We start from the raw sequence: 142,677 nt of genomic DNA on the forward strand, positions 1-142,677 counted from the left end.
CTGCCACCAGTATCTCTCCCGACCTGCCCCTCCAGCTCTCTGCCTCGACCCCCTTCGTCAGGGTGTACGAGTTGAAATGGCTGTCGTAGCAGAGCGGCCCGAAGCACGCAGACCCGCACACCAATGGACAATCTTGGCTTATGTCGCTGCCACGCTTCACTTGGCACGCGGATAGCGTGTCTCCGTCGACCCGTAGCGAGTCGCACAGGCCTCTCCGGTCGCATCTGGGTTCCCTGTAGCTGGAGCGCGAGTCGTTCACCATGCCCCTGTCCAGCCAGCACGTCCGATTTCCCGAGGACGAGTCCACAAAGGCCATGTACCAGCGGGACAGCAGCACGGGTTCCCACTTTTTTCTCTCGACGTCCAGCGCCAGCCCACCGTGGGTCGAACGAGAGAGGATTGGACGAGCGGCTGTGGGAACGTCCGTGTGAAACTCTGAGGGCGATCCGGGCGCGCAGCCCGTCATGTCGGCCCTCATCAGGCCCTGCGCGCAAACCGCCAGTCTCTCTCGAGCCCCGACCAACGCAAAGGTGACGGCGTTCAGCTGCGCCGAGAGCAGCAGGGCTCCGCTCCTCCACGCGTTCATCCTCGCAGCGAAGGCGCTACCGCTCGGCTGAGAATCGTCGTCGTTCTCGTAGTCTCCCTCGCGCTTTTTCTGAAATTTTTCCTCTGTGGCCTTGGCTGCCGCCCTGGCCTCTTCTATCAAAGACCTGTGGTAGCCCATCACGTCCACCGTCGCCGACGGCTGACTTCCCGAGTCGAGGTCCGAGCCCAGGTGCGCGTCGGCCAGAGCCTCGAGGTCCTTGAAGGCAGCCTGCAGCTCACTCGCTGTCCGATAGTGGCTGCGGACGGATGTGGACAAGGCGACGTCCGCGTCCCGCCAGCTACCAGAGCCGCAGAGGACGTCGCAGCCCAGCCGCTCGCCGTCGTCGGGCAGGCCTCGGCAGGAGACTTTGGCGCACTCCGGATAGTCCGAGGGAACGAAGAAAGTCAGATTTGAATTGAGGTAGAACTGGTACGATAGGAACGTCTGACTGTCTCCCGGTCGCAGTATCTTCCACCTCCCGGGTCTGAGTATGACCCTGGGATCTCGAGGCGCAGAGGGTCCGCTTTCCTCCGAGCGAGTCGCCTTGGGACCCAGAGTCACGCGAAACAGAGTCAGGGCGACCGTAGAGAGAAGGCACGCAGCCCTTGTCTGTCGTTTCATTTCAGTTTCCTGTACCTGGGAGTCCGAGACCGAGAGCAGACTGCGCAAAGGGCCCCCATCGCGGCGGCATTGATTAATACGGAGACAGCCACCGCAGTCAAGCACAACGCGGAGGAGCGCTCCATTGCCAGGGCTCGGCGCTCGGACACAACGCTTTCCAGTGCGTCGTTCTTTCGAGCCCGCCTCTCGACCAGCGAAGCTTCGGAGCCCAGGCTCGCCAGACTTTGGTTGGCTTGTCGAAGGCAGTCCAGGAGCTGGGAGAGAGGGGAGCTCGCCTCGCCGCAGTGGCGCAGCGCGAGCGACTCGTAGGCCAGCAGGGCGAGAGCTCGGGCTTCCTGGGCGTAGTCCCTCGACGCGGAGCGGACCCGCTCTCCGGGCCTCGTGAAAAACCCGGGGAAGCTCTGCGGGCCGTCCCCGGGCCCCTCTGAGCCGAAGGAGAAGGGCCGCAAATTGCAAGGAACTGCGGCACGCACGGCTCCGTTGTCCGCTCGTAACAGGATCCTGAGCAGGATGTCGTCTCCGTAGTCGACCGCGATCCGCGCCGCCACGGGGTACCCCGTCGCTCCCTCTGGCCAGTCTCCTTCCGCAGAGTCGGCCAGTTCCAGGCACGAACCGCTTTGCTCGCCAAAGCACTCGAGTAGCAGACTCAGCTGGTCGCGTGCCCTCCAGGGCCAGGAGACGGCTGGTCGTGTCCTTTCCGAAGCCCCATCGCCCGACAGCCACTCTTCCTCTCGCCTCGTGAGAACCGGTGGAGGTAACCACCGCGTAGAGTCCATCAGTTTTCGGAGACGGGCCTTGGTCACTGGCTTTGTTGCCGAGGGCACGGACAGTTCCAATTTCACTCTCGTTCGAGCCTCGCGTACTCGTCGGGAGCAGCATTCAAGCTCGCCGTGGTCGCCCTGCGGTCTTCGATGGCAAAGCGGGCTCTCCATGCTCCGCGCTCTCGAGACCTGCGTCCGGAGTCTGGCGTGCCCCTGCCGTTTGGCCTCGTGAACGTAGATCCTGTCCGCCTCGACGAACGCCACGAGTTTCCCTCCCGAGGTCAGTTTCACAACCTGCGCCCCGACAGGCACGGACTCTGCGATCTCTGCCTGCTCTCGCAGCAGCTGGGCGCCGCCACCCTTCAGAGGATCACCGATGTTCATGCGAGAGGATAGGCCCAGTCTCAAGCCGGGAACACCCGGGATCGTCACGAAGCCTTTGGCCAGCGGAGCGTTCTCTGCAGCTCGCTGAAAAAATATCCCGCTCTGTAGCTTGTATAGGCCGTCGACCTCGACGTGGGACGAGCCCCCGTCGTCGAACGAGGAGCTCCTCGTGTACCTGTAGTGCAGGGTGCCGGAGCGTCGGGTGGCGGAGTCGATCGCTGTGCTGAGCTCTGCAAACAGCGAACTTCCCTCCGGACGCCCGAACGTGTGGTCCAGGTATCCCAGGGAGTACCGGCTCACCCCCCACCTCGCCATGTCCGAGACGATGTCCCGCAGCTCACCCGCCGAATACATACGATCGGTTGAGCTCTTTTTTCCCATGTGTCTGTTGCGCATCCTCATTGCTGAGCATTTTTCGTCCGGCTCGTAGCGGGCCGTCGGCAGCGTCACGGCGATCCCCGCTCGGTTGTTTGACCTGCGGCTGAGCTCCAGGAAAACGGACGGCCCCGTCAGGCCAAGCGGCGCTTCGCCAGCGATCGACTCGACCGAGTTGTGCTTCTCCGGGGGCCAGCGCCCGGGTTCAGTCCACTTGCAGGGGCCCTCCAGTTTTTCCATCCAGGAATCCAGGTCCAGCAAGGCGCCATGCTGAGCCGCCACCTCCCCGGCTTCCCGCAAGGCCGCTTCGGCCTCCTCGGCCCGACTCGTTTCGAGCCACAGGGCCGGCTTCCCGGGGGTCCGGGATCCTTTCTCTGCGACCTCCGCGGGCCTCAGACCCGTGGGGCACAACGCGTACACGGTGCCTCGCTCTTGACACATGGTGCAGTTCCGCCCGTGGGGCGCCGTGCGCCCACACTCGAGCAGAGGCCGTCTCCCGTGCCTTCGGTGCAGCATCCTCCCGTCCTCCCCGTACAGCGTCCCGATCTCAGAGCACTCGGAGTAAGTTTTGGTGCAAGCGTAGCGCGTCGCGTTATCGTTCTTCGCCGACATGAGGCGCGCGATGGTCTTCCCGGACATTGAGGGCATGACGTCCACGCGTGACCCGTACATGTCGCGCACGACTCCGAAGTAGGCCGTCAAACACGGCGCTTGTGGCCTGGCAGAGGCGCTCGGTCTTGCGCGTTGTCGTCCCCCACAGCGTCCTACCCTGTGCTGCGCCGATGGCGAACTGCCGGCCGGACACCTCGAGCGTCCAGTCGTTGCCTCCGAGTCCGTGGTAAGCGTGCCTGAGGCCGATCAGGGCGCACTCGGGCGAGCAGGGGCCCGCGGGGGAGCTGTACCGCAGGAGGTCCTTCGTGCAGTTGCAGCCGGGGCTCTGCTGCTGCTGCGGGTTCGCGACGGTACGCCACTCCAAGAGGGCCACCGCTAAGAGCAGCCGCACTTGCCAACTGGGAAACATGGCCCCCTGTTGTTTTTATTTTTTTTTTTAGTTTTCAATGGTTCGCTTTACATGGCCCCCTGTTGTTTTTATTTTATTTTTTTTTAGTTTTCAATGGTTCGCTTTCCGTCGCCGAGGTCGGAGTTCCTCTCGACTAACGGGGGATAAGTTAATTCACCTAACGAGCTCGCAGGCTCGCGGAGCCATGGCGCTGGACCAGGGATTTCCGTCGTCGCGACGCTGTGTGTCGAAACCCAAGACGCTCCTGAGTTTGTTCGACGGGACCGGCAGCATATGCAGGCCTTTCGTTGCCGCCGGGTGGACGGTGCGTAGGCTCGACATGGACGGGAGACACGGGGCCGATATAGTGACGGACGTAAGGCAGTGGGACCCGAGCAGGGACTGGCAGGGGCCCGCGCCCGACGTTGTTTTCGCTGGGCCTCCGTGCGAAAACTACAGCTTGGCCCGGACCAGAGCCTGCACGCCCAGGGACCTGAGACTCGCTGACTCGCTGGTGACCAAGACGCTGGAAATCATAGAACACTTTCATGGACAAAACCCTCGCATGCTGTACTTTGTCGAGAACCCGGATTCCAGCATGCTATGGAAGCGCTGGGTTTCTCACCGGCTGTACGAGGACCCCGGCAAGCACTTTCTCAGCTCCTTTGTCGAGTACATGGACGCGAAAAGGGGCGCCAAGAGCTACAAGTACCTGACTTGGGCCAAGCGCAAAAGCTTCACCTCGGGCTGCAGAGACAGTCGCGTCGTCAGGCTGGACTACTGCATGTACGGCACCAATTACCGAAAGAGGACGAGGCTGATGACCAACAGCCCCTTCGAGGCCTCGCTGTGCAAAAAGAACTGCTCGGGTTTCAGAGAGCGCAAGCACGTGGAAGCGGCTCAGCGGGGACCCTACGACAGGGGCGCTAAGCGCGAGGGGCACTCCCTGGACGAGCTTCACGCCTATCCCGCCCGACTGGCGGACGCGATATTCACACACGTCAGCCGGGCCGAGTGGCGCGTACGACAGGGACTGAGCCCGTCGATTGCCGAGCCCGTCTTGAGACCGGTGAAGCGCCAGAAGAATGTGTGATGTGAATGAGTGGATGAGATATGCTGACATGGTGTATCTTGGGGGCCCATACTGACCGTGCGATCGTGGGTCATTTCAAAAGCTCCAACTAAAAACCAACAGGCTCTGCGTCTCCTGTCTTGATATGTCTGGGCGATTGTACACATACACTCTTTTGCTTGCTGCTTCAGTTTCTGCTGAGCGTTCCAAATAAAGCTCTGACTAGAAAACAGCACCCTCTGTGATTCTTGTCTAACTTCGTCTGTTTTTATTTTTTTTTTAAATTTTTTGCTCACAGGGTCAATGCATTTGCATCCAAAGTGCAAACCTAGGCGAAATAAAATGTTGACACTCGCAAAACAAGCAAAAAAGAAAAAGCAACACATATAAGACTCAAATGGGGTTTGGTGAAAACTTTATTATTTCACACATATGTATTGATCCATTTGTAAGACACTGATTTTCAAAGCAGAGAAACAGAACAGAAAAGGAAAAAAAAAAAAACGGAAAAAAAAAAAACAGCGGATGTCAAACAACCCCAGTTTCCCCCAATAAGTCCCTTAAGAGCATCAGTTACAAGCAGGTCTGACCCGTCTTCCTTCCTCAAGCCACAAAACATTTGGCTTTGGTGTGTGAGTCAAAGACCAGGGCGCAAAGCTTGGTCCTGGAATGTACCCTTCCGTGAATGGGGCACGGGTAAGTCTCAGACTTTTCGTCGGCTTGCACGTACACCAGCCCCGATCCGGTCGTCCTCAGCGTCACCGGCACGCCCCACTGATCGGACAGTCTCCGAGCCTCGCTTTCTGCCACCGCTCGATCCGGGGCCCCTGGTCGCTCCATTTCGGGACCAGGCCAGATTCTCTCCGCCCCGACTGCGCACTCAAAGCGTGCGCCGAGCGACGTCACGTCGGGAGCGATGGGGTTAGAGGAGAGGCCCACGGAGAGAGCGCAGGGGTCCTCGAAGCGAGGATCCTCTAAGTCTTCTCGAGCGTTGAAGGTGTCCACGTACTCGAAAGCGAAGCCGTCCTTGCTGCAGTTTGGAAGTCTCACGCACTTTCTGCAAGAATACGGAGCTTTGTCGATCGCCGAGCGCCTGCGCGAGCCGGCGTTCGGGTCCTCGGTCCTCAGCCATCCCGACCCGGACACCCTCCGCTCACCGACCGCTCTTCTGAGATCGCACAGCCCGCACTGAGACTGGTCGTCCGGGTATGAGAGCACAGAGTAGCGCAGGGACCTTCTCTCCATCTCTCTCAGCAGCCGCCCGTAAACTTCGATCCCATCGAAGCTGCACAGTTCGACGGGCAGGTACCACAGGATCCTCATGCTGAGCTTAGCCTTGGCCGTGGACACCCTCTGGTACGCTGCGAACTTGCCCAGCGATCGGCACAGTTCCCCCGAAAGCTCGCGGTTTCCCTCGACCTCCGCGCGCTTCACTCCGGCCAGCCCGAGCACAGATTCAGCGGCGACGAGGACGAGGCTCGAGACTACGTTCTGACACAGGCGAGCCTTGGTGGCTTGGTCGGTCCTGTTCGAAAACTTCTCGCTGCATCCCCGGCAGCACTTGAGGTCCAGGTCCAAGTTCAGCCTGCTGACGGGTCTGCCCGGCAGGAAGACCTCGTTGTAACAAGGGGGCGGTCGGTCGCAAGGCGACGAGGAGGATGATCTTGCGATCAGGGTGCTTAGGTGGCCTCTGGAGGTTACGGTGTACCTGCGCGAAACCTTCCCCGTGTCGCGATCAACCGGGTCCTCCATGAGGAGCACAGGGTTTATCGATCCCCAGTGACAGCGCGCGGGCAAGGGACCCAGGGGTCCCGAGGCTCGTTTCAGGCAGTAGTCGACCAGGTCGTTGAAGCGTAGCTCCGCGCCCGTGAACACAGTGAACGCGTAAGGAAAGCCCTTCGGGCCGTCCGTCAGCGTTCCTGACAGATTGTTGAAGGCGGCATAGATCTCCCCGACCCCGTGAGCGATTCCCGGATCGACTGCGGCCACGTCTTCGTCCTCGCTGCTCGCGAGGTCCTCGCCATCATTGCCGCCGACCTCCTCTTCGCGGGAGCTCCCGTTTCCTCCGCTAATAGGGGTCTCCCCCTCAGCCTCTGCGCTCCCGGGCTCTTCGACGTCGAGTTTGTCACCTTCTGTCTCGTCGACAGAGCCGTCCCGAGCCTCGCCCTCTCGGTGGTCCTCCGCAGGGTCCTCGTCTTCTTCGTAGTACCTCCATCGAGAAAACGAAAAGCGGTCCGAACCCACCAGTGGTACACCGTGCAGAGTGACGTGCTCCTCCGCACTACGGTCGAGCAGCCCCCCTGGCGCCACCATGTCCTCCACCTCGGGCGGCCCGGACCGGACCTCGGACGTGTAGTGCAGGCTCAAAGCTCGACGGAACAGGGGGTAATGGTGCGTCACGTCGTACTGCCTGCGGAGCATCTCCTTCACGGAGCGCGCAAACAAGACCTGAAGCCGGGCTCCGAGCCTTGAGTCCTCGCCCTTCTCGTCCTCGGGCTTCTGCGCGTAGCAATTCAGGAAGAGAGAACAGTCCACTCCTTTGGACAGGCACAGTCTCGTGAGCTCGTCCTGGCGCGCCGCGCACTGAAGGACGCCGCGTGCGTCTGTGTGAAAGCGCACATCTCGATCGAGGGCGCAGGCTCTGCCAGAGCACCCGAGCAGGACGAGGTCTACGAGTGCTTGCACGACAATGCTCGCGCAGCTCTCAAAGTTTCGATCCAATATCCTCGCCGAGCATTTGTCTCCGGGGCGCAGGTTCACAGCTTCGGACGACGCGTTCCACACGTTCCACTCATTCTCCTCAGATCCTCTTGTCAGGTAGCAGACGGGTTTGTACACGCGGTCAGGCGAGGGCCTCTGAGTTCCTCCCAGAGGACCAGAGCGCTGCTGCTGCTGCTGCTCTGCCGTGTTCACCCTTCTTTTCGCACGCTTCATCGTGTGACTGACGTTCTGCAAGAGGGTGCGATGTTGCTGATATTCTTTTCCTACTTTTTTTTTTCCTTCTCTTTCGGTAACAATCCACAAAGTGAAATTCGTCTCAGATTCTCGGGCCCGACGGGGACGAGGCGCAGGGCGAGGCTCGCTCGCGCCTAGAGAACTCGCCTCCGAAGCTCGGTGACCCGTCACAGAACCGAATTTAGGAGGGTGTCTTGTAGAGCGACCGCCAGCAGTCTTATTTTGTGATAACAGCGAGGCCCGTGCTCCCCTGGGCAGCGGCCGCACATGTAGCACCACAGTTTCTCGGACAACATTACGTATAACCCGTGGGTGAGATGAACTTTCAGAGAAATGTCCGTCCCGGCCGGCACCCACACAGCCTGAGGGTGAGCGATTAGGCCTCTAGTGAACCTGGCTTGGCCCAACTCAATGGCGATGCGCTCAGGTGTGTAGTTTGAAGTCAGGACGGGGCAAGCGCCTCCCGAGACGAAAGCGTGCTGGTTCAGATAGGTCTCGCCTGGCGCCGCAACGACCACGTCCATGCCGCAGGAGAAACATCGACTGTGCCCCGTGGGCTCGGCGGGAGCACGGCCTTGGGCGGCCTGCGAAATACCCGTTTCATCGTTCTCTCTGGGCATTCCCAGCCGTACCATTTCTTGCGCAAAATACGAATTGTCGTCCGGGTGGACGTCTCGGCCTCCATTTGTGCTGTTCAACCACTCGAGCCTGCGCGACATGGAGACGTCAAAGTACGGGTCTAGGCCGATCGGCACGTACACGCCGTCCCTGCGGACGATGTTGCTGTAGACCGTAGGTTCGTCTCCCTGTCGTCGCTCCATCCCCTGGACTAGTTTGACACCTGATGCGAGCCTGGCTGCAAAATGTTTGTGAAACAGAATCCTCGAGCCTTATAAAGAGTCACTTACCTGGCACAGATGTCTGAAGTTGGTGTTACGAAATAAAATGAAAGGAGAGAGAGAGAAAGAAAAAAGCAAAGACAGCAAGAAGAAGGAGCGAGGTGACGGAGAATGAGATAGATAGGGACGGACGAGGAGGACTAGTAAAAGAGTGCCCACTCACGTCGTTGCTGCTGGACAGAAAGTGAGCGAAGGACGAGCCCTTGTACCCGGGATCGAATCTGTACACCCGGTTTTCGGGGCTTCCGTGAACGCTCACGGTCCTCTCGGTCTGAAGGAAGGATGGGAGTCTCTGGAGTTCCTCCATGGCGGCTTCCACCCCTAGCCTCAGTGTGGTGCACATGTGTTTGTTCTGAGCCTGCACCATGACGTTGATGTCCAAGTGCAAGAGCACCGCCGCCAGTATCAGCCTCATCGCCAGGCTCTTGCCGCACTGCCTCTGGGCGAGGCACAGGGTGTACGGGTTGGCGTATCGAGCAAACTCCTTTTCCACTTCGTGCAGGTGGCTGCGCGCCGGGTCCTGGTAATCGTAGCTCTCGGAACCCAGAGGCGCGAGGTTCAGCGTGCTCAGCAGGGCGTGCTTGTGCCTGAAGAGCTCGTCTCCGAACTGTGCCTCGGTGACGCCCAGCACGACTCCTCTCAAGAGCTCCATCTGAAAGGGCTCCATGCGCATGCCGTTCGTTTGGAAATATTCAAACACCCGTTCTACCATGCGCCGAAATCGATACATGAGGCGATCGGAGGCGTCCCCTTCTAGATTTCCAGAGGCCCGTATCTCGCGCACCCTCGCCTTCGCGCCTTCCAAACCCAGCTCGCGAATCAAGACGGCTTGCGCCACTCGGTCTGTCATCAGCCGGTTGTATTCCGAGACCCTCTCCCGTTCCGAGCGCCTGCTCTCCTCCTCGACCTGATCCTTGTAGAGCCTGAGCCGTACGCAGTCCACAGCCACAGCCAAAGGCACCGGCGGCCTGGAGCCAGGCACGGGATCGCGCACGATTTCTCTTCGCAACCAAAGGATGTCATCAGGGTCTGGTGACAGAGCTCTCCACGGGGCTCTCGACAGGCCAGGGCGCGCTAGGCGCAATGGCCCAGGTCCACGCGTGAGCTCGCTGCTCGAGGAGAGGGCAGCGGGTGAGGCGCTGTGTCCGGCGGAGCTCATCGCGCACAGTGCCTGGGCTCGCCGAACCCGCGACGCAGAAAGACGTCCCTGCAAGGCCGCCGTGAGCGAGTTTGTGCTGCCGCTCAAAATCCACTTCAGGTACTGCTGGCTCTTCTCCGGGATTCCCGTCAGCGATGCGGCGCGACCGAGAGACGCGTGCCTGCCGGGAGTTTTAACAGATCTCGAAAGAGTTCGCTTCAACCGCGTAATGATGTCGGGAGACGGCGATCCCGAATTCTGCTGCGAGGGAAGGCTCTCGGACGTCTTCGGGATGAAATCTTTCTGGCTCACCACCGACGGAAGGTTGGTCGTCGTCGACTCGCCTTTCGAAGACGCCAAGTTGTCTCTGCTGAGGCACCGAAATCTCACGGACGCCCTGGCTCTCTGGGAAGTGCAGCCCGAGCTGTGCTCCCGGCTCACCGAGGACTCGAGCGCTGCGCACTCAGCCTTGATCGGGCTTTGCGGGGACGCGTGCCGCCTGAGCCGAGGCCGCTTCTACAACCTGTATGCCAGGTACCCTTTGCCCGTGGAGAAGCAAAGCGGCGGCCTCGCTTCCGCACCTCCCCAGAATCGTAAGGCCCCCGTCGAGGAATGCGACGTCTCCGCTCGAGAGATACGTTCTGGTCAGGAGTTGCTCTCGATCCTCGCACCTCTCTACGCCACGTATTTCGCCTTGGTGGAGGGGGACCCGGCTCTGGATGAGCTCTGGCGCAGAGTGGATCTCCTCGGGGCGAGGTGGCTGGTTCGAGAAGAGTTTTCGGAGCTGAGCCTCTCCGTCAGGCTGCGCGACAGTCGGTTCGCGAGATTGGCGTTCGCCTGCGCTTTCTTTCTCTCCGACTGTTGAGCATGGCAGGTCTTTTGGGCGCAGAAACCGCCGCTCATTAACCCTGGACGCTGACCCGCGAAGGCCGCCGTGATCAGCTCTCGCTCCACCGAAGACATGGACCCTCCCAAGTTCGAAGACAAGGAAGAAACGATTAGGTCCATGCTCAGCACCCGCTTTGGCAGCTACCGCGTGGTCTTCAAGCAAGCTGCGTGCGACGTGTGGGTGCGAGGCAGAGATTGCACGGTCCAGTACCAGGTGCGCAAGCGCCCGGACGGGGCCGGGTGGTACGCCTACTCGAAATCCGAGTCCAGAATATTGGGGGAGTCGGCGGAAGACGTGATAAAGCTGTGCGTGAAGGACACGATTTCCGAACAGGACGAACGGGAGGACGAGGTGGTGGGGAAGGAGGACAACGAGGATGAGAACGAGGCGTCGCGGCACGACTACGAAGTGATACGCAAGCTCTTGGAGCGCGAGAAAGACAGCCGGCCCCAGGGAGAGACGATCCCGGACGTCGGGGACTATCGAAGGGCCGGGGGGTGGTTGAACTCGGGGCGGAGATGCGAGGATGGCGACCGATCGACCGAGGACGACGAGAGTGGCGATGAGCGAGACCGCTTGCGGGAAAGCTTTGGCAACCTCAGGCTCGGGGCAACGGATCGTGTGAAAGTCCAGCACCGCCATGCCGCTCGCCCCGTCAGCCCGAGTCTGGCTAACTGGGACCTCGACCCATCCGAAAGACGCTGGCCTGGCTTCCCCCCTCCAGTCCGTCGAGACCTGAAACCCGTGGAGCGCCTCTTCGCCAGGGGAATCCGTTCGATCTATTGTGGTGACGAGGAAGTCACGGATTCGAAAGGTCCATCGGAGTACGACAGCGAAGAGGATGGATACGCGTGGGGCTGCCGAGATAACAAGTCCTGAGCGTCGCAGCAAGCACCCGTACAAGCGCAAGGCAACGGGGCTGAATTTAGAAATTTAGAGTGTGTGTAATAATTTTTTTTTAATTTTATTTCATTTTCTACCCATTTTCATCGGAACCACTTTACACCTCAGAGCTCCGGTCTATGTTCCGTGGAGATGAACGAGGTCGGACGAGCCTTTCCCGTCTACTTGAGCCCATAAGCAGCATAAGAGCGAAGAGACGAAGCCTCGGTCTTGTCTACTTGTCTGTTTCTGGAGCGTACACTCACACGAAAGCAGTCTGATACAACAAGCCCATCCGCCACTGCAGCAATGTCAACCACTCCAGAACAAGACTTGTACTCCTCGGATGTGACGCGCACCAGGGCATCGTCCTTCACGGTCACAACGGACACTGAATCGTTCACCACGGCCCGCAGTCCCGAAGGAGACGGTGTTGTTCCCGTATTCTCGCCCAGAGAGATGGCCCGCTCGGAGCAGGACGGCGATTCGGGCCTTGAGGAGACCGAGGCCAAACCGGACAGCGTCCTTTACCTCCAGCTCTCGTCGAACCCTGGGATCGCAGAGCCGCGGATCGATTTCGAGCCCCCGTCCGATTCATCGGGAAGCGAGATCTACAGCTCCTCCGATGACGATGAGGAAGACAGCAGCATAGAAAATTATGATCGCTACGACCCAGCACTCCGGTGGCACCACCCAGACGTTGTAGACCACATGCGAGGACTGGGCCTGGCCATCGACGAAGAAGGATACTGGTTCGATCCGGGTTCCTTCCCCCTCTTCTCTGAGCCTAAAGGCGTCGTGTTTGAAGACGACGATTGAAGTTCTGCTTGCTGTGTGTGTGTCTGTTCACATTTTCGCTACCATCTTTATCTTATGAGACTCAATAAAGGTTCTGCTATCTGATAACCAGTGTGCTTGGGTTTGTCGAGAGCTCCCGACGCTCGTGCAGTGAAAGGTTTAGGGGGAGCATGGGTTCGAAACCCTAACGCCGGGAGTTTGAAATGGGGGACATAAAATGAAATAAAGAAACGTGACCACCGGCAACAGCAAGCGTTTGAGCCTTTTCCCTTTTCATTTTATTGAGGTGAAACAAAACAAAACACAGCTGCATTTCACGTACAATGAACCTCTCCGCATATTCTCACGGAGCTCTCTCCCCCGTGAATCTCGTCTCTTGTGTGGCAAAGGAGCAGAAACGCGGAGAGCACGTCGTCCCTGGTGTATTCGCCCCCCTTGGACTTTTTGCCTCCGGTGACCACGGTCCCCCCGCCGCCCTTGGCTGACTCCTTGATCGAGACGGCAGCCATTTCCTCCCTCAGTTTGCCCAAGAGCCGCTTCCCGTGCTCTGCGTGCAACCTGTCGGCCAACCTGCTGTCGGGTAGGGAGATGGTGTCTCGGATCTCCAGAGCTCGAGCGGTCGCGTCCGTGGCCAAATTGATACCGCTCCTCGACCTCCTGTACATGTGCACGGTCATGGAGGAGCCGGTTCTCGTGCTGGAGCCGGCGCCCCGAGAGACGCCCAGGGTGGCTTCCACGGCTCTGCCCTTCCCCACAGCCTCGGCCAGCACGGCCCAGCCGAGGGACATGACGCACTCACAGTAGCCCAGATCGTCCCTCTCTATGGCGGACACGGTGCTGAGCACCATGGCCAGTTTGGTCTTGGCACTGACGTGTTTCCCCAGCATGTACCTGGAGTTGACCTGGGACCACTTGCTGTAAAAGAGCACCCTGAAGCCAGCGCGTGCCAGAGCGTGTTCGAGCAGCTCCTTCAGGTCGGCCAGCGCATTCACGTAGGTGTTTTGCTCAAACACCACAACCACCGGCACCTCTTTCCAGTGCGCTGAGGGCAAAAGGACTTTGAGCAGCCTGACGTGAGCGCTCAATAGGGCCGCGTACACCCTGGTGACTTGATCTAGGTCACGTATCTCCAGCTCGTCCAGTGACATGATCTGCAAAGAGACGGGGGAGAAAGCGGGTTTAGGTACTTTGTGGCGAGAAACGAATTGCACATAGGAAACCGCTGGGCGCTCAACACGATCACATTCAGCTTCTTAATCATCATCATCATCATCATCATCATTATCATCATCATCATCACTTGTTGCAATATCACCCTTCGAGTAAGACTAAGGTTACGCTTTGTCAACATGTCTTTCTGCCCCGCGTGCCGCAGGGCTCGAAGACAACTCTTGAGCCTGATGAGCATGCCGTGGGAGCTGCTACTCTCCCGGTACGAGTTCATGGTAGCCCTCGCTTCGTTCCGCCGCAACATGGACCTGTTCGTCGAGATGGACATCGGGCAACTGAGGACGGCGTACAGTCAGGTGGTGTCGTTCTCGCCCGCGAGGATACTGGTGACAGACTCGCTCGTCTCTCATTACGTGCTGAGTTCGAGGAACGAGCACTCGGGACGAGAAGCTCTGGCTTCGGCCCCGCGCGTCCCCGTGGAGCTTTCGGAGGCAGTGACCCTTGCCCTCGGAAACAGCGTGCCGAGACGTTTTGTGCACGATTGCATGAGCCAGCATGAGTGGCGTGGGCACGAGGAGATGGTTCTCTCTGCCTTCGCCTCTGCAGAGTCTGTGCGCGGCGGGCCCCTAAAGTACCTGGCCCTGGTAAAGGCCAGCTCCCGGAACGTGGCCTCTCTGCACACGGTGGTGGCGCTCGCAATTACGGGCTGGCTGATGGAGCTGTCGGGGCATAGCGTGGGGAGTTGCGAGTGCGGGGTCTGGGAACAGGCCCTGGAGCTCATCTCGTGCTCCGTGCCAGACGCGGAGACCTCCCTCAGCGTGCAGGACGAGAACCGCGTGAGCGCGTACATCTGCACCCTGATGGACGTGAAGCCCGGGCCCCAGGAGCGAGCTCTTCCCGGGCCGGCTCCCGATTACGGGTACGTTTTTAGAGATCTTCTGGTGTCCGGTTTAGGGGGGACAGAGGAGGAAGGCGCCGATCGTGGGCGGGAGACCTACCACTAGCTTGCCTCCAGCGATCTCCACGGCGCAACACACTCCGGCGCAGGACCTGGAACCTCCCCCGAAGGTTGGGTCCAGACACAAGTAAGCCTTGGTCACGATCGATCGGGCCACGTCTTCCAGGGCCCAACAGTTGTTGGACAGGAACCTGTTGATGACGGAAGCCTCGAACGGGACTGTGGTGTCGGTCTTGATGTCCTCGGACGAAGTGCTGCTGCTGCCTGTGACCTCGCTCTCGAAACCCTTGGGTGAGACCATGTTCATGAGCTCCTTGAGCTGCCCGTCCACCGAAATGTGTTGCGGGCAGTAGACGCCGAGGCAGCAGCAGGTGAGCCCCGGATCCCTTTCGTGGTATGCGCATTTGAAACTCTGAGACACCACGTGGTAAGCGGGGCCTCCCCGGTCGTCGCGGATGTCCGCGACCTTGTTCAGCCAAGGCGTGTTGTTGACGTGGCTGGTGATGTGAACCTGTTTCCGTCCTCTGAACGCGATGTTGGGCAGGACGGCCAGAAGCACCTTGGAATTCACGAAGCCTACTTCGTCCACCAGGATGAGGTCGGCGCTCTGTCCCCTGCTCGCCTGTGAAGAGAGGCAATAAAAATTGATAAGGAACAAAGAAAAGGGAAAGGAGAAGAACACAGAGAAAGGAAATACGAAGGGAGAGGAGGAGAATCGAGAGACGCTAAGGGAAATACGAAGCGAGAGGAGGAGAATCGAGAGACGCTAAGGGAAGCGCCGATGGACCGCTGGCCTTCAGAATTAATAGACGATCCGCAGTGGGTGAGCCACTGCGTGGAGGAGGAATGCGCTTTTGACGACCGATACATCCCGGGCTGTTACGTATGCTCAGCGCACCTCAGCAAGCACTCGTGCTCGGGATTCGACTGCGCCCTCGTGCGGGCTATGGCCGCCCGAGTTTCTTACGCCTCGGCGTCGGGGGAATTTTCCTGCCCCGTGGTGGGGCTAGCCGCATTTCGCAGGGAGGACCCTGACTTCAGGGGGCCCTGGTACTCTGGGACGGAGGCGACGGTGGGCTACGGAGCATTGGAAGTTGACCCGCGGACGGGCGGACCTCGCGGAGGTCCGTGGGTCGAAGACCAGTGCGGCGTATCGGCGCGGGTGCTGAAATCCTGCCTGCCGGCCATGATTGCACTTTTCTCCACCATCCTCACGCGGGAATTTGCAGACGAGTACCGGACCGTTGAGCGCGGAGAGGGTCAAGTCCCGTCGCAGCGCTGCCGATGGACCTCTCGAGTGTTCAGGCTCGCGGGCTGTATCGAGTTCCGGACCGTCGGCGAGCGGGTCCGAGCGGACCTAGGAGATCTGGGAACCGTGAGGGACGCCGCTCTCAAAAGCGCAGCCGCCGTGTCCACCCTTTTCTGCTCACCCGAAGCTAGGATCAAGCGCTTCGTGAAGAAAATGGTGAACAAGCAAAGCGACAAGCACTCGAGGAGAGACGGCTTTTACACTCTGGTGATCATGGCCTCTCTTTGCTTCTTCCCTTACTTAAAACTCGCCGTGCTGAGCGAAATGTTCGACAACAGGACCCTGGTGCTCATGTTTTTCGACAAGACCCTCGCCAGGCACAACCAGTGGTCCATGCTCTCTACCAACGTCCACCTGCACGTGAAACGGCCTCAGTTTCAGAGAGCGCTCGCCGACGCCGACCCGGGTAGACTCCTGCCACTGGTCGTGAGGGCCGCCTTGGACGACTACGTTTCTCTATCGGGTCAGAGCAGCGAGCTGAAATGCCTCCCGGCCACAGTAAGGGCCGCGAGCCAGTCCGAGCCTCGCTCGGAGAAAATGGAAACGCGCTCCGATGCCGCTCCCGAGGCAAAAGGGGGATGCCCTCTCCGGCGGGCTTTTACGAGGTCCACAGAGGCAGGGTCGAGGAGAAGAGAATCCGCGTGAGCGACGAGTCGCCCTCGTCGCAGCGATCCAGACAAATCCGCGTGGGATGACGACATGCTACCTTTCGTCCGATGTCTTCGCATCTCACGCTGAACATTGTACCTCGTGGCTGTTGTTTCTCTGCTGTGTTGTACCTACGCTACCTTCAATAAAATCTCCAACGAAAATGTGTCTGATGTGTTGGTTTGCATGCCTTGCCATCTTTTCTACCCCTTCATCCCCCCTTAAGAAAAGAACGGAAAAAAAACAAAACAGCGCTTGTTCAAATTCAGGTTTGGTGTATCGGCTTTATTTTCCCAACCATGTCACCCCAATGATACAAAGAAACGATGAAACGAAAGACAACGAAACAAAAAACAAAACAAAACAACAAACATAGAACCAGCAACTCGCACACGTTCCACAGCAGCACAAAGACACAGGAGGGCCTTAGACATCCCCATATCTCTTCTCTTTCAGTTTCCTCCCTTTCTTTCGCTTGGAGCACAGAGGTCTCTTCCATTCCACCCCTTTGCGCCTCGCGCGTTTCGCCTCTCTCGTCTCCACGTGGCCGGACGCGTCCTGCTCCCGTAGGGCCGCGCTCTCCAGAGGCAGCTCTAAGAATCGCAGAGCACGATCCGATTTGAGCTTCTGCAGCGCCTCCCTCTTCCACTGGAGGTTGACCAGGGCGGTCAACGGCGCGTGTCCGAATCGCACCAAAGCGTCGTACGAGCTTTCTGGGTTGGCCCTCGCCAGCCTATCGGCGAAAAATCTCACAAACGCGATCTCGCATCGCAAGCAGTTCCGCGATGCGCTCGAAGGGCACGTGGGCTGAGGCCACGGGTTGGGCCGAGTCCGATCCTCTTTGTCCTCTCGCAGACAGCCTGAATCCAACGTGGTCGTCATCAAACACGTAGATCCCGTCCCGAGACAGTTCCTCGGGCGAGTCTCCCATGAGCACGTATCCATGAGGAAGCTTGCGCAGTGTGCAGTACGATGTGATGTGAGCGAACAGCCAGACCAGAGAAGCGATCTTTCTGTTATAGGGCGTGGGTCTTGTCGTGTGTTTTAGCTGTCTGTCCACTCCCTCGCTCAAAGTCGCTCCGATCAGCGGAACCTTCGCTACCCGAGACACGCTCCTCACCAGGCTCCACGAGGTCTCCACCGACAGCCCCGACGCCACCAGGTGCTTGAACAGAACGATCCTCTCGGCCGTCCCGTTGTACCTGTCCGTGTATCTGCGGACAGGGTCCAGCGAGGCCATGCACACGTATGAGAGCAGTTTGTCATTGGTACCCGTTGAGGCAACGGAGGCCAAAGACAGCTTGAGCTGCTCCACCTCGAGGCCCGCTCGCGTGCGATAGTCCTCCCTCGCCGGGTCGGGGCAACGCGTCGCCAGGAGCCTGGCCCTTTCTCGGCTCCTGTTCAGCGAACCGTAAAAGCGGTGCAGCCAGCGCACGGGATGGGTGCTCAGGTACCTCGGGGCTTCCAGCTCCTCCAGCGTGCGCACGTACGATCGGAGCTGATGAACCACTTCTTTCCCTAGGGCTATCTGTTTGTCCATCTCGTCCCGCCGCTTGATCGACTCCAGCTGCTCGAGGAACCTCACGGACCTCGGGCCACCACCCGTACCTTCCGCGGGCCGCTCCGTCCCGGGAAACGCGCCTCCGCTCGGCCTGGCCCCGGCCACCTCCCCGAAGCCTTCGCTGTTGCCCAAGTCCAGCGCGGCCGACGCGGCAGAGTCCGGGTCGACGGGGGGCTCCGCGCCCTCGTGCCTCAGCGTGAAGTGGCAGCAGGAAAACATTCTCCTGGTTTCTTCCCAAGTGTCCAGGGTAATGTCGGTTTCGAAATAGCACTCAGGGCACTCCTTGGTGTCTGCGACCAGCCTCGGAATCATTGGGTAGCGCAGCACCAACGCGAAAAAGTCCCTGAGAGAGTCCAGCGCGAGCAACGACTCTTCGGTCGAGATTGTGCCGAACTCCCTGCTCAGCCTCGCGTACACCTCCAGGGCTTCGGAGAACGTGAGGGGTTGGCCCGGCCGCCTGGCGATGGCTTCTCCTTCTTCTATGCCTCGCACCGCGAGCCACAGGGTGAACTCGTTCACTCGCTCTCCGCCCGGGTCCGCTGGGGTCGAGGCGGCCGTGCGGGGCTCGGAGAAAGTCCTCGCGAATTCTAGCAGCGTTGCGTCCGCGTGGCCCAGCAGGCGCGCCGCACAGGCTCTGTCGTACAGCTCGGCCACGGACCTCCGAGCTGTCACGGCTCTCGCTTCATCTCTGGAGCCATCAGGGCTTCCAGGGCGCCCGGAACCAGCGCGTTCGCGACGAGACGGTGACCTTGCCACTCGGCCAGACAAACCATGAGTCCTATCCATCGCGGGTCCCCCGAACACGACGGGTGCTTCACGTCTGACCTGAGCCCCGCCTGAGGCCAGAGGGTTGTTAGTTGAGCGAACGTGGCCGCTCCGCTCTCTGAGAGGAACCGCCTGGGTTCGCCGTAGACGGGTCGCGCCCCGTAGCTCGACGAGGACGGCGATGCGGCCAACTCGCGGTCCAATCTCTCGGGCAGTTCTTCGAACTCGTAGGCCCCTGCCTTCGTCACGATCACGCAACGGGAGAGCTCTCGGGCGCGCTTCAGCATCTCCCCTCTGCCTCCGCGCACCACCAGCGTGACACCGAACCGTCCCGGGGGCGCGTCCGTCGATAGCACGTTGCCCAGCGCCAGAGCGCAAAGGACCAGGTCCAAGATCTTATCCCCCGCCGGGTCTGCCGATCCGTGCTCAAACACTGGCCTGAGGCCGCAGCCGAACGTCAAAACGGTGTGAACGTGATACGTCAGGGGTGAAAACGAACAGGGTCTGTAATAGCGTATGAGCTTGCCTCTTTCCGTCAGATCGAAATGCCTTTTCCAGGCCGGGTTGGGAGCGGGTGCTAAAAAAACGTGGCCCTCCACGGCAGGGACGTCTGGAACCAATTCGATTTCCAGTCGAGAGTTCAACGTGAGGATACTCGAAAGGCCTCTCTCTCGAAAGTCGCACTTTACTCTCAGGGGCGCGGGCGTTGGTACCGCAGGGTCTCCTTCTTCTCCTTCATCCACAGCTACCCCTTCTAGATCTTGGTCTTCTTCTTCTTCTTCTTCATCCTCCTCCTCTTCTACCCGTTCGTCTTCATCGTTTTCAGCTCTCTCGGTCTGCACCTGTGCATTTCCCGCCTCTGCATTGAGCGTCAGGGAGGCAGCTCGGCGCCTCATCTCGACGAGCGACGCCTTTGTGTCCACCGAATGCCAAAACCTGTCTCGCTTGAGCACGAGTCGACCGTCTGGGCTCCTCTGCCATCTCGGAGGGCTCGAACGTAGACGGGGAAGCCATTCGCAAGGTCCTCGAGCTGGCGCTTCAAGTGGCGCTTCGGTTCCCGACTCCCACCTGAACTTCAGCTCGGCCACCTTTGAGCAAAACGATCCTGGCTGTCTCTTTGACCACGGCGAGGGGTCCTTCCAGGTCTCGGGGCCTCGTATCCCCCCAGGCACTCCGTTCATTTCGCAGAAGGCCATGAGCGAATCTTTGTTGCGCATTCGCAGAGTCTCCTGCTGCTCCTCCGATGGTTCGGCGTCCTCGGGTGCGCTGACGAGCACGTGCAGGCCGGGATCGCCCCGTATCGCTGCGGCCCTTAGGGTCCTGGGCTCGGAATGCAGCACCAAGTTGCCAGAGTGTCTCACCGGTATGACCCCTTTGGACCTTTCGACCAGAAGCGCGATAGCATCGTCCTCCCGCGGGCCGTCCGGACGTGACACCAGGTACCCCGTCCTTCTGCTCCTCAGCACGTCCAAGTCCCTCGGCAGCGCGTGGGTCCAGCGACAGGCGAAAGTCTGCGAGTCTGCCTCCGGGGTGTACACAGTTACGGCGCGACTCCTGAAGGGGCCCGTGGCTCCCGCGAACCAAGCCACCGCGCGCTGCAGGTAACCGTACAGACCGCGTCTCGAGCATCTGATCTCCAGCTCTGCGTGAGTGTTCCCCGAGAGCATGGCTCTCGCGAGCGAGTCGGCGAACTCTCCGGCCGAGCTCACCTCGGCCCGAAAGCTCCAGCTCTCGAGCTCCTCTTCGCCGTCGGCCTCCGGCTCGCGGCCGTCGTCCTCGGGAACCGGCTTCGCGTACCACCTTCCGGGCTCCGCTATTTCGATCAGGCTGGAGATGGGCATGCGAGATTCGCGCTGAAACCGACTGGTGCCTCTATTCGTGACGACGCAGAGGCCTCTGGTCCACCTTCTTTCCGAGGGGCACGTCAAAACGCGCGATCGCAGCACGTCGAACCCTCTCCACTCTATTGGGTTCAGGGCCCTGGCGTGCCCGTCTGCCATCTCCACACGCCCGAGGCCCTCGCCGGGGCGGCCGTGGTGCGTGAACTCCTCCGGCGGAGCCCCGCAGAGCCATCTGACGATCTCGACCCCTGCGCCCTCCGGGCCCGCGGACCTGGAGCTCCGGGACACCGGGTAGTCTCGCTCCCAGTCGCTCGGGCGCGAGGTCTCGGCCGGGACTTTGGCAAAAGTCCACAGAGCGTCCTTCAGTCTTTCCCAGGAGCTCTCGCCCGTGGCGTAGCCCTCCAACGGATCCCTGCGCCCCCGACGCATGAACATCTTGTCGATGGCGGACGCTTTGTCCAGGCACTTGATGCGTGCCCTGGCCTCGAGCGGCTCGGGAGCAGGCCACGCGGGGTCTTCGTTCGTCAGCGCGTCGGTCCGGAACAGCGAACAGTTCTCCGCGACCACGGCCACGGACTCCAGCCTCTGAACCAATGGGCCTTTGCCCCTCAGGTAGAACAGGGGAGACTCAGAAGCGAACGCCACCGTGTGCCCGTCTATCACGGACATGCCGGGGCGTCTGGCGGACGCCGTCGACTCGGGTCTCGAGGCCCCTTCGCTCGCCAGCCTAAGAAAGCTCCAGTCCCCCAGGCTCGTTGAAACTCTGCCCGGGAAGGTCTCGACCCTCTCGAACACCAGCGCGGGTCCCAGCGTCTCAGAGTACGCCCTCAGGAGGAGGTCTTCCTCATCCCCCCGAGGCAGCAGCTCGCTCCCGGGGCAGAGCTCGGAAGCGCTCAGGGGTCTGGGCTCGCAGCACCTGGCCAGGAGCGGAGCCAGCCTGTGGTCCTGGGAGCAGAGGAAGGCTCCGATTGTGTTGACCCTGAGGCTGCGCGAGTGGCGGACCTCTGCGTCCGTTCCCCTGGTCCAGGCAGACGCACCCCTGTGCCTGCTCAGCGTGAACAGCTTGCAGGCCGGGTGGCAGGTCAGTCTGCAGCTCTCGGCCAGGTGGCCCAGGAGAGCGTGCGCCGGGGGCAGAAGGCCCCGTCCGTGCAGGACGAACTCGTAGTCGAGCATCACGTCACCCCGGCTCATCTCTGGCACGCAAGGGTGCACGGCTCTGTAGAAGCGAGTCAGGCAGGCGCTCACGTCAAAGTCCTTCTCTGCCCCCCTCGTCGCCAGGACTCTCGCGCAGTGGCCCAGCATCACAGCCTCATCCAGGCAGGCTTCGTACGCAGAGCCGCACTCTCCGGGGCACCTGTCGGCCCTGTCCAGCGCGAAGCGCTTAGGGCGCGCGTTCGCCGCCAGGTTCAGGTTGTATTCACGCAGGGGATGGGAGAGGGCGTCCTCCGAGACGCTCCCGCTCGACTCCTTCTCGGTCCTCGCCACCTCGACCGTGGGGAAGAACTCTCCGTCCCCGATGGCGCTGTGGCACTGTCGGTCCGCCGCCGGCGACCTGAGCCACGAACGCGTGTGTGGGGGCTCTCCTCCACACGGGCCTCGAGCGAAAGGCTCGTCTACGGCCAGCTCCAGCTCGCAACGCCCGGCCGTCCGGCGGGAAGATCTGAAAATGCGCGACAGCCTGCGCTCCTCGTAACCCCTGGCCTGATCGCTGCGCACGGCCCGTTCCAGGCTGGACGCGGCGTCTGCTGTGAGCGGGAAGCGCTCCAGTTCGTGGCCGGAGCGGCTCCAGATACGTTCCCTCCCTGTCTCCGGGGCGTAATTCAGCTGAAAGTAGCAGTCGGGCGGCGGGATAGTCGAGGAGGCGGCGATCTCGCGCAAGTCCTCGGTGAGCCTCGTGCAACGGGCGCCACCTGATGCGCGGGAGCCCGGGCGCACGCCCTGCGTGTCGGGAATCTTCAGGAGGGCCCTGTGACGGCCGCGTCTCGAGTGAAACACCCCGCAGACCCTCAGTATGTTCAAGTCGGCGGGCCCCAGCGTGCGTATGCCTATCGTGACCCACTTGAAACGAGAGCTCGGCCCGAGCCCCCTCCCGAAAAGGACGATGTGGCCCGTGGTCCTCTCGCAGATCGACGGAGAATCCACGCGGGCCGGCGGACCTGCCTCTTTGATGCCCCTGGCGTCCGAGAGCGGCGCCCTGCTCGGGGTGCCCCGCAGCAGAGCCAGGTCCCCCTCCAAATCCTCGTGCATCGGGCGCTCGGGCGACTCGGACGGCCCAAGACTCGCTAGGCGAGGACAGGTGCCAGGTACGTGCTCTGACACGATCTGCCTGAGCTTCGACAGAATGGAGCAGTCGCTCGCCTCGAAGCGAATGCTGCTTTCCCTGGAACCTCGTTCGAAGCCCGCGTTTTCCATGCGCAGGTAAGAAAGGACCAGTGCCCGCGCCTCTGTCCACTCCAAGGGCCCCGAGAACCATAGGCTCGTCGGTACGTCTGGGCCCGCCAGCCTCGCGAAGACTTCCAGCGCGTACAGCACTGCCGCGCAGCTCGCGCCGTCGAGCTGAGGAGGAGCGATCACGTCCATGCCCCCGGGGATCAGACACACGGCCCGATCGAAGAGGTACGCCTCTGACCTGAAGCCCTGCGGCATGACACCGCTGTACCGAGGGGTCCTGTAGACACGCAACGTGGGCGTCCTGCTTGCAGACGGTGATCTAGAGTTCCCTCGGACGACCTTCGGCGAGGATATCAGCAGGCGGGGCGCCCCTGGCGCGCCTGTCTCGATCTCCAGCACAGAGTGCCCGCTGGGAAACCATTCGGTGAGCCGTCCGCTCGGGCCTTCCGCAGCTGTCCTCGTCCTCAATCTGCTCTCGCTTTTGCTTTCGGCCTCCCGGGTTTCCCGTGCTGTCGTCTTCCCGCCTCTGCTCACACCTGCAGTGTCCTGGCGGCCCGTGCCCCTTCTGGCGTTCGGACTCGACTTGGGCACGATCACCAGAGCATCCCTGAGAAGGTGCCTCAGCACGGCGACGTGGTCGTTCTCGGCGAGCACCGAGAACGCCAGTGGCGTGGAGATCACCTCCCTCAGAGCCGCAAGGCCGGAGAATGCGCCGTGGCGACTTTCCGCCGTTCCGTCCAGTTCCCGTAGAAATCCCTGCCTCCCGCTGGCGCCGGGGCCTAGCGCGGGCCCCGGGAACCAAGGATCTTTAGGCTCCAGTTCCCTCAGGTCGAACGCGCGGTCGCCTTCTCCGGGTAGCACGCACCGCAGGGCGAACCGCGTCCCCAGCCCGCAGTCGCCCAAGGCAAGGGCGCAGAGCGTGCGGACAACCTCCTCGCGGCAGTCGGGCGAGAAGACGAGGCAAACGCGAGCCTTCCAAGAAGACACCACCTGGTAGAGCGACAGGCCATCTGAAGCGTAGATGATACCCGGGACGACCTCGGCTCCGCTCACGTCCCTCTCCTCGACCTCGTAGCCCACGCTCGTTTCTGGCCACCAGTGGGAAGAGCCGCCCGATTCGATCTCTGAGCGCTTCGAGATCACCAAAGCGGGCTCGGCCCCACCGCCTGCGAGCGCCCTGAAGGCCACGTCCGAGAACACAGACAGGGTCTCCCTGAACACGGCGAATGCGCTGTCTGCGGGCCGCAGCCTCCTGGGAGGACGGGGCTCCGCGAATCGCTGGATGCTCAGCAGTCTTCCATCCTCGTCGGCGGTGATCAGCGCACCGTCACCCAGCCGCGTCGCATAAAGCGTCGACGAGGAGCTCAGGGGGCTCTGGCGCAGGCGCCGCCGACGTTCCTGCTCGTATGCGTGGCGGCACCTCAAACGGTAGCCTTCGAGCCACTGCGGATGAAGGCGGGCTCGCAGGTTTCGACCCCGTGTCCCGAACAGGTAGGCCAGCTCGTCGTCCGAGAGTTCCGCTTTGCCGGCGCAGAGGCACGCGTAGATGTAGCAGATGTACTTATCACACATGCGGACGATTGGCCCCGAACGGCCCCCTCCCAAACGTTTCGGAGGCAAACGGGCTTCGAGGGAGCTGCTCCCGAAGGCTTCTACCCCATGGACATGACCGCGACTTTCTGCTCCGCGTGGAGCCGGGCCGCCGGACATGCCAGCGGATCGCAGCAGGCAACGCTGGTCCAGGCTGTGGAGTCTGCGTTTCGGAGGTATGAGGAAAGGGCTCGGAGGGAGAGCGTGGAACGCAGGGAGCGTGAGACGAGCGGAGGGGAGCGCGGCGAGCGCAGAGCCGGAAGGTTCCCACAAGACGACGTAGAAATGTACACAGAAGGCGAGTCGCTCGATCTGGACTCTCCATCCGAGAGGTCCTTAGTGAACCTGAGGCGCAGCGAAAGCGAAGAGAGCATGTCTGTGCACTCTCAAGGCAGCGAAGGCGAACCTGAGGGCGAACCCGCGGACAAACGCGAGTACAGCATTTCCTGGGTACCCGTGAGACGGGAAAGACGCCGGCGCGAAGACTCTCTGAGCGACGGAGGCCTCGGTCCGGGAGATCCACCACAAGGGCCTGCCCGGTGCCTCAAGTGCGAAGCCTACGACGCCCACTGCAAGTCCGCTGCCGAGAGCTACAGACGGACCTTGGGCTGCTACACGAAAACGGTGTCCGAGCTCATGTTGGGCTTTAGAACCGTGCTGGAGAGGTATCCCGAGCTGAGGGTCGACACGGGCGACGAACGCCTGCACTTCATGGTTCAAGCTGCTCTGGGCCGTAACAACCTGGTCCGAGAAATGGTCCGCCTTTCCGCGAGGAGGACTCACGATCGCACGCGTGGGGAGTCCGGGCAGGGAGAGTCCTGTCGAGAGTCTGCGTCGGCGGCGGCGACCGTGTGCGAAGCGCTGAACTCCTGCTACACGGACGGCGAGGCGCTGCGGATGATCCTGGAGCGCTACACCGACCTGTACGTGAGATACATGGAGGTGTGGAGGGGGATGTGCGCAAAGATTTCCAGGGATGTTACGCCGCTGGAATTTGTGGAAATCGTGCGGGACAGACCCGGGGTGAGCCACGGCGAGCCGTGGAGCGAGGCAAGAGCGTACGTGGGTCGCTTGCTTGTCAAGGCGTCTTTGCTGGTGCCCAGGCGCGTCGGGGACGATTGCGCCCGGACGCTCAGGATGCTGGACGTCGAACTTTCCCGAGCCAGACCTCGAAGCTCAGAAGGTCGGGACAGGGTCCTCGTAGGGCACGTGGAAGACGTGCGCGATCTTCTCGACGAGGCAGGCTCCGGCATGTGGAGCTGGGATTTTCACTTGAACGACGCCTACTTTGACATCAGGAGCGACCTGGCGGTTCTCGAGAGCCTAATCGGAATCGGCGACATCTCCGTCAAGAGCCTGCTTTACGAGAGATCCCTACTGATCTCTCAGTTGAGAAAGGTCGTGAGGAACGAAGGCTCTCTGGAGCTCAGCCTGAGCAAGGCACGCGGTGAGCTCACGGAGGCCCAAGCATCGAGGCGCCGGCTTGAGGCCGCCGGCTCCTTCTTCGCGTTCTGAAGGTGTGCCTATGGGGGTGGGACGGGACACGGTAAGATACTTAACGCGGCCGGCAGCGGGCCCAACTCGACCACCCCCCTTACCATGGACGTCGACTGCGATTACTTGACGGTCGGCGGTGTCGACGCTGAACCTGACGGCCGGAATGACCCCTGTCCGCATTGCTCCTCCGCGCGCTCCCTGCGCAGGGCCCTGGTGTACAAGCCAGTGCACCAGGAATCTGATGGGGTCTCGGCATCCATTTCGGTCAGGCCGGTCACCTTCGAGGAGGCTTCGTCCGGCCGAATGGTCCCCTACGTGCTGTCGCACGAGACAAGGTACGGTCGCGGCATCAACCCGGAGGACGGGGACGAGACCGCGCATTACTACACGGTGCGGAACTGCCTCGCCTCGATCCGTGGCAGCGTCCACCTGAGAGACGCGGCGGAATACGGAACCTGGCTGTCAGAGGTGGACCAGTGTGCGGCGGCACTCGGCCGGTTGCGAAGCGCATCTCACGTCTGCTCTCACCTGCCCGACCTGAAACGATTTGTGCTCGAGCAGAAAAATGACGATGGCCTGCTGCACCTTGCCAGCAAGTGGCTCAGGCGGGGCGAACACGCAACCGTCGGGATCGAGATGTTCGGGCCCTTTTTCGTCGATGTGGCTTTCGCGCCGGTTCTTCACAAGATCTTGAGATCTGACTGGCTCGTTATGCGCAAACGGAACTGTGGCACCTGCAACGAACTGAAACCGGGCTGGGCTCAGGAGTTCTACGACGCTCGCGAGGTCCCGCGCTCGCCAGACAGTGAGATGAGGTTCGTGGGCCACCCGACTTGTCCTTGTTGCAAGCCGGGGGAGGCGAAGGACCTTGGCGTCGTGGCTCGGGCCATTGTGAGGGAGATGAGGCTCTGCGGATACACCCCTTGGTCCGCTGTGCAGGCGGTGCGGCGCTGCGAAAGCTCCATGCTGGAGCTGTCGTGCTCCGAGTGCCGTCGGGTGATTTTTACCCATTGCGCATTTCTCATGGAGTGCGCTGCGGTCGAGGCTTCTCGGGAACGCGACTGGCTGGTCCGCAACGAGGCCGTGATTCAACTGTGCTGGGTCGTTCATTCCCTCCTTCCGCTCGAGAAGCAAGCCGCGTTTCCTGCGACGGACCTTTCGGGCGCCTGCTGCGTATCGGAAAACTTTGCAGAATCAGAAGATGGGGGTGGAGGAGAAGGAGAAATCCCCAGACGAGGAGAAGAAGGAGGGAACGGGGAAGGAGAAGAGGATTTGCCGGCCTGCGAGACGCGCCAGCACGGAGGGGCTGCTGCGATGTACGCTTGGGCTTTTTCGGTGGCCGCGCACTGCGTCGCGTTTCAAACCTACGAGCGAAACGGCTCGCTGGATTTGGAAAAGATCGTGGTGCTGTACGCAAACGATCATCTCCCCATGCTCCTCGACGATCAGGACGCCCGGGGAGAAGGCATCCTGACGACGAGCGTGTCGCCGGACCCCAGACTGTTTGAGACGGCAGCGCTGAACACTGGCTTTGTCTCTCCTGGGCTCGACCCGAGGGATCGCCTCGAGGAGCGGGACATGCGGGTCCCCCCCGCCGGAGAAGTGCTGTACGAGCTCCCTGCGCCGAGGACATTCCGTCGCTCGGGTTCCGGGACCCCGGTCGCCCTGGCGGAGATCCCCAGTCACACCGAGGCCCGGGCTCAGGATCCCGAAGCGATAGCGGCCGCCATAGCGCTTCACTTTCCCAAAGTGTCGCCGTGCGCTCTCGACCGTCTGAGCCTAAAAGTGCCTCGACCCAGCTCTCTCAGGGCTGACGCCAGCTTGTTCTGGCCTGTGTTTGTCAACCCCACAAGGTCCTGCCACAAGCTGTTCAAGGCCCTGGCTCTGCCCGCGTCTCCGAGTCCCGCTTACGCGCTAGAAACGTTGGCGCGAGGATGGCGACGGGTGAAGGACCTCGTGCGACCAGACTCGCCTCTGCCCACCGCCTCCGGAGGGTGGGTCGCTGTGGAGCGCGAGCATTACGAACGTTATTTCGAGGACCCCCTGGACCTCTTGACGCGCGCAGGGTTGACGAGTGAGAGCGAAAAGGAGGCGATGCAAGAGGCTTTGGCGAGAGGCGTTTTGCCGTGCTTCGCGGCCGAAGGGGAAAGCTTACCCGACGCGCTTGTGAATTCCACCCTGGCGCTATCGTTCGCGGCCAGCGGGTTGAGACTCTCTGCGCCTCGTCACCTTGGAGGAGTAGAGCGGGGTCGGCGAGGAGTAGAGGCGGACGGCCGGTCCGCGGTGAGAGTCACCGTGGCGGGTCTGTTGTACTTTGCGGCGTGGTACGTGCTGGTGTACGGTAACGCTCTGCACTCTCGTCCCAGCGCTCTCGAGGTTCTGGCTCGCAACCCGGGAGGAACGGACGCAGACAGGCACTTGCGTGCGGCCATGGAACTGAAGATCGACCGACGCGCCACGACAGGAGACTGGGGAGAGGACGACGTCGGCCCAGACCCGTCTTGCCGCTACTCTGTCCGCGGGTACAACGACCGCAGCATCGTGAGAGCCATGCTGATCGTGTTTGAGGGATTGCTCGATGCTCGAACCGTGCTGCGCGCGGCACAGCTGTACGTGCCAGAGCTCACGGCTCAGCTGCCTTTCTTCATGGCCCTAAACGTCGTTCCCTGTACGGTGAAGAGTGCGATCGAGGCACGCGACTCGTGGTTCGCTGCCCGCCTAGGCAACGCGGAGTCGTCTCCGGACGACCCGCCTTACGCCTACCTGGGCGACATTGCCCACGGGATTCGCAGCAGTATGAGAGGCGCCTTAGATCGCGGCGACGAGCGGCCCGTCGCGGCTCCTCCAGCGAGCCTCGACGCTCGAGCCTCAGACCCCTGGCACGGCTGCCTCCTGTCTCTGAGCGAGAGCGACGACGACTGGGGTTCTATCCTCAGTTGCGCGACGCGCGACCTGGAGAGCATGTCTGTTCAGAGCGACCCAGATTGCTGGGAAAACGAGGTGGAACCAGGGAACCAGTACGTCGATTCGACCGCTCGCCATCCAGGCACTGCAGACGGGACGGAACGAGTAGCGACCTGCTCTGAGAGCGCCCCTCGAGACCCCCCGGTCGCCTCCGGAGATCAAGACGTTCCGAGCGCGGCACTCGCGCAGCGTGACTGCCCTCGGTCGACGCTGGAAACGCTGCTGGTGGTGGACTCTCCAGATAGTCTCGGCTTTGCGCACCAAAAGGTTTTTCCCAGCGAAACCGCGGACGCGAACGAATGGCCGGGCTTTGTTGGGGTGAGCTCGGTTCCGAGTCTGAGAAAGCCTTGCCTGACGAACGTGTGGAATACGACTTTCGCCAAGACGCGCAGGGACGCCGTGCCGAGCTCAGAACCTGCCGTATGCAGCTCGGCGTCGCGCCCGTGCAAAACCCTGGCGGAAGCGCTCTGGCTGATGTTCGTCGGCGCGTACGGACGCCGAGAGTCGGACTCGGCTGCCCTGACGGTGGAAGCCCTCGCGGTTGTTGTACACTTGGCCTCGAAAATCATCGATAGAAATTCTACCTCAGGCCTAGGGCCCTGCAAAGACATAAAGGCCCTGTGCGGCGACTTGTACGCAGCGCCTGAACAGTTTCTGCCCGTCGTCTCCATAGCGGCAGGTTTGTTCGGGCGCAACGTCACGGTCTGCTCGCAGGGGACCTTCTTTCACATTTGCAACAGCCATCACGGGAACTCGTGGGTGCAGGGCTTTCTGGAATGCGACGGATCATCGTGGCAGATGAGGGGCCTGCCGCCGCACACGACTCCAATCGAACTTCTGTTCGAGAGTGGACCGAATCACAGAGCGGGCTCGCTCCGCGCCTACGCGAGGCTACACGACCTCGATGTGATCGAGGTTCCTTCGGACGGTTACTGCGGATTCCACAGCGTAGCCCAGCTCCTGTTCAATGACACGGCCAGAGGGGAAACCCGCGCGTCCCTGGTGACGAGGACGGCCGAGTTTGTGTTTCTCAACGCGGAAAGGGCAGACGTCAGAGAGACGTACCTGACAGTCAACGGACCCAAAAACGTCTCTGAGCTGAAGCGACTCTTGTCTGAGGAGAAGAGGTGGCTCAGTGTACAGGAGGTAAAATACATGCTAGAAGCTCACGGCAAACGCTTGGGACTCCTCACGGAGACGTCGTACCCGATCTACGATAGGGCTTGCGCTCACATCGTGTGGACCCGAAACCATTACGAGCCCTTGAAACCCAAAGTGTTACGATGCTGAGCTATGCTGTTTTCTGTCAGATGTTTTTTTTTATTTTTCCTTGTTGTTTCGATGAGGTGATGGAAATAAAAATCAAAGACATACCAAATTCTGTGGTGCACGACTGAATTCTTTATTTTGTGAAAAAGGAATACACTGGAAATACTGTACATGAACACAAGTACATGAACACAACCGCAATGCAGTCAGAGGGTGAGTTTCTTTGCTTCATGCGAGATAAAGTAAACTGCAAAAATGGTACATGGCGACTGCTCTCGGTAGAAGCGACACGGGTCACTACACAGTCAGAAGGAACATTCGGTACACTGCCCCGTTGCCGAGTGAGAGACGGTGCGTGCGCTACAAATTGAAGCAAATTGAAGTGGATGAAACCTAATAGTACATGCTGCTTTGAGTGTCCTCTTCCCGCTGAGGGAGCCCTAGAGAGCTTTCCCCCGCCCCGTCACCGTGCGTGTGCTCAGACCCTCTCGAGGTCCACCCGTCTCCAGCCACTCCTTCCCCGTCGAGTTCTTCGTTCTGATTGGCAAAGGCGGCGGCGAGCGCTCTGGTGACCAGGTCGTACCTCTCCAACGGGTTGAGCTGAGCGAGGGTCACGGGCCCGGCGACAGCGGGCTCGACCACAATCACCCGATTCCACTTGATGACTTGATTTTGTATCCGTACGACAAACGGGCCGTAGGGTTGCACCTCGAAGCCTTGTTCCGTGGGCAGAGAAAGCATTTCGTATCGTCCGTCTCTACCCAGCACGTCCTCCAGCGGGCTTCGCGGTCCCGTGGCTCTTTCGGAAAAGCCGCACAGCCCGTACACTTGGTGGATGAGCTCCTCGTCCTCGGGCAAAGTCCACTCTCTGAAGTAGTTTCTCATATCCCCGGCCTGGAGCCACGACACGCAGCTGCGCTCCTTACTGCGGCCGCCCTTTGAGCACATCGGAGAGCCGTAGGCTGAGTGCGGGCACGCTCCGAAAACGGCGATGTACGCCCGCTTCAGCTTGTCAGCTGCCGCGTCGGGCACGTATTGTCGCAGGTTTAGCTGGGAGAGGGTTTCCCACACGGCGGCCAGACCTTCCAAAGCACCCCATGCGGGCCCGTTCCCGTCCCAGACGTACAGCGTGTCGACAAGGCACGCCAGCAGGTCGACCCTAAATCCCGTCTTGACCCTCCAAATGCGAGCCGGCTGTATGCGCTTCATGGTGAAGCCGAGAACCCTCAGGGAAAGGATCTGAACTCTGAGGAGGCACTGTAGCACGTGGTAGGCCAGCAGTACCTTGTCGTCGTAGAACCACGACACGAGCGACCCCTTGGAGCACCCGAGGTTCACAGACCCGGGGCTCTCGCCCACAAACACCCCGAGCGCCATTTCCTCCGTGTCTTTGGTCACGCAGTGTAGGGCGAAGGTGCGTGCAGCAAAGGAGTGGACTTGCAGGCGCGTGTGCATGTCCAGCAGATTCACCAGAGACTCGTAGGCCATGTGAATCCTGTGTATGATCAAGCCCTGGACGTCCTGGACGGTGCACACGGCACCCAGGTAGTTGGTCTTTTTCCCGAGCACTCGAAGGAGATGTGGCGTGTCCTCCTTGCACAAGCTCGGCAAACTGTCCACGAGAATCTCCGTGAGCCTGAAACCCCGGTCCGGCGGAGCGGAGAGGTCCACGGTGAAGTACCACTGCTCCGAGAGCTCGCAGTTGAGCACGGTGCGCTCCACCGCCGGCACGTAGGCAAACCCTGTGGGCCATGAGAGCTTCGTGCACCGGGCGTGCCCCCGTCTCGTCATATCCCCGTCCCTGTGCGAGTACTCTCTGCCCATCCTCCACAGAAACCTTTGGCAAGTGATTGATCCGCGTACCAGGTCCAACACAGCTGGCCCCCGCTGCATTTGCTTGTCCTTTGCGCCCTGGCCCCACGCGTCCCATCGCTCCGGCTTGTTGAGTCCGTGGCACGGCCTGCTGACGCAGTCCTCCTCTGAGTGACGTTTCACGGTGAGGTTGCTGATCAAATCGGTTATGTCCCTCGAAACCAGGTAAGTGACGGGGTGAAAGCGGGCGCAGTCGGACAGTTGCCTCTCCCGCCGCGAGAGCCCTCTGGACCTCCATCTCATGCAATTAGCCTTATGCACCCGCTCGCGTTTGGCCGAGCTGAGACTGTCCTCCTCGCCGCGACTGTCCTCCATTCGGATGGGGCCGTGAAGCAACTGCCTATCTGCGCTTCCCGAGGGGTTGAGTCCTCCCGAAGCGACGAGCGCCTCTTCTCCGTCGCACCGGGTCGTCTCCAGCAAGGGGTCCTCCGATTTTAGGCTAAGAAGGGTTAGAGTCGTGTCCGCACTCGTGCTCTGCTCGGGGTAAAAGGACTCTTGTAAGACTCTGTACACCATGTCGGTGCTCTGGAAATTGTCGATGTCAGTTCTGGCGAAGAAGAGATTCGTAGTGTTGTCTGTCACAATGCAGTCCAGGGAGCCTGCCGTGTGGAGGGAGCCTGCCGTGTGGAGGGAGCCGGTCGAGCGAAGGGAGCTCGCCTCGTCCTCGCCGCAAAGTCCGAAGTCCTGCAGCTCGGCGAGGGCGTCCCGCTTTTCGACCTTGGCACTGGGCGAACTGTGGCAGCCTCTGTCACAGTCTGTCAATCTCTCCCATTCCGCAGAGAGGAGGCCCTCGTTCACGGGGTTCACGTCCGCGTCTAGGTAGGTCACGGTCCGCGGCTTGCTCGAAGGTTCGCTCGACGACCCGCGAGAGAGAGCCAGTTCCCTTGTCAGATCGCTGCTCATCTTCAGAATGTGCTCCAGGCCGCAGCATTCTTCCAGCGTCTGCTGGCTCGCGGACTGGGATGCCTCTGGAAAAAGCGGCTGACAGGGATCCATCGTCATGCTTTTTGTGACGTGCGGATTGCTCAGCGTGTTACTCTTGCGCTTCCTCCTGCCGGTCTTGGTTCGGGCTGGACTGGTGGCACGGGCGCGTCCCGAAGCCTGGCAAGATAGAATTTCCGCGAGGGTCTTACAGCGCTCCGGTGTCCTCCTCGCTGGCCCCAGCGAGGACAACTCGTCCTCCTTCAGGACCTCTATCATGCAGGCGAGCCCGGGCGCCGCTGCGGCCCCGTCGCACCGCGTCAACCAGTCGAACCGCTCTCTCAAAGAGCTGCGATCCCTGGACCCAGGCCCCAGCCACGCGGTTCGCGGCCAGCGGCCCGTCTCTTCGGACCGCGGCGGTCTCCCGAGGCAATCCAGCACCGTGGACCAGAGGTGAGCGTCCGCCATGCCCGTCCTGCAAAACTCAGAGATGGCGGCCTCCGTTGTCGAGCCATCGTCCGGGAGCGCTCCGGCGCGCAGCACGCTCAGCGCCAAGTTGGAGCACGCGGCACGAAAACTGTCTTCGTCGTCGGTCAGCGCAGAGGCCCTGTAAAGCCCGGGCATGGAAACTAAGGGGAGCAGCGACATTGTCTCCCCTGTGTGTCGGTGGATGACGAAGGCGCATGAGAGCTTGGAGGTGCGGCTGTGAGAGTCGTCATCCTTTGCGTTCTGGTACAGAACTCTGCAAGGATGGCGATCGGTGGAGCGGAGGTCTCTCAGGGAGTCCAACACGCAGACCAGCGCTCTGCGGACCACGACGTCGCGGACCTGCTTTCCTCGGGTCTCCCTCAGCCAGCTGTGGAGCGGCAGCCACCCGGCCCCCGACGTTGTCACCACGTGCATGACAGTCGACGGCGCTCCTCCCGCTTGCTCCAGCGCGATGCAATCGAGCTGAGGGTAGTGCTGCCCGACCCCCGGTGAAAAGACCTGTCCTTCGTCTTTCAGCCTGACCCTCCGCCTCGCTCTGCATTGGTTCTCGTAAGCCCTCGCGGCTTCGTGCAAGGTTTGCTCCAGGTGTTTGTTGGAAACCAACACACTCAGGACGACGGAGACGTCCCCGTGGAGCGAGGTGCGCACCTCGCGCACCCTCACCAGCGGCTTACTCTGTGTCCTTTGGCTCGTCATTTCGGGTCCGGGCGCGGCCCTCAGCTCGTGAAACAGGCAATGGTTCCTCACGAAGCCGTAGAGGGGTTCGGGCATCCTCAGCTCGAAGCGGTCGGTCGACGGGGTCCACGACCAGCTCTCCAGCTCCGAGCCCAGGTTGAAGTAGTAGGGAATCGAAACGCCTAGCCTGGTGCTCTGCTTGTCCTGATATCTCCACCAGAGCTTGAGGATGCTGGCATGAAGGTGAAGCTCCTCTTCTGGGTCGTGAGGCGAGCGCCGGGATGCGTCGGGACCTAGCGCTAGAAGTAGGTGCCTGGCGACGTCCCTCAACTCGCCGGGGGATCTGTAAAACGTGTAGCGCCTCCTTTTGGCCAGGCTGACGAAGAGCATTACGAAGTACGGAGTGTGGAGGGTGGCCAAGTGTTCCAACCGCCGCAGGTTCAGCCCCACTTCTTGCGGTGCGCGGTTATCGCAGCGATCTTCCACCTCCAGCACGTGGCGACACAACGATGGTTCGAAACGTATTTTCACCCCTCTGCACAGCTGACAATATTTGCACTGGCCTGAGACGAAAAACGAACTTAGTCCGATCGAGCCCCTTAGGTCTTGCGGGTGGTAGAAGTAATCTCTGCGCTCTGCTGCGAGGCGGTCCCGCTCCCCCGGTGGAATCTCCCACGTAGCCCGATTGCAGAGGTAACAGATGGCCTCTTCGACGCAGTCGAAGCAGTCTCGGTCGACGTGGAGTTCCAGAGCACCTGCGTGCAGTGCTGCGGCTGCCACCAGCCACTTGGAGACGCCGTCCTTTGGATCCATGGGCTCAGCTGCGCAACTGACAAAAAAAACATAACACAGAGGAATGGTTGGGCAGGGGTGAGAGACAGAGGAAAGGACTCAGATGATGATGATGATGATGATAATGATTATGATTTGTCACAGACGCGGTTAGTTTTTTTTTTTCACTGCGTTTTTATAACTTTGCCTCGTCCTTTTCACTGGATCGCTTCGCGCTTCGAAGAAAATTCTGAAAAGTCTGTTAATATCCCTCACGTGACGCCCGCCATGTAAGCATCACGAGCGCCCCCCTGTCATCTTGACTCGGCGTCACAGTTTGTAAATGTTCAGCGAGGTGTCGCCGTCCAACACTGTGTGCGTTACCATCAGTCTGTACTCTCTGTCTCTCGCGTGGTAGTACAGGGTGTGTTGCACGGCTATGGCGAGGCAGCAAGCCCCGTCCGTCTTCCCGAGAGCCCAGGTCCTGAACTGGTCCCGAAAGCCTTGCGGCTCACACACACGGCGAGACCTGGAGCCGCTGCTGAAAGGCGTGGGCTTCAGGGTGCCCAGGGATGCCGGCAGCTCGTACCAGAAAGCGGGAGATCCTGCCCGCGGGGAGCCCATCCTGCTCGAGGCCTCTGGGAGCTCACCGATGGCCGCCGCGGCGAGCCCGACATCTCCCTCGAAGTACGTGTGCGCGAAGCAGGAGGCTTCACCCTCGGGTGGCTCGGGCAGAGTCCCCGAAAAACCATCCACGTCTACGATGATGTAGCGCACGCCGAGACTCTCGTTTTTGTAGTCTACGCTGCGGACGGCCGCGGGCAGCACGGTGACGTACCCGAAGAGCCAGGCCAGCACATCGGACTCGATCTTCACAGGGTCGGGCACGTGGTTGGACCAGACCACCGCCTGCATTCCCCTGATCTTCGGAACCGCCTTCATGCAAGCGCTCATCACGTCGAAGGAGTTCCAGCGGAGGTCTATCACGCAGGCTTGCTCCGTTCTCATGCCGATCAGGTGGTGCTTGCAGGCGACGGCTTTCTCGCATGACTCCGGAGACACCAGGTCGAGCGCCAGGGCTTCTCCGAAAAGCCTGTTTCCGTATTCGGGCGTGGGTGCCGTGATGGCGCGCCCTATCACGTACAGGGCGCTGAAGTTGTCGCGGCCCGGGAAGAGCTCCAGGGTTATCTCCTTGGGCAGCGCACTCTCGAAGCAATGCGGCTCTTCCTCCACCGAAACCGGTCCCCGTCTCTGGACACGAAAATTAAACTGGTCCACCACACAGAGGGGTCTCTCTGCGGTGCATCCGAAGTGGGATGGGCGTGATTTGTACACGTACAGTCCCGGAGGCAGGGTCCTGGAACGGTCTACCTGGTAGACCAACACAGAGTCGCAGCATTTGGGGTATCTCGCGCTCCGGTTGCACATCAGCCACCTGTACGCCGCTGCCACCGGCTCCATTTCGTACGCCCACAGGACTTGGGACTGGGCTCTGGCGATTTCGCGGGAGGAGCCCTGCCCGCCCGGTTTGGTGGCGCACCGTCGGCGGCGTTCGGGGTTCGGAACATCTGCGCCGTCCCCCCCTCTGTAGCGCTGTTCCGCGGACGCGCTAATCCGTTGCACGCAAGTGCAGGGCCCTTCTTTCGTGCCATGTCGCAGCAACGCGTCCACTGCATGCCTAAAGTTGAACCTGTGGTGGGAGCAGTTGGTCGTGCCCTCTCCGAGAGACCTCAGGCTCACGCCTTCAGTTCCGGGGGCGTACAGCACGCCGCCGATCACTGGCACGGGGTCTAGCGCCAAGGCCCTGTACAGGGAGCAGCACAGCTCCCGCTTCGCTTCCATCGTGGACTGAGCTTCCTCGGACGGCGGAGGGGGCCACGGGTGTTATGTCGACGATGTCGCGAGGAGAGGGGGAAGCTCCTCGAGAGGGCCCTCACGACGCCTTTGCAGGGAGGGTACCCGTCGAACTGTTGATGGAGTGTAAAAGAAAGCGTCAGAAGGCCTCAGTGGAGGCCGCTCTCAAGTCTACGAATCTATACAGGAGAGTTTCCACGATCAGCTACGTCGGCGGAGCGTCCAAGGTCGGCAGAGCGAGGGTCGACAAGCGGTCGGGGTGCGCAAAGTGCCTGTCGTGTCTGGTGACCTTGGTCAAAGGCAGCAAGCAAAGGAGCAGAGCCGGCGTCAAGCTCCGATGTCCTTGCGAAGCCAGGGTGTGCGAGACCTGTTTCGTGAATGACCCACACTGGTACCTGACGGAGCCTCACTTCAGCAGCTGCCCGTCCCTCCGCGGGTTCATCTGTTCCACGTGCGCCTGTTTTGCAGGACTCGTCGAGAAACCATGTTGCCTCTGGATGTGCCCGGGCTGTTCGGACGGGGTCCGAGAGAAGGGCGTCTCCTGCTCGCTGTGCTCAAAACCCGTGCCTCGCGGGAAGCCATCCGCGCGTCGCTCCCTCTGGTGCGAAGCGGCGGATCCGGGTCGACGGGCTGCGGAGCCTCCCTCGGACGCCCCATGTTTGGACGAGGGCAAAGTCTCAGACGGCAGGGAGCTGATCAAGGCTCGCGTCTTGGAGCGTGCGGCAGAGAGAAGACACCTGTCGTCTGCCGACCTCGCCGTCCTCTTCCCGGAGTGCGAGCCTCGGCCGGGCAGATGCTCGTGCGAGGCAAACGGCGACCCCAATCCCATGTGCCCACGCTGCACCCCCGTGCTGGCCGTGTTGGAGCTGCTGGCCAGGAACCCGAAACCGCTCATGGCATCTTTCGCGGAGCGCGCGGTGCCGGGACGAGCCCTGGCCCGTAACACGTACGACAGGGCCCTGCTCACGGAGATGCTGAATGACAGAGGGCTCCCTAGGTGCGCTAATCGCAACTCCTGCAAAGGAATGCTGGTCAACGTGCGGACGGGCCCCTTGACGACTCTGATGTCCCCAGAGGCTTACAAGCAATATGTTCTGGAACGAGATAAGGTGCAGCGCTCGGGCGACGGCGAGCCGAACATCGTGCCGCAGCCTTCCTGCTGCGTCCTGTGCCTGCTGTTTAATCAGTCCGCCGCGGTCGCGCAGATGTGCGGTTCGCAGGGCCTCCGGCTCGAAACCCCCCGCACGGACCCCGTGTACTACTTCAACGTGAAGTTCGCACCAGACGTGGGCCTGCCTGAGGTATCGGTGAGAGACTACCAAGGGTTCCTTGTCAACTTTCAAGGTTCCGTGGGAAGCTACAAGCCCGCGTTCTACTACAACTGGAGACACATGCTGGAAATGTTACACAGAGACGCCTCTGGAGCAGTGACCCTCATTCACCCCGGACAAAGGCAGCTTTAGACTCTTCGAGGTACGATAAGCTGTGCTCGAAAAGGGCGACTGTTTTGTAAAAGAAAAAAAAAAAAAGAGAAAAGCCAACCGTTGATCAATTAGGATTTAAAGTATGAACTCACTTACGTGGTCCTGAGCTCTAAGCTGTGCGATCCAGGTTCAGCAACACGAAGCCTTGTGAGATTCTGCAAAGTGGAAAAAGAGGGGAGTATGCAAAGGAAAGATTGCCCTCCTCTGTGTTGCTCTTTGCAGCGTGACAACTGGCTTTGCACGGGCCCTTGGTAGAAATCTGCCACGCTGCACTGAGTCTTAATCTCTGTGGTTGGACCTCACTGTCCTCTTTGCCCCTCCCTCTTTCCCTGCAGCGGGTGTGGGGGGGCTTACAATCAGCCTCCTCCTCCTTCAGAATGAAGGCCCCACCTTCTAACGTTTCCTCTTTTTCTTCCAGTGTCCTCCTTCTCCCTCTCTGTCTGACTCTGCCTCGCTGAAGTCTGACGGGAGTGTGGCGGACCGGAAACGGAAACTAGACCAGAAGATTTGGATCACAGGCCCTTTAAAACTTGTTCCGTGCAAACCAAGAGAGGTCATAGTAACCTTACGCGAGTTTAACAAAGATTGGAGGGAAGTTGCTCCGTGAAGAGCGCGACAGTGAAGGTTCGAGAGAGAGAAAAAGAAAAATCAATCCTTCTGCCATGGAAAAGTACTGGAAGACCAGCTTTTGCCTGGGCAAGGGGGGCTTCGGCAAAGTGTTTCTGGGAAAGAGGCGAAGCGACGGGATTTCCGTGGCCCTGAAGATTATCCCGCTCTCGCGTACGAGATGCTGCGAGGTTGATGGGACCAGTAAGCCATTCGAAGCTGTCGCCTTGGAAATGGTCTCCAAAGACCCTCCGTTTCCTGGGATCATCCGCATGCTGGACTTTTACAAGACCCCGTATAATTGGGTGATAGTCACGGAGAAGCCAGAGAACACGCAAGATCTGTACGAATACATCACGATCAGTAAGCGTCTGCGCGAGGACACGGCCAGAGAATTTTTAGGTCAGGTCATCCAGGCCTTGCTCCACTGTCACAGCCGCGGTGTTGTGCACATGGACGTAAAAGACGAAAACCTGCTGGTGGACCTGACGACGCTCGAGCTGAAACTCATCGACTTTGGCTCCGCCGAATTTCTTGAACCCGACAAAGTGTACGACATGTTCCACGGGACTGCGGCATATGGGCCCCCCGAACGGCTCACACAAGGATGCTACAAAGCTCTTCCATCTGAGGTTTGGTCGTTGGGGATTCTTTTGTACGACATGGTGCACGGGGACATACCATTTGGAAACGACAGGGAGCTCCTACTGGGCGAGCTTAGATTCGAAAAAGACCTCTCTGAGGACTGCGTGGCCCTGATAAAATGGTGTTTGAGCAGGACGCCCGAAGAGAGACCGATGCTGAAAGACATACTGGCCCACCCTTGGATGCTGAAGCGAGGCTCGGAGGCGCACGAAGGCGACGCCACGGCTGGAGCCCCGAAGCCCACGCGAGGGGATCTCCAGCAATCGGAGCCCGGCTCTGCTCTGGCGGCCCGAGCCCACGATGTCGACACGCCGACCCGTCGAGGGTCCGTCTCGTCCGTGGGAAACGAAAAGCAGCTTCGTCCGGCGATGGCGACGCTCTGCTCCGAGGGCTTCGAATCAATCTGGAGGAGATTGCCGTCCTTCGACCGACTTCCCAGTCGTCAGGGGAGTATCGCCGCAGAGACAGGACTTACCGAGGCTCGTTGCCACTCAGAGGTCTCGCAGAGCGGAGCGCATCGTCCGGGTCAGGGAGAGCTCCCAAAAACGGAGTAGGATGTAGGATGTTGAACAAAATGGCTAACTGCTCATGTTGTATAGATGCCAGTTCCATGATAACTCAATAGAGCTTGTTCCCTGATGCCTACTGTACAGTTTTTTTTTGCCTTGTTCGAATAAAAGTCAAACTGGAACCTCAACGTTGCATATTCGCTTTCTTTTTTGCTCATGGGTTTTGTCCCAACATGACTATTTGAAGAGATATTTTTCTAATTATTGGATACATCACACAATCTCGGTTTTTAAAGATTGAAAAATTAAAAAAAAAAATACATTGGTGTGTACATTTTTAATCGTATAATGGTCAGTATATACACGTTAGATAAAGTGATTACCACACACAAAGGTTACATGATTTTGGTCAGCATATACACAGGTTAAATGAAGTGATTACCATATACAAGGAATGGCAGCCAGAGCTGTCTGCTGTGACGTTACTTTGATGACCCAGACCTCCCGCTCGCCGTAGCACCAACAGAGTGGGGTGGAAATGAAACGGTCCAAAGAACCTTCATGCAGCTCTACTCAAAAAGAAAAACAAAAACAAAACAAGAGTGTGTTGGAAAAGTCAGCAGAAGTCGATGGTATTTACTTACCAAATACCAAAAGAAACAAAATTAGTTGTAGCGTTAGATACAAGGGGGCTTACAAAGAGGCTCCGGCCCAAGTTTAGGGACACTGACCTGAGTTCTGAGACTCAGACCATCAGAGGAAGCTTTGGACCCTAATCTCTCACAAAAAGAGTCTCAGTGAAAATCTGCTAAAAATGTATACTAAAAAAAAAAAAATAGTTCCACACGCTCTCTTGTAGGTCCGTTCGACCCCAACACTAACTAAAACTAAACAGTAGCTCCGCGCACTGTCTCGCGGGGTCCGTGAGACCCAACGCCGACTGGAACCAAACAGTGGGTCCGCGCGCTGTCTCGCGGGGTCCGTTAGACCCCGAACAGAATTGGAACGAAACACAGGCTCCGCGCGCTGTCTCGCGGGGTCCGTGAAACCCCGTACAGAATTGGAACGAAACACAGGCTCCGCGCGCTGTTTGCACGGTCCGTTAAACCCCGAACAGAAGTGGAACGAAACACAGGCTCCGCGTGCTGTCTCGCGGGGTCCGTGAGACCCCGTACAGAATTGGAGCGAAACACAGGCACCTCGCGCTGTCTCGCATGGTCCCAGCGACCCCGTCTCGATTTGGAACCAAACAGTGGCACCTCGCGCTGTCTCGCGTGGTCCGTGAGACCCCGTACAGAATTGGAACCAAACAGTGGCACCTCGCGCTGTCTCGCGGGGTCCGTGAGACCCCGTAGAGAGTTGGAACGAAACACAGGCTCCGCGCGCTGTCTCGCGGGGTCCGTGAGACCCCGTACAGAGTTGGAACGAAACACAGGCTCCGAGCGCTGTCTCCCGGGGTCCGTGAGACCCCGTACAGAATTGGAAGGAAACACAGGCTCCGCGCGCTGTCTTGCACGGTCCGTGAGACCCCGAACAGAATTGGAACCAAACTGTGGCTCCGAGCGCTGTCTCGCGGGGTCCGTGAGACCCCGTACAGAGTTGGAACGAAACACAGGCTCCGCGCGCTGTCTCGCGGGGTCCGTGAGACCCCGTACAGAGTTGGAACGAAACACAGGCTCCGCGCGCTGTCTGGCGGGGTCCGTGAGACCCCGTACAGAGTTGGAACGAAACACAGGCTCCGCGCGCTGTCTCGCGGGGTCCGTGAGACCCCGTACAGAGTTGGAACGAAACACAGGCTCTGACCGCTGTCTCCCGGGGTCCGTGAGACCCCGTACAGAATTGGAACGAAACACAGGCTCCGCGCGCTGTTTGCACGGTCCGTTAGACCCCGAACAGAAGTGGAACGAAACACAGGCTCCGCGCGCTGTCTCGCGGGGTCCGTGAGACACCGTACAGAATTGGAGCGAAACACAGGCACCTCGCGCTGTCTTGCACGGTCCCAGCGACCCCGTCTCGATTTGGAACCAAACAGTTGCACCTCGCGCTGTCTCGCGTGGTCCGTGAGACCCCGTACAGAATTGGAACCAAACAGTGGCACCTCGCGCTGTCTCGCGGGGTCCGTGAGACCCCGTACAGATATGGAACGAAACACAGGCTCCGCGCGCTGTCTCGCGGGGTCCGTGAGACCCCGTACAGAGTTGGAACGAAACACAGGCTCCGCGCGCTGTCTCGCGGGGTCCGTGAGACCCCGTACAGAGTTGGAACGAAACACAGGCTCCGAGCGCTGTCTCCCGGGGTCCGTGAGACCCCGTAGAGAGTTGGAACGAAACACAGGCTCCGCGAGCTGTCTCGCGGGGTCCGTGAGACCCCGTACAGAGTTGGAACGAAACACAGGCTCCGAGCGCTGTCTCCCGGGGTCCGTGAGACCCCGTACAGAGTTGGAAGGAAACACAGGCTCCGAGCGCTGTCTCGCGGGGTCCGTGAAACCCCGTACAGAATTGGAACGAAACACAGGCTCCGCGCGCTGTCTAACACGGTCCGTGAGACCCCGAACATAAGTGGAACGAAACACAGGCTCCGCGCGCTGTCTCGCGGGGTCCGTGAGACCCCGTACAGAGTTGGAACGAAACACAGGCTCCGAGCGCTGTCTCCCGGGGTCCGTGAGACCCCGTACAGAATTGGAAGGAAACACAGGCTCCGCGCGCTGTCTTGCACGGTCCGTGAGACCCCGAACAGAATTGGAACCAAACTGTGGCTCCGAGCGCTGTCTCGCGGGGTCCGTGAGACCCCGTACAGAGTTGGAACGAAACACAGGCTCCGCGCGCTGTCTCGCGGGGTCCGTGAGACCCCGTACAGAGTTGGAACGAAACACAGGCTCCGCGCGCTGTCTGGCGGGGTCCGTGAGACCCCGTACAGAGTTGGAACGAAACACAGGCTCCGCGCGCTGTCTCGCGGGGTCCGTGAGACCCCGTACAGAGTTGGAACGAAACACAGGCTCTGACCGCTGTCTCCCGGGGTCCGTGAGACCCCGTACAGAATTGGAACGAAACACAGGCTCCGCGCGCTGTTTGCACGGTCCGTTAGACCCCGAACAGAAGTGGAACGAAACACAGGCTCCGCGCGCTGTCTCGCGGGGTCCGTGAGACACCGTACAGAATTGGAGCGAAACACAGGCACCTCGCGCTGTCTTGCACGGTCCCAGCGACCCCGTCTCGATTTGGAACCAAACAGTTGCACCTCGCGCTGTCTCGCGTGGTCCGTGAGACCCCGTACAGAATTGGAACCAAACAGTGGCACCTCGCGCTGTCTCGCGGGGTCCGTGAGACCCCGTACAGATATGGAACGAAACACAGGCTCCGCGCGCTGTCTCGCGGGGTCCGTGAGACCCCGTACAGAGTTGGAACGAAACACAGGCTCCGCGCGCTGTCTCGCGGGGTCCGTGAGACCCCGTACAGAGTTGGAACGAAACACAGGCTCCGAGCGCTGTCTCCCGGGGTCCGTGAGACCCCGTAGAGAGTTGGAACGAAACACAGGCTCCGCGAGCTGTCTCGCGGGGTCCGTGAGACCCCGTACAGAGTTGGAACGAAACACAGGCTCCGAGCGCTGTCTCCCGGGGTCCGTGAGACCCCGTACAGAGTTGGAAGGAAACACAGGCTCCGAGCGCTGTCTCGCGGGGTCCGTGAAACCCCGTACAGAATTGGAACGAAACACAGGCTCCGCGCGCTGTCTAACACGGTCCGTGAGACCCCGAACATAAGTGGAACGAAACACAGGCTCCGCGCGCTGTCTCGCGGGGTCCGTGAGACCCCGTACAGAGTTGGAACGAAACACAGGCTCCGAGCGCTGTCTCCCGGGGTCCGTGAGACCCCGTACAGAATTGGAAGGAAACACAGGCTCCGCGCGCTGTCTTGCACGGTCCGTGAGACCCCGAACAGAATTGGAACCAAACTGTGGCTCCGAGCGCTGTCTCGCGGGGTCCGTGAGACCCCGTACAGAGTTGGAACGAAACACAGGCTCCGCGCGCTGTCTCGCGGGGTCCGTGAGACCCCGTACAGAGTTGGAACGAAACACAGGCTCCGAGCGCTGTCTCCCGGGGTCCGTGAGACCCCGTACAGAATTGGAACGAAACACAGGCTCCGCGCGCTGTTTGCACGGTCCGTTAGACCCCGAACAGAAGTGGAACGAAACACAGGCTCCGCGCGCTGTCTCGCGGGGTCCGTGAGACCCCGTACAGAATTGGAGCGAAACACAGGCACCTCGCGCTGTCTCGCACGGTCCCAGCGACCCCGTCTCGGTTTGGAACCAAACAGTTGCACCTCGCGCTGTCTCGCGTGGTCCGTGAGACCCCGTACAGAATTGGAACCAAACAGTGGCACCTCGCGCTGTCTCGCGGGGTCCGTGAGACCCCGTACAGATATGGAACGAAACACAGGCTCCGCGCGCTGTCTGGCGGGGTCCGTGAGACCCCGTACAGAGTTGGAACGAAACACAGGCTCCGCGCGCTGTCTCGCGGGGTCCGTGAGACCCCGTACAGAGTTGGAACGAAACACAGGCTCTGACCGCTGTCTCCCGGGGTCCGTGAGACCCCGTACAGAATTGGAACGAAACACAGGCTCCGCGCGCTGTTTGCACGGTCCGTTAGACCCCGAACAGAAGTGGAACGAAACACAGGCTCCGCGCGCTGTCTCGCGGGGTCCGTGAGACACCGTACAGAATTGGAGCGAAACACAGGCACCTCGCGCTGTCTTGCACGGTCCCAGCGACCCCGTCTCGATTTGGAACCAAACAGTTGCACCTCGCGCTGTCTCGCGTGGTCCGTGAGACCCCGTACAGAATTGGAACCAAACAGTGGCACCTCGCGCTGTCTCGCGGGGTCCGTGAGACCCCGTACAGATATGGAACGAAACACAGGCTCCGCGCGCTGTCTCGCGGGGTCCGTGAGACCCCGTACAGAGTTGGAACGAAACACAGGCTCCGCGCGCTGTCTCGCGGGGTCCGTGAGACCCCGTACAGAGTTGGAACGAAACACAGGCTCCGAGCGCTGTCTCCCGGGGTCCGTGAGACCCCGTAGAGAGTTGGAACGAAACACAGGCTCCGCGAGCTGTCTCGCGGGGTCCGTGAAACCCCGTACAGAATTGGAACGAAACACAGGCTCCGCGCGCTGTCTAACACGGTCCGTGAGACCCCGAACATAAGTGGAACGAAACACAGGCTCCGCGCGCTGTCTAGCGGGGTCCGTGAGACCCCGTACAGAATTGGAACGAAACACAGGCTCCGCGCGCTGTCTCGTGGGGTCCGTGAAACCCCGTACAGAATTGGAACGAAACACAGGCTCCGCGCACTGTGGCTCCGAGCGCTGTCTCGCACGGTCCGTGAGACCCCGAACAGAATTGGAACGAAACACAGGCTCCGCGCGCTGTTTAGCGGGGTCTGTGAGACCCCGTACAGAATTGTAACCAAACAGTGGCACCTCGCGCTGTCTCGCGGGGTCCGTGAGACCCCGTACAGAATTGGAATGAAACACAGGCTCCGCGCGCTGTCTCGCGGAGTCCGTGAGACCCCGTACAGAATTGGAACGAAACACAGGCTCCGAGCGCTGTCTCCCGGGGTCCGTGAGACCCCGTACAGAATTGGAACGAAACACAGGCTCCGCGCGCTGTCTCGCACGGTCCCAGCGACCCCATCTCGATTTGGACCCAAACCGTGGCACCTCGCGCTGTCTCGCAGGGTCCGTGAAACCCGTACAGAGTTGGAACGAAACACAGGCTCCGCGCGCTGTCTCGTACGGTCCGTGAGACCCCGAACAGAGTTGGAACCAAACTGTGGCTCCGCGCGCTGTCTCGCGGGGTCCGTGAGACCCCGTACAGAATTGGAACGAAACACAGGCTCCGCGCGCTGTCTCGGGGGTCCGTGAGACCCCGTACAGAATTGGAACGAAACACAGGCTCCGCGCGCTGTCTCGCACGGTCCCAGCGACCCCGTACCGATTTGGAACCAAACAGTGGCACCTCGCGCTGTCTCGCGGGGTCCGTGAGACCCCGTACAGAGTTGGAACCATCAGTTTCTCTTTGAAAGCTCAAACACGAACCTGTTTCTGTAGATCCATGACATGTGGGTTACAGTGGGCCACAGGCTGGTTTACCTTCTCCCTTTGCTGCGGATCAGCAGCACCAGTGTTGCTGGCTTGTGACTGTGGGGCAAGTAAGATTAACTGAATATCAAAAAAAATAAGTTGTTTCAAAGAAGTTGGATTTGACGAACATCCCACGTTGACCAACCTCAGAGTTCTTCATTGTTTCGGTCCTCGCCTCGTAGTTTAGCATGTCAAACGGGTCGAGCCACTCACCGTTGACTGTCTGTCCGGAATTGGACAGAACCAGACTGCAGGACAGCAAAAACAACCAGAGCATCTTCTCTGGAGACCAAATTGGTTTGAACTAACTAGCTAGTAACGGAAGAAGAAAACTATGGAAGCTGAAATTGCTTCCGGTTATTTTTTTTTTTTAAAAAAAGCAGCAGAAAACCATTTAGGTTTGTTCATTTGTTTCTCTTGACCTTTCTTGATCACATAAAAAAAAAAAGAAACGTAAACACAAACAGTACACTTCGAAAAGCCTCAAGGGTGATGTAGAAAAGTGAATGCTAAAGAAAAAAAAAATACTTGGGGTCAATCGCACCCCATGAGCCAGCGGGTGGAAGGGAACCGGAAAGCGAGACCCCCGGTGGTGGGCCATGAGAGAAGAGTGAATGCTAAAGAAAAAAAAAAATACTTGGGGTCAATCGCACCCCATGAGCCAGCGGGTGGAAGGGAACCGGAAAAGCGAGAGCCCCGGTGGTGGGCCATGAGAGAAGAGTGAATGCTAAAGAAAAAAAAAAAAATACTTGGGGTCAATCGCACCCCATGAGCCAGCGGGTGGAAGGGAACCGGAAAAACGAGACCCCCGGTGGTGGGCCATGAGAGAAGAGTGAATGCTAAAGAAAAAAAAAAAAAATACTTGGGGTCAATCGCACCCCATGAGCCAGCGGGTGGAAGGGAACCGGAAAAACGAGACCCCCGGTGGTGGGCCATGAGAGAAGAGTGAATGCTACAGAAAAAAAAAAAAATACTTGGGGTCAATCGCACCCCATGAGCCAGCGGGTGAAAGGGAACCGGTAAAGCGAGACCCCAGGTGGTGGGCCATGAGAGAAGAGTGAATGCTAAAGAAAAAAAAAAAAAAACTTGGGGTCAATCGCACCCCATGAGCCAGCGCCAATCCCCTCAGTGGCCACACAAAAAAAAAAAAAAAACTTGGGGTCAATCGAACCCCACGAACCAGCGGGAGGAAGGTGATTGCTAAAAAAGTGGCGCCCCTGGTGGCTGAGGGCAATAAAAGAGAATGGGGTATTAGTGACCCCTAGAGGCAGGGTATAGAAATGAACGGTGGAAAACAAGACCCCTGGTGGTCGGGGGGTATAACTAAAATGGAGAAATGGCGGCCTCTGCTGGACGGGGACAAAAAAGAAAAGGGGGGTTTGGCGCCCTCTACCAGTCGGGGATATAGAGGGTGCCTGAAACGTACAAAAAATTTTTTCAGGAACTCGACCCTCTTCGATTGCGGGAGGGTGTACCGGGGTGTACCTGTCTGGGGTCAATACCAAAGGGGGGTATGCGTTTTTAAAATGACCCCCCCTCCTTACTTTTTTTTTAATCCATGCTTTTCTTTCCCCCTAAGACAGCACAAGGGTTATAGACAAGATCTCTACGTTTCTGTGACGCTTCCGTCTATGGAGGAGCACTTTTGGCATTTTCCACGTTGTAATGCTAACATAACAGACTATTTTCATTCCTCTTTATTGTTTTATGTTGGATCGGGACGTTTCATCTGGAGGAGAGGTGTATGTAACACTGTTTACTTCTGCATTGGTGTTCGGATGACAGGTTCATGACATAAGGTGACAGATGAACTTCAGGATATGTGAATGAAAAGGAGAATAAAGGCTGCAGCGGTTCTCTGCACCCACACGTGTCTCTGAGCTCCTTATTAAACACATAAAACTCCGCTTTACCGACACCGAACCCCGGAAAGCCGGCTCCACTAATAATCTGATTTTGAGTCGCCAAAAGGTTCAGAATCACTTCGGTTAAAGCTATCCGGAAATAAAGCTAGGCTCCGATAAACAGAAGACTTGGTGTTTTTCTCTTTTCTTTTCTCTCTTTCCGACCGCTGTCAGAAGCGCAGGGGAGATTTCCTCCGCCGAAGGCGATTCTTCCTCGGGGTTCACTTTCCTGATCGGAACCCTAAACCTCCAGTGCGGATTAAGAACGACTCCAAAACAGTTATTCTGGGGGGGGGGGGGGGGAGACACACCTTCTCTTTATTACGGTGCTCCGTCCTCCGAACACACAGTATCAACGCACACACCTCCGCTCCGTACTCACCCCCATCTCAGCACACACACACGCACGCATGCGCGCGCGCACACACACACACACACACACACACTCCACAACACTTTTATCTCCTAAATTTACGAGATAAAAGTTGTAATTAAAGAAAACAAAACGTTTTTTGTAAACTAGTCCTAAAACCCCGTCGTACTGCTGCAACATGGTGCTAATCAGTGCTAATTACAAGTTAGCAGGTGCAATTTAAATGATTACAACACGCTCTGCTCCTCCCCTAAAGTGCGATGCGGACCTAATTTGCATACAGATATCTGTGACGTAATTTCGCCTAGTCGAAACTCTAATTCAAGATATCTGTAATTACATTTTGACTATCCTGAATGAACATTACAGATATCTCAAGTTTCAGATATCTCTATTCAAATTTCATTTCAAGATATCTGTAACTTGATTATAGATATCTACAATTAAATTATGACTATCCCTAACTCCAGTTTGAGATATCTACAACGTCATTTTGACTAGTCACAATTCCAGTTACAGATATCTACAACGTCATTTCGCCTAGTCAAAACTTAATTTAAGATATCTGAAAAGGAACATGTAGATATCTTAAATTGACTTGAATTAAAGATATCTTTAACTTGAGTTTTGACTAGTAAGAATGAAATTGTAGATATCTGAAACTTGAATTACAGATATCTACAATTCAGTTACAGATATCCGTAATTCATGAAGTGGATATCTGCAACTGAATTGTAGATATCTGTAATTGTAAACCCCATACAAATGAATGGCGAAAGTGATGTCATTTGTCCTAGGAATAATATCTTTGAGGATATCTAAAATTACGATTACGGATAGGAAGAATGTAGTTGCGGATATCTGAAATGTTCTTTTTGACTAGGCAAAACTCAAATAAAGATATCTGCAACACACATCCAGTCTAGCCTTTTAATGTTAAAATGGCCTGCCATACGCAGATGCGGGGACGGGATGTGTGAGGGAGAAAGCAGAGGGTGGGGGTGAGGTGTTGTGGGGACAGGCAGCAGGTGAATCGCGCAGGGATTGTAAAAACGTAAAACCCGCTGCCTGTCACTCACTGCAGCGTGTGAGTGTATGTTTGGCTCCCCGTCTGCATGTGAGCAGTCTTTGTCACATCTACAGAACATTCAGGCCTACGATGACGTTTAAAGTCTCAACGCCTGCACGAAGCAGAAACTCACCACGTATCAACCAGACTAGACCATCAGCAAAACTACCACGAGAAATACTCATCATTTATTAGCAACAGCATAACTATGTTATTAAAAAGAATCCACAGACTTATTGTACTTTAAAAATGTTGAAATTAAATCAAATGCACACATTCATTTGTATATTTAGTTTTAAACAAATTGTCGCGGACTGAGTTGGATGGCTGTTGGGCCGCGTTAAAAGTTCTGGAGTTCAATGAACGCGTCAAGCAGAGATCTGATTGGCTCTCAGTTCTGTCGCTCAGCCTGTTGTTAGGTAGTTTGGACCAATGGGGTTCAGCTATGGGCCGAATAAGGGAAATGGGAGGGCTGCAGCGGGAGCAGGGGAATATAAAGTTGGGAGAAGCGCTCTCGTGTCGGCGGGAGAGATTCAGGAGTTGCTGAATTAATTGAACGGCGTTTGTTGCGGTCTGCAGTAATCGGAATAAAGAACTTTAAAAGAGGTTAAGTCTCCGTGCCTCAGTGTGGGGAAGGGACACTACATTATTGTATGGCTCTTTCGAAATTACATTTCAAAATATGTGGCATTTATGGCTCTCTTGGCCAAAAAGGTTCCCGACCCCTGGTCTAGTGGGAAAAAAAAAAAAAAAAAAAAAAAACCCTGGTCTAGTGGGTCTAGATGACCCAACTCCCAATGTTAAAGTGCCTAGGATAGCACAAGGGTTAAGCGTCAGGCTGATGATCTGGAAACCACATCTGTGAGGAATCGCATCAAACACTTGAACAACTCCAATCAACTTATTGTTCATTTAATCAAAACTGCAGTTTAAAACGTTCATATTAGAATTGCTTCATTTACGAGTTGTTCCATGTTTACCATTGTAGGTTTTAAAGGTTTAATAACAAAGTTGATGTTTGATTTTCAAAGCTGTTGTTTAGAAATGTTTCTTTGGCGGTGAAAAACACAATTCTGACATGAGCATTATAATAATAGATGTGAAAATAAACAAAATTGATACATTGCAATGCAGTGTATTTATTACAAACCTAACATGAACATGTTTTTCAATGACAAACAGTTGTGGATTTTACTCTTTGGGCTTCTTCATACATTCAATCAAATGTTACATTTAGAATTAGCATTTACTCAGCATATCTGTCAGTCGCAATTACTCGATGAGCAATGCCTCTGGGAAAAGTCTGTTTGTGGTTAAAAACTTTTTCAAAAAGAGTCACGTCAGGGAAGTTCTGTCTACATCGCTGCTCAGCATCCCATCTGTTGAGTTTGTTGGGACAGATCCCCTCCAGAGGAAGATACCCGGGTAAGGGACCCCAGTTTCTGCTCATACATACTTGCAGCTTCAGCACTGGACTCCAGCTCCACTGAAACCCCTGACAGAAAAATTAAATAAAAATCCCTGACAGAAAACCATCAGCTGCTGTACATCTTTCATTCAGGAAAAAGTCGAGTTCATCAAAATGGGGAGAAAAAAAGGTTATACCAGAAAATCATTTGGGAGGAGTCAAAACACATAACTCAGATTAGAATAAATTCTTTCAATCTTATAAAAATACATTCTATTACACTTTCCTCTGCCTGAAAATCCAAAATGTTTTTTTGTACTTTGTGACTCTTTGACATGCTGCAGACACAACAGACTTTCCTACCATTAGTGACACATCTAGACACGTCTGCTGATGTGCACATCCAGTCATTTACAGTCATGTATCTGTGCACTGACACACTCTAAAGTCACAGATCTTAATAAGTGCTAAACTGCTGCAGTTTACCTGACAGCATAGCTGGTTATGCTGCTGGTACACCTGTCTGAGTACCCCCCCCCCCAAACTCCAACTGATGACAGGTAACCTGTCATTAACTCATGACTAAAGGATCTTGGATTTGTCTGTAAACACCCAACAAGAAATCATGTTTAACACTGCATAACTGCTTTATTAGATCAAACAAATGTGCCTCTATACCTTATGTGTGGACGACAGGACTGCATTTCCTGATGTGCGTGTTTAACTTAACACACGTTTCTTAACAGCTGCTGCTTCAGAGTCAGACAGAATCTTCTCACAGACACAGTTGGTGTTGATATTTCTGTGTGCGCTCTGTCACTACATCTGCTAAATATTCTGAGATGAAAATTTTAAGTTAACATTTATCCTTTTGTTATTTGCTTTCATTGTTTATATGCAGAACGGACATCAACCACACAAACTACTTCCTGGTCGCCCTTCTGCTTCAGACGAAGTCTTAAAAAAAAGAACTTAAACGTTCATTAACACTTTGCTCCATTTTTGATTTAATATGTAAATGGGAAATACGTGGATTATTATGGGACATTGTTGTTTGGACGATGAAATCCAGCATCGCTTCATTTAAAATAACTTTCAGTTCAAATGTCCTCATCCAGTCAGCGTTGTCCCATAGAACCTACGTCTTCTAGTTTCAGAAATGTTTTTCATTTTTGAACATTTTATTTTGTTTTCTTAAATGTTTTCCTTTTGTAATTTTTCATTTTGTTTTCTAGAAATTCGTTTTCTTTTCTGTGATGTTTTCTGAAATTTTGTTTTCTAAAATGTAATACTGCTTACTTACATTTTTTTGTCGTTGTGATCTTAATAAGGGACTTATTTTTGTGTCTATGATTAATTTAAATAAAAATACATATAGGTTTGGTTGTTTTAAATAAAACTTGACTGATGATTCCTTACCTCATGTTAAATGCCTAATAAAGACAAACTCTTTTAAAGGTGTGTGTTTGTTTTGAACACAGTAAAAAAAACGGAGTGGTAAAAAAAACGGAGTGTAATTTTCCTTTGTATTAAGATCACTTGAAACAGCAATTGATTTCTTTTTAAACAACATAATCTCCTTGTTCCCTTCTTATTTTAATAATTATAGTTTTAATAATATTATGGCTTTAATATAAGCTCATTTGTTAAAGTAAATTGTACGAAAACCAACTAGTAAGGCAGAAACTTTCTCAGTCGTCCTGAATTGCTCCACCCATGAGGTTGTTTACCAAAGTCGCCATCTGTGTGTCTCTCCCTCGCTCGCTCGCTATTTCTTAAGAGCGCTCAATAATCTCGCGAGATCTTCAAGGACGCAACTTACACTTACGAGAATGTAGTTTCGCGCGCTGCTTCTAAGCTCCAGCCACTAACTTGATTGACAGCTCTATTACCCAATTAAACTAGAGCAGTAGGAGGAAACCAACCAATAGATACGACGATCTTTTTTTTAGCGGGCGGGATATCAAAGTCTTGAAGAATAAGTCATTGATCAGTTTCCAACAAGGCATAGAGTTGGTCGTACCAACCTGTCTTTGATTTGATTAAGGACAAACTTGCACGTTCGTCCTCAAGATTCAGTTTATTTTTTCTTTGAAGGTCAAAACAGGTAAACGATTTAAATATGCTATTTTAACTTCCAAGTGTTGGCAGTACCTGGCTGCTAGCTTACTACGACTGTGAGTTAGCTCACTTAAAAAGTCATTCCTCCTTGTTCTTTCTTTTAGGCTTTTCGAAAAACTTTATTTAGAATAAACTTTCAGCGTTTTGGTGGCTTTGCTATTTTCTGTACATTTACTTCGCTTTCTTTTCCGGAAATGTGATCGTTAAATAAGCTCTAACAATAAAATAACGTGGTTTGCTGTTGTGCCCTATGAGTTGACGTTGTACTTGAGTGCAAGCTGTTGTCTTGACTCTAACGGCACAACTGTCCAGTTCACAATACATTTTGAACTCCTGTGTCCCCTTTGTTTAAAACACAAGTATCTTCACTGAAGATAATTATTTTTCCGTTATCTTGCTTTGTGAACGGTTGAGAAAGGATAAAAGCAGAAAGAAATACGGTCTGGCTAAATGGTGCACCTTGAATAGTAAAGAATGCGTCGGTTTTAATGCATTAAAAATAGATTCTTGTTCTTTTCGAACCAGAACAGGAACGCCTACGCTGAAAATGGCAAAAGTGAAAGCCAATGAGCGGCGGAGCAGCTTTTCCGGTTAACTCTAGACGAGCCCAACACGAATGCTTCACAAAACTTTAGCGTTCAAGTATCTGATCTGGACGAACACACGGGATCTCAACGAGCTGTATTTTTCTTTAATTGTTGTGAAGCCACATTGTTTGCTAGCGCTCCCTCGCGTCCGGATGTGAGTTGAAAAGAACTGGGAGGGGCCTGGAGCTCATTTTCCCGCACTGTATTCAAATCAGTCTGTTCCCTCCCTTTCTCATACACTGAGGAAAGTACAGCGCACCGACATAAGAGGAGTCAGAACAACAGCACACACAAGGAGATCAGCTTTCCACCTTTTAGCAAAGCAGGATAGTGAAGTGTTGGAGTTAGATCATCATGCACTTTGTTGGTTATCATTTGTTTGAAAGAGAATTCACTGTTTCCAGGTTACACTGTTGTTGGATTATTTACTTTCATTCATTTTTTAGGAGTGATCGATTCATATAATAATTTGTGGTTGCTGATGTGATTCCTATTGGATATTGGAACGATCCGATTCACTCACCTATAACTGGACATCTTTAGCCAAAACTTCAACCATTGTGACTCACCTGGGTACTGTACAGTACAGGTGGAGCTTTTTAGATTCCTTGCAAGATAAGAAAGTATAACTGAAATATGCGTACAAACAAGAATTAATGTCGAATCCATTCACGTTTTAGTTTAATCAAGTGAAGCCCATTGCTGTTTGTCCTCATAAAAATAAAATTTCAAATTCCAAATTATTTTTAAATATCAATTACAAGTGGTGTATTTCATTTTGAAACAATTTTAAAACAGAATAGCTTGATTCAATTAGCATCTTGCCTCAGGCAGATCCATCTGGTTAGATCATATTAATAAAAATTGATTAATCAATTAAGTTGAATAATCGCTAAACCACTATTTATTTTAGTCATCAGCAACATTTTCTACAGTAAATCCCAACTTATAGAGTTAAAATGTTGACTTTACTTTTTGAATTGCGAAATTAATGCGCACAGAAATCATTGTGCTAGAACTGGAATACTAAAAAAAAGCCTTTTTTTGTTGTTAATTTCTCCAATGCACAGTTACTGCTGTAGCCCACAATTAGTGTCATAAAGAAATGATAAAAAGCCAAACTTTTAGTTTTAGTGTATATTAATTTTGACAATGTTGATTTTTCAGTCTGTTGTCGTGTTAATCAGAAAAATGACCAAAAAAATGTATTGACCATTGAACGACTACTCTAAAAAGATCCGGAACGAAGAAAATAAGCGCAATAAAAAGCAAAAACAGGATATATTATTTTATATATTGCCCTATACTAGAGCTGCACCATGTGAGGAAAAGTCGTGACATGCGATATTGGTAAGCAATATTGTGATGTAACTTGCGGTACACGAACAAATAGCAAAGCAACCAAAAACATCTTTTCCATTTCCCAGTTTAAAAAAGTTTGAAAATTATTCTCCAAATGACCATCGTCTACACAGGAGCCGAACTAACATGAGAGAGCTCCATTCGATTGGTCAAATGCATAAATAGATGTTTTGATTTGTTGAATACTTCAAACTGCCTGCCATAAGATTGTTTTAGCGCATTTAAGGTCATCATTTATGGCAGTTTTCGCCGTCTTTGGCGACATGCGAATTGCACAGCGTGATAATGTGATAACGACGAATACGTGATTTATTGTGCAGGCTTACCCTATATTACTTTGCTGTTGCTCTTTCTGGCAATGTTTTGAATGCTTATAAAATAGGTGGGGTTTTTTTTAATAAAAATTTCAAATTGCACCTCTTTAAATATTTCCTTGGTGCAGAACCTGATGACATTCTTTACGGTTTGTCGTAAATGTAACACGCGTGTTATGTGGGTGTTAACAGAGGGCAGCTGCAATGTGGATTCAAGTGCGCACAATGGATGGGAAGGAAACCCACCGGGTGGACTCCTTGTCTAAACTCACCAAAGTGGATGAACTGCGTCTGAAGATCATGGAGCTCTTCAATGTGGAGCCAGAGAGACAGAGGCTTTTCTATCGTGGAAAGCAGGTGATGCAGTGATGTCGAGATTTTACAAACTTCCACGTTTAAGCGAGCTAAAAAACAAAAAAAAACAGAAGTATCGATTTGATCATTTTTTTTTTCTTTTGTGGTCATTTTTATGTTTTCAAAATCAGATGGAAGACGGTCACACCATATTTGACTACAACGTGGGCTTAAATGACATAGTGCAGCTGCTGGTTAGACAGAAGATGCCGTCTGCAGAGGGTGTAAAAACTAAGGACAAGGAAGCTGAGCTGTCAGACTCCGATTCTGGCTGTGGCTCAACCCAGAGCGAGTCTGACAAGAACTCCACCCATGGCGAAGTGGAAGCACAACCTGCTGGAACGTCGGCTCAGACCAGCAGCCCCGAGCTCATCGATCCAGGATTTGGCTTTTACAAAGTATGTTTTCAAGATTGGAAGTTGTTTTTCCATCTAATTGTCATGCATAGATATTGCTCACATCCTATCGGACATTTATTTTATCTTTTAGGAAAATTGTGGCTTTTGTTTTGGAATTTGGTCATTGGTTTAGTTACTAATGTGGTGCATTTTATTGCAAAAAAAACATGTATTAGATTTCGGTCCATGCTTTGAATTTTGTGCTCTAATTTTTCGGCTTCTATGAAAATATTGTGTAAAAAAAAAAAAGCTTAATTGTATCCTTTGTTTTATGGTAACATCTTTACTGAAGTTTTGGCTCAGTGAGAGTTTGTCTGGCTATCTATTACAATCTGGCACGTTGACTGTTATGGAATGTAACAAAAATTTAACGACTCTTTTTCTTTTTGCTTCTTCAGATTAACGAACTAGTGGATGCAAAAGACCTGAACATGGGCGCGTGGTTTGAGGCCCAGATCGTAAATGTCACAAAGACGGGGAAGACGTCTGAAGGCGCAGCTGCAGACCCAAAGCCAGCTGAGGAGGACATCCTTTACCATGTCAAATATGAAGAGTAGGAAGCTGTTTTCTCTCAAATTAAATGAAATCGAACCTTTTTTCACTGTTTGCTCACTGACTTTAATTAAAAGGTTTTTATGGAAAAAATACAGAATTATGTTAAGTGGGAGTCATTGAATCAAAATCCCATTTTGTAAAAAGAAAATGCTCAGAAAAATCTCTATGGAACTATGTCTGTACCAACATTTTCTGGGGGAAAATGAATCTTGTGTGCAGATTTGAAACTATTCAAAGGGGTGATTTCTGATTGGACAAAAAAGATGTACTCTATTTTTTCCAGTGTTTTTTCTCTTTTTGTCACCGTTGCGTTCTGTGAAAAGTGCTCCTGAGAAAACATTGATTGGAGTTGTTGGCCTGTCCAGACATTCCAACTTTATCAAGTAGATAAAATCTGTTTTTTGTAACAGTGCTCAGATTTGAAGTGGCTTTAGTCGTAATGCCACGTCTTTAAAATTACCGTCATTACTGTGAAAGTTTATTTTCAGAATTTGGAAAAAATGAAGACCTAAAATCCCCGTTCATTTAGCTTTCAATTTTGGATCAGCTTATATACTTTGTACTCTAACGTTGGGCTTCTTGTTTATTTCTTTACACCAACGACTATGATTGGATTTTCTATTGCACCCGTTTATATTTTTCATTCCATATATGACCATGTAATGTGAAAAGACAATACGTTGTCTCCTTTTACCATCTCAGCTATCCAGAGAACGGCGTGATTCAGCTGCTGGCCAAGGACGTCCGCCCACGTGCCCGAACGGTGTACCAGTGGCACCAGATAGAGCCGGGGATGGTCGTTATGGTCAATTACAACCCAGATGATCCCAAGGAACGTGGATACTGGTATGATGCGGAGATCCAGAGGAAGCGGGAGACTCGAACCATACGGGAAGTTTACGCCAAGATCATCCTTGGGTGAGGATGCTGATTTATTAATGAGACCGAAAAAATACGTTTTTATTTTCCTGAAGTTTCATGCTCTCCATCTGATGACGCTAACAAAAAGTCCCTGCTCCTTGATTTCTTGGTTTGCTGGGTTTGTAATGTTGTTAGTGGTTGGTTATCGGCGTATTTCTAGATGTGTTATCCGTCTGTATCAGAATTTCAGGTCTCGTTTCCTTGTTCCTTGCAGTGATGCTGGTGACTCTCTCAATGATTGCCAAATCAAGTTCCTGACGGAGATCTACAAAATTGAGGAACCTGGTTGTCTTAGCGACACCCCGGCTGGATCTGAGAGCCCATTAAAAAGTAGGTTGCAGAGAAAACTTTATATTTAAAACTGTGTGGGAGCTACTTTTGACTAGGAAGTTTTATCCCAGCGCTCTGTGAGAAAATACAGTACATATTGAAACGGTTGTATTTGTTAGGATCTAACGGACCCGAGTGCAAGCACTGCAAGGATGACCTCAGCAAAAACTGTCGCTGGTGTAACTGCCACATCTGCGGCATCAAGCAGGATCCTGACAAACAGTTGCTGTGTGACGAATGTGACATGGCTTATCACATCTACTGTCTGGATCCTCCACTGACTTCCATCCCTGAAGACGAGGACTGGTCAGTATATTCTCAATATGCAACGAGATCAGATTAGCCGTCATTTGAATGTTAGATGAGAACATCACATATCAATCAGTGGTAAAAATTTAAGACTTAATTCAAATGTGTCAAACAGGAAAACTTCCTTGACTGTCAACAGTGTTTGATAACAGGTTTTTCACACTGCATGTGTTATTTCAGGTATTGTCCAGGTTGTCGTAATGATGCCAGTGAAGTTGTTCTGGCCGGAGAGAAGCTGAAGGAGAGCAAGAAGAAAGCCAAGATGGCCTCAGCTAGTTCATCTAGCCAAAGAGACTGGGGAAAGGTGAAAGTTTTTCTTCTTTTTAGAAAAAACACAGTTTATCCATATAAGCAGACTTCATAAAGACCGACTCCGATAAAGATTGTGGTTTTAGTGTTTTGAACATATTCCAGATGCCAGATGACTCTAACCTTAATCCAACCCAAAGGTATTGAGAATTGTATAAAATAAATTCTAATAAATAATTAATAAATAAAACTGGAAGAACTGTGACTGTTGAGGTCGCCAGTTAAGACACAAACAAAGTTGCCCCCCGCCCCCCCAGAAATATGGTGGGACTGTTTTGGATGTTAAATCTGCAGTCAGTTCCTCTTGTTTCAGTTAGTTAAGATGTGTTCATTCTGTTTTAATTCTCATAGTTCCATTGCACGCTCAGATTTTTTTGTGTAAAGCGTACCTGTTGCTAACCTTCCTGGTATTTTTATAATTTTTTTTTTAGGGAATGGCATGTGTGGGTCGGACAAAGCAGTGCACCATTGTACCATCCAATCACTACGGTCCGATCCCAGGAGTTCCTGTTGGCTCCCTCTGGAAATTCAGAGTGCAGGTCGGACTCATTCTGTTGCATAAAACAAATATTTTGAATTAACCTCAAAATGACTTTTTGTTGAGTTAAAAAGAATTCATGCACAAAAGTAATAATCATTAAACCTGCGGTCCCACAGGTCAGTGAGGCGGGTGTTCACAGGCCTCATGTGGCTGGAATTCATGGAAGGAGCAATGATGGCGCCTATTCTTTGGTTCTGGCAGGAGGCTATGAAGATGATGTGGTATGCAGCTTTCTGTGGTTGACCTGTTACAATAACATCACACACTGGTGTTGTGAATCGACATTTTGTACTGTAATGCATGCATGTAAAAAATGTTTTTCACTGTAGGACGATGGAAATGAATTCACTTACACTGGCTCTGGAGGGCGCGACCTTTCTGGAAACAAGAGAACAGCTGAACAGTCGTGTGATCAAACACTCACCCACATGAACCGGTAAGGAGGAAAATACCATTAGTTTGTGAAATTACAAATTATTTTGATGAATAAATTAAAATGTGTTTGTTTGCTTTGGGCTGTATCAGAGCTCTGGCCCTGAACTGTAACGTCCCCGTTAATGACAAACGGGGGGCCGAGTCCAAGAACTGGAAAGAAGGCAAGCCGGTCCGAGTTGTACGGAGCTGCAAAGGACGCAAGCACAGCAAATACTGCCCTGAGGAGGGAAACCGTTATGATGGCATCTACAAGGTATGGCAGGCAGATGAAGCGGCTGCATGCGTTGCTTTTCTGTGCTTCTATTGAAAAAGAGGGAGATTTGAAAGTCGGTTTCTCAGTAGTTTTGTCACTTCTGCTTAGGTGGTCAAGTACTGGCCAGACAAGGGCAAGTCTGGCTTTTTGGTGTGGCGGTACCTGCTGAAGCGCGATGATGATGAGCCCGCCCCTTGGACCAGAGACGGCAAGGAGCGCATCAAGAAGCTTGGTCTGGTCATGCAGGTCAGACCATTCAAATGCCTTTAGCATTTTTAGTGTGCAGAGTTTTGCTTTTATGGTTAAACTGTGAACTTTTAAATTGGTTGGCTCACATTTTAAAGGGTTTGTGGATTTTTGTGTTACAGTATCCTGCTGGTTATCAGAAGGAAAAGGAGAACAAGAACGAAGTAGAGGAGGAACCAACCCCCACCAAGACGAAGAGAAAGAGAAAATCTCAGGGCAGCGGTATGTCCATGTAGAAAATGTTTTCCTCTGTATTCAACCTGCATGCATGCATCCATGCAGGTTGTGCTTTCAAAAACATGTTCTGTCAGAGAACGGATCCCATTTAGGAAGTGATTATAATCTCCAGGTGCAGGCGGCAGATAACAGTTTGTGGTCTGACTATGTTCCCCACGACAAAAAATATACATTTGCTTTGTTTGCTTCAGAATCTGCAAAATCCTCACCAGCAAAGTCACCTAAAAAGATCAAGGTGGAAGTCTACAAGCTTTCCCAAGAGCAAAAAAGTCTCATCAAGAACGACAAGCAAAACAAGAAGTTGTGGGACGAAGCCATGGAGTCACTTTCCCTTGGACCGGTGAGGACGTCTGTTTATTTGGAGCTGAAAGCAGAAAGGCTTTAAAAACGACTTCAACTCAACAATAAATGAAAATCACTAATCCATTTGACTAAACATTTCCGAAAGTTTCATCCCAGTCCAACCTTGCATTAACCCATAAGAACCCATTTTTTCCCTACAAACCAAGGGACCACAGAAGCTATTTTTGGTATTTTTCTGTTACGCTGATGTTTCCATGGGTTCTTATGGGTTAAGCCAATTTTAGACAAAAACTGTTTATATTTCTCAATTTTTTCCATTAATTAACAAAGAGGCAGACCACCATTGAATTTATTTTTAGATTTATTTGAAGATCTAAGTTTCTAGTCAGACATGCCAGCTGCATGAAACGGTTATTTTGGTGATAAAAATCTTGTTCCCTCAACTTCCCTTTTTAAGGCTACAGGAGTTGCAACATTTCTTAGTGGTCCATTTATAATAAATTTAGTTTAAAAAATATGTCACTTAAAAGAATCCCCTGCTTTTATGGTCTTTTTAACTGAATGGAATGGGTAGATTTTAAAAAAAATATCTAAAGATGTAAACTATGCATGTGTCTATGTTCACCTCCTGACTACCAGCAATACACATTTATCTTCTGTAGAGATCATTTCTAAACCTGAATATCTTCCAACCACTGCATATTACCTCCTTACCTCCTTTTGGTGTCCCTTTTTTCAGTCTTGTATCTTAATTTTTTTTCAGTTTTGTTTTTATGAAAAACATAAAGACTTGTTAATATTGGCGAGATTTTAATGTCTTCACTTGTTTTCTCTCTGCCAGAAATTCTTGAGCAAAGTTGAAGAAGTTTTTCTCTGCATTTGCTGCCAGGAAGTGGTTTTCCAGCCAATCACCACAGAGTGCCAACACAATGTTTGTAAGGTAAGGAACTTAGTTTTCTAATTTGTTGATGAAGTTTTTTTATTTTTTTAGCCTATTAGTCACAACTGTGTGTTAGTAAGACTTGCTTTCTCATAAATGCATTGCAGTAAACTCACATAAAACAAACAAACATGTTATCACCGTGTTCTGTTTTGCTAGGAGACATTTGTATTTTCACAGTAGTCCAAAATACATTATCAGATTCAATCAACAAGTTTGAAGATTATTTCAGTTTTGTAGATTATGACTAATTGTGTTAAAGTGCTGCAATTACAAAAGTACAAAGTATTTCTGTTAGTATCATTTATTATTTGATTTTATAAATGCTTGTAGGACAAAATACTGCCTTGCAGACAAAAAAAATGGTCTAATTGTAAATAGAACGAAGCCTGTGGATGTGAGCTAAAACCTTTCTGAACCATCCCAACTCTAAACTGAACATAAAATAAATTCAGCCATAATGTTCTAAAAAACCATCTGATGTCTCTTTCAGACAACATCCTGTAGGCTGGATTTTACTTCAAAGATGCAAAATTGATCCAAAAAATGTATACAGTGATCCCTCCCTACAACGCGGTTTACTTTTCACGGTTTCGCTACTTCACGGATTTGCATCGTGTATTGTGTTCTGCATTCTGATTGGCTAAAAAGTCACTCTGCTTCTTCTCCACCTGTGCGTCAATAATGTTGCAGTTTAATAAGTACACGTACGTAAAACAGCTTGCCAAATTAACAGCACGTACGTGCACATAGAAAAAAGAGCGACAACAACTGTCTATCACTATGCTCTTCTCCCGAACAAATACAGCTGCACCGCGGGCTTCAGAAGAAGAAAACACTGCAGAGTGGAGTCAGGATGCAGCGGCTCAGTCTGAAGAGCAGTGAAATACACCTGAGTCACTATTTGTCCGACTGTACTTTGTATTTTTTTCATAATTGTTTTTTAAATTTTCTCCAGTTTAATCGAATTACTCTGGTCGCGGTGGGCGGGGCTAATCTCCGCGATTTGAAGCCTTCTGACTGTTCACATTGATGATTAAAATTATTATTTGACAGTACAGTACAGAAGTTATTTGTTGAAAAAAAAAACGTTTTTAAAGTACTTTGATTTGTGAAACAAATGCTTGAGCCTGTAAAATGGTTTGTTCTTTCTTTTCAATGTATAATAGAGTATTTAATTGTATAATAATTGAAAAAAAAAATACAGGTTTCTACTTCACGGATTTTGCCTATCACGGGGTCTTTTTGGAACGTAACCCCCGCGAAAAACAAGGGATTACTGTACTTCTTTATTTTTTTTTACAAGAACAATATTCCTATTGGTTTTTTAATGAAAAATAATGTTTAGTGCTTAATATGGGGATTTTGTTTATCAGTTTAGGGAGAGTGCTGCACCACGTAACAAATAGTCCACTTTTTGTGAAAAAGCGATCCAAACCGAAAAAATAACAAGAATAAAGTACTAAAAACTGATTGAATATTTATTTCTTTTGTAAACGACCATTGTATAAGCAGGTAGATGGCCAAAGAAGGGTGCATTATCAGACATTAATGTTTGTTAGCGGAGGATGGTTCCTTACACGAACAAAGTTTTGACAAGAAACCTAATTGACCAATAATTGACTCAATAGTCCTTGAAGAATTTGTCAAACTACAGGAATTATTACATCACATTGTTTAAGCTTTTGTGTCGTTTTTTTGCCACTTTAGGAATGTCTTCAAAGATCCTTCAAGGCAGAGGTTTATACCTGCCCGGCCTGCAGACATGATCTGGGCAAAAACTACTCCATGACTGTCAACAAATGTCTGCAAGACGTTCTAAGTCAGTTTTTCCCAGGATACAACAACGGGCGATGATTGTTGATTCTTCATTCTCGGCCCTTAAAGAAACGTGATGACAAGCGCATGGACCATCTTCAATAGAAGCAATAAAGAATCACTTTTTCTTAATATATTTTCTATGATTATAAAACTACAATGTTTGTGAACGTAAATGATGCCAGTTTTGCCATGTCTTACTTTCACTGATAAATTAAAATTCCAGTTGGGTCTGTGCCATAGTCTCTTTAGGCCATTTTTGTTTTGTCCTATTTACTAAAATTCTCTCCTTTTTAGCACATTTATTTGAACTATAACCCCCTCCCCCCACTGCGCTTTATAAAGATGCAGTTTTGTATCAAGTTCTGGTTTCAAGTTCTGTCCATTTTCCGTTTGACCAAAATGCATTTTATAAGCGTCATGGGTCTAGACAGGATTCCCGGTCCAAAGTTGCACTATTGTAAGTTTTCCATTAAATCAGAGTTGCACCAAACCTGCGATTGCAGACGAAACGGACCAGCTCTCGCTTTTGCTGGATTGACAGATCTGAGAGGCAGTGTCTTATTTGGTAGCAGTGTCATCAGTTTTTGTGTCATTTGACTTTTCCATTCTTGCATTTGGGGGTTCTAAATGATCCATTAATTTTGAATTCTTGATGAATTTCAAACAAAACCAACTAAATGGTATTGGAAAAAGTTAGCTTTGTGGTCCAAAGAAAATGCTTTACAATGTAAACAGACCTCACCTAATTGTAATTTTTCTGTCTTTTAACAAAAGATTTGATCTACTTTGAAAGAAATTGTTTTGTTTTTGCATTTTTTTCCTTAAAATTTCATTTTCCTGTGCATTTCTAAATACTTTAGCTTCTAACTGCATTTGTCCTTGAAACATTTGTCTTGGTTTGCTTGATTATGACATAAAAAAACAAGACGTTTCACCACAATGTTCCTAAAATGTTGTTTCTGCTGAGTTTATATATTGCCTATTGCCAGTACATTTGCTTTTTGTTGAACTTCACCAGCAGTGTTTGTCCCTGTGTAAGCAATTTTTGTATAGTGATGCCAACAACTGTTAGCATAGACTGGAAAATTTATATTTACTAAACATTTTCTTTTTTTAAAATTTTTAGGCTTTTTAGATTCATAGGTGGAGAACTCCTTGCTTGTTTGGTGAAGCTTTTTATCAATTTTTCAGTGTTATTCAATAAAAAATAAAAAGTTGACTAAATATCTGCTCATCTTGTGGTGTTAGCTGTTTTCTGCCGTTTTGACCTACATTTTTCCTCAGCTCGGTGCAGAACAAAACTATGGACCTAATTTAGACTTTAAAAAAAAAACCTTTCAGTTTGTTAAATAAAACTTGCAAAATGATTGTGCGTAACGAGGGATACTAATTTTATCTTTACAAAGTAATAAAATTCCCAAACCCCACACTTGTGTACATGCGTGACGTGCTGTTTTAGAGCCCGGCCAGTCATTGGTTGATAAGCATCCTTAAATATTTTCCCTTGGTTTCTAGGATTTTCATTGGAGGATTTTCATGTCTATAACCCAGAGCCAATCAGATTGCTGGATTTCCTTCTTGGGGAAACCTGCAAGTCAACCAATTGCAAGGCCCCATTTTCAAGTGGGCGTAAAACCTCGTAGCAGAAGGAAGCTAACGCAAGAAGAAAATCGTTTAGAAGCTAAACAGAACGAAACCAACCTGAAAAGTAAACAAGGACACCATAAATCTGCAGGAGGTAATAGTTTTGTAGATTATAATTTTGTGTCAGCGCAATAGTGACCGAACGTTTTTGTATAGTCTTTGGTTTTTTAACCACCGCTGCGGTGTTGTGTTATTTAAATGCAAATAAAGTAGCAGTTAGCACAATGCTAGCAAATAAAATACGGTGAACATATTTTATTGTTTTGTGCCAGAAATGGAATGGATCGATTTTCATAGGTTTATAAAATACATGTCGTATTGGTTATGGAAGTCATTTGAGCATTTTTAGGCTGTGATACTACAGGCGTTTTGCTACATTTAATCATGAGTAAAATGGTAGCAGCTAGCTACTGTCTATGTCAGCTGTGCAAAGCTAACGTCCCCTTCTAGGGTAGTAATTCACACCGACTGTCGTTGGGGTGTTCCAAGTACACGAAGGCAAACGTACCAGACGAAGTCCTTAAAGTGTAGTTGTTTACCATCTTTATATCGAGTTCTTTTGTACACGTTTCTTGTAACACTGAAATGAGTAAAGGCCCAGAGTTAAAGGGTGCACGCGCAGGCTCCCTTTTTTTGTAATGTTTTTATAGACAGCTGGAGGGTCATGTGGCCCTCCCTTTCGATGATAAAGCCTAAAGAGCTAAAAACGTGAGACTCGGAGTAACTCGTCTCAAAATGGCTGTAATGTGTGTTTTAGCAGCTAGTTATTATCATTAAAGCCTTTCATTTGAATACTTTGCAACCTGGCTGTCCATTGAAGCCAAATGGTGATACCTGCTCTGAAGGTGTATTAATTCAACCACATTCTTCACTCGAGTTTTGACGTTGTCATTTTAGATTTCCTCACTTAGCTGTAATCTTTGGCTTTTTAGTCATGCATAGAACACATTTACAATGCTTCATAACGCTTTCAAGGTTTGTATTATAGGGTTTTTAGTTCTCTGTTCAAGAAAATAAGATTTTTCAGCAAATTGTGAGCATTTGTTCTTGTTGAAAGTGTAGAACATATGAATAATCCTTCTGTGGGATAAGGAAGCTGTCAATAAGAAACGTCTTTATAAAAACAAAGTGGTACACAAATGAATAAATTGTGCACAACTTTGCAAAAATATGAACACAACATTTAGTTTTACTTTTGAAATTGTCTGTTTTGAATACGACTCTTGCAAGGCTTGAATACAAAATTTCTTCTACTAACAAACTGTCATCATAGGGTCACAGGCATATACAATCTGAGTTCTGAAAAATCAATTCTACTGAGTGTGCATGTGCTTTTAGCCTCATTTACTACGATAGAATTGAACTTTTTAGAATGTTATTAATCCCCTGGCAGGAAAATTTTCTTGATTCCATAGCTCTGCTAATACATAAATCAAAGTTATTAACATGGGATGTGTCCAAATTCGAGGGCTGTGTTCTTCCTGGGCTGCATTTGTAGGGTGCTTGAGTCACAGCGCAGCGACAATTGCTGTCCAAATTCAACGACTCCTTCAAATGCGGCCAACGAATACAGCCTTCTTTTTCCCAATTTCAAGGATTGGTCTGGTGTAGCTTTCTATGCTCTCCAAATCCCAAGATGCATTGCGGTCCAACCCAGAGATTTTCTGACAACAATAACGGACTGTGAAGTGGGACCCGGATTTGAAGATAATTACACCTTTTATTTACTTTTTATTATTACACCCCCAAGATTTAAAGTTGGATCAAATAAGCCAGGAATATTTTAAACTCCATGCCAGGTTCACTTCACGTCTCTTTTCGGGACTCATGGTTGCTAGGAGACAGGAAATACGCAAATGTTACGGCTGGAATTATCTAAAGACTGTCCTCGTCCAAATTCACAGCAGTTAACATTTGGCCTACCCGCTCGACAAAGAACCCGGCCGCGCCCATTGAAGGATGCAACCCTAGAATTCGGACACACCCAACGATGTCCTGTCGCATTTTTTTGTTGTCTGGCAACAACAGCTGATCGTATAAACAATGCACCGGATCTGTAAGTGGTGGGGAGAAAGAGCAGCAGATATCCCTCGTTCATCATAAAAAATATGATAGTAAGAGAATGATCAAACAAAGTAACAAAAAACCCCAAGCAGGCAGCAGAGGGATCCCCTCTTAACCTGCGGTGGGATCCCTGTTATGCTGGCCAGTTTATTCCCGGTACAGGTGGGCGCGCTCACTCATTCGCTCCAGCCCCTGGACATGTCCAGATGTACCCTGCCGTAGCCCAATAGTAGCCAGGACAGGCTCCAGCAGCACTCTGACACCTGAAAGGGATTTAGAGGGTTAAAAAAAACGGAAAAGAAAAAAAACAAAAAAACAGAAAGCTAACCCGGAGCTAAAGTAGGTTAACTGGCAGCAGACCATAGCGATGGTTAAAAAGAAAGAAAAAGCAGAAAAAGAAAGTTGGGTATTCTGATCCCCCCTTTTTTTATTTATTTTTTTACTGCCGCAACAATCAGCTGCCAGTTAGCCTACTTTAGCTCCGACTTAGCTTAGCTGTTTTTGTTTTGTTAGCCTCTTATCAGCCAATTTGACAGGCTCCTTGTTTATTTTATGAGTAATTGATAATGGGAAAACATGTTATCTGATATAGTGTGGGGAGGGGCATTGTAACTTTATTATAAGGAGTTATCACATAGAAAATCAGTGTTTTAACCCAAACAATGACATAATTCTCCTGCACAGCACTATTTTAGGCTCCTTTAACCCGTGGAAGCACGGTGGAAGAATCCAAATCTTTTCACCAAATTTAAAGGTTATTTCTGGCCATTTAAAGATGAGCTCACTGTCCATTTCAGTTGATTTTTTTAAAAGTGGGGGTTTAAATTAAATACCACTTGTGGTTTTACTTATGTTTTACCACCAAGTCACTTAGGTATTCTTTTTCCATTAATTGACATTAATTTATTCGTTGTCGTTTGTGCGTATAATAGCAGAATTTGTGAGATAAGCAATATGGATAAGATAGTGGTAGTAGTCTTACAAGAGGCGATATCAGATGTTTTTCGTGTTTAGAGAGAATTTGTGTGAAACGGGCATTGCTAAGCAGACCTTTTAGTAGAAATAGTGTGTCAGCTTTGCGGTGTGGACAAGAGAGGTGTTCCTCAGAGCAGAAGGGCTGGACACATTCCTGTGCCCATTGTGACAGATGCTGACAAGAACTCCAACAAAGTCAGACTGAAATCAGGAAGTACACAAAACAGCTGGAAGTGTCACGCCTGTAATTTGGCCGCAGCAGGACAAAAATTGCTTTTTGGAATGGCACAAATCATTTGTGTGGAATCCCATTGTGAATATAAATGGTAGTTTTTAAAAATGGCTGAAACAGTGCTTCTATTTAATGTAAAAAGTGGTGTTTAGCTATGTTGTTGGCCAATATTTGAATATTCTTGTGATGTCGACATGTGTGTTCAACTGAAACTGAACCGTCTGCTGATTTGCTGATTTGAATATAAAAGGTTGCATTTACATTATTGGAATACTTTCTAAATTTTTTTTTTTTTTTTTTTGAACTCACACATTTGGATCTTAAGTTATTAAAAGGTTTTTTAAACATGATAAAAAATGCCAAATAAAATGTAACATTACAAAGATAAGGTTGTGCTGAAAGAATTGATACATAGTAAGGTAAAAATAAATAGACATGCTCAAAAGTAAATAGACGGCCAAGGCTAGTCTGGGCTCCTAAAAAGGAATTTCAAAGTTTCATTTCGTGTAACTTGCAGCCTCCGCATGCTTGACTAGCCAGTTCACAAATAAACCCTAAAAAGGAATGCAAAAGTTTAATGAATAAAGATTTTCAAGTAGCTTTGTGGCTAAAAAAATTTTTCCTGTGAAATTCCTTTCAAAGCCTAGATTCAAAGATAACATGAAGGAATCTAAATGAACCACACCAATGGATTACAAAATCTCAAAGCATTTTTTATACCTGTTAATAGCATTTTTTCTGGTTTGTATAATACAATTAATAGATTTTCTATCGCAGCAGGTATGTTACATGGACAGTTTTCCAATTTTTTATTTGAAGTACCATTACTGTTTCCAGAGAGGCTGGTTGTCACCTACAAATCATAAACCTGTTATAAAGGTACTAAAGTTACGAGTAAGGGTGTAACAATCGGTTTAAAAACTCAGTTCATATCAGAATTTGTGGTTTGTTTATACCATTCATGATTGATTTTTGTTCATTTTGAACGAGCTGATTCTCTGACCTAAAATCCATCCTGGAAATCTTTAGCCAAAACTTCAACCAGTGTGACTGAGAAATAAATACCAGGTTGCAGGCGACGTTTTCCAGTTTCCTTGTATTTCTCAATGATCGAGTGTAAATTAAATATGTGTACAAACAAACAAGTAAGCAAGAATTAATGGCAAATCCATTCACATTTTAGTTTGATAAAGTCCAGCCCACTGTTGTTTTTCCAAATCAAAATAAAGCAAATGGAAGTTTATTAGAACATTCTGCCACACTGTATGGTCACGTCTTTGCAAAATCCAAAGTGTTTCCACATATTGGATTGTAATAATGGTTTGATCATCTTTGCTGCCATCACGTGTTGTCTGCTGTGATGCACTTGCTCGTTTTTAAATTATACTAAAATAAACCTACCTTGTCTCAATTGAAATGGTATTTTGATCAATTATTGAATCATTTAATTTTGAAACAGCTTCGTTAATGGTATAGTTTGATTAGAATGAGGGTCTAAGGGCAGAGATGCTCAGTTGAGTTTAGTCAGTTTAGTTTAGATTAGTTTAGCAATCAGCTATTTAATTCTATGACTTTATGTTCATTATGACTCAAGTTTATGACACAATTACCGGTATGAAGCCCATTGAGATGACTATTGTTGTAAATATTGGGCTATATAAATAAAATTGAACTGAATTGAATTAGATTAACAATTTTCCTCAGACAGATTGATCTAGTTGGATGATTTTTTTGGATTGATCTAGATGGGAATACAAAATCGACTCACTGATTATTGTTACTGTTAGGAGTGTATCTAGGCAGGTCATAGTTTTGATGTCCTGCAGATGTGTGATCTATGCAATATAGCTTTTGCAGACGTCCTCTACAAGGATTTAGCTGCTTCTAGATTAAGCTGTTGGTGTTGGGATCTGAGGAACTCAGTCAATTGAGGCATAAATAAATAATTTGCCAACTGAAAACTTTCGAGATCCATCTTTCTATGTCAACACAGGATTGTGTTCTTCAGGGCAACTCTACATTAACAGGTTTACCTAGAAGAGTAGCTTCTTCTGTTCTTGGCTGAGCTGTAAAACCTCTTTTAGATCCATTTTCCAGTTGCCTTGAAGAGCAGAATTCCATTTTGTGACCTGGATAACTGGAAATCCTCAGCCGTACTGTCCATGTGAAAGTATACAATTTAAACTTGATTGCAACAAACTGAAATAAATGTAAATTCTAAAGACATGCAGCTAGAATGATCCTATCTCACAAATGTCACTGATAGATTACAGGTTAGGTGGTTAAGTGGAAGGTAAAGGTTGACCATGTAGACCTGCATTCTTCTCCTGAAGATCTAGCCTTTTTATTATTGTCATTTACTTTCACTAAAACACAGTTCCATTCTACATCAGCTTCACTGACAAGTCTGGCAAGGTAGTAGCTTTGTAATCTACATTCCTGGTTTTTCGGGAACACCAAGATGTGCTGGAAGGACACTTTAACATTTGCTACAAGTGTCCTCAGAAACTATTTAACAAAGTTTACTAAGTGGCTACACACATTGCAAGTACAGACATGGACCTGGTGTCACCATTCTGAATATATTTAGGAAAAAACTTCATGACATTCTGTCAATCACATTTTTTCAGAGTAGTGATTGTATTCATTAGGAAGAAATGTAAAAAATCTATTTGATAGCTGTGCTGCTGCAACTCTGACTGCTTAGACGGTTTCAGTTTGCTGCTTCAACAGTGGAAGTTGTTTTACCAGTGGTTAGCGGAGTGTGACTTACCCAATCTGTTTCTTCTTGCACTACAGCTTCTAAGGGATCCCAACAAAAAAGCAATGTATCCTTGCAAAACGCTTGGGTGTTGTTGTTTAATATTTTTTGTACATGGACTGCAATGGCTCCTTGCTCTAGTCTTTTGGTCATTTAAGCCCATGTATGGAGCAAGTTTATTGCAGAAACCGATAATTTACCTCCCAGTAGTTCAAACCAAAGTAGATTTGATTATTAGTGTCTGCCATCTTTCTCTTGGAATCTGCAAAAATAATTAATGACACTTGTACTTTAACAGGCTTGAGTTTGGTTTTAGTTCCAAGGCATTGACTTTTCCTACAAACTAAGCTAATTTGCAGATACTCTTTTGGGCAGTTGAAAAAAAAGAGCCAAAATAACAGCATTCACTGGATCTTTGTGTCCCAAACAAGCAACTAAGGAAATTCAGAACAATTTGACTTTTGGTATAGATCTTTTCCAATATAAGAATTGTTGCTGGTACAATAAATCTTGTTCAAAAATTATCAATTAGGTTTGGACATGTTGTTCTTTTGCGCACTTCCATGATAAACCTCTATTTCTGTAATACTGTCAAAACTGAGGCAAGAAAATGTTTGACGGTTCCATTTTGAATAGGCCTGCAGAATAAACCGCAAATGTATCGTTATCGCGACATCAAGATGTGCAATATGCATACCGCAAAAGACAGAGAAAATCGCAATAAATGGTTACCTTAAATGTGCTAAAGCAAACTCATGGCAGCTTGAAATATTGTACAAATGAAATAAATCCCTTTATACATTAAACCAATCGGAAAAACCCGTTTACGTTGTTGATCAATCAGATGAGCCCTTTTATGTTTGATGTTTGCCTCCTACGTCGACAAGGGTCATTTGGAGTATAATTTTTTAAACTGTTGCAGCGAAATTGTAACGATGTTTTTGGTTGTTTTGCTATTTGTTTATATACCGCAAATTATATCGTTATCACAATATTAATCACCAATATCGCATATTGCAAGTTTTCCTCATATCGTGCAGCCCTAATTTTGAACAAGTAAACACTGATCAAAAGAGTTGTTCTGTTGCTGTCTGAACCTTATTGTTCTGTATAGCTGTGTAGGAAGACGTTGACAAGAGTTTTTAACACCTGTGTCCAAGAAAGTAATCCGCATTAGTGTTTTCAGACTGTTTTAGCCCCTGATCTCTCGTCTATGTTCACCTACAATTATCATGTCCATTTATTCCTTTTTTAAATTCGTGTCAGAATATTTTCCTCATCCAGACAGAGGTCTAGCTCAGCCTTCAAGCTGAAGGTTGTCTATTTTACTCATCTTTGTGCTGTACATTTTATTTCTATACCTTTTACTTTGTTTACTTTGGTAGAGAGTTGCATCGAATTCATACTTTTGTCTGTGAACAACAGATTCAATGACTCAAAACCCAATGTCATTTTGAAAAGTGCCCTGTGGTAGAGCCCTGCGCGGGACTATTTTCTTTATCCCTCTCCCGCCCGCGCCCGCTGAATTTTTGACCAATCCCGCCCGCTCCCGCAACGTATGCGTTACACTCCCGCCCGCTCCCGCAATATGTATGTCCACTCCCGCCCGCACCCGCAAAACTCATAGAATTTAGTCCCGCACAGTAATAGAGATGCATTGATTTTGTATCGTCTCCCGTCCCGCAGGAAAAAAACACGTATTTGTATTGATATTATTACTAAAGAGATTCATGTCCCTCCTCCAGCCTCATCTTTTGATGCATTCCTCTTTTGTGTAATGTGCAACTTAATTATTAAATATATTTTCACAAATCCTGTTCGGTTAAAAGTGTGCGTGTGTGCGCGCGCAGACAGACGGCCTGAAGCGCGCTCTTAGTAAGAGGCGGGGCGGGGCGCACCCCCAACAACAGGTTAGATGACAGAGGCCATTGGGCGTCTCTACCTGATGCCTTCACGGAGCTTCAGTACCTAAGAATCCAACAGCCGCTCAGCCTAACGTAGTCCGCTAATATATATTCATGAGATATTCATGGCAGCACTGATCCCGCGGGGTTTATTTTTTGCCGCCCGCTCCCGCCCGCAGCACAATTCAAACCGCCCAATCCCGCGAGATTTGGGTTGGGTCCCGCGGGACCCGGCGGGACCCAATCCCAATGCAGCCCTCTACCCTGTGGCTTTAGGTATGTTTATTTAGTTTGAATGTGTTAAATGTGAAAAAGTGGAATATTTTCTGATTGACTATATCTTGTCCACTGTAGGCTTACCTGCAATCTGTCAAATGCTCAATGGCGACCGACATGCCCATGGATATGATGTCGCCCCCTGACCCTCTCCCAGCCCAACCCCCTCCTCCTGCATTTGGTGCAGTTTTAGCTCAAGACCATGTTCCTGTTCAGCAACCAGCAGGTGCTCAAACCCCCGATACCACAAAGACCTCAAAGGACAACGTACAGCCTCCCCTGGCTCAGTCTGCAGACCCAGCGATACCTCCAGAACCGGTTTCTATGTCTGAGACCCCCACACCCCCTTTGTTGGCACCTACACAGCAGCCCCAGCCAGCCTTCACTGCCAAGAACCCCAGCTGTAAAATCATGACTTTCCGGCCCACAATGGAAGAGTTTAAAGACTTTGCCAAATATATTGTCTACATGGAGAGTCAAGGAGCTCATCGTGCTGGCCTGGCAAAAGTAAGGAGAAAACCACAACATATAATGATGTACCTGTAATGTAAAACTCCATTGATCAATAATCCCAATCACATGCACTCAAAAAAGATTCTGATATTTTTATTTTACGTCTCCTTTGGTTGACTCCAGGTGATTCCTCCAGAAGGCTGGAAGCCAAGAAAGTCTTATGACACCATTGAAGACATGGTGATACCAGCCCCCATCATGCAGGTTGTGACTGGTCAATCAGGCCTGTTCACTCAGTACAACATTCAGAAGAAATCCATGTCTGTTGGAGAATTCCGCAAGCTGGCCAACAGCAAGAAGTAAGATACTCCTAACTCTGTTGCTCCATTGATCAACGATTGCTTTCGTTTATTGTCTATGTATTCATTATTCATTCAAAGGTAACAGAGACCACTAAAGCCCTCAAAAGATATCTGATCAATTTAATCTCTACCTTCATGTTAAAGACTTGCTGGTCTAAAGCAAAAATCTTTTGCCTTTAATGATTTTATTAGAAATCTGTCAACCTTTAATTTTGTTACACTTTGCATATTCCACACAATGAACTTCATAAACTCTTCAAAACGGGAACAAAAAATTAAAGGGAAGCGAGAACAATGGAAGCTTTATTACATTATGAGAGAACACAACATCACATTTTATAAAATGAATTTGTGGATTAAGGAAGATTGATCCTAATTTGCTTTTCAGTTTAATTTCAAAGCAATAATGCAATCTCAGATTTAGTTTAACTTGTAGATCTTTATTGAAAACGTATTTCTGCCATCTAGTGGCTACACGTATTTTCAATAATATTGAACAAAAAATGGGAGTAACTTAACCTTTATTTTACATTTTTTGATGGACATTTGATAGTAATTTACAATCAGAATTCATTTAATGAAGAATTACCTAAATAACCATTGTGAAGTTTCCTTGAGTAAATGAGACATTTGTTGTGAAAATACCTTTATACATTTTCAAAAGAGACTATTATATTTCTGGTTAAAGTGCTGGTTTCTGAGTAGCTGTCTCAATAATTGGCCTTGTTTGTTTAGGTATTGCACGCCACGTCACAAAGACTTCGATGACCTGGAGAGGAAGTACTGGAAGAACCTGACATTCGTGTCGCCCATATATGGCGCGGATGTTGGTGGATCCATATATGATGAGGTGAGAATTGCAGGAGTAAACATGAATCATTTTAATTTTTCCATGCTAACTTAAAGATTATCTGATTTTTTAATTTTTCAATGATGGGATTTTATGGTGCTGCAAACTGTTTAAACTAAGTTAAAGGTAGAATGAGGTCATTTTACTCTTTGAATTACCATTGTAACTTCAGCTTGTATTTTTTCCAACATACTTCTGTTATATTTGTTTTATTGGAGTATGATTCGATCGTAAATATACTATACAGCATATTAAAACCTTAGACCCTCATTTTATAATTAGACTTTCAAGCTTTCATCAAAAATATTTCATCTGTACTTGGTAACATTTTCACTAATCTGATGCAAAAAAAAAAAAAGGAGTAATGTAATAATACAAGTACGTTGAGTGGATTTTTATTCATGTCAATAACATATTTCAGGACATCCAAGAGTGGAATATTGGCCACCTCAACACTCTGCTGGATATGGTGGAGCAGGAGTGTGGCATCGTCATCGAGGGGGTCAATACCCCATATTTGTATTTTGGCATGTGGAAAACCACCTTTGCATGGCACACTGAGGACATGGACCTCTACAGTATCAACTATCTGCACTTTGGACAACCAAAGTCCTGGTGAGTCACTTATTTTGTGTTTTGTTTACTTATTACAATATGCGGTCCCTTTTTATATAATTGCACTGAGATGGAACACAAAAGGTATATTTCTTACATCAGTCAAGGGCGATTAAGATTATTGCAATCATTGCAATGATGAGGCAGCACGTGTTCATCTGAGCTGCTCATGGAAGAGCATTTTTGGAGCCATACTACAAAATAAGAGCAGGTTTTTTGAACATTTGTATGTTGATGGCAGTTTGAGGTTTGAGCCACATCAGGACGTTAACAGGACAGACTAGTGATACTGTGAAAATAAAAGAAACACGGAAGAGAACCTCCAAAACAACCAAACACGCACATCTGGACTTAAAGGTGGAAATCGCGGAACTGGATCAGCTCTACTGGCCACCTGCAGTGCAAAGGATTGAAAACAGCATGGAGAAGGAGAGGGCGAGGGAAGATTGTAGGGAGCACACATAAATACAAAATGAAAATGCGGACAGTTGCATTTCAAATTTCCCTATCATTTTTCTCCAGAAATGGAGAATTGTAGTAACGTGAGATGGAGAAACCGATGCTCTTACAGAGTAAAGAAAAACATTTTTACTACGCAAGCCTGCTTTTTAAAATGCATGTAAACGTGTCACTGCAAATATTGTTGTGTTATATACTCTCCCCCTTTGGGAGCCCCCCCCCGTCCTTTTTGTCTATTTTACTTGTTTTTTATTATTATTCTTAAACTTTTGTGGGATGAGATAATTACAGGCTCTTAAACGGGCCATACTCCTTTAAAACACACACTCTCTTGTTTCACTCGTAGTGCAACGGTTTGTGAAATTAGGTCTATTCCCAAAGCAACTCTGCCTCCATCAAAGTCAGTTCCCATCATAGCCAGACATTTCCCCCCACACACTCACTTTGGTGGATGTGCAGAGAATAGCAGCTTTGGTTTGCTGTATTTCCCCTTCTTTACCCCTCTGTCAGTCTTTCACATTCCCAATCACGCTTACCCCCAACACAACATTAGATCTGCTGTCACATGAAGGATGAACTCTGAGCATGCGAGTGCAAGGTAGGGATAAGGGGAGTGTAAGAGAATTGAAAAGGATGTTTTGAACAGTCGCCCAGCTGTGCTTTCATGGCAGAGGAGGGTATTATAGATCCATCAGTTCACAACAACCTTTGTAGTCCAGCGGTTTTGAACCGTTCTCCTTTGACAGTTCCCAGAGGGTGGGAAGGACAGCAGGAGCATCTGCATATTAATTGTATTTTTGTACTACAGATTGGTTTCTGGGTGAGGTGTTGTGGGCTTTGACAAAATATTGATAATGAGTGAAAGTGCCTTCAGAGCTCCCGTAGATTTTTTTCTTGTTTTAAACCAAATTCTAGCCTCAAATGTGTAGTTTCTGCTGTTTGATAGAAATGGAAAATACAATCTTTATTTCCTCTGCAGATTTGATCTTAGAATATGTTTTTAATGTTTTATCTCTTTTTTTAGCTGATGTTACAGCTTTGTTGGGGTTGAATCTAAATAGGAGCTTTTTGGAATCTTGTCCCATCCCAACTAAATCCCGCACCTCTCCAGAGATGAGTAAAAGCTGAAGTCGTCGGTGTGTTGTGTTTGTGAGGCGCTCAGTATGCTGCCAGATTGACTTGCGTGTGGCTGCCATGGTAACAGTTGTTTTAGGAAGAGAAAAACAGGAGTGCTCATGGTGAATGGCAGATAATGTTTAGTTTGTTTAGTTTCGATGGAACAGAGCACCAAATGGATGCTCCCTGAAGTGCGGTTCTCTGAAATTTGTGCACCTTCAGTGGTTACACAATGGTTAGGAGTCTCGTTATTCATTTGGAGAACTTTATTTTCTACTTAATTAATCAAGGCTGATTCAGAAAGTTCAAGGTTGCTGTTTTGATTGAACAAGGAGACTTTACCTAAACTCTGGTTTATCTGATGTGGCTGCTGCAGATATGAGCTTTATGTAACATATGTGCGTTGTGTCGCATTGATATTAAACTAAAACAAGCTTCTCGTTATAATGGTAGGCTGTTAAGTGTCCACAACATATAATCTATTACAGAAGAGAGTTACTCCATCATCGATAACAGCCCAGCGCTAAATCTTAGCTTGCAGGAGAAACGGGTCCCTTTGTATGCTTTGATGGATAAAAAAAGGAAATTAGGCAGGGCTTAGGTCTAAGTGTTTTATGTGGGCACATTGGCACTACTTGATTATGCCTGTTGGGTAAATGCAACGAGTGGCTGATAATGAAAAAGCATCGCCCAAGGCCGAGTTATATTTGAAATAAATGCAAAGTTTCCAGTTAAGTCTGACGGATAATGGGATCTCCCGGCAGTCGTAGGTTATTACTTTTCATAGCCTTTTGTCCTGCAGCCACAGAGCAAGTGATGATTCTGATCCTATCGTTTTGTCTGATTTTTGTCTTACTCATTACCTGGTGTGCACAGGTAGGCAGAAATCAAATGTTTTCACACAAAGAAGGCAAAATGCAACTGCTTTCTTCAGGCTGGTTGCAACACTTGATAGGTTCATCTCAAAGGATTCTGTCAAATCCAGTTTTCGCACCGAAGATGCAGAGACATTAAGCTGATGGCTGGAAAGTCTGGAAATGTAATTAAACCTGTGAGCAGAGTGGCACTCTGAAGGTCTAAGCTTTAGCCTACAGGAGGCAGTGTGGCTCCATGGATTCTTTTCCCAAGTTTGATCAAAAACGGACTTCTACTTTAATTCTTTTCCCCCTCGGTCCCTGTCATATCTCATTCCCTCATTTTCTCCTCAGTTTGTTTCACAAGCTCGTGTGGATCAGCAGGAAGTGAGAGATGCGGGGTTTGTTCTGACCATAGATCATTGCCTAAAGTCTCTGTTGGGCTACACAACCCAGACGAAATCATTTCAGTAATAAGAAATATGTTAATATCTTCACATTTGAAACAGTTTGAGTGCAGCTTACTGACAGTCTGCTACTTAGTTTTCTAAATTAAATGCCCTGTAAGCGTACCATCTTACATTTTGGAAAATGCTTTTTGCTTTACTCCATCTACCTTGTTTAAAACTAGTGGAACAAGATTGTCAGAGAGGACAGGGAGCAAGAAGAAGAATAGATAAATTCATCTTAATATATATTTTTTCTATTGACCTTTTACAGAAAAATAAAATGTTATGAGAATTTAGTATATCATGTTAAGATTAGCAAGCCTTGTGTTACCATTCTTCACATATTGACAGGAATATCATCTTTCAGACAGCAAACATGAGTACAAGCATTTTTTTTTATAGTGGGGGAGTTTGATGGCTACATCACAGATAATTTCCTTTTCTAAACCAGTAAGTGCTGAGGACTGAGAAACAGCCCAGCACTCCCAGAAGAGTCATTTCTCCTGCTGCTGCCCTTCAGTCTTCTTGTCTGCTACATCGCTCTCTCCTCTCCTTTCCCTTCTCCTTAAAAACAAACCGTTACTTGTTTGAAGTATTTCACTAATAGACTCATTAAGCACACCAAGAGATGGATGAAGTCAGGTCCTCATGAAATGATTGTCCTCTTGTTTTCCTTTTTTTTTTGTGTGTGCAAACAAGAAACAGCACTGTTAGTGTTAAAGTCTCCCTCCGAAAATCTGTTGAGCTATTTTAAAAACATTCCCAGTGCTCTTTTAAGTATGATTTTAGCTCAAATTAAAAAATAACTGTCATTTTCTAGGGCACCATTTTTACAGAGCAGCAGTAGTTCATTAGAAATTCACCTCTGAATTGTGGGTACAACTGTGGGTGCGTAGTAAGCCCGCCTCCTCTTCGTCTCACCCATAACTTGGCAATCTGTTCACACGCTAGCCCGCTAGCTTATAGCCCTTCACACCACCAACCTAACAAAAATGATGGGCAATACTGGATCTATCCAGCGGTACAGTTTGGAGCCGGATGCCAGCTTAGACAAGGAAAAAGGAAGGCGTACATGGATCTATTTGTCTGCAAGTGGACGCATCAGAATGGAGCAGAGCAGGGAGCTTGTGGTCCGCTCTTGGATTTTCTACATCACCGATAATCACCGTTACCATCTGCTCCTGATTCACAATAAAAAAATACTCAGGAATTCAAGCTTACTATCATTTATATATATTTTCTCAATCTAGAGAAAATTGCCAAATTTGAGATAGAAACACTGACGAAAATGGAACGGATGCCTTAAAATCCCCAGTTTTTTTTTCAAAGCAGTGGATGATCTTTTCATCTTGTTTCTACAGGTACACCGTCCCTCCAGAGCACGGCAAAAGGTTGGAGAGATTGGCACAAGGTGAGTTTTTGCTTTGTTTTTGCTCTTGCAACAATTAGTGTTCAGTGAAAAGGTTAACTATTTCATTAGGCACACACTTTTTGTCATTTCGTAGTAGATTAGTCAAACAGAATAACTTGCCTCACCATTGTGAATAAATGAAGCAGCCGAGCATAAAGTGTTGTGGTGTCCTACATTCTTCAAACGTTTTCCAACTGCAGACACGCATGCGACAAGTTTGTGTAGGGGGGGATACCTTAAAGAAGTCCATGTGTGCTGTCATGTGTGCTGAGCAGATCAGGAAGGTTGAGGATGATGAATTTGAAGGACAGGCAGATTGAAGTGGGGCCAGCAGCATCAACAGTCTGTTCTGCAGAAGGCGAGGGGGGGGGGGGGGGGGGGGGAGCCGTCATGGTGAAGCTCAATGCAGCTAGACTCTGCAATGATGAATGCCTGTGCTGAATGCTCTGCTCTGCCTATAGGTGCTGAATTAATGCATGCTAGCTTGAATATTTCAGGATAGATGGATGACAAAGCTCGATGCATATGAGCTAGCGCCTTCTTGCATTTGTTCATGTGGTTCCATGAGGGGTGTTTTCATTGTCTGAGGAATAAAAATAAGATGTAAAGAAGTGATGCCTATCCATCATGCGTCTCCTTGTTCATTGGTGAACTCTTGCTTTCCTGCCCTTCGCTCTGTTGATCGATGGGGAATTAACTTCAGTGATATGTTGCTCAGACTGTGGTAGAGGATCAGAGCAAAGATGGAGAGCTGTCTAATTCAAAGAACAATTTCGATATAACCATATAGGAACCAACTAGCCGTTCCTCTGTGAGGTTCCACCTTTTAAAGGGCTGGCAGATCCATCCAGGTATGCAGATATTTCAATACACGATTGAAATGTGTTGCTGTGGTCTGCTCTTTTAGAATTTTAGCACAGTGAATCTCTATTAATATCAAATTAAATCCAGGTTTGGTCATCAAACAAAAGAAGCATCTGCTGATAAAAAACACTGTTTTTCATTTCGATAGCTTGCTAAAATAATTCTTCAACCTTTTTGAATCTTTTGACAGCACATAATAGTATTGCCCCCACCTGCCTGGAGGTCATCATGTTTTTCACTTGTATGTGCATCCATCACTCTGGAGCAAGCAGGGTCTGTTTACATCAGTTCACTTGACTTTTGTATGTTACTCCATAGTTTAATCTTTTTGCTCCCTATTAAAATGGAAAACTGTTTTTTAGTTGTTAGTTTCTGTGGGTCTGCACCTTTTAGCTCCTGTGATTGCAAAACTTGAAAAAAACTCAATGCCTTGAGTTACGCTGTTGATTTTTTATTTATTTTTTTTAGTCTCTCTCACTACCATATTTTAATGTTTGTTTGATGCACCCTAAAGAAAAATATCCTTCTGTTTTAATAATTTATTTAAAAAGAATAAAGTCCTATTTGAACTTTATAGTCTAAAATAGTCCATATTTTAAAAACTGTTTTTTGTTAAAGAAAAAAACTTTTCAATTTATGGGCCACAAAAGGTAAAATTCAATAGAAGGGCTGGACCAGAAGTGTTTCAGTAATCCACCTTACAAACAAATGACAGAACATGGAAACTGGACAAAAACATGCTTGAATTTTGGTTGAAAACTAATATACAGATTTTAAAACAGAACATTTTTGTTCGTATTTTCACTATTTGATGTACCCCGCGTTAGGCACAAACTTAGAAAAATGCTGCATTCATGTGGTGTTTGAATGAACGGAAAACTGAAAAACAACAAATTTGACATGACAATCCAACACCACATGGATGCCCAGTAACTTTCTGCATCTAAACAACGGTCAATTTATTTGTAGTGCACCCTCTATGAGAATACTTTAGAATTACAGGGGGAAAAAACCAATGGATTATTAATATAATTTAATGAATAAAATTGTGTTTTCATTCATTCATTCATAATATTTTAATAAAATAAACAATACTCTTTATGGAATAGAAAAACACCAAAAAGTCTTTGTGATCTTAAAAGAAATAAGTCAGGACAAAGTAGGCTACATTTAAAACATCATGTCTTAGTCTCTTTGAGACTTTGGAGGGCTGCAGCTCCTCGCACATCTCACAGTTTGCACTTAACTTCAGCTGAGCAGCTGCGCTGTGTCCTGCACAACTGTGAAGTCAAATATTTATGCATTATTTCATCAGTACAGTGGTCACTCGTTTTTGCCTCAGTAACGATCTAAAAAGAACCAGTGAAGATGAAATCCGTGAACTTCTCAAACTTTCTACACTTTTCTTAGACAGACATGAACATTTTCAGACTTTTCTCTGTTTAAGAGATAGAAAAATAGAAAATAATCCAGGATCTGTACAGGAGACGCAGCACAGCACGGAGGGGGTTGGTGAACAAGGTTGCCAGCCAATCAGGACACAGAACAGGGTGCACTGTTTGAAAGAAAAAAAGGTTGAGAATAATCAATAATCAGAGACTGAAAGATGAACAGCGATGTAGAAAGAGAACACTGTATTCTGTTTTATCTGACAGGGCTTTTAAGGGAACTTTAGATTGGGGCACAGACTATAGGATGGCGGTATATGATGTCTTATACCATGGTCCGGGTGAATACTCGATTTTGATTGGCTCCTGGGTGTGCATTAAAAAGTGATATACCACAAGATAACCGCACGGTGAAAAAAGAAGTTCCAGTCACCTAGCTTAAATGTTCTGTATCACTGCGCCGGCTTCAATAAAAAAAAACTTTTGCTTCATCATTTGGACAAAAACAAGTGGTAAGAGGTGAACTTTCTCTCTGAATTGATGCTTTATTCAACCAATTGGAAAGATCAGCATATATATAGCGCTTTATATCGCCAAGTGTTGACTTCAGCGGTGGTGCGGCGCGACGCACCACCGCTTTTTGTGAGAAAAGCGATCCAAATTGGAAAAAAAACAAGAATTAAGGACTAAAAACGGGTTACTATTTATTTCCTCTGTAAGTGACCATGGTATAAGCGGGTTAATGTCCTTCGAAGTATGCATTATCACTTTTTAACGCACTTCGTGGAAGCAACCGTTCAGGCTTCCACGCCGTGCGTTAAAAAGTGATAATGCAGACTTTGTTGGCCATTAACCCTTACACGTTCTATGCAGGTCTTGATCGCGTGGTCAGATTAAAAGAAAAAATAAATCGTGCGTCTCTGATATTGTTTAGCAGGCCGGATCCAGCCCGCGGGTCGTAATTTGCCCACCCCTGAACTCAGAACCTCAAATAACTGGTTCAAATGGGAAAAAATAAATAAGAGAACAACTAATTTATTGTTCTATAAAGAAACATACGTATACTATTCTTCCTCTTTCTTTCCTGATTAGCTACCCAGCATTTATTGATCTGAACCAAATAAACTACGACAATGTGTAGGGATGTGTAGTTTACAGAATTTAAATACTCTTTAAATAAGATAGTGAGCTTCATGTCTTCTTTTAGTCGCAGCTGGCAGTTGAAGCAGAAAAGTGCCAGCATAGTTTAACAGGTGCCCACTGAACTATCAAAGCCACCGCCTGCACCCTCTGCCAAAAGTTTATGACCTCCTAAAGTAACTGTTATGTGTGTAGCAGGAATAACAAATTGGACTGAAACAATGACGATCTGGTTTAACACAGCAGCCTCGTCATTTGTCATCAGTGCATTATTTCAGCTGCAGTGTTGGCGGCAGCAACCTAATTCACCACCCTTAAAAAGACAGAATGAAGCCTTTAAGTTAATATTACCCCACGGAGAGCTCAGAGAGCCAGCTGCATTTTAATGGGGATTAATACCCAGACTCTGTCGGCACATTATTCGCCTTTATCAGCTCCAACAAGCAGGCAGACAATGAGAGTGTATGGGTCGCTCTGTCTCATCCTTTGCTTTGTAGGGTGGAACAGAGGCTGAAACAATGTCGTGAAAATGAAGGATGAAATTGGTGCCGATTATACTGTCAGTCACATTAAAGTTTAACTGGGATGAGGCTCAGATGAACTTTGTAGCTCTGCTGGGTACAGTCAGCAAAGAGTGGGAGAAATACTTTCTTTGGATTATGCAGTGGCATCTCCAAGAGCACAAATGAGCCTTTGTTAAGAAAGCAAAGTTAGGACTCAAAGGTCCAAAAATCCATTTGCATTCTAATTAAATTATTATTTTCTTAGCAGAGTCAACTTTTTTATTTTTTATTTTTTTGCTTCTCCTCTCGAGTTTGTGTAAATTTACTGAACTGATTTTAAATGCAGACCCACTCCAGTCATCTTTTGGTGTATTTTAAAAGTGTTCTCAGTGATCTTTTAGGCTGAATCCAAATTCATTTTCTACCCCTACGGCTTCTCCTTTCACAAAGCTGAGAGTTATGGAAAAATTGTCTTCAAATCTTCCAATCGATGACATCATCAATAGTCGCCGTCATCTACGTTAGTGCGTAGCTGCCAGCGCTTGGAAAATGCATAACAACATCCCTTTTATAACTGTAAAAGTCATGCAAAAACAAAAAGTCAATACTTGCATTTAAATGTAAACTTCTGTGCTTCAGAGCACACCCACGTGAAGAAATGCGTTTTTCTTCCACGTCGATCTGGCAGAGGGATATCCTATAAAGTTCAGAAACCACTACAGCTCCAAATGCCCCTGCAATTTGAGCAATGAGGAGGAGGCAGAGGGCTAGAGAATGAATTTGGAATTGGCCTTAGTCATGATTATGCTGATTTTAGTCTAAATCCAAAAAGTTGTTGTCTACGACATAGTTTTTGCAGAGGTAGTTCATTAGAAACTCACCTCTGTTGTCGGCAAAACCAAGCTAATTCACAACAATTTCAATCAAGAAATACTCAGAATGCCTTTTTGAGCGTAATTTTCTTTTTTAAATGTCCTCCATCATCAGAAAATAGCCATAAGAACCTGTAAAATAACACTATTTTCATCAGATTGGCTCTTGAGGGAGACCAAATTTGCTTGTTGGTTAGTTAATATCTGTACTGAATTTCTTTGTGATCCCTTGTGTTTTTAGTGTTACATTTTACTCCTGTCAATCCTTTTAAAAGCTCGTTTTAAACAAGAAAATCAGATCTTCATACACATATTTTCTCTGGTTTCTCTGAATAGAATGGGTTTTTCTTATGACAGCACACAGTTTCAACTTCTAGCTGCAGTAAGCCTTTGTACTGTTGAGGTCCATCAGATTTACTCTGAAATCCAATCTGCAGGTGCACTATCAATGCACATACATGCACTGCAGTGATGGGATTATGCCACACTTAAGGCTCTAAATGAATTTATTTCTGTGTCAAGGGGAAGCAGGGTTTCTTTTTCCAGGTTATGGAATTAACAGTAATCTGATAAACACACATATGTCAGCTGGAAAAAGTGGCCTAATTGACGGTTTGGAAATGCATTTCTAACATAGAAAAGCTGTTAACAATCCAATTTAAGCAACAAAGCTGTTTTCTCCAATGATTTCTTTAGTATCCCCATTTTTTTTTCACTGTTTAATTTCTAAGCTCTGTCTTGTCATTTCTCAGACAATGTCTGAAAATTACTTATGGTCTCATCATTTATCTTTTACTTAAAACGTTTTATAATAGCACATTTTTGTCTCTTCCTGCAGGCTTTTTCCCTGGCAGCTCACAAGGCTGCGACGCCTTCCTGCGCCACAAGATGACACTGATCTCTCCATCTATCCTGAAAAAATACAGCATTCCTTTTGACAGGGTGAGTGACTTATAATCCATCCCTTCATAGCCCATTCAATAGCTGATTATGTCCACCAACCATAGAAAGATGAGTTATTAAACTCATCTGTAGCCTTCTTTCACTCCTAAGTTTAGGCAATTAAAAAATGCAATAATATAATCTAATGCAAAAATATTAATGATAATAATAATCACAATGCTCCTGGCAAGGACACTGACAGGATTAAAGTTGCTATGGGATATTATTTATACAGGTAAAGTCGTTATTTTGTATCCTTTTATTTAAATAGGAGAATGACAAATTTGATGTCACTTGTATCAGTTCCTCAAAGCTAATTGGCATCGCCTCACTTTTTTGAGCTGCTCAGCTTGTAGTTCAAACCTCTGCCTTGGAAAAATGCAATGAAAAGTAGGAGGTAAGGGGTAGAAATCTCAAGTTCCTCACAGCTAGGCCCTCCACCCAACTCAGCACCCCCCCCCCCCCCCTTCAGGACATCATTAAAATAGCGACGTGTTATGTGTAACACACCCACAGTTTTTCCTGACTCATGTACAAAAATATATCTGTCTTGTGTTTTTGAACATAGCAAAGAGGGGGATGTTTGATATCTGACTCAATGCTCTTTGAGGAAGGAGCTGATCGGGTCTCCGCTCAGCTTGATGTGTCTCTTGATTGAAGGAATCCAGGCGTCGCATAGAAATTGAAATCCACAACCACTTATACTTAGTGCTTAGGTTTTAAAGGAGACACTGTGAGTAGAAAAAAAAATGTTCTCAAATGTCCCAACATTCTCTGAATAATACTGAGCTTGTGGTAAGATGCTGGGAGCTGCAAATTCTTTTTGATCATCCAAAATTCCCACAAAATCTCTGATGGCAACAAAATACATTGAAGAATGTCGAGAATTCATTTCCCCCCTTTTTCTCCATATTTAAACAGATAACCCAGAATGAAGGGGAGTTTATGATCACTTTTCCTTATGGCTACCACGCTGGGTTCAACCATGGCTTTAACTGTGCAGAATCCACCAACTTTGCCACTCTGCGCTGGGTGGACTATGGCAAAAATGCTACACTGGTAAGTGTTACATCGGTCTTGTTGTAGTGAGGATAGGAGATGTTTCAACGTCTGGGTAAAAGAGCCTTAAAAGAGAAATTAACTGAGCTCTCGAAACTCTAGCAGTGATCCAAAAGTGAAAGTTTTCGTCTGAGTGTGTGCCTCAAGTTTAAAACTGACCTTATACTTTTGTGCTATTTAAAGCAGTATAACAAAAAATACATTTACAATATCCTGCTTGTGGGGTTTTAACCTTCAGGTGCACGACTGACTTTAACCTACACTTTTCCATAAGTGGATCTTTAATTACCTCACCTATTTGGACTTATTTATGCACCTAAAGGTAACTTTAAGGGGGAAAAACTGCAGTATAATGTTTTCAACCAAGGTAAGTACTTGGAATGTGAGAAAAAAAAATCACAGTTTATGTTTTCTGCCATTAATTCCTCTAATAGTTCCTGTGCTGGTGACCTCAAGTGACCTAAATTTTGCAGCTGTATTTAGTACAACTGCTATGTAGGAATCTGGTGTCTTTTTTGTACTAATAGTGAAAATGTAGTAAGCAAACAAATCTTACTTTATAGTCAACATGAAGCTTTGCATTTGTAATTCTTTTTATTTCAGTCTCTACACCCAAACCTATGATCTGGAACAACAGCGATACTTGATTTACACTAAGACTATACTGCTGTTGCATAAATAAAATTAATAAATTAATAAATAAATTGTCCCATAACTTGATTTGATTAAAATGAAAATGCCGACGGCAGCTGCAGTCCAGCCAGCATTTTCCTGTGTGACGCTGCAACAGGTTTTAATACAGTTTCTGGGATCTTTTCTTTTTGCATTTTTAATTTGATCTAAGCCGGAGATATTGCAGCTCTCTAAAGAAGATGAAAACATATACTTTAAACTGAACTGGCTGGGGTTTTTTTTTTTCATACAAAGGAAGACTTGGATGACATCAAATGTAAAAGCATCCACCAGTCTGCTGCACACCATCTGTTACCAACACCAACTGTACCCTCACACCTTTGCACTGAAGCAAACAGCCCCCTCGCCTCTGGGCTGTTGAGCATGAAATTGACAAGGCATGGATTGGTTATGGACGAGAGCCCGACTACAGTGTCCTCTGGAAGACCCCCCCCCCCCCCCCCCCCTTTACACCCCACTTAATTTTCCTGTTCCATCATCTTTACTCTCTTTACATGTGTCCCCACTCTCTCTGCTTCGTCTATACTCGACTGCTTGTCAGATTTATGAGGTGCCCGTTTGCAGAAGTACATCTTCCGCCTTCCCCCGCGTTCTCTCTTTAGTGTTTCCCACAATACCAGTGGCCTCTTGTAATTTAAGAACCGGTAGAGCAGGCCCCAAAACTCGGGGGGAGCATCTCCAGCACGCTTTGCCTCCTTTTGATAAAGAAAAGTCTTGTCTGCATACCAACGTAGGTCTGTAAATCAACACACATGGAGATGCAGAGCCCATAAACAGGTCGTTGTGGATCCTTCTTGCTTTTCTTCTCTTTGGACAGGAATCTCCCCATTGTTTTAAGGGCATGTTTGTGCTTTAGAGCTGAATGGTAAATGGCACATACTTATATAGTACCTTTTTAGCTTCTCAGAAGGTTTTAAGTGCTTTATAAGCTTTTGGTAGTTAGGGAATAATTAGTGAATTTGGACATGGCGACTAACTCTTCGTTATTTTTTTACATTTTGTTAAATGAATGCTTGTAACCCAACTCTGCTGTCTAGTTTGTCCATAAAAGTCTTTCTTTTTGCTTCCTAATCTTTCTCTGTCAGCATTTGGCTGGAGCAGTCATCTCTGAACTCATTTGGCGCTTTCTTCTCTCTCTGCCGCCACTGCCGACCAAGCTTCATTCTGTCAGCACCAAAGTGGACAGTGAACGATGGGGCTCAGTATAGAATTTGTCACCGTTTTGGGGCTGCAAGCAGATCACACAGAGGAGGAAAAATGGAGCTTGACCATGTTTTGCAGCATCCTCTCCACCCTGTTCTGGACAAACAGCGGAGCTCCTTCTCCAGGAGGCTCAGACTGCTCCGCTCCAAAACTAACAGACACCGGAAATCCTTCCTACCAAACACAATAACACTTTACCATAACTCACATTTTTGCACATATTTACCTGTATTGTCTGGAAACAGCTTTTTAAATTTTCCCACCTTATTTGTTTACATTTAAAATGTAAACGAACAAATTTCCCACGTGTGGGATCAATAAAGTAATTCTGATTCTGATTATCGTGGACAGCTAGGAAGAAAAATATCTATCAGTGATCGAAGGAAATTCTTATGTGCGTCTCTAAAAACAAAGTCCCTGGAGTGGAAATGGTTTGGCTTAAGAATCTGCAGGATTATTAGTGAAAGTCTGTTTCTGTTTGCTGCTATTCCTCCTGGATTTCACTGGGATTTTTTTCTCTGAGAGCAGCTGAAATTCTCCTCACTTTTCCATAAGAAAATGCACCTTTTTTTCTACTCTATATCTTTAATATAGATCCACCTTCCATTTTTTTAGTTTGCTCACTTGTTTTGTGTTGAACATCATTTTTGTTAAATAATCTTTATCATGCTGGCCAAACTTGCAGCAAATGCTGTTTATACACCAGTTAATAGACATGGAAGACGTCAAATTAGCAAACTTGTTTTAGTTTTCTATTGGTTTCATCATGGGAGGAGAGATAAAAGGTGTGACGAACACATCAACACTCTTAGTGCGCATGAAATCCCAATGAGCCACAAGGAGAGTGAAAGAACGTTCAAATCACTGTCTGATGCAACTTGAGCTTTAAATACTGAGTTAAATGCAACTTTGAGCGAAAGTGAATATCATTTGATCCACACATTTAGTAAATGTAACCCTTTTTCATGTACCTGCCAATGTCTTTTGTGCCACATGTGTGTTGTCCACTGGGTTGCCACTTGGTGCTATTTCCGTTATAGCAAATATAATTCCTTTATCCAATTTATAATTTTTTTGATTTTCTTGAAACAGACAAACCCACATAATCTAAATCATTCAGATTGGGATTAATCAAGATGGATCAGATTCAAACCTGGATTTGACCTTTATTCTGTATGATTACACAGAACATTTTAGCTTAAGGGAAATGTCCAGTCTTTTGTTTCACCACAATGGAAAACGCATCAAAGTCTCATGCTGGGGACAGTGTTTGACTCGACCCCACCCCCAGTGTGCGCTCCAGCGCAATCCACCCCACACCGCATTTTAATGTCTCCGCCTGTCAAGTGCCAGGATGAGTTGAAGGCTGGATATTGTTTTGGTCTGAAGGTTTGAGCTGTTGTGTTTCTTGTAATTGAACATAAGGTTCTGAGTACAGCTCAGAGTGGGATTGGGCCAGAATGTAATACAGCAAGCCAGGCATAAAAGAAAACATTTCCATCTTTCCTGTGCTCCCTCCGTTTCTGTAATGTGCATTTCTCTCATTACTGTACTGCTTTTTGTCGGGGCTTTTATTTTTCTGCTCGCTTGAATTCTGTTCTCTTGGTCCCTCATACAGCTTCTAGTGTATTTAAGCAGCAGTTTGGTCATTGTGGCTTAAAGTCATTAAGGCTTGTAGAAAACACATTTTGCAGCGTAAAGGGTCACCAGATGAAGCTGTCCCTCTCATTCTCTCCCTTTGTATTTGTCTAACTTAGTGGTCTGCACAGAAAGACTGGCTGTTAAGGCTGGTTTCTACAGAAGCTGGAGTCTCTGCCTGTGTTTCATTATTTGTTTGGGACATGAAAACACTATAAATGGTGTCAATTCCAATAAAATTGAGTTTTGGTTTGATGAAGTTTAAGGCAGTCTTTGTGTACAATACTGTGTTTTTCGGAGTATAGGCCACTTTTTTGGCCTAGTTTGGCCGGTGGTGTGATGTCATGATTTTTTTTTTTAACCCTTGTGTTATCTTAGATGACCCCACCCTTACATTGACGTGTTCTCCCTACCATGACAAAGGTGGATAAAGGTGGAAAGATTTCATGTAATCCATGGACACCAGTGAAGATCACAAATCATTGAAGAAAAAAGGTTCAGCGCACTGTCTAGTGGGTCTAGATGACCCAACTCCCAACGTTAAAGTGCCTAGGATAGCACAAGGGTTAATTAATAGCCTTGTGTGTTTGTTATTTTCCCACCAACAACAGCTAGGGGGCACTGTAGATAAGTGTATCAGTATTTGCTACTGAGCACTGCAAAAGTAGTTCTGGCCTCGGCTGAGTTGTTTAAAAGTCACACAGACAATGAAGAATTCAACGGATTTAGTGGTTTAAAGTGGTAAGACGAGTTTAGTTGACTTGTTAGCATGTTCCTTATGCTATGGTTTCTGAATAATTGTTCATATCTTGCGCTGATATACTGGACACTTACTCGATTCCTCCTGTGTTTCATGAAGCTAAATATGGTTACGGTAATGAAGTGTGTATATGTTTTTTGTGGTCATGATTTGCCTTTCAAGATGAAATGTATGTTTTTGGTCCTGCAATTTTTTTAAATAGGTGTCTCCTAAAAGTTTGTCTTATACTCCAGTGCGACTCATATGTGCTTTTTATTCTTCTTCATGATGCTTTTTTTTGCGTCTACAACTTGTACTCCGGAGCAACTGATTGTCCAAAAAATGATAAAGTCAAAAGGGATTTTTTTTTGTTGTTGTATGAATGAATTGTCTTTCTTTAGAAAGCATGAGCTTTGTATACATTTAGATGACGAAAATCCAAAGTTGTAATAAACTTTTAGCCAGCAGGTTTTTCTTCAGTCTGACCCATTGACTGTATAATGTAGAACTGGACAAATCGCGTTTGGCGTCACCAATGAAAAATGCCTCACTTCCTGTTCCAACCAAATCAAGTCTATTCAGTCGCCATTTTTCCACAATATGTCTGTCGCCATGTTGGAACCAGACTTCCTCAGTTAGCTGTGATTGGTCCATCTACATTTCTATGGCAACCACTCTCTCCATTCAGGAGTGAGCATGTTGGAAGGCCACGCCCCTTCCACTGAAGGCGGACTCGGGGGAATACTTCAAACGTTAGACGTGAGGTCACCTGCTTTTATCGAGCCATCTGATTGGTCAGTTTATAACCTGAATAACTTGCTCTAAAGCAAAAACATAACGAAAAAAGTTAGGATTAGCAAGAACAAAAGGTAGTAGAGCCAGAATGGTTATTCTGACGAACATAATGACTGAGTAATAGCTGTGTATTTCTCTATAGAAGTCTATGAGAACTTGGCTTTTTGGGACCAGCGGGTATTTGGATTGCAAGCGGGGAGGTTTTGTTCAGTCCAGTTATCATTTACTGTCAGTCGTCTGACCTCGTCTTTCCTCTTTTTGTTATTTTACAGTGTTCCTGTCGTAAGGACATGGTGAAGATCTCCATGGATGTGTTTGTCCGCCGCCTGCAGCCGGATCGCTATGAGCTGTGGAAGCAGGGCAAAGACATGACGGTGCTGGACCACTTGAAGCCCACCGAGCTGGACAGTCCTGAGCTGGAGCGCTGGAGGCAGCATCGAGTTACTTTCCGCATGAACCTCCTGCGCAGGTAAGAGGAGTCAAACTCCATTAACTTAGGTGGACAGGTTGTGTTTTTCTGATAATGTATTTGCGACTGAACTTATTCATACTTGCACATCAACTTTGCTGCTCGAAGAGCAGCAGAATATGCGCCAGGAATGGAGAGAGATTGTTAACTGGGTATAATCTCTGTTGCTCTCCTCGTAAAGGTATCTTAGTCCGTTTGTCTTTCTTTCTTTTTTGAGTTGTTAGGATGTTGGAGGTTGTTTTAACCCAACACCTGAAGTGCGAATCACGTCCGGTGGGAATGCAGCATTAGATTAGTGTTCTAAAAGGCTCTTGTGTGTGATGTTGAGTTTTCTTTGACCGTCTCTCTCGGCGCCTCCCCAGAGCCATGCAAAAGATGAAAATGTTACGTCGTCTGAAGCTGGAGGAGGTGAAGGTCCTGGCAGAGGAGGGAATTTCTCTGAATGCTGCAGAGTATCAGCGCCAGGTGGAGGAACGTGAAGCTCAGCGCAAAAAGGAAAGGGAGGAGCGTTTAGCTCGAGAGGCCCTGATGACTCTGGAGGCCATGGAGCGGGAGGAGCAGGAGGCTGCTGCTAAAGCTGCAGAGACTCCAGCTGCTGACAGTGACAACAATATTAACCGTAGGAGACTGTAGTTATTATATTTTTGTTCAGACTATATAGTTAAGAAATCCTCCGTAATGACTTCAAATTCTTGTTTTAAAGCCCAAGGACAAGAAGTCCAACTACAGATCGGAACAGATGATGTTGACAAAAAGAAGCACAAAAAGCAGAAGAGGACTTCTAATGCTTTGTCTGGATTTGAAGAAGTCTTTGAGGAGTTCGCCAAATCGACCATGAAGAATTCAGCCAACATGATCAATGATTTCCCAGCAGACAATAAAGTGGATGTGACTCAGGTGAGACTCCAGAGATGAGTTATACTTTAATGTTTTTGGCTTGCAAGGGAAAACGCAACAGCTTTTTTATTTTAAAACCAATTCAAACACATAAAAATAACAATTCAGTTGGATCTTGTAATTTTTTGGATACAAATACTTGAAACTTTTCTGAATAAGATAGATAGATGGCTTGAATGCATGTTTGCACAGCTTTTACACTGACATAGGATATTAATTCCAGTGCAACTCGAATGAGATCAGACATAAAAGAAATACAGATGTACAGTTCAGAGTTGACTGAGGCTGCAGCAGTAAATTTGCTGCCTTGCTTAGGATGGGTGTGGATAGGTTGCAAATGGGGGGGGGGGGTATAGGGGCAATGGTGACAAAAAAAAGTCACATCTAAACACTGTGATACAATGCGTAGATACAAGACAAAAACTGCAGCGATTGAACACAAAAGCACATATTCACACGGTACACAAGGTTCAGTGGGTGGGAGGGTGGGTGTCCCCCTGTGTTACAATCCGAGCGCAGCTGCAAAAGAGCGCGCTAGTCATAGGAATGCCGAGGTCAAGAGGGGGGAACAGTAGCATCGGCCTTTAACATTTTCACACTCTGGAAGAGAATATCTTTTTGTTGAAGACAAGGAGTCCTCAGCTCAGGGGGGGGGGGGGGGCTGATTAGATTACATTTCCCGGTCTAGCAGGTTGTTTGCTCTGCCGGCTTTGTCCTTGACTGGTCTTGCTGTTCAACATGCTGCTTCAAGTTAAATTTGTATAAAGTAAAAGGTGTTTCATAAAACCAAAGAATAACAGGAAATGACCTCTTTTATCAGACGAGCTTCTCTAAGATGAAAATGCCAACAGAGGTGAAGAAGAGTCGGCGCCACCCGCTGAGCAAGCCTCCCACTCGAACACCTCCATCTGTCGTGAAGCAGGACCCGGCCAGTGAGAAAGGTATCCCCCTTTATGTGACGTTTACAACATTTTTGTGACATTACTAGTTTTTGGTTGTAAAATAAAAAAAAAATTGGAATTGAAAGTTTTTATTTCCATTTGTCCTGTTTATCATTTTACTATAATAAGACATGTTCTATGCTGTCCTTTGAATGAATAATATGGAGGGAAAAAACAAACAGGTGATTCGACCATCACAGTGTAGAGGGTGAAATCAAGATGATGTCTCTCCCCGCTGTGTTTTTCGTTTTTTGTTTTCTGACTGACACTTATTGATCTGGAGATCATGACTTCCAATTACCTGCTTTCAAAGTCACTTTATGTTGGCAGCCGGGGACCAGACTCGGCCTGTCCTTCAGAAGGATGGATGGGGGAGAGGGGGAAGGCTGGTGGAGGAAAAACACGCTCCACTTTTTAAGGGGAAGCTTGTGAAAAAATATCCCTGACTTTAGTGAAGCAGTGTTTCAGTGACTTGAAGGCTTCACTGCCATGTCGATGTACCTGAAACAAACTATTGATTCTCTTCTGGTTCTTCATCCAATTATGTCAGAAGTGATGGTGTTACTTTCCCGGAGCGGTGCATTTTGTCACTATTTCTAGACAGGGCTCCTCTGGAGATTCGAAGCATAGATGTGTTTCAAAGGCCACATGGATTCCTGAAATTAAGATTTTGAATGACTCCAAATTGTAGATATGGGGCTTAACTGGCGTATTGTTTTGTCCACAGAGCTTTCTTCTCAAATTCGCCTTGATAGTGACATGAAGAAGCAGGAGCACCTATGGCAGAATCACTCTCCCAACTTCTTGGCAGAGAAGGCCTTCAATGCTGCTGTGGCTGCACTCCAACCTCACTGTGCCGTCTGTTCCCTCTTCTGTCCTTACGCAAAGGTAGAAACCGCAGATCTTGCAGCAGTTTCCCATTTGTCTTAAGTTCCGCCCTGTTGAGGCCTTTTCTTGTCGTTCTCCGTGACCACTCAAGCCGCAGAAAGACGGCTCAGTTGCGAATGAGGCCGCAAACGCCCCCTTCCCCCGTCACGGCAGCTGGACTCGTCCTCTGGTGCCAGAGATGTGCTTCAGTGTCGGAGCAGGAAACCCGGAGCCGCCCCCCACCAACCACCACATCAGGGAGGATGGCACCAGTCTACTGCTGCGCTGTACCTCCTGTGAAATGCAGGTTCATGCCAGTAAGTATTAGCTGCAGCAGGAAAGCTATGGAAGGCACATATACAAAAAAAGTAAGCTAAAAATTGCATTTCTAAGTATTTCTTTATTCAAACTGTTGTGCACCAGTAGCAGACAAAAAAAATGCAAAAGAAAAAGATTATATTTGTTCCGTAGAAAAATACAGTGAGCAGGGCCACAAGCTCCCTGCTCCGCTCCGTTCTGATACATCGTCTTGCAGAAGATTTGATCCATGTACGTCGTCGTTTTCTTCATCCAAGTTGGCATCTGGCTTAAAACTGTACAGATGGATAGCTCCGATTTTTTTTTCTTCAAGGCAAATTTTTAATGAACTCCTGCCACTTTGCTGAAACTGTTCTAGAAAACGACATTGTTTTTATTTTATTTTGGCTAAAAATTATATAAGCACCTTTAAATAGTTCAAAAGATGATCGAAGTGGGACTTTAAGACTGTCCATTTAAATTCACATATAGTTTAGTTTAGATTCTTTTTTTATTCGGTTTAAAAATCACTTTTTATTTAAATTGTCTTAAAATAAGCCAACACTATCTTCTATATTATTTTCTCTATTTAATATTTTATTTACAAATATCGACAGAAGATATCCATTAGATTGGATATCTTTAATTTATTTTAGTGCGTTTTAATGCTGCAAATAAAATGAAGCTAACAAAACCAATTTAATTCACAGGAAGCCGATCTGTAAAACCCACTCTAAAAACCAACTCTTCCCAAATCCGTTTGTTTGTGTGTACATGTCTAAACATGCAAAAATCTCCATAAAGGTCCAGACATTTGGACACATATGTAGAAGACAGAACATGCATCAACCCTCCTGGGTTCTTATTAGCCCCAAAGCCGGAATGCACCTTTCAGGTCGGAGAGGAGCTTGATTCAGCTGCTGAAACGACACTGCCATTCGTGAGCTGATGTGAAGCATCCAGTCTGTCCACTTAGATGGTTGTGCTCAATTGTTTAGGAATGTTCCACAAAGCTCTAAGCTTCTGGTCTCAATGTTCTTATTAAAAGAAGATATTAAAAATAAACCTGTGATGCGAAGTATATTTTAGGTTATTTAATGGAAGAAATCTATTCATGGGTTACTTAAAGTATGTGTTTCTTCTTCTGTCTTCCAGGTTGTTATGGTGTGAAACCAGACTCTGTCAGCAGTTCATGGAGGTGCTCCAGATGCACAGCAGGAGCCTGGACAGTGGTGAGTGACAGCTCTAACAGAACAAACTGACCAGGCAAGAAGTTCTCAGGCTGTGTAGTGTTTGAACTTAAACCACAACAGAGATTTAGGTTTGTGGCTCCAGACCTCATGTTCAGCTGGAATGGTTTGTTTTTCCATGTTCTCTTCCCTTATCTTCTCGCTTTTTAGTTATTCTGATTAAAAAGGTCAAAACATTCAAGATTGATAGGAAAAACGTATTAAAGAAACAACAGAATACATGAATAAAAACACAATTGATTTTTCTAATCTATAGATGCATTTCAGTTTGTTTTTACTGTTAAAATAAACCAGTTAATGACCAAATGAAAATGTTATGAAGTACAAACTTCATGTTTGTCTTTTTCTAAAATAGAAAAACTTGCTCCTATGATAGCTCTGTGTCTTTATTGCTGCCCGAAAACCTTTTTTTATCATTTTCTAAATAAACCAAAAATATGACAGTAGTGTGTGTGTGGGTGCATTTTTATTATAATTTTTTTCCATCATACTTTTTGTTTGTTATGTAACTTGTGGTGTTATATTGATTCACATCTTGCACTGTTGTGAAATGCTCCTTTATTTTTGTGCCCCACCTAAAAAAAAAAGAAAATAAAAAAGTAAAACTTGAGCCACATAGTAAAAAATAATGTGTTAGAGTATTGACAATCCCTACATTTTTTATTCAATAGTTTTACGGATTTCTCAAACCAAAGATTCTAAAGATTTTGCTTTTTTGGACAGAAAATGTTATGCTCTATGGAGAATAAATGACCTAAACAGGATTCCTAGATAACACACATTTTACAATCTAAGTCATGATTGAAGGAGAGAAATTTATAAAAAAATAATAGTTTTGTGTACTTGAGCTAACTTGAGCTTCCTTATTTTTTTAGGAGTGCTGTCTCTGTAACCTGCGAGGTGGAGCTTTGAAGACTACCATTGACGGCAGGTTGGTCATTAAGATTTACAGAAAAACCTACTTCAGAGTAATATAGAGCGTAAATATTGTTATGACAGCTCAAAGACAAAGCAGGTTTTTTATTTTATATTTGGTTCATTTGAATTTATGACACATTTTTGGGTGTAATTATTAGGTGGGTCCATGTCATCTGCGCCATCGCCGTGGCAGAAGCTCGCTTCATCAACGCCATCGACCGAGAGCCCGTGGATGTCAGCGCTGTTCCTGAAACCCGCAAAAATCTGGTCGGTTTACCCGACTTTAAATGCAAAAACACTACAATGTTAAACAGAAAACCCATTTGCTTTTTACATTCAGTCTCTTTCAGTGTCTGCAATCGTTCTTGTGTTAATCTAGAGAGTTTAAGTGTGAAGGGGGGTAAACTGACCTGTTGACAGGGCGGCCATACTTTACTGCACCAAATAGCCTGTATAGATTCTGTGAGATGGGGGCATTTTATTGCAGCACTCTTTGCTGTTACATTATCACAACCCCTCAATAAACAGCACCCCCTTTTTCCACCGGTGCTCTGACAAAGTCTTGGAGACTTTTGCATCCAGAGCGCTGCTAAGGCAGATTTCTATGTATATCAAATATTTGCATATTTATATTGGTCGTTAATTTTATAAAATTAGAAATGTCTGCATAAATTCTGTTGAAGTTGGAATCAGTGATGCTAAAAAACAAACAATAAATGTGAATATTTTTAAACAATTTTACTAGTTAATTGGAGTTTCATTTCTATTTTTTTATGTCGTTTGGTTTGAAACACAAATGAAGCAAATGAATGTGTGGCTCAGCTTGTTTTCTTCAACATATGATGTGTTTTGAACTTGTTTTCTCCTGAAGTTAATTGGTTAAAACCTGTGCAAACTGAAGCTGGTTTGTTGTAATCGCCTTTAACAAGTCTTTGTTTTCTGTTGCAGAGATGTGTTTTCTGCCACAGCAAGAGTTCGAATCAAAACCGCGGCGCCTGCATCCAGTGCACATACGAGAACTGCGCCACCTCCTTCCATGTCACCTGCGCTCAGATCGCCGGAGTATTGATGAAGCCCGCCGACTGGCCCTACGTGGTCTCGGTCATCTGCCAGAAGCACAAAAAGGCTCCTCCTAAAGTAAATCCATTTTTGAACTAAACCCGTTAAAGTGTTTTATTGAACAGTTTTTATCAAACCAAATTTAGGAAGACAAAATCCCTGTTTTGGGTAGATTACAACGTCTTTGTTGTCAGACGTCACTCTCACAGCAGAGAGCGTCAGGCTTTCTCCTGATCATGTGACAGGAAAGGATTTACAAACCGTTGCAGAAAGAGGTCAGTCTTTTTTTATTAATGGCGCTGTACCCGGCGCCTCATCGAAAAACCCAGAGAAGCAGGTAGCCTGACACGCTGCCTGTCTGCTTTACTAGATATTTAATTCGACTTCTAAAACGCTGAACCAGCAGGGAGACGATATCTGTTCTAGAATCAGAGAAAAATCTCAAACGGGAATGTGATGAGTGAACTGCACTTTAAATGAATTTTTTTTACATGTGTTTTCTTGAAAAAAAAAAACAACCAATGAGGTTCTTTTGTTCCCCTCAGACCAAAACAGCAACCAAAACCTCTCAGGGCCCCTTTCTGGGCCAAACGGTGATTGGTCGAAACAGGGATAGCTGGTATTACCACTGCACCATCATTGGCATGGCAACACAGACCTTCTACGAGGTCAACTTCGATGATGGCTCCTACTGTGACAACGTGTATCCTGAAAACATAGTGGTAAGAGCTCTTCACAGCTAAACAAGAAATTTAAAAAGAGAAACAATTGTCAGCTAAAAATTAGGGTTCAGTGTCTGCATCTAAATGTAAATATGTAATTATTTTAAAAGGTTGTTGTCTCAAGTATTACATTCTCTGATATGCATCTAAAAGTGATTAGAATTTTGAAGATATTTTATGTAGAACGCCTTAAGTGTGCAATGTATAATATAATATATATATTTAATATATATTTTTTGCCAGTCATGTTTCAGTAATCTCATATATCTCCTTTCTGCCCCACCCAGAGTCACGACTGCCTGCACAATGGCCCTCCTGAAGCGGGGGAGCTTATTACTGTTGCTACACCCGAAGGTCAGATCCTCAGAGCTTCCTTTGTCAAGCAGCACAGTCACAAACTGTACCAGGTGAGAGCAGCACGTCACTGTTTTAACTAGTAGATACGATTTGGAATTATTGATCTCATCTGGAATTCATTTTAAATAAACCGAAAAAAATATTTACTTTCTTGAAAACGAAGAAAGTTTAAAGTAGTTTAAAGTTAAATACATTTGTATTTAAGTTTCTCCTTTGTAACCATACATAAAAGCAATTATTATATTCATTGCTTAAACTATAGATATAAACTAAAACGCCTCATCCCAGCCCCATTTAAAGGGCCTGTGGATTGTTAATTAGGTGGCGAATCGCATCATAATTCAAGCAAAACGAGTCACAGATTAAACCACAATTCTTACTTTTTAAAGTTTGCACAGTTAGTATATGCATGTCTTCTACTGGATGTATGAAAATTAAATTTATGTGTACTAAATCACTATCATTCATACCCTTTATTTAGAACTCGTGATCAGAATGAACAAAACTGATCAAATCACAAAGATTTAAATAGAAAGAATTGGTTTGTTGAGCGGAGCCTATCCCGGCCACTCGTGGGTGAAGGCAGAGGACATCCTGGACAGGTCGCCAGTCTGTCACAGGGCACTAACAGAAACAACATCACTGTCGTTTTAGATCATTTAATAGCAAATCCACAGTTTTTCAGCAACACAAAAACCTTGCATAATGCAAAGCCGGTATGAAAAGTCGCTTTTCTCCGAATCAGCCGATCGGCTGTGATGACGTAATCACTTCACCACTGCGTAGTGCTGCATATCAGCACAAGGCGGCTTTTCTCCGCTTCAGGATCTGTTACTACGTTAATTACGTCAACTGTTGAAGAGTCATTGTCATCAAAAGAATATTAATGGAGCTAAAGCTCCGGTGTTAAAGTGAACTCGTTTTTTCAGAACTTATGTCTGTCAACGGAACTTCAGTCTCCTTTTCAAAAAAGCAAAAAAAAACCGTAAAAGTTTTACTTTGAAAATGGGAAAATCACCGACTTTATTTTGATCTGATTTTATTTTTATCACACTATAGTATATTTATAAAGACTCTAAAGATACAAAAATCTTGGACATTGCAAATATTTGTACTTCAATCTTGGGAGCAGATCACAAGTATCCAAGTACTCAGATACTAGTTACAGCCCAACATTTAAGCATGTTTTTGGGTTCATATCAGCCATTTTTTAAAAACTCCACGATAAAGAATTTGTTTATATTTTTATTTGTGTTTTCCATTGTTTACTGCAGTAACAAAATCCTCTTCTTTTTGTCTGGTCCAGGTTGAGTTTGGTAACCAAAGCCAGCTGATGCTCAAACACTCGGAGGTGTTCCAGCTGGACCATGAATTACCCAAAAGAGTCAAAGCTCGGCTGGTGAGTGTCCCTTTTTTCAGGTTGTTCTTTCATACAAGAAACTATTTTCTTAAATGGACTTTTTGGGGCTTATGTCTTTGGAAAAAAGAACTTCTTCCTGAAAATTGAGACTCTGAATCTGTATTTTTTTTTTGAGGAAGCTTTTATCATCAAACTAACAAAAAAGACTAAGTAATAGACAAATTGTTGTCCTACTGAATCTTAGATTTGATCAAATTTTGCTTATTCACCTGGAAAACCTCATGGAATGAACCAACATGAAGCCGTCTCAGAGTGAGAAAACCAACTTGTTGCCAGCAGCACCCAAAATACATCTTTGTCTTTTGTTTTTAAAGAAAATGGTTTCAAGTTTTTATTAAATAGTTTTAAAGATTTAGAAATAAAATATTGGAGATTTTTTATACACATGGCATCACACACTGTCAAAGCGGGAAAAACTAACAATCCATTTAGTGTTAAAACAGTCAATGAATCTTTCAAGGACAGCGGTAAAAAGCTTCTTTAAAAGACCTCACAGAGCGTCATTTAGCCGCTCGATTATGCGGAATGATTGCTGTGTGGGATCTACGTTTGCCTCTTGTCACCTGTCGTTTTTGCATAAAAAAGTCTGAAAAGCAAACGCTTGTTACCTTGGTGTTTGTTACCTTGGAACTGAGTGTTAAACGTCAAGAAATAGAAAATATAGAAATTTTAAAGCTTCTTTATAACATTTCCGATCACTTGGTTAGTAAATTAGACGAAAAACAAACAAAAACATTTTGAATTCTTTCTCTGTAGAATCAATGAAAAGGCCAGAAAAAGACATTAAAATGATTTATCATATTTCATTAAATTAGTACTGCTGAAATAAGTAACTTGAGTAAGTAAAAGGCTACATACACAAATTTGAGTCTTTGATTGGTCAGAGTTTGGCCTGGTTTCACTGGCAATGCACGTTTCCACGTCCACACGTTTGTACGTAGAGCCTGAAAACAGTCGTGAAGACTTGCAAAGCTACTCGTGAACACGAGATGTGAACATAGAAGCCCGAATATTTACGCGCGTTTACATAGAATTTTTATTGGATGTGGCTGCTTAAAAGGGTGTTGCTGAGGGCGGCGTAAATAGTTTAAGACGTACTTTATTTTTGTAGATCTGCACCTATGTAGGTTTTTCTGAATGGTATTTCTGTTCTTTCAGAGTATACCTGCAATGAAGGAGGAGGTCTCCTCTGCAGACGAAGCACAAGCAGCTAAACGTCCCTGCCTGCCGTCTAGTTCAGCTCCTCCTGCTGAAAGCATGATGGCGCCGCCCGCGCCGTCATCTACTCTCGTCGCAGCACAAGAGCATCCCGGTCTTGGCCCGCTGCCAACACCAGAGCTGTTGTCCCAGCCCACAACAGCCCCACAGGAAGGCCCCGCCCCAACCAGTGGCAATCAGATGGACGCTGAAACCCCAATGGATACCAGCAGCCCCCTTGCCGCCGCTCTCTCAGAGTCGTTCCTGGGCTCGGACCCCACCCTGACACCTCAATCCACCCCTTTTCAGGCTACTTTGAACTCTGACCCCCTTCTCTCCGCCCAGTCCCCGCCGCATCCCCAGCACCACATGTCCGAGGGCTACACGCCCAGCAGCGGCTATGTTTCCTACATGGAGACACTCCTCCATTCGCATTTTCCTCAGGACGATGGCAGCAGCTCCCTGTATTAAAAACCAACGTTATTACTTGGCCAGCGATGGCCGAGCCAACAGGCAGTAAGCTAATGCAAGTGGACTCTGAGTGCTGTATTAAAATGAACAATCGCGAGCACTCTTTTAATGCATGTTACTTTTCTATGTTTGCGTTAATGTATTGATTCTTTAGCTTGCACTGAAATAAGCAGCTGAAGATTTTCTTTTTTTCAATGTTAAGATTATTATTATTTTCTAGGTTGTATTGCTTTTGGTTTTCCATCAGCTGCTGAGCTTTCTTTCTCCTTAATATCAACGTGTCTCCAGGCGACATCAACCTCATACCTCGTTGCATTAATTCACTAACAAAACATTTCCATCGTCTTTCTACAGGAAGCTGAACAGATCCTGGTTTTTGTGAAAACTGACTCTGCTTTTCTTTCTCTCAAAGAAGTAACCAGCAACAAGATCTATATTTTCAGCCAACTATGGATTTTAACTTCTTTTTGGGATTGAAGTGTCACAGTTTTCATCTATAGGAATGTTTCAATGTTTTTGTCGGACTGCAAAAGGAAAAATGGGAAATGTGGTGTAAAAATATGGAGGAAAAAAAAAGAGACTTGTAGAGGAATGGCAGTATTTCAGCATCATACTTATATACTGACATAAATAAGTGTACTAGAGGAAACCCCTTTGATTGTCTGAAGAATGCATTGAATCGTTGTGAAGATGTGAGTAACAGGTAACACTTTTTATGTATTAACATCATGTAGACGGCTCCTGATTTGACACCCAAAACACCTTATCGTGTGGAAAACAGGATGGGGCTACAGTCTGAGGACGTGGGGGACGACTGGAAGTCTCATCAGGAATAATTGGCACTTGAAAATCTGTTACGCTCATCGTAGCAGCTTTTGTCGTCCTCTTACTGTATTGAGCTTAATGTTTTGATAAATAAGTAGGAACCACAAAAGGTACATTATGATTTAAATAGTGAGTGCAAATCAATATTGTAATTTCCTACATTTTGTTTTCTATGATTGTACCCTTTCTATGTCTATTTTCTTCTATGAATTCACAAACTTGGCCTAGCTTAAATATTGACCCTATATTGTTTAAGCAGGTTTTGCAGGAATATTTCTTGGTTTGTAATACTATTGACATTTTAGTCTCATGTTTTCCCTGCACATGGCCAATCTGTGCTTTATCGGTGCTGAAAATACACTAAACTACTGATTCAGTTGTTCAGCTCTCCCATGTACATACCACAGGCCTCGTGTTGTGAATCACACATGTAAATGTCATGCTTCTACTCACATGTTCTCATTCTATTCAAAGGAAAAAGTTTGTTGGGATTAAAGTGAACTGTTAGTCACCAGCTCTTCTGTGTGTGTTCAGTGGCAGAGCCTGTTTGCCTGATGAAAAGTTGCGAACTCATCACTGCGTTGTTTAACTGAAGACCCTCTCATGTCATATTTTGGTCTCATGGTCTCAAAAGCCCCCCCCCCAGCGGTCTTTTAATTACTATTATGCCATTTTTAGCCAAAATAAAAGAAATAATCTGCATCATTTTCTAGGACATGGTTTCAGTAGAGCAGCAGAAGTTTATTAGACTTTTGCCCCTGAGTTGTGGGCAAGACTGTGGGTATATAGTAGGCCTACCCCCTTCTTACCATCCATCTGGGCTGTCCCCCTCAAACCCTTAACCTAACAGCTTGGACTATGAAACAGAAGACGTACATGGATCTACAGTGTTGTCCTGCTTGTTTGCGTTTTACTATTCGCGGTTCCACGTAATTGCAGATTTATTTATTTTTTTTCAGTCACATGACTCTTCCGGTTTATTACAAAGACTCAGCTCAAGCCGCTTGTTGTATGAGACTTTTGCGTTCGAAGGAGGTGCTACGGGGGGAGGAAGGGAGCGGAGATGAAGAGTACGCTATAGTATTGCTTAGTAACATTTGACAGCTATTTCCACCGGTTCCTGAATTGCTATAACCGAAGTTTGTGCCCCTGCACGAAGAAATGGCATTCGCTGACTCAGAAGCGGCTGAAAAATATCCTGAAACGCAGAGGAAGATGATAGTGGAGAATAATTATCGTCCACAGCAGGTGTTTAATACGGATGAAACCGGCCTTTTCTGGAAGAAGATGCCCTCCCTCACTTAACTGATGAAGGAGGAAGCACGGGCTCCTGGTTTTAAGGCACAGAGAGACACTCCTAATGTGAGTCACCTTACAGCTAAATGCTCTGACTTTAAGAAAAAACAATTTGAATAAAGAAATAATCAGAAATACAATTTTACGCTTAATTTCTTTTAACTGATGTCCTCCATCATCAGAAAAATGCCACAAGTTATAAACACAATTTTCTTTGAAATGGGTTTTTAACTATAGGTGATTCCTTTATGTAAAGTCCACTTAAACTGGTAAAAAAAATCATTGGGAAAATCCCAATAATTCTACTAATTTGTATGTGCAAAGAAAAACTTGCATCTAACAAGCTGCTCAAAACTTTTGCTCTAAAATGATGCCAAAATTAGCAGATCTTTTGCTGAAATTACAGCTGCAGACACCATAATGCATTAATTTAATCTAAAATCAGTGGGTTTGGGTTTCACCTGATTCATTCTGTATGGAAGTGCTTTTATTTATTATACACAGAATACATTGGAAATGACTTTTTTCAGGGTTTGTTTGTAAATCAGTTTGCAAGGAAGGTTTTCTAAAAATAAATGTGACAGAGTTACAGATAGGAACAGCTCCAGTGTTGCTTGAAGCTTTCATGTGTTTGTAAGAGAATTAAGTCATAACAAATAAGAAACATGGCAGCTGGAATGTTGCTCCTCTGATCATTACATTCATTGATTTGATGGATGTGACAGTTTCTCTGTGAACAGATCTGTCACCGAGGCAGAATAAATATAGTAAGTTATTTGTTTGTTTGTTTGTTTGAGCAGAACTAAAGAAAACCTGAATTTATACAAAAATATCCCTTTTCATATAAAACAGTGTTTTTGATATAAAATGTCAGTGTTGGTGGTTTAGATTTTATAAGTAGAATTTGTATTCCTTCAAGTTCTGAGTGGCAGTTTTAAGTTCTACCTGTTCGCATCAAGAGCTTGTACATTTAAAAGGAGGCTAATGACAGGATTCCATTAAAGAGAAAAGGAAATAATAGAAACAAAGAAACGTTTTTTCTTTTAAGTCTGTGAGTTGGTCATCAGTTTTGTGTTTCTCATACTCTTTTTTTGCCACGCTTGAGCCAGGTTTGTATTGCCCTCAGAGCATCGGGGTGGCCATTAATATTCTGAAGTGCCTGTGTCTCTGCAGAGGAACTGGGGACGTGCCAGCTTGGCAATTACTTCAACAACTGAAGAGTTGGATTTCTTTATTCGGCCGAACTGAACCGAGAAGAAACACGAGGAAGGAGGACGCTAAAGGACAAAAGCTAGTGATCTTTCTGTAGTGAAAGGAAACAAGGTGGCAAGAAACTTGAGTCTGTAAAGCAAATGCAGCTTTTGAAAAGCGACCCTGCTGCAGAAACCATGCATACTTTTTTAGGCTTTGTGTGCAGATGTGTGACCATCAGATGTCCTTCAAAATGACATTAAAACCTATAACCTGATGGTTGACTATCAAGACAGCTGAGTGGTTCATATGGAAATGGAAATCACTAAATGCAGTGCGGGATCTAATTGCAGATGAAAGTGGCAATTATGTTGACAAGCTGGTTGATATGACAGGCTCCATTATAGCCTTAAGCTTTTATTACATTTCTGCCTAGTAAATCACGCCACTGAGGGAGTATTACCATAATGACTTAGTCGAGCTCAATCTGTCAGCATTGTCTTTCATTTAAAGCAGAGATATTGGAGGTGCCTCATCTTTATGAACTTGTCCAGGTATCAAAGACTAAGCGGTGACATGACCACAGAGACCTTTCAAACAACATTTGTGAAAAAGTAACACCTTTGTTTGACCTTTTTGAGCCTTATCTGACATAGAACTAGTATAAACAGGATGGAGCTGACAGCATTTCCCTGCAATCTGTCTACAAGCTATGTGGTTTACACTCTGTTGCATCATTTTAGCATCATCTTAATGACTATCAGTCACGGAGGCCTGGACTGAAATCTAAAAGAGAAATTCAACATCCTAATATGGTCGTCTCATCAGCTATACCTTAGCCTGGTTTGCTGTTATTTATTTAGGGCCATGTTCACACAGCCACTTCGTACATGTTGCGCATTTTCCACATATGATATTTTGGTCTTACGTGAGACCAGCGTGATTTTTGTAATTCACAAGTGTTTTTTTTGCCGTCACCAGTTTTTCTGCCAACGTGTCTTTGAATGAATTCAGTTTTGAGCTGTTTAAAATTTTTGGTCGTTTTTAGATTTGCACAGTTTACTCATATCTTAAATAGCTTATTCACATTTATTACGTAAATCTCATGCAATGGTGCGTAATTTTTGCGAGGTGCATACGCAAATTTGTGGCTTTCCACGATAATCCACGAATATCTAATGAACTTTTCAAGCATGTACCAACTTGAACTTTTGGTACATGTATACGACGCACATATCACACTCAATTTGACGCACTGAGGAATATAAATAGCACAATTATCACACACGGTTCATGTTTACGTTGATTTATGTGTTCTTTGCGTGGTTTATTCGTACTTCTTCCATGGTTTTAATGTGGTTCAATCGTAATACATCTGTGCAAATTTCACATAAAGGCCACAAGGTTTCTCATTTTTTCCCCACGTATATTAATTTATGTAGTGTCTATGTGACACGGCCTTTAGATTGAGTTTAGAGATAATCTGGGATAGCTGGAACATGGGTAATGTCAGCCGAACATGCATGTTGGTGTAACACATTTACACCGCCCTCAACATCGCGTCTTCAAGCGGCCACTTTCTCTTAAGAGCTAAGTAAACTCATTTAAATGCGTATTTTGGGCTTAACGATTTAAAACTCTTGCATTCACAACACAAATTTCTACGATCGTTCTCAGGCTGTTTGTATGACACACACGGCCATTGAATGGGTGTTGAAAGTTAAACCAGTTGAACTCTGACCAATCAGGGGACTCGAATTTGGTAGTGACATATGGAGGGTGTCCCTTTTACTTCATGGAAGAGCCAACTGTTGGAAAATTGATTCCTGAGGGAGAAATTAATAATTGTGATCCGTGCCTAACTGGAATTCTTTTACGCTGAGTCTGTCAAATACTGGAATAGAGCTGTGAAAGAAAAAGCCTGAAGGATGATTCACAAGATTTGCACCGCTTTGAGATTTCACACGATGCCTCTTCTGACTGTAGGTGGTGCATATATGCTAGTAAACAATAGAAAAAGAAAAAGAAGTCCCTCCCTGCTCATATAGTGTGTGAACACCTTAGGCTAAATGCGTGTTCAAGAATGCGTGCTTAGCGCTTCATTGCCTGCATATGATAACTGGACTGAGTGACCCCTCCTCTCTTGCACTCCAAACAGGAAGTGTTGACTCCAACCGACTCGGACCAAATCACTACTTACTGATGTCGTCTGACTCCAACATGGCAGCATCTGTACCATGAATAAATGGTAACAAATTAATTTAGTTGGGGACAGAAAGAAGCCATTTCTATGGGTGATGTCACACTCTCTCGGTCCAGTTCTCATATACAGTCAATGGTTAGTCTCCTTCGCTAAAGTATAGTCATAGGTTTTTCCAAAAACAAGAAAAATTAAAGCCGCAAGCGGCGTTGTATGGCCCGCAGACGCAACCCGCCTTCTACGCCCAACTCTACGCACGACCGCCGCCCTCACCGCCCTCACCGCCCACAAATTAACAGCTAGTCAAGGCTGATTTTGCTAATTATGCTAACTATGCTAATTTGGCTAAAAGTGCTAGCATAGCGATCAGCATCATCAACTCTCTCAGAAAAACACATTACCTAAAATGCTAATTATGCTATGCTAGCTAGGCTAATGTGGCTAACAGTGCTAGCATAGCGATCAGCATCATCAACGGACTCAGAAAAACACATTACCTAAAATTCTAATTATGCTAACTATGCTAGCTATGCTAATGTGGCTAAAAGTGCTAGCATAGCGATCAGCATCATCAACTGACTCAGAAAAACACATTACCTAAAATGTTAATTATGCTAACTATGCCAGCTATGCTAATGTGGCTAAAAGTGCTTTTTTTTTTTTTTAAACAACTTTATTGAACAAAGCATAAGCATACAAAATCCAGCATCAAAGACTCAGAAAGAGCATCAGCAGTGATAGTCAATGTCATCAATCCAAACTTATTGAATCATTTCAAGAAGAAAAAAATAATAATAATAAAATAATCAGAAATATATCCAAAATAGAATATGCTGATAGAAAAATAAATTATCTTAAAATATATAAAAGGGGATTACAAAATAATGATAATAATAATATTTATAATACAAAGTTTTCTTAGAGGAGGGGATTACCTATCAAACCAAAAAAGCACAAATTATTTCAGTGTTACTTGCTTTGGGTGTATTAATTTTTTTTATATATTCATAAAACTGGAGCATCTCGAACTTAAATATGGTGAAGTTGGGAGTTGTTTTTTTTATTCTGCACTTATGAATGTAAAATTTGGAAAGGAGAAGTAACAAATTAATACTTTTTTCTACTTTTTTATCATCCGAATTAAAATATGCAACTATTTGTTTCAAATTTAAAGCAACGTTACAGTTAAATTTACTGTTTACAAAGCATTCTAATTGGTTCCAAAATTCAAGGGAAAGTTTACAAAAGTAGAAAAGATGAAGAACTGATTCAGGGAAATCAATACAAAAACTACAATTATTTTCTATATTTGAGAATTTGGATATAAACATATTTGTGGGGTAAATGTTATGTAGAATTTTTTTGTGTATTTCTTTAACTTTGTTATTTATACAAAATGTATCTGGCAATAACCAAGCTTTTTTCCAATTTATATCATTTAAAAGGTTGTTCCAAAATATTTCTCCTTTTGGTGTGATATGTCTTTTTTCACTTAAGGTATTCCGAATATATTTATTGTTGCATTTTTTATTGAGAATATCAATGCCATTAATCATTAAAGGAGAGTCAATTTTAGAGGCGTCTTGATATTTAAGGTGAGACGTCATCAGCTGAATTAATCCTAAAGGGAGAGCTTTCATTACACCATTAAATTCTTTGCTGGTTACTGGAAAACACATTTTATTTAGAAATCTGCCATAATCCAAAATCGTACCATTCTCGTCAAAAAGATCCGAAACATAAATTATTTTTTTGTCAATCCAGTTTTGTTTAAACAAAGATTTATTTTGTATTGTTATGTCTTCATTGTTCCAAATTATACTTTTGTGTGGTGAGAAATTGTGATTATAACATAACTTCCAAGCAAGAAGAGCCTGCTGATAAAAATTTGAGAGATTGACGGGAATCTTTTTGATATTATAGTTACATTTTAATAGAAATTGAAGGCCACCAATTTTATTAAAAATATTGAAGGGGATGAAATACCAAATTGAATTTGAGTGTTGAAGGCATTTTTTAATCCAGTTAATTTTAAATGTATAATTCAAATCAGAAAAATTTATGAGTTCAAACCCTCCTTTACATGAGGGGGCATAAAGTTGTTCTTTCTGGAGATAGTGACGTCTATTTTTCCATGTAAAGTTAACTAAGAGGTTATTTATTTCTTTGGAAGTTGAATCAGGAACAAATAAAGATAAGGCAGGATAAACTACTCTTGAGATCCCTTCTGCTTTAGTCAAGAGGATCCTGCCAAAAATAGATAGATCTCGTTGAAGCCACATATTCATAACATCCTGCATTTTTTTAATTCTCAAGGAGAAGTTTTGCTTTTGTCTAGATTTAATGTCTTTAGTTATACTAATACCTATATATGTAACTACATCTTTAATTGGGATACTATGAATTTTTTCATATTTTACGTTTTTAATACTTAATATTTCACATTTTCCTAAATTAAGGTGTAATCCGGAAGCATTTGAAAAGGAGTTAATTGTGCTTATAGCAAGGTCAACTTGGTTTCTGTCTTTTAAGAATAATGCAGTATCATCTGCTAGTTGTGTTATTTTGATTTCTTTCTGAAATATAGATAAACCTAATAAGTTTGGACAATTTTTAATTCTTAATGAAAGTAGTTCTGCAACAATTAAAAAGAAAAATGGAGAAATTGGACATCCTTGGCGTACTGATCTATTTATGGAGAATCTTTGGGATGTATTAGGATAAAGAAGAATAGAGCTGCTAATGTCTTTATAAAACATTTTAGCAATAGAAATGAAATTTTCCCCAAAGCCAAATAATTTCAGTGCATTATAGAGAAAGGGATGTTCTACAGTGTCGAAAGCTTTGTAAAAGTCTAAAAAAAGAATGAGTGCTTCAGAATCAATGTGTTCTGAATAGTCTAATAAATCCAAAATTAACCTTATATTATTGCTAATATGTCGATTTTTCATAAAACCAGATTGAGTCTCGCTAATAATTTCGTGTAGATTTTCAATCGTTGGGCATAAACAAGAGCTAATATTTTATAATCCACATTCAAAAGAGTTATTGGTCTCCAATTTTCTATCATAACAGGGTCTTTATTTGGTTTGGGTATTAAAGTAATTAAACCCTGTTTCATTGTAGATGTCATTTCTTGTTGTACAATGCACTCTTTGTACATCTCCATAAGATGAGGATTGATAACATCCCAAAAGTGAAAATAAAATTCTTTAGAAAGACCATCATTTCCTGGAGATTTCCCATTGTTCATCTTTTTTAAAGCATTAAGGGCTAAAAGTGCTAGCATAGCGAGCAGCATCATCAACTGACTCAGAAAAACCCATTACTCCATTGGTGAGAGCTATACATAATAAGTTAGTAAATTCAAAATGGCGGCTTTTCTTGTTATTTTATCTCCATAGCAACCAGTTTATGTTTTGGTCCCCTCGGGAGGACGAACAGATTGACGTCAGTTTCGGGCAAATCGGTAAAAGTAAACTTTTGTCGTCCTTAGCAAAAGTGGTTTTATGCTAACCACGCCCACATTCCTTATATGTCCATATCCAGTGTTTTTCAATGTATGCAGTTTCAGGCATTATTGCATGCATTCAAATTTCACAGTAGTCCTTTGAAAAACATAGGAGTTGTAACAGTGCGCCACTTTGCTAGCTCGCCACGCGCACGCCGTTCAAATTCTCCAACTTCTAATTCCAACATTTTGTCCAGAGTAGCTGGCCGTTGATGCCCGAAAAGTTACGAGACGATTGATGAAAATTCCAACGACGAGTTTTCGTTTGTATCTGGTGCTAAAGGTGCTTTTTTGAGAAAATTACAGATGGCGGCCTTTTCCCAAGGTCAAAGGTCAACGACACTCCTGTGGTGTTTGTAGACTGGAGCTGGCAGCAAGTGTGTGCAATTGCGTGAAAATCGCTCAAACAAAAGTGTCGATTCCCCATATCGTGAGAAAACACGAAAATCGCCAATTCTCAGAGTTCGCCACAAAATGGCCGCCAAGCCGTAGGTCGTGTGGCCGCGCCGTAATGATTTCAAAACTTCTTTGGGATAGCCCCGACACGTGTGTTTTGGTTTCGCGACTGTATTTTGAAGTACATTTTGTTGGGCCCCATACGCGATTTTCGGCCCATTCATTTTTTTGACGGGATCGCTGGCCGTGATGTCATCGTCTTCGGGGGGGTGACGTTGACTTTGTGGAAAATTCCTTTGCAATTTATCCCAGGTGTGTGCACGTTTTGGTGACTTTTCGAGCATGCGGCGGGGGTCACATTCTCGCTGAAAGGCGGCGAAGTCGTCGTTCCAACTGCGAAAACAATATGGTCCTTGCAGTCAGTGACTGCTGCTGCGGGCCATAATAAAATTCAAGTGACATTAAGTTTCTGTTTAGGATTTACCAGCCCAATTAGCTCCTCACAGTCACTGTTCTTTCCCCCCCATACTGTAAAAATGCTATGAATCACACATTCCTAAAAAAGAGAGAAAAGAGAGGTCCAGTGTAACACCACCGCCAGTGTTTTCTTTTTTTTTATTCAAATGATATGTCAAGCTGTTTTTTATTAACTAAATGTGCAGTTTCCTCTGGTTTTTTTTACTCTGAGCTCCTGAACTTGTAATACATGTGGTTTTGCTCATAAACAAACAAAAAAAAAAGAATATCTTTAGGAGTTTAGAAGAGAGAAAGAAACCATAACAACATTGTTTGTTAATGTCAGGCAATATTAATAAAGTGAATCCTTATACACTCCACACACCAAATAAATGGCTACCCCCTTGGAGCTCTTTATTGGTCCATTAGTCTTTAAGCGACAACAGCTTCTTCCTGTCTCCCCTCTTTGGAGGCTCATTCCTTTCAGAGCTTACCACATCCATCCATCACCTTGTGTCTGCATGGTGACCACACAGCTGACAAAGCTGTTGATGCTACATCATATTTACTTTCTAGCTAAAGCAATAAACATTCTACCATTTCACTAATTTCTTTATTCTTGGGGATTGAGTATATTTATTCCACAACTCCACTTATGCATGTTTTAGTGCTTTTTTTTCGTCTTTAACTTCCTTTTTTTTTGCACATAGACATAATGTTCCTTCTGGTACTTTGATTTACTGACGTATGGGCTCAGTCATGCATAGGCAGCTCTGCAGAGTGCTTCAAAAATGAACATGCAAAATTCAGGCGAGACGAGATCCTTTTAGTCAGCCCAATTAATCACCTGACAGCATCCTGTGAGGCCTTAAGAGCTGCACAAACACAAAGTCAGACTCCTGGACATCTGACATCCTTATCAGTGTGTGACCTGCTCCTAATTTTTCCCCATTTTCTTTCCATTTCTCAGCTTCTGCTGGCTGCCCCCTGTGCTGATTGAAATGCTTAAAACCTCATTTAAGACACAATTAGCCTTTAGCCCATCCAAGTGTAGTCACCAGCAGGGTTTTTTTTTTCCTTTCCTCTTTTGTGAACTTTTTCTTATTCATTCGCTGATAAAAATCATTACGGAGGCAACTGACAGGGGAGTTTTGATCATTTACACAAGAAAACAGCTTTTAGCAGGCCCATTATTAAACTGTTAAAACTCTACCTTGATGCTACTGCGGGATTATCACCAGGCCTACGTTTTTTTTTAATGCATTCTTTGAAGGGAGTTTTTTTTTTTAATTACGCTTCAGTGAAGTGACGTTCGCTGCAGGAAAAAAAAATCATCTTTCTGAGGTTATTTGTGTGAAGAAAATGAGGATTCTCAATCGTTTCACTTTGCATGCGAGTCACAACATCATACTGCGTCTGCAGCTGCCTCCAAATGCATTTTTGGGTAAATCTCCTTCAGCTAAGGGAACAAAGTGCAAGCCAGAATGTGTGAAAATGTCATTTTTTTTCAGAAGAATTTCATTTACCTGCCAGATTATATATTTTTTGTCATCAGTTTAACAAGATTGTAGCTTGTTACAGGCTGCCTGAGAGTCTAAATTTAATGCAGTTAATATTCTTATCATGGTTTTAGCTTCTGTTGCTAAGAACCTGTTACACTTTGGAAAACAAAATATGTTTAAGAGACCATGAAATCTCCAAAGCTTTAGAAATAAATGCCTGTTATAATATGAATAGCTGTGGCAGTTAAATTGGGTTTTAACTTTTGTTAACAAATTTGCATAGAGAATTTATTCTGGATTTCCCAATTAGCTGGATTACCGGGAAGTGAGGTTTGTTTGAGGAGCTTTAAAAGGGTGGCAAATACATTCTCCAAATTATCTTCAAGTGAAGAATTCAAAATGATCACAGAAACCTTTTTCTAAAAAAGTTCTTAATTATGCAATGATATGTGAGCTTTTAACCCATCCTCTTATCTGTTATAATTCAACGTTAAAAAACCATGTAAAATTTTTAAATATGTATGTTTTTTTTAGTAAAATACTTGGCAGTTTGACAAGCCCCAGTAGAAATTTGCAAATGCCTCCAGAACCTCCCAGACTGTGAACAGACAACATTTTGTGTGCCGGTCAGCGTCACGTAGAGCTCTGCAGGGAGCTGCTCTGAATGCTCCTCTTTGCTTTGGCACTCATCGGTCTTCATATGCTGCAGCATATTTACGTCCTCTGCAGAGCTACTCACAATATTGTGCAACTTCTAAACGAATCTGTGTTGAATAAATAGCTAAGAAGAAAACTGGTGGTCAATTTTTGGTATGAGATCAAACTCTTCATCTGTGCCAAAAAAAAGAAAGAAAAAATATTTGAATGGACTTGCAACAGTCAGATCTTGTACTGATCTGCAGCCCTGACATCTAGGTTTGGTGTTTTATTTTGAAATGTTGTTTCCTATGCGGTTCCAGTCAGCTAGGATTGATTGATTACATTCACCTGTGTTTTGTCTCCTGCTTCCATACTTGTTTGTTTCTCCTGTTTAGCTTTTGTGTCTAGAAAGTGAGGTTGCGATCTTAAACTCTAAAACTATGAGTCTGAGACATTGTAATTTAAATCCTATCATGTCAAGAACTTTGTACCACGGAGCCACATTTTGATCTGGAATCGTGACTCTTGTCGTGTCTGTGGTCTCTTGATTCTTGATTCTACACTGTCGTGTGGAGCTGTACTAAAGAACCAGGACTGGATTTCAAGACTTTCTTCAACTGCATTTATCCTCACTGGCTCTTCTGGAGTTTGCCCACCTGGGGCCGACTGATTGGTCAATCTTCACCTAGATTTCTCCTCAGCTCTACTTGGTTCTCGTCGTGTTTCTCCTTTCTTCTCCATGCCTCTCCTGGCTCAAGCGTTTGTCCTTGACATCTTCCTCTCCTTCACCTGGTCACAGTGTTTGCAGTATGTATGACTTTTCGTATTGAACATTTCTTGTGTTGTCCATGTTTCATATTGTTGCATGATTGTTTCACGACGAGGTGCTGCGCCGCTGCATCGTCTCAACAATCAAGTTTTAATTGGTTCAAATAAATCTGTTTGTACGAAAACTGTAGTTCTGTCCATCCATTGGCTTTATGTATGACAGGTCAGTACAGGTTGTTGTTCAAGAGGCAAAACATTTTGAGGCGTTTTCGAAGTTTGTTCTATTTCCATAAGGTAGTTCTATTTTGTATTGTTTTCATCAACACCATATTTTGGTTCTGATGCACAAAGAATGAATCTTTTACAACTTATTCTATCAGCAGCAAAACAATGCATAATCTGAAGTTTTTATTATTTTATTTGCTATTCTATTACTGTTGAAATTGTTGAAATATTTCTGTTTTTCTAACCCATGAGAACCCAGACCCATTTTTCCTTAAAATGAAAACTATGTGGGATAATCCACAGACCAGTGGAACCATACAACATATTTCATCACACTGAGCTCCCTATGGGTTATTTTACATATTGATATTTAATTTTCCTTTAGAAAATGGAGAGTTGGTTGAAGACTGCACACAGATTAGTTCAAATCTTAAATAGCAATCCTTAAAGTCCCCCTCCAATCATCCTTTGATCTGCTTTTAAAGCATTTCAAATGGAATTTTAATTATCACTGTGCTGTTTTTAGCCAACATAAAAAACTGTCAGGACATACTTCCTGAAGTTTTCATCAGAAATTCGGCTCTGATTCAGTGGAGTAACCCCGCCCCCCTTCAGATCATCCATCCAGTCGTCCATCAGAATGGAGTGGACCTGCTGATTGTAGCTTCAATGTCACAGCCACAAGCTTCCAACAGCCTTTTTTTGTCTGCTCCTGATTCACTGCGATTTGAATAAAGCAATACTTAGAAATGCAATTTTAAGACAAATTTTCTTTATATATGTCCTCTATTTTGAGAAAAAAGCCACAATAACATGTTAAAAACACAATTTTCAAGTGGGTGTTTAATGAACATTCAAGAATCCATCTCTCACAAATAAATGACACTGGTTTTACTCCAATCGCTTTTCTTTTTTTTTACAGTTTCCAAACTGCCACAGTTTGTGTTCCTGTCACAAATCTGTATGGGGTCATCCACCAGTTGGCTGCCTGTGGTCAAAGCTTCCTTTTTCTGTGGACCCTACCTCGAGGCTCGTTCGCCTATTCGACCCATCACGATTCCTCCCCGATTCTCCAATCTAAAAATGCTCTGACTGCTGTCAGCTGCTGGTAAGCATCACTCATGAGTGCGTGACACAACACCATTAAAAAAGATTCTAAGAGATATATAGCAAGCTGCCAAAACAGCGGACAGATTGAACTCTGCAGCTCCTCATTATGTGTTCCTATACCTCCTCCACCTGTCTAATGACTTCTATTTCCTGTTGCTGAGCAAGATGTGATTATTCTGTGCACACTAGGAAGTGGAGAGCTGCATTAGGGCAAAACTGCATTTGATTGTGCTTGGAAGGATCAGCTTCTGTAAGGTATAGGTACCGGCCTGCCACCACAGAAGAAGACGGTAAAATTGGAAGGGATTTGGAGGGCTGAGTAGGAGCTCACCGAAAAGAGAGGAAGAGCTTTGCCTCCCCCTGTTTCTGGGATGTTCCACAGATCAGACAAAAGAAAAGTCAGGTGTCTCTTGTAAAAGTTTTATTCTAGTAAAAATGGAAGATAAAAGTTGATCGTCTTGCCCGAATGTTTTAGACTATAAAAAGAACCTAAGATATTAAAAAAAAAAAAGTTTTAAAGCCCCAATAGAAGGCAATTTTACTCATATTTTAAATAAATTTGGAGCACTTCTATGTACAGTGGTCAGCGCGCTCGCCTCACTGTCAATACAAATTCTGGATGGAACATTTCCGGGTTGAAGTTTACATGTGTGGGTTTTCTCTGGGCACTACGGCTTCCTCCCGCTAGATGTGCATGTGAGTGTGTGGCTCCACAACAGACTGGCAACCAGTCCACGGTCGTACCCTGATGTCGCCCAACAGCTGTGATGGGCTCCGGTAGCCCCGAGACCCTAAAAGGCTTTCAGCTGCTTCTGAAAATAGAAGGATGCTATTTGATAACTAAAAATATTCGACTGAGCGCAAACTAAAATTTTCCTGAGGTGATCACCATGAGGTAAGTGGAGTGAAGAATTCAGCTCAGGTAACCATTGCAGCCTTGAACTCAGCTGGAGATTAAATCCCTCAGGCTACTTGAACCTTTTCTGGTGCAACATGAGCAATCCTTTAACCTAAACTGTTGTCTACCCCACTGCACTATGGATAAAAGCACTTGTTAAACATTGTATTTTATTTTTTTAATATTGCTTGAATATCGTTTTCCTTGTTTGGAAGATTGAAAGGACTCCTGCTCCAAAATCGTCAAAGAGCAATCACTGTGTATTTTCCTTCAGGTGCAAGTCTGACTGTATAGAAATGATGAATGGGGAAAAAAAATTAGCTTGGAGACATGAAGCCAATGAAGAAACTTCTTAAGGTGCAATGCAGCTGACAACATGTAAAGGCTGATTCCAGTTTTCTCATGAACAATGGGAGTAGTGGTGCCATCAGCTAAAATCCCTTCTTTTGATCTTCAGGTTTTTACTTTGGAAAATAATTGCACAAATTGAACAGACACTGAGAATATCAAAAGCTAAATTCTGTCCAACTCACCTTTCAAACTGAGAGTATTTTTAATTCTGACAGGACAAAAGACAAAATCCGAGCTTCAAAGCATCAGTTCACAAATCAATGAGGGGCAACCTACAGACTACCAATGAGGTGACATCGGGACATCTGTCAAATGGCTAGTAGCAAATGTCATTTGACGTCTGACATTTGACAGATCATTTTTCAGAGAGAAACATCTAATCCATACTGAAATCGATACTCCATGTGAGTGCAGCTATTGTTGTTGGAGCTGTCCTGCTCATCTTGGTTTTCGGAGCTCTGAATCATCCGCTGCTCGCTTGCAGACGACAAGCCTGTGGCAAGGAAACTGAAAATGAAAACATCATCTGAAACATAGGGCTCAAGTGCTCTTGGGGAGAAGCCAGTTTATACTCACCTGTGTGTCTCACCTATCTGCTACCACCCTCCCTTCCAATCACAGCCTCCAATTCATCCAACCCCACAACCTTGGTAAGTGAAACGAGAACATCTTCTCATCTCTGCTGCAAGTTTGACTTTTATACTTTTTAGTGCGGAGTTTTTAAACACCTCATACTGAACACAAGCTTGTTTGTGTCCATTTAGGAAGTGAGATGAAAAAGTGCAGCTTTTTTTCAATCATAAGATAATTTATATGATCAGTCTTTATCTTCATTCCAAAACAGTTCTGTAAAAGTTTTATGTTAAATACTCAAAATGTTGTAATTTGAGTAATTACCATTTGTCCTATTTTCACTTGCTTATCAAAGACACATTCACTGGAAAAATCTACCTTCATAGCTAAAATGTTGTTCAATGTATTGCTTCACTGTTTCTGTGAGTCAAAAATATTGTTTCTGACTTTTAGCGTCTATACGAGCACCACTGCACATCTATTTACTAACACAATCACCCCACGACTGATGGACTGTACAAAAAGGACAAAAGACGAGTTTGTTTAAGCAAAACAAATTGATTTGTTGCACTGTACTCCCTGGATACAAGTATTTAGTTTGCCCATGATTTGGTTTATACTTTTTGTTTTTACATCATGGTCAGTGTGGGTTTTGTGCATGAGAAAAACATTGAAAGAATATTCTTTTTTAGCTAAATAGTAACTAAAAACACACTTACTTATCCTGGTGAGGTATAGTAAAAAAAAAAAATCCTCAAATAACTTCAACTTTTCTTCAACTGATTGGATTGGATTGGATTCTGTAGAATAACATGATTTCTTTTAGTTCCCCTGCCAAAATATGTAGAGTACTTGTATTTTTTCTTTTTTAAATTGAGAACTTGTTGCTTATAGGAGTTTTAAGCACTGTGGTATTTAGCTTCCAAATTTCAAAGGTAACACAGTTGCATGTGATTTTGATTTGTTTGTAGTCAATTACAGGTTTTGTGCTGTGGTCTATTTGCTGTAAGGAGGGTGCAAGCAGGACAGCAGAGTTTAACGTAGATCTGTTGTGATTAGATGTTGATACGGCTTCAAATCTTTCACAAGGAAGACTCTGGCCATCTGCGTTATTTTCCTGTGCTTCCTTTGAACTTTTTCCTTTGGATCCAGTTTTTCTTGTTAGTTGACCTGCTCTGCCAAAAATTTCAAACTCAGTTCCAATCACAAATGTGTTACATGAGACTGATCTAGTGAGAATAAATGGATGATTGAAGCAATTAGTGGTAAAGACGGCTAAACCCATTACTGTGCTTTTTTAAGATATTCTCCCACTTCATTCTGACTGAGTTGAGATAAGAAGTGAGACTTTAGTCCAATAAGGCACACTGAGGTGCGTGACTGAACACGTAACATTAAATAACCAAAATCATTTCATTCATTCATCTTCTTCCGTTTTGTCCCTTTCGGGGTCCCGGGGCTGCTGGAGCCTATCCCGGCCACTCGTGGGCGAAGGCAGGGACACCCTAGAGAGGTCGCCAGTCTGTTGCAGGGCCACAATCACACACCCAGTAACCAATTCACATATGAAGCATGTTCCCCCTTGAAAAAAACCCACAAATGCACGGGGAGAGCATGCCAGGACTTTAACCGGGGGCCTTCTTTCTGTGAGGTAAGAACACTGCGCCACCAAAATCACAATTGATGAAAACTCAAAATGTTAAAACTCCATAAACTTTCAGGTTTTTGTTTTGAATAAAAAAAAAAGTCAAAGTAAACATCGGTGTGTTACATGACAGACATTTTCAGGTGAGAGGTTCACCTGTTAAGCAAAAAGCACAAGTGTCATCATCTCATCATAACGGCTCTTATCTTCCCACTTCAAAACAAACATCCTCTTGAGTCGCCTGATTCAGCGGGGGAACGTCCTCTCTGTGACAATCCTTTTGTCACGCTGATAAAATCACACCTGTTAATGTCAGGAAATCCAGCTCTTCCTCGTTGATCTTTCTTCATCTTTTTCTGTGCGAAGCAGCAAACGCGCTTTAGATCTTCCTCGCAGGGAGCTGCTGCTGCTGCCTGGAAGCTCTGCCTTGTATTCTTTTCTTATTAAAACCAAATTCATTACTGCAGCAAAAGGCCGCCGCCTGTTTTCCCTCTGTGTCTCTCCCCACAGTGGTGGCTGCAGCTGCGTGTCACCAAATACTTACTTTATAAATGGAGGCAGACATTCACATAATTAAAACCAAGATGCTTGGACATAATTCTTAATTAAGCACTAATGTGATAAAGTGTGATGGCAGGACAAAACTCTACTTTAAGGGAACAGAGGCCTTTGTAATGGGGTGATTAATGGACTTAAGAGAGGAAGAAGATGTAATTGGCTGGTCGTTCCTCCCAGCTGAAATGCTGAAAAGAGCCTGCCATCTGCTGCAGAAGGCTCCTTGCAGAACCCAGTTATGCTGCCTGGCTGTACAAACCATGGTGTATTTCAATGAGACTGGTTTGCAAGAAGACATATCTAAAATCTAACCAGATTGGCAATTCTTTAACACATTTTCCTGAACAGAGAAATTAGAGTGGTGATAATGAAAAAAACCCCACCACTACTCAGGAGTTCTCAGCCCCCCTGAGAACAGCAGGAAGGCTGTTCTCTGGCTGGGACTCCCAGCACCAGAGAGCCGGGGGGCGCTGGGGCACGGGGGGCGCTGGGGCACGGAGAGCTCCGTGCCCCAGCGCCCCCCGGCTCTCTGGTGCTGGGAGTCCCGGTCTTTCCGGCCCTGGTCTGGCTGGCTGAAGTTGGGTTTCCCGGTGGGCGGATTCCCTCGATCTGCCGTCCCGCTCGGGTGTCTGGGGTGCCCTAGCTACCACTGCTGCCTCACCTATGGTGGGGATCTTGGTGTGGGGGAGCCATTCCCCCTCTTTATCATCCACCACACCTTCGCACAAATAGTATGTGTGACGGAATGATATGCTTGACAAGTGTTTGTTTGTATGCATAGTGTCCGTTAGCTGTGCTTGACATGTTTGTGTGTGAAGGTTTTTATTTTTTCTTGAGCCAACAGGTACGTTAGTAACATTTAAGTGTGTGGACAGGCCCCGCCCTTTTGACTATCATCCACACCTGACACTAAAAATGACCCCCACTAATCCTACCCCCCCCCCACTCCTACTTCTTTAATCATCCTCCAACTTCTTCAACCCCCCTTTTCTCCATTTTCTTCTATACCCCTGTCTTCCATCTCTAGCATCCCACTCTATCTTTCTCTATTTTTTTCCCATCCTGTCCACTAAAGAAACACATACAAACATAATTAAAATAAAGTTTAGCCTCACTTTACAATTATACTTAATCAGTATATAAATGTATAAAACTTTTACAAAACTTTTCTGGAACTGACAGAGTAAGATGTTTGTTTTTAATCATAACCCATAGAAACTCATGGTGACATCAGTGTTGTGCTCTGGTCTGTGGTTTATTCCAGACAAGTGATGCTGGTACAGATGTATTTAGGATTAGGATGGCATCATCTTCGAAAAATATGGTGGTTTATTTTCTCTTTTTAAAAAAAGCAAACTAGAGCTTTTTTATGCTGAATTCCAGAGGTCTCTGTCATGGAGTTTAAAAAGAAATTGACTAAGTCCCAAAAAAGATGTTTATCCTCACGTGAATCACTTTAAGCAACCTTAAATTATTTTTTTGTTTTTGGAAATATCAAACAATCACAGACAGGAGTTTTTCAGTCTGTTCACAAGTGGCTGTCTTAGTATTTGTCCTCTTTGCTCTAATGAAAAAGTCCTTTATCGTCTCACTAAAAGGAGTTTTCATGAAATATGCAGCCCTCACCCTCTCAAATCCAGTCTTAGGGAAGAACAAAGCAGCCTGATGTTGCTGCTGTTTCTTCCCAAATATTCTAGTTTAGAAGGGAAAGAACTAAAGTAGCAATAAGCTAGAGGATCTGCTGAATTTTGCTCTCTGCCAGACTTGCTTTGATAGTTAGATTTTGAAAGAAATCTCATCTGTGAGGTCTTTGTGCCACAGCAACAAAGGTTAGAACTTGTTTTGCCCGACTTTCTGCTTCAGATCATATAAGTGTGCTGCTTTTTCCAGCAGTTCTGCTTGTTGTTCAAAACATTTCTTGCAAGCCATTTCTCTGGAATTAAAGAATCGGTCCTCTGAGGTAATGTCCCACTTAAAAAGCTGTCATCTGGTGAAGAAGATGCTGTTGAGGAAGAAACGTAATTGAAATGCCTGGGGAATTTATTTTTTTCAGACATGAAGCAAAGATAATTTTATCCAGAAAAGCCAGATTGAATTTCAATTGTATTTATCTGAAAGTCAGTTTTTTTATTTAATGCCTCGACTAAGCAAATATATTAAATTACCAAAGTATCTTGAAAGATTAACTTGTTTTTAACTTTTGTCATAGCCAAAGGATATATGTGGTTGAATAATTTAGAGGAAAACAAATTGACCATAAAGCTTTTTCTTTTTTTTTTAAATTTTATTCTTCCAGACTCAGTCAGGACCCATAAAACATACTAACATAAAATAACTATTAAGTCCTTCTCATTGTTTTTTTGGATGGTGTTTTTGAAATTTCTTGCACTTACTGATAAATCCTAAGGCTTGGTTGTTACAAAAAATGTAAAATTAATAAAAAGATGTTAAAAAAAGCTGTGTTTTTGAACCATTTTTAATCAGAAGTAAATAGTGTTTTATTAATTAATAGAACTCAAGAAGTTGGATCAGGGATAGGGACAGTATAATTATGTTACCTGATGTTTGTTTTTAAGTTTTTACAAATCAAACAGCATAGAAATAATTCAAGCAATTTACATATCAGCATGTCACAGGATTTACTTCAAGGAGGATGGGGTGTTTAGGTCCTTGCCTGCTTGGCTTAAACACCATGTAGCCCATATTTGGTTTTGTTTTTGTTTTCAACCACTGCTGAGCCCAGTGAGCGTATTGCATGGGATTCTTTTTGATATCATTTATGTTCCTCCACATCAAACCAGGCTGCAAGCACGTCTCCGTCCCAAGCAATGCAACGAGGTTCCAAAAACTCACATCAGTCAAGTGGACACTCTGCTGTGTAATTGCTGCAGACTCTCCAATTTGCATAAAGATGAGTTCAGCTCCTCTTTTGGCACCTCGCCTCCTTGCTTGGAATTTTTTGACTTACCGTTCACCTTCCTATAAAAACTCCTCGAAATGTCTGCTCTTGTGCGGTAAATGTCTGGGAACGGGGCTACTCGGTGGATCTCACCCGGAGCTATGCGTGAAGGAGCCAGTCATCTGTGTGTTTGGTTTAGTATTAACATTTAGAGCCCTGCTCTGTTTATGTTTCTGTGTTTGCCACGTTCTCACAGTTAAGGGTCAGTAGTTGTGTTTATTAATCCCTTCAGACTATATGTATGATATTTTTAAAGATAACTGAGAGGTCTACTTGTAACTAAAAGAAATCAATGTCCTTGCAGACACATAAAGATGCACTCTTCTGGCTGCACGTCGCCACCAGGGGGCACTAATGTTCCATATGTTCACACATGATGGCAGCAATCTCCTAACCTCAGTAGCTCACACAAATATGCACACAAATAAAACAAAAAACGCAGAGGCAGATATTTGTTTTTATTTTTTATTAACAAAACATAAAATCTAAAAGTCGTTTTTTATGTTTCATTGTCTGGTGTTGGTTGACATTGATTTGCATTGTACTTCGAATCCTGAACAACAACCTGTTCTGAAATGAGTGATGGTTACTTCCTCTTCCTTGAAGCAAATTTTGGTTTAAATTTGTCTCAGAGTTTGGGGATGAAGTTATTGTGTTTCAATGTTTCCTGTCTTTCCATGTCAAATGGAAAAAAGGTCAGCAAAACACTTTTTTCCCCTTTTGAACCTCCTTTTAGTTTTGGTTTTGAAAACCAAAAATAAAAAGAAACTAAACAAAAAAAAAGGCCAGTTGAAGTTGGTAATTCAAGATGGTGTTTTATTTTAATAAGCTTAAATAACACAAGTTATTATTTTATCATTATTGTATTTCTTGCATGTGACTTGTGTTTAAAGTTGTAAATGATGTTACATCACTTCTCCTACAGAAAAGTGTTCCACTTTGCTCTGAGCAGACACTTGGGACATGAAGATCCACATTTTAGAATAACTGGTTAAACTCTTATAGATTTTCTGTCTTTTGCACAATCAGGGTATTTGTACAAAGGGATCAGTAAATGGAACCATCTTCCAGACAGTCTAAAGTTGACTACAGAGTTTGACAACTTCTCCTGAAATGTAAAAACAGAAAGACAACCAACTTGTTCAGCGTTAAATGCACTTTCCATAGACGAGGCTATATCAGCCAGACAAAAGATGGAAGCCCTTTTTACAAGCGTGAAATGACGAGATGCACTAAAAGCAACTGGAGCCAGACAAGAGGCCGAAACGTTGACATCAATATCAAAGACAGCATGCAACTAAAGTGTTAGCAGGAGTAGATGAAGATTTTGTGGGATGATTTGATGTGCTTTAGGTCCTGTCTGTATATTTGCACTTATGCATCTTGATTGATGTTTGATGTTAATTTACAGGTGTGTGGCTAATGATATTTTTCCAGATGTTATTTGTTTAACTCGATGTTAAAGTTTTTATTCTTCACCAATTTAATGAAAAATACCCCCAAAGAAATATATTTTAGAAGTTTATTCACACTAAGTAGCATAAAACAAATGTTCTAGGTTGTAAACAATCTTACTGAGACACAATTTATTATGTATAAATTGTATTAAATGAAAATGCATTTTTTATTTCTACCTGCTTAACCCTGGAGAACCCACAGGGTCACTTGTTTTTTTTTTTCTGGGGTATTTTTTCAATGTAAATTTCTTTCTATTTTTATACTTTGCGTGTTTTCATTTTTTTTGTTTGGCTGCTGCTTGCTAATTCCTTTAATTTGTGTAATTATTTTTAAAAGCCCTGAAGAAAATTGTTGTTGGATTCTCCAGGGTTAATGCTGAATTTGATCAAAAACTGAGACGTAAAAATGCACATTTGGACGCTGCAGAGATGAGGGACTCCAGTATGAAAGTAAAAATGTGTCTAAAAGAACGCACTTGTAGATTTGATGTGAGAACTTGTAATATAGAATGTGAAAACTTGTGCATCAAAAATCTGCATCTGTGTGTAAAAATCTTCTGCTGTGAACTGACAAATTTCCATTTGCATGTGTTCATTTAGTTACAACTTCAAATCTGTGATTACAAATGCTCAAATGTGCTTCTGCGTGTGTTTGAATCTGCTGGCGCAAATCACAAGTGTGCTACAACTGCGCTCTGAATTCTGACAAATTCCGTGCGAAAAACTTGTGTCAAAACTGATCTGTGTCCGAAAATGGAACGGGGGGGGGTTAGAGGAGGCGGGTCAACCAATCAGAGTGCATGATTCAGAGAACTTGGTGACTTGAAAGATCTTCACAGATTCGGACTTCCTGCTTCAATAACTCTTCGGATAAACGTTCAAATGTGACAGCAAGTATCTCAGTCATTTTGTATTAACAAGGAGAGAGAACTACAAATGCATTTCTAAAGAAAAAAGTCAGTTTTTTCCTGCATTTTAATGAGAAATTATCTCTTCGTGCTTAAATGCAGAAATGCAGCTAGATGGCTGCCAACAGGAAAATCATCTTGGTTATAGCAGGACAATAAGGCCAGGGCTATTGAGCAGCTTTATCATAAATCATATGGATTAACATTTGAAAAAATATATTAGAAACCATACCGGGTCAGCGGCCAGCCGTTGAGCTCCGCCGAGGAAGGAGATGCGAGGACCCGCTGACCGACGGCAGAGCACAGCTGTCGCGCAGACTCATCCGTCATCACGGCGTAGAGCGGTTCCGCCTACCCAGGCGCCTGGATTCCTTCATTTGGCGCCCAAGTCTCCTCAAAGATTTTGGATCTGCAATCGTAATCCTTGACAGACTTATGCTAGCAAAGGTCGACTGCGGTGAGGCTCACAGGGAACAAAACTGCTTCTTAGCTAGACGGATAGCTGTTAGGTTTCGCTTGTAGCACTTGCGAAGATATGCTGTTTCACCTGTTTTGCTTTTCCTTTTCGCCCCCTAGTGGCGGAATTGCGTATTTCGGTTATTTTAAAAAAAAATCATAACTACCACAGGAATGGACTAGAAATGTGCTTGTTTTTTTAAACATCATTATAATTTTTACTCTTCATGACTGGGCCTGATTGAACCATCTGGCTAGCCGGATACAGTCTGCAGGCCACATGTGTGACACCCCATTTTACATAATTGTCAAAGCATCTATTGTAGAACAATTTGTAACCTATTTTTTTGAGTGTTTAGATTACCCATATTGATTTAGTGCACTGTACCCTTGCTATATCATAGTTCACCTTTTGTGGTTTTGCTGTTTCGCAGATTTTTCAGTTCAATCTTGCATGTTCTATGAAGCTTTGAATTTTAAGTGTTTAAAATAAAGTGCGAAAATGTTCACGTTTGCCTGAGAAAAGTGTGTAGTGCGGGATTTCACAGCCTCAAAACGTCTATAACTCTACTATGGAGATTTCCACTATCGCGGGTTATCATTGTGTACACATTGTTTTCAGGTAAATTGCAATTTTTTAATCTTTACTTATACTCTATTCAGATTCCATATTTACTCAAAAAGTAAAAGGTTTACTCGCGTTGTCATCCTAGTTTCATTAGTTTTATTTTCTTAGTTTCTCTATTGTCAGGAAATGAATCAGTGGTTTTTATTGTCATCAGCTTGTATCCACATTTCTGCCATTTGTGGTCTAAATATGACCTCAATGAAGGCATCAATGTACCAGCAACAAAGGTTTGCTGTTTGTGTTTAAAAAGCAAGTGATAGAGGAGGAGGAGGAGGGGGTTATAGTAAATATATTTAAGACATGTAATTCTTAAATCACTAAAAACATTGTCCAGACTTGGTTTTACATCGTTTCATACCAGTGTTTATGCCGGTGATTATTGGTATCGAACATTTTTTTTCAATATCAGCAAATAGTGAAACATTGCCGTTCATTCATCAGGGTGTTTTGTGAGGGTCAGGGTTGATGAACTTCGTTAATATTAAGGATTTCCAGGCAGAGATCCAATCAAAATCCTCTAAAGCCGTTTTCACTTATTCCCTGCCACGTAATGTTGAAGGATAAGGCCTGTTGAACCAGCGGCTGTTGAACTAGCGGTAATCAGCTTAGCTTAGCCCCACTGTAAATATGCAAATAGTTTTTGATGATTAATTGACCCTAGTTTGGAGTGCAGCCAGCAGATTGCAAGAGAGAGAGAGTAGAGTGTTTGAGCAAGGAAAAAGTGTAGAATAAGAGTTTAATGAAATGACATCTGAAAAAAATAGATTTTTTGTTGTCAATCTGACTCCAGAATAATAAAAACATTCTTGGAATTAGAACAAGTATTTTGATAGTATGCGGAGAGGGAGAGCAATAAATAATTCTTCACTAAAGGAATATGAACTATAATTACAATTTGCTGCTCTATAGCACTCATTCTGACTCGATGCCCACATTTAAACATTTTCAGCTTTCAAAAATGTCTCCACTGTTGTGCTATGCAATTGCTGTTTTCTACCTGAGTAGCTCGAAATTAAAAATAGGGACATCACTTTTTCACGCCACAACTACCCAGCATGCAATGAGCCGGGTTCAATGCAGCAGAACAGGTAGTTCTTAAGTTGTCTTGCACAAATACTGACTCCTCATCAACAAGCTCCTTGAACGGAGGGTTTTAAAACAGTCAGCTGGCCTTCTGCACTTTTGTCTACATGAAGCCCAGTGACAGGGACATTTTTTAAAAAAAGGCTGTATTTATTATTTTTTATTTATTTTTTGCACAATAGAGATAGGTTTGAAAATTAATAAGACAAATGGTATTGTGAATTAATGATTAAATGGTTGTCTTCACTACTATTACATAAAATACTAAGATGATAGAATATTTGACAAACATACATAAACTGTTTTTGTTTCTGTTTATTGAGGCTGTATACAATTGTTTTCCATTTGTCAACCTAATTACACACGCTGTAATCAGATAACACAAATGAATCAGATTACTAAAAACCTAAAGTATAATCAGATTGCTTGCCTTTTTTAAACCTGTTTAATATTTTTGCATGATTTTTTTTTTAATGTACAGTAAACCCTTGTTTTTCGCGGGGGTTACGTTCCATAAATAACCCGTGATAGGCAAAATCCGTGAAGTAGGAACCTCTATTTTTTTTTCAATTATTATACAATTAAATACTCTATTATACATTGAAAAGAAAGAACAAACCATTTTACAGGCTCAAACATTTGTTTCACAAATAAAAGTACTTTAGAAACGGTTTTTTTTCAACAAATAACTCTGTACTGTACTGTCAAATAATAATTTTAATCATCAATGTGAACAGTCAGAAGGCTTCAAATCGCGGAGTTTAGCCCCGCCCACCGCGACCCGAGTAATTGGATTAAACTGGAGAAAATATAAAGAACAATTATGAAAAAAATACAAAGTACAGTGGGACAAATAGTGACTCAGGTGTATTACACTGCTCTTCAGACTGAGCCGCTGCATCCTGACTCAGCTCTGCAGTGTTTTCTTCTTCTGAAGCCCGCGGTGCAGGTGTGTTTGTTCGGGTGAAGAACATAGTGATAGACAGTTGTTGCTCTTTTTTCTATGGGTGTTAGAGAAACTCGAAATTGCAAGAGAATTTGCACGTATGTGCTGTTAATTTGGCAAGCTGTTTTACGTACGTGAACATATTCAACTGCAACGTTATTGACGAACAGGTAGAGAAGAAGCGGAGTGACTTTTTAGCCAATCAGAATGCAGAACACAATGCACGATGCAAATCCGTGAAGTAGCGAAACCGTGAAAAGTAAACCGCGTTGTAGCAAGGGATCACAGTATCTGTAAAGCACTTTGAATTCTATTTGTACAAAAAATGGGCTATGCTAAAAAATTGGGTTGCATGGTTGTGTAGTGGTTAGTCTACGAATGTGACAGCGAGAAGGCTGTGGTTGAAATCCCGGCTGGGACCTTTCTGTGTGGAGTTTGCGTGTTTCCATGAGCACATGTGGGTTTTCTCCGGGCACTCCGGCCTCATTTGACAGTCCGAAAACATGCTTCATAGGTTAATTGATCAGAATCAGAATCTGCTTTATTGGCCAAGTACAGTGAATATATGAGGAATTTGGCTTCAGTGTCTAATGCTCTCATGTGCAAACAAGGAAAAGTATGAAATGGGTCTAAAAAAGTCAAACAAAATAAAAAATTTGAAGGAAAAGATAAATACAACAGTTGTGCCAGTTTAACAGTTCTTGTGTCTGTGGTTCCATACTCTGTGACTGGTCAGGGGTTCATTAGAGCGACGGTTCGGGGGAAGAAGCTATCTTTGTGGCGATTCGCTTTGGCGTACATATCTGAAATGCTGCACTGAGGGGAGAACACTGAAAAGACTGTTTCCAAGGTCTGTTGAGATTTTACCAGCCTGCTTCCTGACCTCTGCTGGGCTTTCTTCCAAAGTTGGTCGCTGTGGGAGGTCCATTCAAGGTCCCGTGAGATGGTGGACCCTAGGACCCTGTGCAAGTCTGTTTCTGTTGAAGGGACCATTCTATTGAAAATTGTGAGTGGAGGGGGGATTCTTCCTGAGGGCCACTGGATTAATTCCTTTCAGGATTTACCCCTACCTTCAACCAAAAATAGCTGGGATAGGCTCCAGCAACACTGTGATCCCAAAAGGGATTACGCAGGTTTAGATGATGGATGGCCGGAGTCAGAATTCAAAACTGAATAATGTTTGACAAACATTTATTTTGCATGTTGTGTTCAAGTGAGTTAAAAAGTAATCCAGAAAATGATGTTTTATTCATTAATGTGCTTATTAAAAAACAGAAAACAAACCAGAAGTTATGGTGTCTTTGACACAATTTAAAAAAGTAACTTCTGTACACAATTGACTGGATTTAGTTTAAAACTAGTCATTTCTACTGATATAAAGAATCCACTTACAGCTTTTTGATGGGACTAAACAAAGCAACAGATGCCCAATAAAGGGCATGATGGTGTATCTGAAATCATTCTGAGTGAACAAGAAAGACACAGAAGAAAGATCTCTGTAGCTTTCCCTCTCTCTGTTTGCTTGTTCTCACTAACACACACACACAGTCGCACACAAATGCAGACAGTGCTCCCACCCCTATGGCTCAAATGTCAACAAGGAAAATTGGAAATGAGTAATTCCTTCAAAGTGTGAAATAGATTGCTTCTCATATATGTACGTCTCTGAATATGACAAATTGATTCTTGGGGAAAGGCGAGTGGCAAATTTGCCAGACAACTTTTATTGTTTTTTTTTTTGTTTTGAATTATGATTATGATTATTTATTTATATCGTTTTTACCAAACACAGCTCTCTGTTGTAATTGAAGTCGCCTCGCCCTTAGGGAAGTGTTCCTTTTTCCACCCTCTAATTTGTTCTTTTAGCAGTCTTGATTCTCATCCCGTCAATAAATCGGCAAGTCAGAGAGAGAAAAGACGCAGTGATTATTCAATATTAACATGCTGGAGCCGTCTGAGATGTTTCCTTCAGTTACAGTATCCATAATGTATCCTACTGTCATTCTTGTGCGTGTGAATGTGTGTGCACACCCGGCCTCAGCTGAGAACGAGTGGAATCAAATTGATTAGATGTCTGAACTACCCTCTGAAATTGTCTGCATTCTGTTTGTGTGTGTTTGATTGTCCAATTTTCCACCTTCTCATTTTCTGGTGTTTCCAACTTTCCATATATCCAATCCCCTGCTGAACACTCGATCAATTCTTTCTGCTCCCCGTTCCACCTTTACACAGCACTTCGACTTTGTGTGTATATGTGTGTGTGTCTACAGGAGATTAATGTTTTATGAAGTTGCAAGTTTGTTGTTGTCTAAATGGGTAAAATCAGTTACTAAAAATAACTGTAAATTGCTAATGTGTTGGCTTTACAAGCACAGCTTCTACTTTTATAGACTTTACTTTCAGTGTTTGTTGCCATGGGCTACGAGTTATGATCAAAGTAGAGGCTCAGACTCCTCCTGCCGTCCTCACCTTTTCTTTAAACATAGAAAATGGAATCACATAGGTCATTTATAAATAGTTGTATATTTTTTTTTACTGGACTGCATGGTGGCGAATTGGTTAGTGCTCTCACCTCACAGCAAGAAGGCCCTGATTGGGATCCCGGCTGGGTCCGTTCTCTATGGAGTTTGCATGTTCTCCTCATGCGTGTTTGAGTTTTTTCCAGGCACTTGCTCCAAAATTATCCTTCTTAGGTTAATTGGAGTCTTTAAATTGCCCTTAGGTGTGCATGCAAGTGTGTGGCTCTTAACCCTTGTGCTATCCTAGGCACTTTAACATTGGGAGTTGGGTCATCTAGACCCCACAAGACAGTGCGCTGAACTTTTTTCTTCAATGACTTGTGATCTTCACTGGTTTCCATGGATTACATGAAATCCTCTCCACCTTTATCATGGTAGGGATGACACGTCAATGGTCATCTTGACCCCATAGGTTAGCACAAGGGTTATCCAGACTGGCGACCTGTTCAGGGTAATCCCCACCTTTGCCCAGCAGTAGCTGGTTCAGGTCCAGCAGCCATGTGACCCCAAAAGGGACTCAGTGAGTTCTGAAAATAGTTGGATGGGTAGACAGACTTTTCGATCTATGATGCTATATTATTTTTGTTCCACATGACCATTAAATATAAACCTTAGGTAAATGCATGTAGTTTGATTTAAAAAGAAAACTTGTTTAACTTGTTTCTGTTGTAATTGAACATTTCTTTGTGTTTTTAATATACAGTACAGACCAAAAGTTTGGACACACCTTCCCATTCATTTGAATGAGAAGGTGTGTCCTAACTTTTGGTCTGTACTGTACAATCATTCAAATATAAGTTAATTAAACCAAAGTATTCATACATGTCTAAAGTTAGCTCCAGAGAGAATCATCATGACAATTTTTTGGTGATATTTTGCTAGTTCTTATTATTCAGCTATGAACTTCACTTTCTTTTTGACAGCAAAATGTTACACATGTATTTATAAGTTTATGGGCTCTATTTCATAAAATCTAAGGAGTAAAGATGTATATCCAAAGAGCTTGTATTTTTGAAGGGTTCCTTCAAACGAGCTTTGTGCAATGAATGTAAACATCCAGATTTGATGCTCAGCAACAGAAGTAAAGTCCCACGCCAGTCATCTTTGATCAAGTTTAAAGGCTTTCCCAGTGGTATTTTTATTAGGATTAAGCCATCTTTTGGCTAAATCAAAAAACCTGTGTGGTTTACTGGGACATACTTTCTGCAGAGTGTCAGGAGTTGATCAGAAATTGACCTCTGAGTTGTGGGAGGTACTGTTGGCCGAGAGTGAGCTTGGTCTAATTTCCCATTATCCCTTTGCTTTACACTCTCTCCCACTAACTGACAGACCCTCACAACCTAACATTACCGGTGCAACAAAAATGGCGACTAATATTGAAGCTATCCAGCCGTATACAGTTTTGAGCTCAGACGAGGAAAACAAAAGACGTTCTATGGATGTAGAGTGGAGCCGAGCAGGGAGCTTCTGGTCTGCCAATTGTAGTTTGCATGCAACAACTAGAAGCTTTTTCAAACCGCATTTTTTTCACCACGATTTGAATCAAATAATACTCAGATACACAACGTTAATATTAAGTTTCTTCAAATATGTCCTCTACCATGAGAAAAATATAACGAGAACATGTTAAAAACACACACACACAAAAAACATCTGAGTGGGACTTTAATGTCATACCATCCATACCAAGTAAGTTGGCACTTTGTCCTCGGCTGCCACCTGACAGTGTTGGATCAGGAAAAAAACACGTCACTTCCAACAATGTACAATTCGGAACCACTGCAGTAACGCTGTAGGACAGCTCAGCAGATTTAATGTGGCTTCTGATCAACTATTTATGGAGCTCTGACAGACTGCACTATTAAATAAATATTAGGCGGTATCTATCCACGCTTTCCTGGTCCACGGTTTTACCTCTCCACCAGCTGCAGTGGAAAGTCAGTTTTTCCCTAACATCTGGACAAAGTGAAAGAAAGAACGGGCTGCACTTCCATCTGAGTTTTTTGCTCTGTTTATCAAGAAGAAGCACCTGTTAGTTTAGATTAACTATATACCTAATTTTGCTGCTATTTTAGAAAAACTTGGAACTTCAGAAGAACTCAAGAGACTTTGGCAACTTGTTTTATTGTCACAGGGAAGAGTATAGGGCACAGTTTTTTTCAGTAGAAACAATAATTTTCACAGTAGAGCAATTAAATAAATATTAAACTGCCAAAACACCCCAAAATCCAACTTTAATTAGCTTAACATGCTGCATGTAGCTGCTTCAATCCACCATGGCTTTTTTCCTAGCATACCAACAAGACATGCATCTGGAAGACCTGATGTAGACGTTTGTCACCTTTCAGTGCCTGTATATCAAAGGAAATAACAATTCAAAGTAATATATGGATGAAAGGACACAACGCTTCATAGAGCTTCATAAAGCCACTATTTTGTCTAAAAAAGGCAGCAGAATACAACAGAATACAAAACACTGTTTTCAGAGAAAAGGTTAAGGGTTCAATAAAATGAATAATGCTCAACATTTACAGTGCAGTAAACCAGATAAAAATGTTACCAAACACATCAAAAAAGCTTATGTGTAATGTAACATAAATGGATTATATGTTTGTGTATCAGGAACATGACACAGTGACCAGACCAAACATTAAAAAAACAAAACAAATGGTCCCTCCAGTTGCATTTTAAAAATAACCCGCAATAGAGGTACTCTGCAAAGTAGTCAATTTTTACAATTCTTATTGATAATTTTAGGCTGTAAATTGCCTCACTACCTTATATTATTTTCTCAGACAACTCTGAACATTTTCAGACTTTTCTGCGTTGTTTTAAACTTTTTGTAGAAAAAATTAAGTCCAGTATTAAAGAATGAAAACAAAGGCTTGCTCACATCTGACGATTTATGTAGGTCTGGCAAACTGAACACATTTTGTTCAGGAGAAACGGCACAAAGGAGATTGACAAAAAACATGTAAAATTTCATTAAAAATCTGCAAAACGGTGGGACCACGAAAGGTGAATTGCAATATTGGGAGGGACCACTGTACTTTATTTACACAAAAATCATTTCACAAAAATCTATGCTTAATGTAAAATATGAGTAATTATGTTAATTTATCATTTTGACAATCTTTTAAACATTTGTCCCAGAAATAAATATGTTGGTTTTCTGCACTTGTTGTGAACATCCATCTGATCTCCAAAAATTCTTGAAAAAACAATTTGTTTCACTTGTGCAGCTGAAGCACTGGTCATAACATGTCCGTTATTTTTTGAGAGCGGAGACCCAATATCAAAATGAACTTTTCTTCACTCTCATTGCTTTACTTGCTCACAGTCAGTTCTTCAGAGCTAATGGAGGAACCAGAGATTTGTGTCGCAGCTGCGGGCCTGGGTTTCTGACTGAACCCGGCTAATGAAAGCTTTGAAATGGAAAATCAGCAGCATGGGACAAAGGACAACAGCACAATGAGTGTTTTTGGAACATGATGTCCAACTGTGCTGGCGACAGCAGGTGCAGCGAAAACAAAATGTGGCAAGCATGTTGTATTGTTGCTGTCTGGTTATCTAAGTGTGCACAAGCCTGCTGGTGATATTTACTGCAGCTGACTGGAAATACAGGAATACTCTAAATGATATCAAACTGATAGTACTCAAATGTTTTCCACAGGGAAATGAACTGTTCAAATCATTTAGAACCAGAAATAAATCCAAACTTTCATGATTCAATGTTTTTTTTTTTTTTTTTAACATTTCACAACACTGACTGACAAAGAAGCAGCATCCAACAAAAGCTCGGCTACACACAAGTGTTTTACAAACACACAAAAATTCATAAAAGTCTGTGTCTTGCTCCTCACTCCCTCCATAAACCCTCTTTTCAGGGTTCCAGATGGTGACAGGGTCTCACTTGAAGCTAAAATATTATCTTTCTGCTCATTAACCTTCGACAAGGTTTCCATTCCGCCCGGTTGATTTCCCCCTCCTCAGCCACCTCTGTCTTCACCTTCATCTCGTTATTCTCTCCCTTATTTGTCGAAGCACTCACCCGTATAAGATTGGAGCCTTTTAACGTGTCTTGTGATGCTTCACAGTACCTCTCCTGGCGCAAGGAATTGACTTATCTGGACAATTTGTCCCACAAGTTGGTAAGACACTAATGAGATCATACCCAGCAAAGTTTTATAGAGCTAAAGTTAAGATAAGGTATGCTTCTACTGTTTTACTGCTTCTGCTGATCCTCAGAACTTGAAACAATGTGCAACCTTTGTGAACACTCTTTAGTATTTAATAATGACAGCTGTTAAACAGTTTAAAAATGAAACGCAGAGAAAGAACTCACAAATAACTTAGTTCACGTAGTGGATATAAAAGTTGTTACCAATCTAACATGTTTCATTGGTGCACATTGGCATTTGAGCGAGTTGATGCTAATATCGTGTTCAGCCAAGAAAATAAAACAGGTTCATATTCTTGATACAAATGATAAGGTGCATCCTACAAACCTACATCCTGCTCAAGACTGGGGTGAGCTTGAGTGTTTGCATTCCTGGATAAGTATATTTTATGGCATGGTTTGACCCATTGACTGCATATGAGAACTGGACTGAGTGACCCCTCCCCCATAGCGTTCCAAATAGGGATTACCCGCCAACTCCTAGATTCACCATGTTTTTGCTAATCCTAATTTTCTGCAGTGCAAGTTGTTCAAGTTATAAACTGGCCGATCAGATTTCTAAATTAAAAAGTACATGGTGCCCGCTGGCCCCCACGCTGAATGTTTGGTTGACAGTTGCTTTCAACTGGTGGCGTCTCCATTGCAAAAAACAAAAAAAAAAACACGACTAAATTGACTTAGTTTTGGTGAGGCTGGAAGTAAGACGTTTTTTCTCAGTGACATTTTACTTTCAGTAAAACGGAGCCAGTTTAGCTCGTGCTGGTTTGCGGCGCCTTCCATCCATGAAACCAGGGTTCGACTCCGGGCTGCTCCCTGTTCCCTTCTCTACCTCTGTGCCGGTCCCAAGTCCAGTTTGAGAAGGTTGCGCCAGGAAAGGGCATCCGGCGTAAAACATTGCCAAGTTTACCATGCGACTTGTTCGCTGTGGCGACCCCTGATGGGAAAAGCCGAAAGGAGAAGAAGATTTTACTTTCAGTAAAACGTCTCCCAGTTCTCTTTTATGGTCAATGCTTAAGTCTGACACATGGTTTCGATGACTGCGAGATGGTTGCGCTGGCGAGACTTGCCAGCGCAACAAAAAAAAGCAACTGTGCTACAAAAAAAGAAATACAAAAAGGAGAAGAAAAACATTTTAGATAAAAAATCCAACATAATATTCATTCAAATACACACCCATTGGAATATTGTTAACATGATTATTACTGATATAAACAAAAACAAGGACTATAATGATCTGGAGGAAATATTTAGCTGTTTGTTGTTTCCACTCGGATGTATTTCTGTTCCAGGCTTTCAGTAGCTGTTACATGTTGAAGAAAAGCTACAGAACTCCATTCTCTACTAATTTCTGTTTGCCAAAGCTAACCGGAATCTTCCAGTTTACCTTCAAACCTGGGGCTTGTTGGAAATAATCTGTCGCTTTGAGATTACTTTCCTTGCGTGTTCAAAAAAGTCGAGAAGAAGAAAACCACTGGATTCGGCCGGATTAAGATTAACAAATTTATTTCTCTGATAATATTTCTAAAACATAGTAAAACAAAAATCATAACGAACGTCCGGGTCCTCAGAGTTTCCAGAGCTGGCAAAGCACCTAGTTACTGGCGACTAACCTTGCCAGCCTGTTGAGAGAGACAAAGGACTCCCTTCCGTCCAGGGGTTTTGACCTGTGGATTCAGCCCCCTCCTCCGGAAGGAACATGGCCACCACAACTCCTCCTCTGGACGCTCGGATTGGCCGGCCGAAAGGTCTGCCCACTTCCTTCAGTCCATATTTGGAATCACAGCATCCTATTCCTGCTTCAGACGTCCAGTGGGTTACTTCACAGACGGACATCTGTCCGGCCACCAAGTGAATCTCCATGAGGTCCGCCACAGGTGGCAGGAACTGTCACCGCAGGAAGTCGATCCTAGAGCTTTGTTCTCCACACGTGAACGGACGCCTGAAGTGGTTCCCATAGCTACAATCAGTCCCAGAGATAGTTAATAAATGGCCCATGTCAGACCTACAACCAAATGGCCTCTGAATATCAAAAGTTCTGTTTCCCCTGAAGGGGGATGAGCTTACATATGCAAACTGCAGGATGTCCCTTCAAGGATCAAAGAACGTTAAAACACACACAAAACCTTAATAAAATGAAATGAAAATATAAATTCCTTCAGGCTACATGGCCTAACTATATGATACAATAAAAAGTACACATAGTGGCTTGAACACTAAAATCTTTACTTACTTTCTTGCTTGTTTTTCCAATTTGTTCTGTTTTTTTTTCCCTTTTCTTCTTACAGTGGTGCTTTGGCAAAAACAATCCCCAATATCCCACTTCTTTTGTGGCTTTTTTTAATTGCATTGGGTTTTTTTGGGTCAATTTTCAACAGCATTTATTTTATATTTGTAGCATTTTTTTTATTTGCAACATAATTTATTACTTTCAGCTAGGGACGGCCTGTTTTGACACGGACGCTCCGGCGCTTGTTTCAGCTTTGTGAAGCAGAGTGGTTAAGCACAATGTTTCCAGCACAATGTTTCCAGATCAAGTGGTTGATGATGTATGAAGCGCAAAATGCATTGCTTGGTTGAACCAGGGTTCAGATGTCACTTGTGTTTGAACAGTTGGGCGCGCTATTCTCTATAAAAACAAATGAATCCTGAACGTTTCCCAACCACCAGTTCTATTGTTTCTCCTCTTCTCAGCATCAGTTCATTGCACTTTACCATGGGTCCTGGGAAAAAACGTACTGTGGCTCAGGATTGTTCCAACTCGGTTTCTCCTAATAAGAGAATACACTATGAACGTTATGTATAAAAAAATACTTCTATGAATCTATGATGGCACGATGTAATGGTAGAGGTAGCTCAGTGGAAAAGTAATTGGTGTCTGCTCCTGAAGATCTTGGGTTCAAGCCCAATGTTTTACAAGTTTTTTGCTTTGCATTTATTTTCTTCATGTGATGTGTTTTGCTGTGTCAAGCACTTCTCACAGAAAATGTCACACGTTATGTTGTTTTACGTTGTTTTTTTTAATCATCATTAACAACATTGCTTTGTTTATGTTTTTTCATCATCCTTTCCACATTGAAGTGTTACACGGGGCTTAGTTGAAGCACATGTCAATATGCGTTCAGTCCGCCACCAGATGCCGCTGTTCTGTGTGGTTTCAAAGCCCTGAGTGGTTGGTTCATTTTTCCGGCACAATTACATGAACCCCAAGGGAAGCTTCATGGGGCTTTTATTCTCATCCCTACTTTCAGCAGTGTTTTTTTTTATTTGCTACAGCATTTCTTTTTTATTAGCACAGTTACTTTCTTTATTTGGACAGTTTAAAAAAAATCTTTGCAGCGATGGCTGTTCTCTGCCACTGTAGACGAATGAGTTTCACTGCCTGGTTATCTCCTTTGTACCTGTGCTGCATGCACTTCTAAACACACGTCACACCACTGTTGGGCAGTTTATAACATGCAAGAGTTTTGTCAGGATTTTTCTCAAAACGTGTGCAATAGACCATTCATGCACCCAATAAAGCCTAAAAACTATCTGATTACTCAAGTTACCTAGTTAACAAGCAGAGATATGAGCAACGAGTTAAAAGCAAACACCTTAAAAGCATTCCTCACTTTTGTGGCAACATATCAGGGAGTCATCCTCATTTAACCTTTTCGTATACTGTTGTCAGCACAGGTTTATTTTCATCTTTGCCTTGTGGAAGTGGCACAGCGGCAGACACCAGCTCTCTTAGCCTCTGAGAACATCTTTGTGCTAAGAGCATCATTTATGCTCCACTGGTTTCCATAAGCACCGGAGGGTGATCTAATGGAGTATGTTAGGTCAAACTCACTGTGCTGTAAACAAAGGTTTCCTAAAGGCATGGGGGGCTTTATTTGGATAATGAAAACTTGATTTCTTGGTGGCAGAAATCTGCCAGTAGGTTCAGGTACTTGACTATTTTGGGAAAATTCGTAGAGACGATGTAAATGAATAAATACCATAACAATTAATCAACAAAATCCAGAATCATAGACTTAACTCAAATCTGGAACTAACTACTTATATGTAACATTTTGTTTATACAAACAGGCTGATTACTGAAATAGTGTATTCCTTCAAGCGGTAACAAACAGGTTTTACTTGTTTTCCTGGAGGTGTAAGGTGTTACAGAAGAGGAACATATTGACAGGCGGGGAGATACGGTATTGATGTGTGATCACTCTCACTTAGAGGGGGGGGGCACTAAAGTGTGACAGTGAATAATCAGTTTTAGCACTGCATCACCACAACACCTTCCACCCCTGGGGCTTTCGCACAGCCGCAAGAATTGTTTTAAGTGGACAGAGAGCACTTTTGTATCCTCCACAAGCCACAGTAAGTGGTCAGATTAAAGCTAAATAGAACAGAAGTGAGGAGAAACAACCATTTAAAAGCTGAGTTTGACAGCGCTACATATTTAAAGAGTCACTGGATGTCTTCTTTGTTAAAATTCTAAACAGAGAAAAGCTAAAAAAGAGGATCTGTAACATTTATACTGAATAAATGTTTTCTTTTCTAGAACTTTAACACCTGAGTAGTTTTACTGCAACATATAACTTAAGTAGTTGTTTACAAAGGTCTGCATTTGAAAATCATTTTTTTTTGCGCTGGATGGGCTGCCCATTTACACCCGGGGCTGGGATCACTCCTTCCCTGGCTCTGTGACGGGGCAGGGCAACCCTCTTGGGGCCCGAGGTCGCTCTGGGTGACACCCGCCCGGGCTGCGGGGTCTGGGGGGGTGCGGGGTTGGGCTGGCTGGCCCTATCCTGTTGGGGGGGGCTTCCTGGGTACGGGACTTTGGAGGCTTGACTGGTCGGGGTCTCCGCTGAGGCCATCGGCGGTTGGCTGCCTCGGTCCCATCGAGGCTTGACCAGAGCTCTCCCCGGGGTAGCGCCTGGGGGCAGGGGCCTGGGCTAGCTCCGGGGGGCGCTTTCTGGCTCCTCTCTCTCTCTGTGTTGGGTAGGTGGGTTTGGGGCCTGGGGTGTCGGCGCCTCGGGGATGGGAAATCTGGGGGGGGCTGGGGGGGGCTGGGGGGCGGCTGTTTGACCACCGGGGGACAGTCTACCAGCTTTCCCCGATTTACCCCCTTCCTCATATAATCTCATATTAGCTTGAGGGGGTGGGGGGTTTAGCTACTTCGGAGTGGTCCACCTCCCATGGCAGTGCTAGCAGTGGTCCTCCCACTGCTAGCAAGCAGCAGATGTCCTCTTAGCACCCTACCTGCCAATTTTAACCGCACCTTCGACATTTAGGGCCCCTTGGTTGGGAGGGTGAGGGGACATCACTGTGAGTAATCAGCAGATGTCCCCTCAGTGCCCTACCCACCAATTTTAACTGCACCCCCTTAGTACACACACCCTTTACTCCTCCAAATATACATTCCAACATATACACACATACATGCACACACACACCCTCACAAACACACGCATTTCGCAAGGAAGGTGGGACCTTGTACCATCTGTCCCCTACCCCATCCCTGGTAGGGGGAACTGGGCCCTTGGCAACGGTGGCCGCGTCCCCTGGGTGCTGGTTTTCTGGGCTCTCTCCACGCAGTGAGAGGGATCCCTGAGCTCTCTGGCACGCCAAGAGCCGGGGATCACATCACACCTGAGCCGGGGGTGTCCGTGTCCCTGTGGTGTGGGTTCTGGTCCTCGTCAAATTTCCAACTGTGGATGAGCCTGGTCGGGCCATGTTTACAACATCTCCTCTGGACCCCCTCTTCTCCTGTGTGCCCTCCTCCTGAGTGTGTATGTGGACAGGCCCCACCCCTTCTAGATTTGTATTACATCTGAACCTGACCGTATTGACGAACATCCAGCAACTTGTTGCTTTATGGTGCTTCATGGTTTTACCCCCCCCCCCCCTCTATAATCACCCTTCTACCCCCCCCCCCCCCCCCCCCTCTAACATCTCTCTCTCGTCTTCCCTCCTTTCCTTTTCCGTCCGGTCCAACACAAAAAATCTTCATATACGATTAAAATTAATAAAGTTTGGCCTCGATTACAAAAGGGGTTTATTCAGACATACCTCTGGTTTGTCAAAAAATTCAGAACCCCTGTTGTTAAAGTAAAATATGTCCAACACAAGAGGCCTTCAGCTCTCATCTGTTTGCCCAGCTGTTGGACAGGACAAGTTAAAAGAAAAAGAAAAAAATAAATAAATAAAAAAGGACAATCTTTTTTTGTAAATATAAAACATTTGTTTCTGGGCCACTGTATTTTTCTGAAGATGTACAACATTTTGGCAAGTTATCGCTATAGATTACAGGATAAAACGACATTACTGGCATTGGGTATGGGCATTTTTCCTTCATGACTTTTCAAATTGCTGAAGAAACCATTTGGCAAGGGCAGCGTACACCCTGAACAGGTTTCCAGCGGTGTAGTATTGAACACCCTGGCCTCACGGTGTGAAAGCTTTGGTTCAAATCTCATCTAGGACATTTCTCTTCTGATTTTGCATGCACAGGTTTTCTCCAGGCACTCCGGGTCTTTCTCACAGTCCAAAAGAACATGCTTTGGTGAATTATACGATTCTAATGTGCCCATAGGTGTAAATGTTGAGGGTGTTTGGTTGTATGACCTTGTGTGGTCCTGCAAACTATCCAGGTTATACCCCACTTTCAACCAACAGTGGCTGGAATGAGCTCCAGCCATTTTATGATGCCAAAAGAGATTGAGTAGGTTAGGGAAGTGGATACATTAGAATTTGCACCCTCATTTTTGTTCCATGTTCCTCTTTTTAACTTAGGTTTTTGATGATAAATGTGATATTACTCTTAAGTAATATTATTTCAAGAGAGTAAAGTTTATGCTGGAAACGATGCTCTTGCACAGTTTTTGTGAAAAAAAGTTATTTGGTGTCACAACTCTAAATTT

At 46.1% G+C, this 142,677-nt stretch overlaps 4 protein-coding genes, 1 long non-coding RNA gene and 1 pseudogene across 6 annotated transcripts; 4 read left to right on the forward strand and 2 right to left on the reverse strand.

Moving 5' to 3' along the window:
• Positions 1-12,611: 12,611 nt before the first annotated feature.
• Positions 12,612-46,647, reverse strand: LOC144992020 (uncharacterized). The gene is made up of 4 exons (XM_078946533.1): positions 46,428-46,647; positions 46,238-46,339; positions 14,529-15,110; positions 12,612-13,511 (listed from the first exon to the last, which is right to left on the reverse strand). The coding sequence occupies exons 1-4, from the start codon at positions 46,557-46,559 to the stop codon at positions 12,675-12,677; spliced, it is 1,653 nt and encodes a 550-aa protein (XP_078802659.1). The 5' UTR covers positions 46,560-46,647; the 3' UTR covers positions 12,612-12,674.
• LOC144992019 (uncharacterized) lies at positions 30,433-40,720 on the reverse strand. The gene is made up of 2 exons (XM_078946532.1): positions 40,592-40,720; positions 30,433-35,109 (listed from the first exon to the last, which is right to left on the reverse strand). Exon 2 carries the CDS (start codon positions 35,091-35,093, stop codon positions 30,717-30,719), a length of 4,377 nt encoding a protein of 1,458 aa, XP_078802658.1. The 5' UTR covers positions 35,094-35,109; positions 40,592-40,720; the 3' UTR covers positions 30,433-30,716.
• On the forward strand, positions 38,942-40,280 carry LOC144992021 (serine/threonine-protein kinase pim-3 pseudogene; annotated as a pseudogene). The gene has a single exon (XR_013655726.1). The product of XR_013655726.1 is annotated as a serine/threonine-protein kinase pim-3 pseudogene (transcript).
• Positions 46,648-52,856: 6,209 nt separating the features above from the next.
• On the forward strand, positions 52,857-64,596 carry uhrf1 (ubiquitin-like with PHD and ring finger domains 1). The gene is made up of 17 exons (XM_011473953.4): positions 52,857-53,143; positions 55,613-55,777; positions 55,906-56,172; positions 56,571-56,725; positions 57,430-57,645; positions 57,863-57,978; positions 58,098-58,284; positions 58,468-58,591; positions 59,028-59,135; positions 59,254-59,358; positions 59,467-59,573; positions 59,663-59,825; positions 59,934-60,071; positions 60,194-60,293; positions 60,500-60,648; positions 61,453-61,551; positions 63,262-64,596. Exons 2-17 carry the CDS (start codon positions 55,625-55,627, stop codon positions 63,406-63,408), a joined length of 2,334 nt encoding a protein of 777 aa, XP_011472255.2. The 5' UTR covers positions 52,857-53,143; positions 55,613-55,624; the 3' UTR covers positions 63,409-64,596.
• Positions 64,597-64,972: 376 nt separating this feature from the next.
• kdm4b (lysine (K)-specific demethylase 4B) lies at positions 64,973-103,837 on the forward strand. The gene is made up of 22 exons (XM_011473954.4): positions 64,973-65,110; positions 73,307-73,735; positions 73,865-74,040; positions 74,779-74,893; positions 75,315-75,508; positions 79,748-79,797; positions 85,403-85,506; positions 86,428-86,565; positions 91,906-92,102; positions 92,465-92,721; positions 92,806-92,999; positions 93,820-93,940; positions 94,668-94,828; positions 94,920-95,124; positions 96,260-96,336; positions 97,230-97,285; positions 97,431-97,539; positions 98,221-98,409; positions 98,877-99,053; positions 99,341-99,460; positions 100,717-100,809; positions 101,989-103,837. Exons 2-22 carry the CDS (start codon positions 73,334-73,336, stop codon positions 102,496-102,498), a joined length of 3,645 nt encoding a protein of 1,214 aa, XP_011472256.1. The 5' UTR covers positions 64,973-65,110; positions 73,307-73,333; the 3' UTR covers positions 102,499-103,837.
• Positions 103,838-114,604: 10,767 nt separating this feature from the next.
• On the forward strand, positions 114,605-119,691 carry LOC144992022 (uncharacterized). The gene is made up of 4 exons (XR_013655727.1): positions 114,605-115,321; positions 116,430-116,615; positions 118,351-118,516; positions 118,631-119,691. It is a non-coding gene; the product is annotated as an uncharacterized LOC144992022 (long non-coding RNA).
• Positions 119,692-142,677: the final 22,986 nt, after the last annotated feature.

The sequence above is a fragment of the Oryzias latipes genome, chromosome 4 (assembly GCF_053564925.1).
Source record: "Oryzias latipes strain Hd-rR chromosome 4, Olatipes_Hd-rR_3.1".
Lineage (NCBI taxonomy): Eukaryota > Metazoa > Chordata > Actinopteri > Beloniformes > Adrianichthyidae > Oryzias > Oryzias latipes.

Excerpts from the sequence above, each read along its gene's own strand:
- uhrf1 (XM_011473953.4), top strand. The coding sequence starts at position 55,625 with ATGTGGATTCAAGTGCGCACAATGGATGGGAAGGAAACCCACCGGGTG. Across the intron at positions 57,646-57,862 it reads TACGCCAAGATCATCCTTGG|TGATGCTGGTGACTCTCTCA; the intron begins GTGAGGATGCTG and ends TGTTCCTTGCAG. Across the intron at positions 58,285-58,467 it reads ATCCCTGAAGACGAGGACTG|GTATTGTCCAGGTTGTCGTA; the intron begins GTCAGTATATTC and ends GTGTTATTTCAG.
- kdm4b (XM_011473954.4), top strand. The coding sequence starts at position 73,334 with ATGGCGACCGACATGCCCATGGATATGATGTCGCCCCCTGACCCTCTC. Across the intron at positions 74,894-75,314 it reads GTGGATCCATATATGATGAG|GACATCCAAGAGTGGAATAT; the intron begins GTGAGAATTGCA and ends AACATATTTCAG. Across the intron at positions 98,410-98,876 it reads ACAAAAAGGCTCCTCCTAAA|ACCAAAACAGCAACCAAAAC; the intron begins GTAAATCCATTT and ends TGTTCCCCTCAG.
- LOC144992020 (XM_078946533.1), bottom strand. The coding sequence starts at position 46,559 with ATGCTCTGGTTGTTTTTGCTGTCCTGCAGTCTGGTTCTGTCCAATTCC. Across the intron at positions 15,111-46,237 it reads TCATGGATCTACAGAAACAG|GCGAGCAGGGGACAGAGCGC; the intron begins GTTCGTGTTTGA and ends CTCTCTTCACAG. Across the intron at positions 13,512-14,528 it reads TCGCTGGAGGCAAGCTAGTG|ATCATGTCACTGGACGAGCT; the intron begins GTAGGTCTCCCG and ends GTCTCTTTGCAG.
- LOC144992019 (XM_078946532.1), bottom strand. The coding sequence starts at position 35,093 with ATGGATCCAAAGGACGGCGTCTCCAAGTGGCTGGTGGCAGCCGCAGCA.